Source organism: Cetorhinus maximus, chromosome 12, assembly GCF_964194155.1.
Source record: "Cetorhinus maximus chromosome 12, sCetMax3.hap1.1, whole genome shotgun sequence".
NCBI lineage: Eukaryota > Metazoa > Chordata > Chondrichthyes > Lamniformes > Cetorhinidae > Cetorhinus > Cetorhinus maximus.
The window spans coordinates 40,187,306-40,331,484 of NC_135890.1; the positions used below are offsets into that span (position 1 = coordinate 40,187,306).

Genomic DNA, 144,179 nt, shown 5'->3' on the forward strand with positions numbered 1-144,179 from the left:
GGAGTGGCTGTGGCTGCACACGATGAGTCCAACAGTGACTCCGAGGATGAGCAAGCACAGGGAAATGCTGAGGGGGTAGACGCTGACCTGGGCAAACTGCAGGGAGGCAGGGACACCCGGGAAGCTTTAATCCAACGAACCTTCAGCTAGCAAAACACAGATGGACCTCCAGGACAAGGCTGGGCAGTAGGGTCCATACTCGATACCTAAGTGCCAAATCTTCCAGGTTAGGAAGGCCTTGTTAATAAAGCTGAATGTCCCACAAAGCACTCCTAACATTTTTGGAAACCATACACATGCAAAAGAGGCACTCTCAGCCATGGTCATGTCTGAATTTAATAACACAGGCAAAGAAACTTAATGAAACAAAATGACAATGGAGTTCTAATTCAAAGCAAATCATAAAGACCTCATTTCCGGCCAACTCAAAAGCACCAGTGATAAACCTGTGGTGTGCCTAAGGTGCCTTACGTTTACGTTTCTGGGTGCTTCGTCTTGATGCTGCCTCATTGCTGGGAGTGGCATCTGAGACAGCCTGCTTACTCTGTTGTTCCGTTGGCCTCGATGACCTTGGCGGTCGTCCTCTGGCCAATGGATCCTGTGCTGGCCCCGCCTGGGAGGGAGCTGTCATTTCCACAGCTGGCATCTCCCCAGTCGTCGCAGCCTCACCAGATGCTACGGTCACTGGGAGAGGGGCGGAGCAGCTGCCGTCCTCATCCGGAGCGCCGTGAGAGGTGCCCACAGAGACAGCTGCTGCGCCGACATGAGATCACTTCGGTCCTCCCTGCTTATCGTGGATGGATAGGCAGTGAGCTGGGAAACTTGGTGCCCACACCATCTCCCACACTAGCACTGACCAGCTGGGGTCAATGTTGATGCAAGGGCTTGCTGGTCAGAGCACATCCCCAGGAAGCCCTGATAGGTCTCCTGGAGGAGGCTCTCGACGAGAGTCGCCACTCTCTACATGGAGGACGCATGGCACTCGGACATGTGGCTCATTGCTTCGGTGATTGTCCGTGTAGATGCCTCCGCCACGGAGACCAAGCCAAGCATAGCCTCATGTATCTCCCCCAGATGCTTCCGCACACTTGGCCACATTTCCTGCAGCTGCTGCATAGCGGACGACTCCAGAGGCACATCATCAGGCACTGACTGAGCATGTGCCTTGTCCCCTGCAGTCCTCCAACTGCTGGTGCCATGGGCACTCTCTGTCTCTGCCAGCTCCTCCAGCGACTGTGAAGTGCCCTCACCGCTGTGCCCCGGGACACTAGCCAATGTTCTAACTCCCACCGAGGTTCTAGTATCTGCCCTGGTGCCTGCCTGGCAGAGATGGTGTGATGCTGGTGAGACTTCAGGGCCCTCAGGTGTGAGAGGGGGCCTCTGTTGCTCCTCCTCACAGCCCTGCTCCGATGATGCTGAAAGGAAGAACAAGGACATTGGACCAGTTAAAGTGGAGACAATGACAAAGTATATCCCTGTCCCCCAGATTATTATGCGTTCATCCTTCCATAAGTAATGGTCAAGCCATGTTGCAAAATTAAATCACTTAACATTCAGCACTGCTATAGCTATTGGGAGAACAATGCTAACCTCACTTCTGGGCATAAATACCTGGCTGTGGCACCCCAGCCTCACCGACACCAGTGGACCTGGGCGCATGGCGCCTCTCCAGATCCAGGGCCTCCTGCTCAAACTGGCTGAGAATGGCTAACTGCGCCTGACTGCCGCCAGTCCTCACACGCTCCATAGCGTTATGAGCATTCTTCTCCTGAAAATGAGAGAAGAGCATTGATTTGTGTAAATTGTACATGGATTCTCTTTGTGCACGGCCCACCCCAACCAGAGTGGGACATATCAGGGCTCCAATGCCTCCTCACCCTGCTGCTGCCGAACACTCACACAGAGGTGCTAGGCCCATTCCCCACCCCACCTTGGCCACATGCTGCCTACATCACATTAGGCACCACACGGTATATCCTTCCACAGCAAGGAAGTGCAAGCACATGGAGTGCAGAGGGCAGCAGATGGTTCGTTGCCATGCCACCTTGAAGCTCCCCCCACCCCAGCATGTCATCACCCTGACTTGGACATGTCCTGCAGTTCAAGCACAGCGCCTAGGTGCAGCTCCTCGGTGCAGCTCCTCCAGGTTGCCCCAAAACAGTCATGTGGGTCTCAGTGTACCACATGCTGCGGGCGCATAACTCATCTCTTCACCACCCTCTTGGGCTGACCTCAGCATGGGCAATATCTGCTGGCCCACCCAGCAAAGTACACATGCCGTCAATGACTCTATGCAGTCACTACACTCTGACTTGGGGGAGGGGCAGGCAGCAGGGGGGGAAAGCCAACCTTCTGGGTTAGGTGACCAATGCCAACACTGTCCTCACCCTTCCAGAGCACAACAAGTCATTGAAGTGCTTGCGACACTGGATCCAGGTGCGCCACACCACGTCGTGGGAGCTCACCAACTCCACCACCTCCTCCCAGGCACGTTTCATCATGTGGGGGGGGCCTCCTCCTCCTGTCCTGGGGAACCAGCACCTCCCGCCGTGCTGCCACCTCCTCGAGGAGGGCAAAAAGGCACTCATCTGAAAAATGAGGGGCACACTGGCCCCCCGCCCTACCTTCTGGCCTGGCCTGCCCTGAATGGCCTACTCTTTGGCCTGGCCTGCCCTGATGGCCTACCCTCCGTACTTGTATAACCTCCATTGCCCCTCTGCAGAGCCCTTCGCCCATCCATTATGAGCAGCCTTTCCAAGGTTGCCAGGCCTTCCTTTATACAGGCTGCCGGGTCGCCATTGGACCTGGCGGTCTGAGCGCACCCACCATTGCCTGCCCACTCCTGCTATGCACGGGAGTCGTGAAGTACGCTGGGCTGGCCTTATTTAGCCCGCCCGCGTAAAATAGCGGCGTGGACCCTATTGCGAGCGGCAATCAGGTCCGCGCCCGCTCCCACTCCGCCATCTAGAAAATTCTGCCCCTGGTAACTGTGTCTCTGTAATGGCTATAAGATCATATGCCATTAATCTCTATTTATGCCATTAATTCATTTATTTTGTTCTGAATACTTTGTGCATTTAAGTAAAGAGCCACTAGTTATGCCTTTTTACGATTTTTGTCCCCCTTTGACCATATTTGCTGCTGTTTTTTTTATGTTTGTACACACTGTCCCTTCCTGTCACACTCTGGGTATCATTACCTAAGCAGCTGCCCTGCAATGCCGCCATATCCTTTTGCTTTGTAAGCCTATTTATCCCCTCTCCAGAACCCTTCCTCCTCTATTTAGTTTAAAGCCCTCTCTACAGCCCTATTCATTCGATTCATCAGGACACTGGTCCCAGCATGGCTCAAGTGAGGCCCATTCCACTGAACAGCTCCCTCCTACCCCAGTACTGATACCAGTGCCCCATGAACTGAAACCCATTCCTCCCACACCAATCTTTGAGCCACACATTTAATTCCTTGACTTTATTTACCCTGTGCCAGTTTGCCCGTGGCTCAGGTAGCAATCCTAAGATTATTACCTTGGAGGTTCTGCTTTTTAATTTAGATCCTAACCGTTCAAATTCTTTCAGCAGAACCTCCTTTCTAGCCCTATCAATGTCATTGGTACCAACGTGGGTGATGACAACTGGATCCCTCCCCTCCCACTCCAAGTTCCTCTTCAGCCCTGAGGAGATGTCCTTAACCATGGCACTGGGCAGGCAATAGCGCCTTGGGAACTCACACTCACGGCTGAAGAGAACAGTAGCTATCCTCCCCCCACTAATTATACGGTCCCCTACCACTACTACGTTCCTATTTCCTCCCCCCACTTGAATGGCTCCCTGTACCACAGTGCCATGGTCAGTACGTTCAACCTCCCTGCACTTGTCCACACAGTTTGGAAGAACTTCGTAACTGTTGGACAATTTCAGCGGCTGAAACTCGTTAAACCCTAACCCCTAGGTCCCCATACCTGCCTCATCTGAAGTCACATCCTCCTGTCCCTGATCACAGACCAAATTCGAATGATCTAACCTGTGGGGTGTGACCGCCTCCTGGAGCAAAGTGTCCAATTAACTTTCCCCCTCTCTGATGTGGTGCAATGTCTGCAGCTCAGACGCCAGCTCAACTCAGATCCGAAGTTCCTCAAGCTGCAAACACTTACCACAGATTTGTTGTGATTGGGTCATGAATTTTTCCACCAAGTTAATTTAATTAGCCCCCTTTTTTTTGCATTTTGTTGGGACTTCTGATTTGATTCATGAATATAAAATTTGAGCTGCTCCAGCAACTTTCATGCAAGTGTGACACTGGAAGTATAGTGAAATATTTCTAATGCATGACTAGCAGATATTCCATAGCATTGCACATGGTGAGTCAGAGATCTCATACGATGTGATGCTCAATGCCTGCAGGTGGGGTAGTTCAGTCTGATATACGCATAGCTCAGGAATATGGCAAAAGGTGCCTGATGGCCAGAAATGCAGTGCTGAGTCAGAATAAGGCTACAGCTGCAAGGGCAGGAAACAAATACCAACCCAGGGCCTTGGTGAAATATAATAGATGTGTTTGGAACAGCTTTTTCATCACATAAAATGTATTATTTTATTCAAGGTTTGTTGGGAGGGCAATGAATAAATGGTTGACTGTCTTTCTGAAAGTTAGTTTAATTGTGCAGGGGACCCTTGGGTTCAAAACACACCAGTTTCTCGATGGTAGCTGATGAGCACAAAGCATTTCAAGATCGTTGCAGCCTGTGATGCCTGTAGTAATGAATTAATTTGTGATTATACAGTGCCTCAGACACCCCAAAGTACTTTACAGCCAAGTAAGTAATTTTAAGTATGGTAAATGTGACAACCGTTTTGTCCACAGTAAGGTCCCACAAATGGCAATAAAATAAATGAGCATATTATCTGTTGCAAGTGTTTGAGGGATAAACATTTGAGGACATCATGAGAACTCCAATGATCTTTGAATAGAACTGAGAGATATTTTATATCCAACGGTGAGGGAAAATGGGGACTGTTTAGCATTTCATCTGAAAGGTGGCACATCCAACTGTGCAGCACACCTTCAGTAGTGCATGAGAATACCAGCCAAGATTACATGCTCAAATGTGGAGTGTGACCTGAACCTACAACCTTGACTCAGAGTCAAGAGTACACCCAAGAGTGGCTGAGAAGACAAACAAGAGGAATACAAAGTATTATGAATAAACTGCAGGATTGGAAGAAGTAGTTGCCTCAAAAACAGTGTTACAGTACCTCTCAAAGGAATCTGGATGTGGGAGAGTGATTGCAGAGGTAATTGTTGGGTTAATGATAGTGAATGGGCATTATGTTAGGAATCCCAGTACTTTTCCTATTTCTTATAATTAATCTTCTGATTTTAAGCACGTATGCTTCACTATTGTCCAGAATGCATTAATATAAAAAATAATTTTTCAGCAGTATGCCAGGAAACCCCTTGAAATGTATCACTGATTTTACGTGTTTAATATTTGGATTTTACTTTCAGCTTTTCATGTACTTAATCTCTATTCCTGCAATATAACTGAAGGAATGTTACATCAATTCCTCAAGGTATAAAGTCTGTATAGTTACTACTTTTAATCATGTCAGGGCCATTTCTTGAGTGGTCTGCTTTTTCAAGCTGTGGGTCGAGATTTATTGACTTTCTAACTTATCACTGAGGTGGACGTTATATATGTCACCCTCCCAATAAATATTAGGACAGGGTAAAAGTAGCTTTTTATGCTTTACCAGATCTGGAAATGCTGGATACTGGGCAACAATATGGAAGTTTCCATTAACCCAGCATGAACCTGGAATTAACCAAAAGAAATAAGCCAACTATAAAAGATGCATTATTAATATTTATATTTGCACACACCCATCACGCTGTTAAAAATGTAAAACAATCTTCAATTAATCTCATCCCCCTATGTATGCAATGACATGGAAAGAAAACAGCGTTTGGCATAAAGTCTACAATAATCCTCTGACTTCAGAAGTTTATAATAATTATAAGTATAATGATAATTATCTGGCTTTACTTATTAAAAGCAGGCTGGCAGCAAACATCATAAGCAGCAGATTACCCATGAGATCCATTATCTCATTAATATCTATTTATACTTGAATTTACTTGGTCTAGCTGCCATGGCAAGTAAAAGGTGATTTTAGGAAATGGCTAGAAATCTACCCTTCCTTATAGCAAGAATTAAGTTCCTCCTCCTTCCCCCAGTAAAGTCAAAACTATCCACTGCTATCCAGTGCAAAAGATAAGGCTGAAGCATTTGCTACAATCTTCAGCCAGAAGTACCGAGTGGATGATCCATCTTGGCCACATACTGAGTTCACCAGCATCACAGATGCCAGTCTTCAGCCGTCGATTATCAAGATATCAAGAAAAGGCTGAAGGTAGTGGATACTGCAAAGGCTATGTACAATAGTACTGAAGAATTGTGCTCCAGAACTTATTGTGTCCCTTGCCAAGCTGTTCCAGTACAGCTGCAACACTGATATTTACCCGGCCATGTGAAGTGAGAGTGACTGCCCATGACATCAAGGCAGCTTTAGACAGTGTGGCATCAGCAAGCTCGAGTAAAGCTGGAGTCAATGGGAATCAGAGGGAAAACTCTGCGCTAGTTGGAGTCATACCTAGCACAAAGGAAGATGGTTGTGGTTGTTGGAGGTCAATCATCTCAGTTCCAGGACATCACTGCAGGAGTTCTTCAGGGTAATGTCCTAGGCCCAACCACCTTCAGCTGCTCCATCAAAGACCTTCCTTCCATCAGAAGGTTGGAAGTGGGATGTTTGCTGATGATTGCAGAATGTTCTGCATCATTCATGAATCCTCAGATACTGAAGCAGTCCATGTCCAAATACATCAAGACCTGGACAATATCCAGGCTTGGGCTGACAAGTGACAAGTAACATTTGTGCCACACAATTGCCAGGCAATGACCATATCCAACAAGAGAGAATCTAGCCATCGCCCTTTACATTCAATGGCATTACCGTAGCTGAATCCCCCACTATCAACATCCTGGGGGTTACCATTAACTGGTAACGGAACTGGACTAGCCAAATAAATACTGTGGCTGCAAGAGCAGGTCAGAGGCTAGGAATCCTGCAGCACCTCCTGACTCCCCAAAGCCTGTCCACCATCTACAAGGCACAGGTTAGGAATCCGATGGAATACCCTTCACTTGCCTGGATGCGTGCAGCTCCAACAACACTCAAGAAGCTTCACACCATCTAGGACAAAGCAGCCCGCTTGATTAGCACCTCATCCACAAATATGTACTCCTTCCATCACTGACGCACAGTGGCAGCAGTGTGCACCATCTACAAGATGCACTGCAGGAACTCACCAAGGCTCCTTAGACAGTACCTTCCAAACCCAAAACCACTACCAACTAGAAGGACAAGGGCTGCAGACACATGGGAACACCACCACCTGGAAGTTCTCCTCTAAGCCATCCTGACCTGGAAATATATCGTCATTCTTTCACTGTCGCTGGGTCAAAATCCTGGAACTCCCTCCCTAACAGCACTGTAGGTGTACCTACACCGCATGGACTGTAGTGGTTCAAGGCGGCAGCTCACCACCACCTTCTCAAGGGCAATTAGGGATGGGCAGTAAATGCTGGTCTAGCCAGTGACGCCCAAATGCAATGAATGATTAAAACAAAATGGTAAACTATAAACGATGTATACAAACAATCAATGAACAGTCAGCACCAATCTACCAATAAAATGTTACAAACCAATTAAACTGCTCCACACATTGTATTGAAGATCCTTTGGTCACTATTTTGCTGAAAAATCTAAACTAAGAATTTAATAGAAGAGATTAAGACTACTTACACAGAATGACATGTTGCATTGAAAATATCTTTCTTGCATCGAAGGACTGTGCAATGTGAGAAACCTGAGCTTTGAGTGCAACTTCCCATGCCCAGCCAACTTAAAAAAACTCCAGGTTGTAGGGTACAGTTCCCAGCAATCCCATTTTTAAAGAAAAGTGATAGCCTTACTGGGTATAAATACAGAATGCCATAACAGGCTGTTTCTAAGCAGCATTCCCATCCATACTTGGAGAATTACTTGGGACTTTGACCTGAAGGGGAATATTTTTATAAGCAGTGATTTGCTTCTATTGTATAAAACATTAAGAATAACGTAAAGCAAGAATTGCTACTTTTAAAACAACCTTAAAAGCAAGAACTATATGTACTGATCACTAGACAATCTTCTGTAACCACAAGAACATAAATCCAAAGAAGTAGTCACTGAGCAGGGAAATTGTACTGTAAACTAATGAGTACACCATTTCTTATGTTTATCCCAGCCTTCAATAACCAAGAAAAGGATAAATATTGGCAAATTCTGGAAGGAGTACCATCATCCAGATTTGGAGAGAGATGGTAATTAAAAGTCTTGATTTAAACATGTTAAATCTTTGGGTGATGCTAAGCACCATTGCAGAGGTATTTGTTGAACAAGGATGGGTTACCTACAAATTGTAGCTATCAGTCTGAGTTCAAGCATCCACCAGGTAGCACCCCGTTTACACAAAGTACAATTCTGTTATTTATATGGATTTACATACATGTGCAGAATTCCTCTCCCAGAAGTTAAATGTTTGGATAATGCAAGTAGCTGCATCAAGTATGGGACAAACTGAAGCACTGGAAGATAATTTCTGCGAGGAATCTCAAATGCTCCTCCCAGCTTCAGGTGTGGGGTCAACACTGGATTTACGGTACATCTTTAGCATTGCAATGTTGCCAGCATTATCATGTAAACGCACCCAAAGAAGCAACTCAAATGGGTATTTTCCAAAAACGTCATGCTGTCTAGTCATTGCTATTAAACCAAAGCTCATGAAATATAAGGGGCACAAGCCTGGAATTGGCAATGCTTCTGACCCTGCTGAAGCTCACAGGGACAGGAGGGAAATTTAAGCTTTTAGCACCCTGGGGGAAATATCTGCAGAAGCCCCACCCAAAAACACAGTTGCCTCACTGGTCTTGTATCAGGGCTCCTTTAAATATATATATTTTTAATTTCCCTCATTCCCACCAATCTTGCTGGGTCCAGGCCATGATCTCAACTTGAATGCCCTTTTCTCCCCGAAGCAGGAGGCTGGTATACCTCATCTCACTTAACCTACTGGCCTTCAAACATACACTAGGTTCCAGGGAAGCAAGAACTCAAAGTAGAAAGCCTATGCTCTTAGCCAATTCCCCTCCACAGAAATGGCCTTTCTGGGGTGGGTGGAAATTTCACTCACATATAAGGCTACAGATAGCTCCATTCCATGTCTGGAAGCAGGTGCATCAAGGCTCTGACTGAAATTATATCAGTTCCACCAGTCTGCCACTGGAGTTGTAACAGGAGCCTGCCAGAATAGCCTAACAATTTTAGCGTCCCAGTTCCTAAGCAGTGATGTTAAAAAGCTGCATCTTATATTAGAGAGGTTTATTCAAGAGTGGTATCTCTGCATAAGTTGGCATGCCTGACCTAAAACTACATATGAGCACAGCAGGATCTACAGTTTACTAAACATACTTTCCGTCCTAGCAACTCTCAATAAGGAAATGGATTTTTTTTAATATAACCATACAATGATTTTACTGGTCTATATCTGTCATAAAACTCAATATGAACAATGAAATTATTGAAATTTACAAACAGAAGATTGTAACATCTTTAGAATGGTAACAGATAAACCCTTTTATTTAACTTTGATACTATCCACTATTATTCAATAAAAATCTGCAAATGTTTCTTAAATAAGCCCATATTTTATTAGATGCGTAAATGTCTTCTAAAAATGCCTAGTTGTACTCAACATAGCTAGAGTGCCAAAAGGCTTTTAAAAATTAGACTATAATCCAATACAGTACAACACTGTTATATGTAGCTCAATAAAATAACTAGCCCCAGTAAATAGTCTTCAGCGTCAACTTTTAAATGTGTGACTTTGTGATCACATTGTGAAATGACAAAATATATTCTAGATAAATGGCTATATTGCAATTACCTTACCTAAAGGTAAAAGCAAAGGCCCATGTAGATGCTCTCTACAGAGATAAACTTTAAAACATAACTTGTATTAATTGGACTGAATTTGGTTTCTATTTTGGATTAAAGTGAAAGGGTTGCAATGTGCACAGCATGAAGGTGAAAGATTTTAGAACATACAAATTCCTTTTCCCATGCAGTGGCAAAGGCTGGCATTAAAACTCAAGGCCACAGATGAAATGGGTTAACAGGCCACTGGGTCAGTTGTAATAGTAAATACTTGCATGACAATTATTCAATTAGCACCTCCTAACTCAATGCACTTTCTATCACATAATCAGATTCAAAGCACATCACATGGCTCTACTTAGTTATTGTTCCAGCAAGTCCTGCATACAAAAGCGGGAGACTTCACAAAACAGGGAAAACGTAAATTTGTTAACAGACTTCTCTATAAAATTGAGTTTAGAAATAAATACTTTTTTTTAATTATACCTCACCATACACACTTTTCTTTGGTGAAAGATGTTCCAATAGTTTACATTTTTGAATTTTCATTCCATTATGATCCATGACAGAATTGAAACAAAATTTATAAATAAATCTTATTCACAAAATATTCAAATATTTCTGCATGAAAATTAAACTTACAAGATGAAAATGATGCAGAATTTCATATCAAACAATGACATTTTCTTAAATCTGCTATACATTTCCTGTATATTTACTGGGATATCTCAATGTAATCAGGTCACAAGCTGTCAAATAAGGTTTTTTAACTAACTTGTACTCAAGTTAAAATGCACTGTGTGCACGATAAACAATCTTTGAAGTCAAAAATTCTTATCCTTTCTTAGTCACTGCAGATCCTTTGCTGAGCAAATATTTTATTGAATGAACAAATTCAGATATTGACTCACACTTCACATTTTTAGTCAAATATTTATCTATTATTTAATTACCTGTTTGTTCAGAAAAAGCTAGATTCTAGGTTATCACTATATTGCAATTGTGTTAATTCTGTTTTTGGTTAGAAAATAAGTAAACAGAATAGCTACAAAAATGCTTTCCTTCTATACAATTCAAATGCACTTTTCAGTGGGGAATCCACTTTTTTCCACAGTGATGTATCATGATGGTGTCCTTGAATTACTTGTTCATACAGCTGAATCAGAGAGATCCATATTTGTTCCAAAAAGGTCCACTAGTTGCTCCTCATAATTTGCAATGTTTCTCTTCATAATATCCATACAAGGACCAAGCAGTCGCTCAAAAGCTTGCACATCCATAACTGTGAAAAAATAAATGGTCAAACAGAAAAGCAAGAAATTATTCTAAATTGAAAAGGCTCAGCTGCTGACATTCAGTATCTATTTGGTCTTATAAGCCAGTGGTTCTCAAACAGAGTTCTGCGGAACCCTGCGGGCTTTCTAGAGGTCTGCAGTTCAGGGTCAACCCACAGGTTGGCGCCGTTGGCAACTGCCGTGAGTGCCATAGAGTATGCAAATGAGCAGGAGCCAGAAGCGGATTCCTACTCTCCGCCCAGGCTCCCCTAGTGGGTTTCTCCATGTTCTGCTCCCCCTGGGCTCCTGCTCTCCCCCTCTGCTTGTGCCAAGGAAAGACAGACTCTGCAGTGAGAAGCTAGAATACCCATCCCACTGTTAACCTGTGAGTAAGTAACCATTTTCTTAAAAGCATTGTTATAAGCAAACTAAAATACAATACGCTACTCATTCCATTTAGGTATCAGACCGTAATCCAAAATTAATATAGCTGCATTCCACTCATTAGTATTATAGAGAATGCGTTAAAAACATACCTCCTGAAATTAATACATATTACTCCACTAACATGCTGCACAGCAGCGTGTCAAAAGTTAGGGCCTCCCCTGTGATGTTCCATGTTATGATCGGAGTCCTAAGCTTTAAAAGAGAGAAGTACCAAAGGAGAACTCCTTCCCAAAATAAACGTGGGTACAAAAAAAAATCAGCTTGCACCATTTTTTGAAAGTCAGTTTGTGGTTGGCTAGAAGAGTGATGGAAGCAGCTCCTCTCCACATCTCCCCCACCTGCCCACCACCATCAACCGCAACCCTCACCACCCCTGCAAACCACCTGAGTATTGCACTTGACATGTACTTTAGAAGGCAAGAAACCTTCCATTGATGAAAAAGGAAGGATTGCGTTTATTGGGCGGTATGGTCTCAAATTTTCACTTTAAGAGCAGTAGCAGGTGGGTAAAACGGCATTTTTCCTGCCAGCCGCAATGGTGGCTTTTCACGCCGTATCATCCCAAACCCACCGCATTAATTATGCATTCCCAGGAAACACGCCGTTTCCATGGCAGGCGGGCTCTCATTCACGTGCCACGCCATCACCTCGCCACTTCAGCATTTCAGGCGCCTTATTTAAAGTCCAGCCATGTGCACACATCTCAGTGCTTCTGGCCCACAAATGATGCAAGATGACATGGTCCTGAAAGGGAAAAAGATTGCAGCCCCAGGTTCAACGAGCACCTTTTGGACGCAGTGGAAGCTTGCTCTGAAGTCCTCCATCCCCCGCTCTGGCCTCAGGATGGCCAGCAACCTCACTAATCCAGCTTAGGAGGGGGTGGCAGCGGTGGTCAACACCAACGCTCTTCAAAAGAGGACAGCCTCCCAGTGCCGAAAGAGGATGAATGGTCTCCTCCGTTCCGCAAGGGTAAGTTACTCTTCTCATCACTCTCAATTCTCACACTCACAAACCCATCACACATCTGCAGGGCCCTCACTCACTGCCGGTTCAAGGGACATCACCATTCACTCTCACACACACCTTCATTGTCCTCATTCCGTCCATGGGACCACTCGCCACCCAGACATGCCAGGCATACTTATCATCTGGCCTGGCAGGTGTCCTGCTTACACTCCCTCCATCTCTATTCATGCAGGACAAGTTAGCACACAACAAGAGGGAGAGCTCGCAGACCAGTGGAGGAATGCCTGAAATCAAGGTCCTCACTGACTTGGAAAACAGAACCATCCAGCTGGCTGGTGACGATCTGGATCTTTCCTGTGCTGATGGTGAGGTCGGCGGTGCTCTACCAAGTGAGGATCCAGCAGTGCAACATCCATCAGACAACCATGTCATAATGTTTGTCCTCTTTCACAGGTCATTTCCATGCACTAACTATCTCCCCTTGCTTTTGCAAACACATCTGTCAAACAGCCCATGGAGTCCATGACCCAAGGCCTCCAATCAAGCCCCAAAAAAACCTCTGAAGAAGAATCTGGAGGCCACTCATTGAAGACCTGTCACAGCGCTCACCCACGCCCTCCACCAACACAGAGACACACACCTTGGTGGGACCTAGCTTTACAGTAACCTTGGGATCACCATCTGGTGAACACATTGCACTGCCTGATCTGCAGCAGGCGGCAGCAGGGACTTCCCAGGTGTCTGGCACTCGGAGGACTACTGGAGGCCAGAAATTTGCTGAGTCCGAGTCAGATGACAAGCCTTTGGACTCGGTCCTCAATCAGTTAGTGGAGTTGTAAAGGCAAGCTCAGGAACATCAGGAAGGGATGACCCCTGCAATCCTTAGATTGCAAGGTACGATGGAGGAGTCTATCCATCTTCAGGCTGAGGTGATAGTGCTGGCATGCCAATGCACCAAGGTCAACACTGGTAGGATGGCAGCCGCCATGGAGACCTTGGTCCAGGACTTCGCTCCTGCACTGCTGTGCGGGCTCAACTCCATCGCTGATGCCATAGTTGGCCTCCAACAGTATGTACGCGAGAGGGGTGCAGGGTAGCTCAATCGCACTCCAGCTACCCCTTCTCCTCAAGGCGTCGCTGTTGGGCACCCATAGGGAGGAGGATCAGCAGGTGCACTGGACTGTTGTGTTTGGCTGCAGTAGAGAGCTTCAGTTGGAGATTGTGACTGAGGGAGTTTAAGGGTTAAATTCTATCTAAAGTCTAGTCTTTCTTTCATTTAGCAATTAACTAAAAGTTGCTGTTAGGGTTGGAAGAAGGTGAGTTTTAGATCGGAGAGGAGAGGCCAGCTAGAGCAGTATAAAAGGGCACGAAAAACAGAGGCTGAGACCGGAGAGGAGAGGCATACCCTCAGGACCCTCAGGCAGTGGAGTTCGAAGTGACGCCACAATTCAAGAAATAACGTGACACAGGGGAGACAAATGATTGGTAAGAAGGGTCAGGTGAGTACTTCTATTTTTCCTACTAATTAAGCTGCTGAAGTCTATTAGGTTAAACAAAATTAGGTGAGGACTTTGGACTGTAATGGGAACGTTTGGAGTGAAATAAGGCCCCAGCGTAGTTAGTATTCTTTAAAGGGAGTAACTAACAAGCTTAATCTCAAGGGAGGTCATGGCTGCAGAGCACGCACCCATGATATGCTCCTCCTGCGCTATGTGGGAAGTCATGGACACTTCCAGTGTCCCTAGAGACCATGTGTGCAGGAAGTGTGTCCAGCTGCAGTTACTGGCTAACCGCATTTTGGAGCTGGAGCTGTGGGTGGATTCAATGTGGAGCATCCACAATGCTGAGATTGTTGTGGACAGCACGTTCAGTGAGGTGGTCACACCGCAAGTAAAGACTGAACAGGCAGAAAGGGGATGGGTGACCACTAGGCAGAGTAGAGGAAGGCAGGTGGTGCAGGAGTCCCCTGTGGCCGTCCTCCTCCCTGACAGATATACAGTTTAGGATACTGTTGGGGGAGTTGACTTCTCAGGGAAAAACAGCAGGAGCCAGGTCTATGGCACCATGGATGGCTCTGCTGCACAAGAGGGGAGAAAGAAGAGCAGCACGGCTTTAGTGATAGAGGATTCAATAGTAAGAGGAACAAACAGACGTTTCTGCGGCCGCAAACAAGACTCCAGGATGGTATGCTGCCTCCCTGGTGCCAGGGTCAAGGATGTCTCGGAGAGGCTGCAGGGCATTCTGAAGGGGGAGGGCGAACAGCCAGTGGTTGTGGTACATATTGGTATCAACGACATAGGTAAAAAAAAGGGATGAGGTCCTACAAGCTGAATATAGGGAGTTAGGTCGTCAAAGATAGTAATCTCAGGATTACTACCAGTGCCACATGCTAGCAAGAATAGAAATAACAGGGTATATCAGATGAATATGTGGCTGAAGAAATGGTGTAGACGGGAGGGATTCAGATTCCTGGGATATTGGGACCGGTTCCTGGGAAAGTGGGACCAGTACAAACAGGACAGGTTGCATCTGGGCAGGACCAGGATCAATGTCCTCAGGGTGGGGGGGTAGGTGGGTGCTTACTAGTGCTGTCAGAGAGGGCTTATATTAGAATGGCAGGGGAATGGGAACCTAAGCAGGGAGACAGAGGAGGGAGAAACAAGCATAGAAATGAAAGACAGGAAAGAAAGAAGCAAAAGTGGAAGCCAGAAAAAATAAGGGTGAAAAACAAATGGGAGTCATAGTGCAAAATAAAGCTAAGATGACTAACAAGGTTAAAAAGACAAGTCTAAAGGCATTGTATCTTACTATGCGAAGCATTCGCAATAATGTGGACGAATTAACAGAGCAAATAAATATAAACGGTTATGATATAGTTCAATTTTGGAGACGTGGCTGCACGGTGTCCAAGGGTGGGAACTGAACATCCAGGGGTATGACAAATAAGGAAAGGACGTGGGGTAGCACTGTTCACAAAGGAGGAAATCAACGCAATAGTGAGGAAGGACATTGGCTTGAAAAGTCATGATGTGGAATCTGTTTGGGTGGAGATAAGAAACACCAAGGGGTAGAAAGCGTTGGTGGGGTTTGTCTATAGGCCCCCAAACAGTAATGAAGATGTAAGGGAAGGCATTAAACAGGAAATTAGAGACGCATGCAATAAGGGTACAACTGTAATCATGGATGACTTTAATCTGCATATAGATTGGACAAACCAAACTAGCAATAATACTGTGGAGGAGGATTTCCTAGAGTGTGTACGTGATGGTTTTTTAGACCAATACGTTGAAGCACTAACTAGAGAGCAGGCTATCCTAGACTGGGTATTGTGCAATGAGAAAGGATTAATTAACAATCTTGTTGTGCAGGGTCCTTTGGGGAAGAGCGACCATAAAATGATAGAATTGTCCACTAAGATGGAGAGTGAAGAAGTTGAATCCGAAACTAGGGTCCTGAACCTAAATAAAGGGAACTATGAGGGTATGAGGTGCGAGTTGGCAATAATGGATTGGGGAACCTTACTAAAAGGGTTGACGGTGGATAGGCAATGGCTAATATTTAAAAAGTGTATGCATGAATTACAACAATTATTCATTCCTGTCTGGTGCAAAAATAAAACAGGAAAGGTTGCTCAACCATGGATTACAAAAGAAATTAAGGATAGTATTAGATCCAAAGAAGAGACATATAAAATTGCCAGAAAAAGCAGCAAGCCTGAGGATTCAGAGCAGTTTAGAATTCAACAAAAGCGGACAAAAAGATTGACCAAGAAGGGGAAAATGGAGTATGAGAGTAAACTTGCAGGGAACATAAAAACTGACTGTAAAAGCTTCTATAAATATGTGAAGAGAAAAAGATTAGCAAAGACAAATGTAGTTCCCTTACAGTCAGAAACGGGGGAAATTATAATGGGGGACAAAGGAATAGCAGAAGAATTGAACACATATTTTGGTTCTGTCTTCACAAAAGAGGACACAAATAATTTCCCAGAAATGTTAGGGAACCAAGGATCTAGTGAGAGGGGGGAATTGAAGAAAATTAGTATTAGTAAATAAATGGTGCTCGAGAAATTAAAGGTGTTAAAGGCCAGTCTTACTGTGGATGCATTCAGGGTAAAGACCACAATCCCTTAGATGCAGGTAAAATCTGGCAGGACTGTCATATGAGGAGAGATTGGTTCGACTGGGCCTGTATTCACTAGAGTTTAGATGAATGAGAGGGGATCTGATTGAAACGTATTAAATTTTAACAGGGCTAGACAGACTAGATGCAGGGAGGATGTTTCCCCTGGTTGGGGAGTCTGCAACCAGGGACCACAGTCTCAGGATACGGGGCAGGCCATTTAGGACAGAGATGAGGAAAAATTTCTTCACTCAGAGGATGGTCAATCTGTGTAATTCTCTACCACAGAAGGGTGTGGAGGCCAGGTCACTGAGTATATTCAAGAAAGAAGATATTAGGGGCATCAAGGGGTATGGAGAGAAAGCGGGAACATGGCATTGAGATAGAGGATCAGCCATGATCATACTGAATGGCAGAGCAGGCTCGAAGGGCCGAATGGCCTACTCCTGCTCCTAGTTTCTGCGTGTTTATGTGTACCCCTCCCCACCCCACTTCAGACCAAAGTGATGGTCCAGCCTCATACTTCCTGGACACATTACTGATGCCTGCACCTCGACAATGCTCATCATTGCAGCCAGAATGTTGTGGGCAGGCGCCAGAGTTCCATCATTTTCTCTGTGTGCTCTCAGCACTTTTAAGGTAGGGCTGGCCCCCATCTCTTCAGCATCTGTGACCAGTGACATTGTGCTCTTGAAGTCAAAGGATCAGATGTTTCTAAAGTTTCATGGCTGCATCTCTATGATATGACCCTGATCACCGAGCACAATCGAGCTGCCCTTGGCCAGACAGGAGTCAGACATTCTCAGAGGCTATCTGAAGATTTATGTAATGTCCTCACTGCATGTCATCATCATCCTCCTGCAATCGAGCGTCTATTAGGGCCTCCACTACATCGACATGACAGGAGCATTATCACAGAAGGTATGTGCATTGCCATAAGCCAGACTGGAGTCAAACATTCACAGATGCAATGTGAGGATCTATGTTGTCTCCTCACTGCACGCCGTCATCATCCTCCACAATTCTAGCAACTATGAGGGCCTCCTTAGCATGCCTGCCTTGTCAGGCCAGTGCAAGGGCCTTATCCTTTTCGTCACCCTCAAGGAACTCCTTACCCTCATCCCTGTCGGCGTCCTCCTCGTCAGAGGAGACCTCCAGCTCCTCCATCTCCTCCTCAGCCAGCTCCTCTCCCTGTTGCAGCACCAATTTGTAAAGGACGCAGCAGGTGACAACAATGCGTGACACCTTCTCTGGACTACATTGCAGGGCTCCACCAGACCAGTCCAGGCACCTGAACCTCATTTTCAGCATCCCGATTGTCCGCTCCGCCAAGTTGCGAGCTGCAGCATGAACCTCATTATACCTTCGCTCTTCTGCAGTCTGAGGCTGCTGCATGGGTGTCATCAGCCATGGCCTCTGCGGGTAGTCATTGTCCCCGAGGAGCCATCCCTGCAGCTTCTGTGGACCCTGGAAGACTTCAAGGATCTGTAACCGACTGAGAATGTAGGAGTTGTGCACACTCCCTGGAAACCATGCGCAGACCTGCAGGATGCGTTTCTGGTGGTTGCACACCAGCTGCACATTCCAACGAATGGAATCCTTTGCGGTTGACATAGTTAACCGCCTGTTGCGACAGAGATCTGAGTGCCACATGAATGCTGTCAATGGCACCCTGCACCCTTGGGAAACCTGACACCTGAGCAAATCCAATCACTCTTGCATCCTGGCTGACCTAGTCCCAGACGAAATGCACAAAGTTGTGTGCCCTTGCGAAGATGGCATCTATGACCTCATGGATGCATTTGTGGGTGAAGGCTTGTGATATCCCACAGTTCCCTAGACAGGCGCAGTCTCTGGTGACACTGGTTCGCAGTCATCTGCAGGAATGAAAGGCGGCATCTATAGACCCTGGTTCTAGCTAGGCGCTGACCAGCGATGGCTCGCTGTGGCTCTTTGGCGGCGTGTGCGGAAGCCCCAGCCGCCCCTTCTTCCAAAGGATGCTGCTCCTCCCTCTGCGTAGCCAGGTGCCTATGTCACTCTCTTCTCAGTTGTCTTCGCTCTCTGTAAGCCATGAAGCATACAGCTAGGTCACCAGGCTCCATGATTCTGATGTACTCCTCCTGCAGGATGAAAGAGACATGTGTGGTTTAACATGGGTGTACTAGGAACCTGTCTTGGTTAAGTCTGAAGGCCCCTTCGCACATCCCTGAGAGTGCTGGCCACCACTTGGATGGCCAGAGATGAGTGCGCTGCATGGCTGCCCAAAACCCCACCCACCTGACCAACTGGCAGCAGCTTTGCCCATTGGACTGCATGTTATACTCTCAGCTCAGGCACTCTCCTAACCCGCGCTGCAAAGGTGCACTGTTAGCTTGAATCATGGGGGAGACTGGTCCAAACCAGGATGATGACATTGCATGAGGCTGCGAGCGCTTCCACCAGTGACTGCTCCATGGTCAGCTTTAGCAAGGAGATTGTACAATGTGCCCAGTCATCCAACTGTTCTGCAGTCCACTAGAACACTCATTACTTTGCAGTCTATGTCTGAGGGGTGAAAAGCTCTGGAGCACTCGGTAGCACTTTCATGCCTATGCATTGTTTAAGTGGGCAGGGAAGCTAGAGGTCCGACTCCAATCATATCAATGTGGCTGCGCCTGAACTGTCTCAGCTGCAGAGGAATGGTCACTTTATATGAGGTTTCCCTAATTCCCTAAGGCCACATCCTTCATCCACACCCCCACCCCACCATGTGCTTGTGTGCTACCTTCAACTGCAGGGCAGCCCTCGCCCCCCCACCCCACAATGCGCCTCAACCGCAGGGCAGCCCTTGCTCCTTCCCCCCACCCTACCAACATGCCTCAACCTTGAAGTCCAGCAGACGACCCAGGCGAGTGCTCTACGATGTCACTGTGTACTCACCTTTGAGTACCCCTCAAAGCACAGCCTTTTATATGCTGCTGTGAAACATGTCGGCATGCAATCACTCCGACATGGGCAGACGATCCAGCGGTTGGCGGTGGGGGGGGCGGGGGGACACGATTCCAGTGGGCTGGACTTACAATGATATGCAGATATATTACAATGAGGTTCCTGACATCTGATAGCAGGAAACACGGCCCACCATTGGCAGTCGGAACAGATAATCGCAAACTGGTTTCATGAGATGATGAACCCGATTTTTGGCCTTCTCGTCATATTGTCTGCTCAGACCACCAAACATGCCTGATGCCAGCAGGCACAGATGATTCCGCCCATTGTTTTCTCCTTCACAACATACCAATTTTCATGGTGTATGGTTCCATAGGTTCTGGTAGTTCATCAATGTCCTGCTTAGTGGTCATTCACCAAGTGAGCCCAGACAGTAGAGTGTTGGCAGGCTATTTGGCAATAGCAGACATCTCAACTGAGCCCCATCCTGTCCTCATGTGAAGTCCATATATGCATGCACTTTCCAGCATGATTACTGCATACAAATCAGCATTCAAAACCCTGGCTGGTTATTTTCCCATCTAACACAGAATTGGCAACATTGATTGCATACAATGCCCACAGAGCTTTTCATTATGACCTTCAGCACTTCAATCTAAGTCCACTATTCATTGGGAGTAAAATGGGAAATCATTTTCTCTCGATTGGAGGCTTTCATAACGAATCAAATGAAGAATGGGTTATAACTAGAGACCGTAAGCAACAGTACATTATGCATCCATTATGTTTTAAAATAGTTATTAAGTGAGTTAGCATTGTTTGCCAATTGCAGTTGTACCAGTAATTGTTTAAGTTGGTCCCCATGCAAATTAGATATAACAAAGATGTTTGTGTGGAGCATAAATATCGATATGGACCTGTGGTCCAAATAGTATTTACAGCACAAAAACAAGCTCTGTAAGCTGATTAAACACAGCTGTTAATACTATTTCCCCAGTACAGTCTCACCCAACTGCTATCCCAAGTGACCACTTTATTTACAAATGACTTGCTTCAATACATGTTGCAGCCACTTGGAGGTCAAGAGGGTAGTCCCCTGTTGTGAGTGTATTAATTGTTATTGTTTAAGATTTCTGATCATTGTCTTTATGTAATAAGAACAGAAAAATAGGAGTAGACCATACGACCCCTCGAGCATTGTACGCCATTCATTAGCAGCATAGTTGATTTTCTGCCTTAACTACACTTTCCTGCCTGAACCCCACATATCCCTTGATTCCTTCAGTGTCCAAAAAACTATTAGTCTCCATTTTTGGATATATTCAACAATGGAGCATCCACAACTCGCTGGAATACAGAATTGCAAGGATTCAAAGTCCTCTGAGTGAAAAGATTTCTCATCTCAGTCCTAAATGGTTGCCCCCTTATCCAGAAACTAGTTCCAGGTTCTCCAGCCAGGGAAAACAGTCTCTCAGCATCTACACTGTCAAGCCTTCCCAGAATTTTATGCAATTCAATCAGATCACCTCTATTCTGAACTCCAGAGAATACAGGCCCATTGTAATCAATCTTCTCTTATTAGAATAACTCTCTCATACAAGAAATTGCTACAAATTGGAAGCAAAATTATAAGTGGGGTTGGGCTAGTGATGAGTTTCACAATGTACACTGAAATCCCTATCTGTAATACTGTAGTGTAGGATGTGGACCATTGTTTCTATTACTGGGTTGATTTAATACCAAATTACATTCCATAATTTTATAAATTGCTGCAATTTATTTCTAACACTCATGAAGTCCATTCTCATCATGCAGTAACCAGAGAGAGAGCCTGCACCATCTATAACATTACCGTCAGAATGCCTTGGGAAATCTGAGGAATGAGTATAATAAATTACAAACCCAGATTAGAGATAGCCAGCCAGGTCCAAAAGTTCAGTTTAGTGCCTGTTCCTTCAAGCCAACTCTTCCCTGCACATTTTTAAAACAACTGTCACATGCAATCATGATTGCCAGTAAAAATTCATTTTGGCAGCATATGTTTTAAGGTTTTAGAAAGAAGTGTTTGAAGTGTATTGCGTCCAGTGATGAATAATGTTTCACTCTAACTCTTCCTAAGAACTCTTGTTTTAAAATTTTGTTTTTGATATATTTGCCAACCCTCATCACTTTCAAAAGTAATTCATGGTGGTTAAATCAGAAAACGCACAAATCCGCTAATCCTGCAATTCTCTGCACTGTAACGGGATCCTTTATAGGGAAAGCTCAGATAGTGAGTTTCAATTTCAAATGAAAGGAGCTGGGGCCTGTAAAGTTGTATTGCATTCTTTATAATGACTTCGTTTTATAATTAAAATATATTTTACTCTGGCAGGTAAATATTTTTTGATTTGGAAGGGATACTACAGTAGACTTTAAAATGTTACAAATTATGCCTACTCCTTAAAATGACAGGAACCCATATTTAACTACATCATCACGTAACTCTGTCTTTATATGTCACAAGACCTATATGTCAGCTTTTTTGATGCTGGGTCACACTTATGAAGAGGTTTGTCAGATACTGCTAGCTGCACTGATTTGCAACAATACAACTGTAATGCCTCAGCCATCATAAGAAAGAACTGCTAACTCTGCAAAAGCCAGAGATTAAACTGGAAACGTCCTAGACCACATTGCCCATTTCATAATGGGTATATCACATATTTTCTGAGTAATTAAAAGAAAGTACACAAAAATTAACTTAATTCACAATTTTAGAATTGGTGGTATAGGGATTAGTTACCACATCTTCTGAGATATAACTATTTAATCTGACTTCTTGATGGGAAAAATATCACAGTAAATTAATCCCAGAAAAACAACTTTTGAACTTTCAAAATTACCTAAAATATATTCCCTGTAAGGATGAGGTTTTGAATAAGCATTTTACACTGAAAACATTTTTTCTCTCAAATGTTAAAATACATCATCTTAATATTACTGTGACAAAATAAAAAAGTCTGTCACAGTTTAAAAAAATAAATTTTAATTCATTTTTATGTTGCTCCATCTTTGGTTTACATCTCTAATTTAACTGGGTATTTCTACAGATCTCTCTTCACAAAGTGGAAACCACTTCACATCAATGCTAGAGCTGCAGTACAAATGCATCCTCTATGCTATTTAAGATATACATTTTGTAGATACAGAACTACAGTAAAATACCTTCTATTTGAGCAATAATTAAACCACTGACATTTAGCAATGATTAAGGAAAAATGCTCACGTACATTTAAAAGTGTGCTCCCAATCACCAAAACTTTTGACATGAATAAAGTATAGAAGTTACGCATGAACAGGTCAGTTGGTCTTGTTGGTCTCTGCATGAGTTATGATTCATATGAGAATTAGGAGGAGGAGGTCATTTGGCCCCTCGAGCCTGCTCCACCATTCGATGAGATCATAGCTGATTGTGGCTTCAACTCCACTTTCCAATCTACCTCCCATAACCCTCGACTCCAGGTCGATCAAAAAGCTAACCCTGCCTTGAATATATTCAATGACCTAGCCTCCACTGCTCTCTTGGGAAAAGAGTTCTACAGACTAACAACCCTTAGAAAAAAAATTCTCATCTCTGTCTTAAATGGGAGACACCTAAATTTTTAAATTGTCTCCCCCATAGTTCCAGACTCCCCCAGAAGGAGACAGCACCCTCTTAGCATCTACCCTCAGGATCTTGTTTCAATAAGATCACCTTTCATTCTTCGAAACCCCAATGGGTTAGGCCCAACCTGCTCAACCTTTCCTCATAAGCTAACCCGTTCACCTGGGGAATCAGTCAAGTGAACCTTCTCGAAATGCTTCTAATGCAATTATATCTTTCTTAAGTAGGAGACCAAAATTGTACACAATACACCAGATGTGGTCTCATTAAGGCCTTGTACAGCTGTGGCAATACTTCCCTACTTTTAAACTCGATTCCACTTGCATAAATGCCAACATTCCATTTGCCTTCCTAATCACTTGCTGTACTTGCATACTAACCTCTTGTGATTCATGTACCAGGACATATGCCCTGTACCATAGAGTTCAGCAGTTAATTTCCATTTAAATAGTACACTGCTTTTCTATTCTTCCTGCTAAAGCGGACAAGTTCACATTTCCCACATTACACTCCATCTGCCAAATTTTTGCCCACTCATGTAACCTATCTCAATCCCTTTGTAGAATGTTTATGTCCTCTTGACAACTTACTTTCCTAACTGTCTTTGTGTCATCAGCAAATTTAGCTACCACACATTCAGTCCCTTGATCCAAGCCTCCTCCCATCCTACTTATCTAACCCTAAGTGCAAATCATTCTATTCCCTTTGTCCTCATTTACATACCTAACTTGCTCTTAAATGCATTTATGCCATTCATCTCAACTACTCCATGTGACAACAAGTTTCATGTTCCAACCATACTCTGGATAAATAAGGCTCTCCTGAATTCTTAGTTGGATTTATTAGTGACCATCTTATACTTATTGCCTACAGTTTTGCACTCCCAAAAGGGAAAACATCTACTCTACATCTACCCTATCAACTTTTTCACAATTTTCAAGACCTCTAATTAGGTAATTCCTTAGCCTGCTCTTTTCTAGCAGAAAGAGCCCCAGTCTGTTTAGCCTTTTCAGATCATTACAGGCACTCAATTCTTGTATCATCTTTGTAAATCTTTTTTTCCATTTTCTTCAGTACCTCCATATCCTTTTTTGTAACATGGAGACCAGAATTGCACATATTACTCCAAGTATGGTCTAACCAATATATGTTTAACCATGTCTTTGCCTTTCAGTTCTATTCTTCTAGAGGAATACATACAGGTTACATTTAGTCCATGAAATTTCTAGCCTGTGTGAAATTCTGTGAACAGCATTCACTTACGTTGAAGCAATTCAATATAAAAAGTATTAAAGGAATTGCCAGGAAACCATTAACTAGATTCCACCCTCCCCAACCCATTTTTAAAACATTTCTTAAAATGTGAAAGACTTACCTAAACATTTCACAATTCCTACAGCATATGCAGAAGCTGCACGGGGCTGATTTGCAACCAGAGCAAGTTCTCCAAAATACTGCCCTCTTGAACAGCGAGCTATTTCCACTCCACCATTTGCATCGGGTTTGGCCTATATTAAAAGAAGCCAAAAAGGAAAATGATCTTTCAACATACAAATTCTGCGTGTAAATGAAGTTTGAAGAAACAGAAATAGAAAATGATGGCAACGCTCAGCAGGTCAGGAAGCATCTGTGGAGAGAACAGAGGAGTTAACATTTAGACTGTGGAACTCATAACAAAATAGAGTTGAATTCTGACAAAACATTCATGCTCAAACCGAAACATCTCCATTTCTCCACAAATGTTGCCTGACTTGCTCAGTGCTTCCAAAATGTTTTATTTCTGAGATGAGCTTCCAATCACATATTCACGCCATCACTAAGACCACCTATTCCCACCTCCAGAACATTAGCCGACTTCTATTGCAGCTCAACTGCTGCTGAAACCCTCATTCGTGCCTTTGTTACCTCTAGCCCTTACTAATCCATTACACTCTTGGTTGGTCTCCAACATTCTACCCTCTGTAAACTTGAGGTCATCCAAAACTCTGCTGCCCGTATTTTAACTCGCACAAGTCGTATTCACCTGTCCCTGTGTTCGCTGACCTACACGGGCTCCCAGTTAAGGAAATCACAGTATCTTTACAGTGCAGGAGGTCATTCAGCCCATCGAGTCTGCACTGGCTCTCTGAAAGAGCATTCCACGGAGACCTACTCCCCAGCCTTATCCCCATAACCTTGCACATTCTCTCTTTTTAGATAGCAATCCAATTCCCTTTTGAATACCTCGATCGAACCTGCCTTCACCAACCTTTCAGGAAGTCTGTTCCAGACTCCAAACACCCTCTGGGTGAAAACATTTTTTCCTCACATCACATTTACTCCTTTTGCCAATTATTTTGAATCTGTGCCCTCCAGTTCTTGATGAACTCTTTAGTGAGAACAGTTTCTCACTATTTACCCTGTCCATACCCCTCAGGATCTTGAATATCCATTTCAAGTCTCCTCTCAGCCTTCTTTTCTCCAAGGAAAACAGTCCCAACCTCTCCAATCTATCCTCAAAGCTACAGCTCTTCATCCCAGGAATCATTCTTGTGAATCTCCTCCGTCTCCAATGCCTTTGCATCCTTCCTCCAGTATGGCACCCAGAACTGGAAGCAGTACCCCAGATGAGGCCCAACTAGAGTCTTATACAATTTCAACATGACCTCCTTACTCTTGTTCTCAATGCCCCTATTAATAAAGCCTAAGATACTATATGCTTTATTAACTGCTCTCTCAACATGCCCTGCCATCTTCAATGACCTATGTACATATACACTGAGGTCCCTCTGTTCCTGCACCTCCTTTAGCAGCTCCCCCTTTATTTTATACTGTCTCAATATACATTTGCTGCCAAAATGAATCATCTCACACTTCTCTGCATTGAACTTCATCTGCCACCAACATGTCTATGTCGTTTTGAAGTTCAAAACTATCACCATCATAGTTGACAACATTTCCAATCTTCATATCATCTGTACATTTTGAAATCATGCCCTGTACACCACAGTCTAGGTCATTAATATATATCAAGAAGAGCAAGGGTCCCAACACTGACACGAGGAACTCCACTACAAACCTTCCTACAATCTGAAAATTTATCACTACTGTTTCCTGTCACTCAGCCAATTTCTTATCCAAGTGCCTACTTTCCCTTTTATTCCATGACCTAGAATTTCACCCACAAGTCTGTTGTGTGGCACTGCATCAAATGCCTTTTGAAAATCCATATACAACCACATCAACAGCCTTTCCCTTATCAACCCTTCGGGGAGGTGATGGTGTAATGGTATTCTCACTGGACCGGTAATCCAGAAGCCCAGGGGTAATGGTCTGGGGACCCGGGTTTGAATCCCACCACGGCAGATGGTGGAATTTTAATCCAATAAAAATCTGGAATTAAAGACAGTCTAATGACAACTGTGAAACCTTTGCCAATTGTCAAAAAAACCCAACTGGTTCACTAATGTACTTTAGGGAATGAAATCAGCCATCCTTACTTGGTCTGGCCTACAAGTGACTCCAGACCCACAGCAATGTGGGTTGACACTTAAATGCCCTCTGAACAATGGCAATTAAGGATGGGCAATAAATGCTGGCTGAGCCAGCGGCGCCCACATCCCACAAACGAATAAAAAAAACCTTTTCTGTTACCTCATCGAAAAATTCAAGCAAGTTAGTTCATGAATCCATGCTGGCTTTCCTTAATTATCCTGCACTTGTCCAAGTGACTATTGATTTTATCCCGTGCTATAGTTTCCAGAAGTCCCTACCACTGAGGTCAAACTGACTGGTCTGTAGTTACCGACTTTATCCTTGCACCCCTTTTTGAACAAGGGTGTAAGATTCGCAATTCTTCAGACCTCTGGCACCTCCCCTTTGTCCAAGGAAGGCTGAAAGATTATCACGAGTGTCTCTGCAATTTCCACTCTCACTTCCCTCAGTATTCTTGGATGCATCTCAACCAGTCCTGGTACCTTATCTATTTTAATTAAAGATAGCCTTTCCAACACCTCCTTCCTCTCAATTATAAGTTCTTCTAATGTACCAGTTACCTCCTCTCTCACCTCAGCCTGGGGAGGATCCTCTTCCTTTGTAAAAACAGATGCAAAGTACTTGTTTAACACCTGCGCTATTTCTCCAGCCTCCACATGCAAGTCCCCTTTTTTTGTCCCTAATCAGCTCTACTATTTCTTTTACCACCCTTTTATTATTTACATTTTGAGTTCCACACTAGTGTTCTGGAGTTAAACAAAGGTAACTACATAGGCATAAGGGCAGATGTGGCCCTAGTGGACTGGGCAGGAAGGCTACAAGGTAGGACAGTTGATGAACAGTGGCAGATATTTAAGGAGATATTCAATTCCTCCCAAGTAAAATATATTCCAAAGAGGAAGAAAGATGCTAAGAGGAGGAAAAAGCATCCATGGCTAAGCAAGGAAGTTAAAGATAACATAAAGGCAAAACTAAGGCATACCAAATTGCAAAGATCAGTGGCAGGCTGGAAGATTAGGAAAAGATCAACAAAGGGTTACTAAAAAAATAATAAAAAGAGCAAAGGTAAATTATGAAAGAAAACTAGTGCAAAATGTAAAAACTGATCGCATAAGCTTCTACAAGTATATAAAAGGAAAGAGAGTAGCTAAAGTGAATGTTGGTCCCTTGGAGGATGGGACTGGGGAGTTAATAGTGGGGAATGCAGAAATGGCAGAGATGCTTAATCAATATTTTGCCTCAGTTTTCATGGTGGAGGACACTAGTACCACCCCAATAGTAACAGATAGTGCAGAAGGTATAGAGAAGGAGGAACTTAGAACAATCACCATCACTAGAGAAAAAGTACTGAACAAACTATTGGGATTATAGGGTGACAAGTCCCTGGACCTGATGGCCTACATGCCAGGGTCTTAAAGGAAGTGGCAGCAGAGATAGTGGATGCATTGGCTACAATATTCCAAAATCCCCTGAATTCTGGAAAGGTTCCAATAGATTGGAAAAATGCTAATATAACGCCCTTATTCAAAAAGGGGTGGGGGGGGGAGGCAGAAAGTAGGAAACTATAGACCAGTATGTTTAACGTCTGTCATTGAGAAATTGTTAGAATCCATTATTAAGGAAGTAGTAATGGGGCATTTGGAAAAGCAAAATGCAATCCATCAGAGTCAGCATCATTTTATGAAGAGTAAATAGTGTTTGACTAATTTGCTAGAGTTCTTTGAAGATGTGACAAGCAAAGTGGATAATGGGGATCCTGTAGATGTAGTATATCTGGACTTCCAGAAGGCCCTTGATAAGGTGCCGCACAAAAGATTAACACACAAGATAAGATCACATGGAGTTAGGGGTAATATATTAGCTTGGATAGAGGATTGGTTAACCAGCAGAAAGCAGGGAGTTGGGATAAATGGGTCTTTTTCTAGATGGCAAGCTGTAACTAGTAGGGTGCCACAGGGTTCGGTCCTTGGGCCCCAACTATTTACAATCTATATTAATGACTTGGATTCAGGGATAGAAGGTACTACAGCTAAATTTGCAGATGACACCAAATTAGGTGGGAAAGTAAGTTGCAATGAAGAAATAAGACATAAGACATTTACAAATGGATATGGCCAGGTTAGGTGAATGGGCCAAAATTTGGCAGATGGAGTTTAATGTGGATAAGTGTGAGGTTATCCATTTTGGTTGGAAGAATAAAAAGGCGACTTATTATTTAAATGGAGAGAAACTTCAGAATGCTTCAGTGCAGAGGGATCTGGGTGTCCTCATGCACGAATCGCTGAAAGCTAATGTGCAGGTACAGCAGGTAATAAGGAAGGCAAATGGAATTTTGGCATTTACTGCTAAAGGAAGAGAGTATAAAAATAGGGAAGTGTTCTTACAACAGCACAAGGCATTGGTGAGACCCCACCTGGAGTACTGTGCACAGTTTTGGTTCCCTTACTTCAGGAAGGATGTGGTTGCATTGGAGGCGGTTCAGAGGAGGTTCACTAGATTGATTCCAGAGATGCAGGGCTTGTCTTATGAGCAGAGATTGAGCAGTTTAGGCCTATACTCGTTCGAGTTTAGAAGGATGAGGGGAGGTCTAATTGAGATACATAAGATGCTAAAGGGGATAGACAAAGTAGACGTGGAGTGGATGTTTCCCCTTATGGGGCATTCTAGAATGAGAAGCCATAGTTTTAGGCTAAGGGGTGGTAGATTTAAATCAGAGACGAGGAGGAATTACTTTTCTCAAAGGGTCGTGAATCTGTGGAATTCACTACCTCAGAGTGCAGCGGATGCCGGGATGCTGAATAAATTTGAGGAGATAGACAGATTTTTAATTAGTAACAGGTTGAAAGGTTACGGGGAGAGGGCGGGAAATTGGAGTTGAGGCCGAAATGAGATCAGCCATGATTGTATTGAATGGCGGGGCAGGGTCGAGGAGCTGAATTGCCTACTACTGCTCCTAGTTCTTATGTAGAAGACCTTGGGATTCCCTTTTATGTTCACTGCCAGCCTTTTTCATGCTCCCTCCTCACTTATCTTATTAGTTTCTTCACTTCCCCTCTGGTCCTTCAATATTCAGTCTGATTCTCCATTGAATTTTCTACCTGACATCCGTCGTACGTGCACTTCTTCCTTTTCATCTTTACCCCTATTTCTCTTGTCATCCAGGGCACTCTGGGTTTATTTGTCCTACATTTTCACTTCAAGGGAATATACCTTGACATTTCCTGCAACACCTTTTCTTTGAAGGTGGCCCATTGTTCAGCCACCGTCTTTTCTGCCAACATTTGATTCCAACTCTCTCAACTCAGATGCATTCCTATTGAAGTTGGCTTTCCCCCAATTAATTATCCCTGCTTGGATTGTTCCCCATCTTTTTCCATGATTAACCTAAACTTTATGATACAATGGTCACTGTCCCCTAGAGGCTCCCCCACTGACATTTGATCCACTCGGGCCAACTCATTCCCCAGAACCAGCTCCAAAAGTACATGTCCCCTCGTTGGACTGGAAACATACTGCTGCAGAAAATTATCTTGAACGCATTCCAGGAACTCTCGCCCCTCTTGTCCTTTTGTATTATTCCTATCCCAGTCTATATTTGGATAATTGAAGTTCCCCATTATGATTGCTCTATAATTCTTGTGCCTCTTTGTAATTTCTTTGCAAATTTGTCTTCTTCCACTAATTGGTGGTCTATATACTACACCAATCAATGTTATTGTACCTTTTTCATTCCTTACCTCTAGCCAGAGAGATTCCATCCTTGACCCTTCTAGAACATCCTCTCTCTCCAATACTGTAATGCCATCTTTAATCAATATTGCCACTCCCCTCACTTTTCTTCCTTTCCTGTCTCTCCTAAACACCTTGTACCCAGGAATATTTAATACCCAGTCATGCCCTTCTTTGAGCCAGGTCTCTGTTATATCAATAAAATCATAATTCCATTTGTCAACCTGTGCCTGCAGTTCACCAATCTTTTTAACCACATTCCATGTATTCACAAACATGCACATTAGCCCTGATTTAGGCTTTTTTTACTTTCCACTAATTCTGGCCCCACCTAATTACTTTCTATTGCCTACTCTAATTCTATCAAACTCTCCAAGTATTCTGTTTACCTTGATATTACTCTCTGATATATCCACATAATCCCCAGGTCTCAGGTAGGAAAGGTGACGCTCCGATCCCTGGGCTCTATTTATGCTGCTCCTGGTTCCCAACCTGCCTCTGCTCCACTCCCAGGTAGGAAAGGCCATGCTCCAATCCCCAGGCTCTGTTTATGCTGCTCCCGGTTCCCGACCTGCCTCTGCTCCACTCCCAGGTAGGAAATCAACATCTTGATTTTAAAATCCTCATCCTTGTGTTCAAATCCCTCCATGCCCTTGCCCCTCCCCATCTCTGTAATCTCCTCCAGCCCCACAACCGTCTGAGGTGTCTGCACTCAACTAATTAGGGCCTCTTGAGCATCCCCAATTTTAATTGCGCCACCACTGATGACTGCCTTGATGACCCAAGGTTTAGAATTCCCTTCCTACACCTCTCCACATTGCTTTCCTTCTTTGAGACACTCCTTAAAAATCTACCTCCTTTATCAAGCTTTTGGTTATCTGACCCAATATCTTATGTGACACATTGTCGTATTTTGTTTTATAATGTAAACCTTGAGACATTTTATTATATTTATATAACGCCTTTAATGTAATGTTCAGATCTTCAACATCTGTACTTTTTGCTTTTAAAGAGCAATGAATCTTGTTCAAAACAGAATAGAGCAGTTAAAAATATGACTTGCTGTATTAGAGGCTAAATGCCAAACATTTTGGTACAATAATCTTCTGTGTGCCATATTAACACTGGCATTAAACCAGTTTATTATAACCGCTTCTATTAACATACCAAACAAAAAATTGTCATAGCCATGCATTAAACATTTGTTTACTAATTTCAGGAACAGTCATAAATCAACCCTTTGTTGTAAGATAATTTACTTCAATATCTATTTTAAGTGCTAACCCTGAATTGAAATGTAGTGCTTATACTAGTATAGTAATCAAAGAGAATCTCCAAGTGTACCTGCATTCCACCAAAGTTAAGCCTAATTGATCCAGTTCTTGTTTTGCATTACATGCTGACTGAGCAACAGATTAGGATGATTACTACCATCTACATTTTGATGGGTTTTAAATGAACCACATGTTAAAAATAGTAATTGTGGAATTTAAAAACCTATTATAATTTTGTCTATAATTAAAAACCAAATTTTAAACTATACAGGTTTTCACTTCATGTAGCTTTTTGGTGTTTTCCCTCGATCAAGTTTGAAAAGTATTCTGAAGCTGTCATGTCCCTCTCTTTTCTCAGAAATGTCCTGAATTTCTATCTTACATTTACAGTGAAACTCCTTTTGCAGGGAATGAGGAGGGAAGAATTTATAGATGGGAAACTCAAACTAATCGTCATATCATTTCTCCCGAATCCCCAGATTACACACAATGTGCAAAAAAAAAAAATCTTCCCCAATCACATATCCTACTTCAGATTATGTTCTGTAAATGGGCAGATCCATATAGAAAATTTAAAATGAATTTAAAAACAGATGGAGCCCAAACTGGCTAACTAAGAGTGATCTAGTCAGTTGCTTTACAAGCATCTGGAATGAACAGCTTAGCTGCACTTCTCAGAGTTAAAACAGAGTATTTTGTAGTGGGATAATGAAGGCAGCTCCATACAGAATATTGGATAGTTAGGGTGAATTACAAATATGCAACTGGTTTAGGATCAGCATGCTCAAGTGGAGTCTTCTGATCAATAGATGTTCCTCGATCATCTGTTAATTTACATTCACAAATATTAACATGGGTATTTTCATGAATCAAATCTGTGAAAACACAAAATTTTCTTTAATGAAGCAGCCTTTGCCTTTTTGAGGGCAGGGAGGCTGCAGGAAAGGGCAGAAGCTGAACAAACCCAGACTATAGAAGCAGTTCAAGTGGGAATGTCAACCTGCTCATGATCAAACAGGAGTCATCTACTGAATAAGCATGAAGCAGGAAAAGAAGAATGTGGGTGCACAAAGTGCTCCTCTGTTTAACTTGCCCCATCATCCAGTTTCTTATTTTTTAATTGGATAGGGTTAGCAATGGAAATACAATGTAGCAATGCTATGATTTTCAATGAGGCATTACACAATCTGTGTGTTGTTCATATATGTTTATGTGCAATTAGTAATTTAATTTGTCTTTCTAAAAGACTGAGTACTTGTGTTTACCTTGTGCTTCATTGTTATCCGAACCTCTCCAGATTCTACAATATAAAAGCAATCAGCTTTCTCTCCCTGAAGAACAAAAAAAACAATTAAATTCATAAAGCGTGAAGAATAAGTTTTATTTATGTTTAAAAAGAGTTTAAAATTAGAGTCATAGAATCATTACAGCACATAAGAAATCCATTTGGCTCATCAAATCCATGCTGGCTCTCTTCCCCCACTCTACCTCCCTAGATAGAGTTAATTTCACTCAAGTGCCTATCCAATTTCCTTTTGTAATCATTGACCGCCTCCCCTTCCACCACCCTGATAGGCAGCGAGTTCCAGGTCATCACCACTTGCTGCATTGAAAAGTTCTTCCTCACATGTCCCCTGTATCTCTTATCCAAAACTTTAAATCTAAGTCGCTAGACACTGTACCATTGCTAATAAGAACAGCTTTTCTTTGTCTACCTTATTTAAACCTGATAATCTTGCATACTTCGATCAACCTCCTTTGCTCCAAGGAAAGCAACCTCAGTTTCTCCAGCCTACACTTGTAACTAAATTCCTCCATCTCTGGAACCATTCTGGTAAATTGTATGGCAAAAGTAACTTGTCCATAGGAAAGTTACCCTGAACCTAGATAGTGTTAGTACAGAGTAATAATCTTTGCAGTATTCACAAAAAAAGCATTTGGAGTTTAAGTCCAAAAGAAATTATATTTGGCTTCTCCCGAAGGATGAAAGTCAGTTAGTCAGCCTCGCATCTTTCTCACAACAAACAGTAAATCTAGCAGGAAAGGACAGCTCGCACTCTGTTCTAATATCCTGGTTGTTATACATGATCAGATCTTGAACTGACTGCTCCATTTCTTGACTGTGGATCATAGCAATGAGTTATGTTAGATGGAGTAGCATGGAGAGTTTGGGTAGAGTGAGGGAAAAGGAGGGGAATGAATGAAAGGAACAGATCAAAAATGTGTCTGAAAGCAGAGGTGACCAAGAATATGCTGCTAACCGCTTTAACTAATGCTGCAAAAAAGATGGACAAGGCTCCTGAATTTCAAATATTGTTACTGGACCACACAGCATGGAATGGAAGGAAGCACAATACTGCCCATTTCTCTGGGTGACACATATCTCCTTTCCCCCAAAAAGGCCAGCAAGAGCCTGGTTGGTAGACAGCTGATGGTGATGACCAGCTTCCATCAAAACAATGTCACGAAGGGTGATTTCTCAGTGCCACTGGGACCAATGATATTACCCCAGCCAAACTGCACACTAAACTCTCATAACAATTGGTTTGCCCGATAATGCAGTTACAACCACATTATCCATGTCGATGTGAAATTGTTCCTCTTCAGTGGGCAATACATCCATTTCAGCGGCAGTTCATTCACCAGGAAAAGCATTATTGATCCATGAAGCCCCTGTGAGGTTCTGCTATATTTTTCTAGTGCCAGCTTTACATCTGCAATGTAAAGAGGGTGTTCTATCAGCCACAGTTAGCTGGCCCTCCAGCTGACTGGCAGGCAATGTTTAGTTTGCCTCTCCACATGTTCTACTTACAAATTAGTAGCTGCAGCTCTAAGTTACCGGGTCTGCTGCTCACTCATAGGCACAAGGCCTCTCTTGCCTCCTCCTCAAAGAAAAATACTCATGTGAGAATGGATTTAAATTAAATTTAGTTTGCACTAGACTATTTCTTCACAACAATCCCGAAATTCAGGTTTCCAACAGCAAACCGAGGAAAGATGGGTGGTGAATCTCAGACTGCTGAACATGAGTCTTGACACAGTATCTGAAAACATCCTTTAGCCTCCAGTGAACACTGCTGCAGTTATGACAGTTATCTTTCACAGCAGCTCCAAACTTTGGCCTCCTTTTTAGGAGGAAGTTTATATTGTGCAATGCACCATTTATTATTCACTAATAGCAGCATTGCACAACATAAACTTCTTCCTGAAAAGGAGGCTGAGGGAGTCAAGGTCAATTATAGTTCTCTGCATTGGGGCATTTCTACTGCACTTTCCGCTTTTAAACTTCTTAAAACCTGCCCCAAGCTTTTGGTCATCTGACCTAATATCTCCTTGCCTGGCTTGATGTCATGCTTCAGTTTGTAATGCTCCTGTGAAGCACCTTGGGACTTTTCATTACGTCAAAGGTGCTATATAAATACGTTGTTATTGCTGTCAGTGTATAGTTGTGCTACCTTAATAGGCTTAGAAGGTGGATTTGTGGTGTCAAGTTATGAGAGATTTCAGGGTGATAAGACACTACAAGGCCGATTACACCATCCTGGAAAAAAATAGAACCAAGATAGGTAGCATCAGCTGACCTGTGCATGGGAAATCTGAATCTAACTTCACTATATCCTACAAGGTCAGTTTGTTTAAATAATAATAAAGTGCTCACTTCACATTTTCAGAAGCATGGAGAGTAAGTACTAAGAATTGAAGGGGCTGAGGAATCAAGAGAGTAGCAACTCTTAAATAGCTGCAATTCTATTTTAAAAAGTCTTTGATGTGGCTATGTAAAAAGCTAAAATAGAAGATCAAGGATTTGAGGGAAGAACTGGCTCCCCAAGATGATAAAACATTAGATGGTGCATGAAAAGAGATACAAGAGGGCATTGATATATGGAGCCATAGAAGGGATCAGTGGAGAGAATGATGAAATCCAATGCTTTATCACGTCATAGGTGAAACACAATGTGTCCAACTTACCAACCATCTGGCAATATTGCCTGACTCAATAAGAATAGTCTTTGATCTCCTGTTGACAGCAGCAATGAATCTTTCACTCTTGCGATCATGAAAGGCTAACGCAACAGTGCTGGTGGGTTTCTCAGCATTAAATGCATTGAAACTGATGCATCTCTTCTCCTTCTGCAACACCACTCTCCTCCATCAGTTGGAGCCTGCAGTATTGTGGATCCCCAAGACAAGGCCCAAGTTGTGATTTGGGAGGAGCAACACAGCTAGAAGCAGGGCAAGAGATGCACGTCAATCTGGGTCAGCACTGTTGAGAAGGCCAGCTGCACTTTTGTAAAGTTCTGCCCCACTGGCAGGATGTTGCAGAATGGATTTGTCATTAACAGCACTCACTTCTCCAGTCTGCAGTTCTGTCCCGAGACCAGAAAGGAGAATACCTCAAACTGGAACAACAAACTAACCTAAAATTGGAAAGCTGAGCATGCCTGTTGCCATCCTCCAAAACAGACCCATAGAAGGCTACTTAAGCAGGAGACTCTGACTCTGCTCCTAACATACATCAGTGTCTCTTGCCTCCAATACCACCATACCAATATGTTGTACTCCAATGTTGTTTCTTCTAATCTGGCCAATCAGCTGAGTCACAATGCCAGTGCTTCCAACACCGCTTGCTGAGAGGACTCCCAAGATGCAGCTGCTTTTAACCTACCCATTCACCCAACCCCTGATGCTGACTTTGGACTGCTACCCGAGCCTTGAAGCTGCTGACTGTTGCTCAGCCACCTGCCTGAGTTCCAATTGTGTTGTCTCTTCCTGCCCACAGTATCAGTCAAGCAGACGAGAGTAGCAAATGACAAGGAGAAGAAAGAAAGACAGGGATGAAAGGAGGGGGAAGAGAATTCTGATGTGACATTGTGAGAGCATAATACAATTATGTGTTCTAACTGAATTGCATCATGTATATTGATGGCTTTAATCACACAGGGTCCAACATGAATAAACAAAGTTTATCTGAAATTGAGCCTGCAAGGTTTGGCTGGTTGTTTAAATAGTGGGACATGAATTTACTGCATTCATCATTTTGTTTAAATCATAGAATTGCAGAATTATGCAGCACAGAAAGCTGCCATTTGGCCCATTGTGCCTAGGCAAGCTCTTTGGTAGAGTTGTTCAATTAATCCCACCGCCCCCCACCTCCGCCCCACTCTTTCTCCATAGCCTTGTCATTTATTTTCCTTTAAGTGCTTATTCAATTCACTTTTAAAAGTTACTACTGAATCTGCTTCCAGCACCCATTCAAGCAGTACATTGCAGATTACAATGGACTTGCTGTGTAAAAAAATGTTTCATATTTGCATGTTTTACAAATGTTCTTTTAGTTCTTTTGGTTTCTTCTGGTTCTTTTGCCAATCACCTTAACTCCGTGTCCTTTGATTACTGTTTCATCTGCCACTGTAAACAGTTTCTCGTTGTTTAGTTTACCAGAACCATTTATGACTTTGAACGACTTGATCAAATCTCCTTTTAACCTTCTCAGTTGCAAGAACAACCCTAGCTTCTCTAGTCTACCCATATAACTGACTGACGTTCCCATTCCTGGTACCATTCTAATAAAAGTATTCTGTACCCTCTTTAAGGCATTGGCATCCTTCCTAAAGCATGGTGCCCAGAATACAATACTTCAGCAGAGGCCTAAGCTGTCTTTTATAAAGGTTTAGTATAACATCCTTGCTTTAATACTCTATTCCTCTATTAATAAAGCCAAGGATCCCATGTTTGTTTTCTTCGCCAAACAAACAGTCTTCTCGATTTATCCTGCCATTTTCAATGATTTGGGGACATATACCCCCTTTAAATCTGTACTGTTTAGTTCATAATGCCTCCTTATTCTTAGCAAAATGCATCACTTCACACTTCTGTGATAAATTTAATTTGCCATGTTATACGAGTTAAATATTCATTCATCATAATCACTCAAAAACCTTAATCTTAGATCATAATGCTTCAACCACTCAAAAATCCAAACTAAGAACCATAATTATTTAAGCAAATACATTTTTCCCAGTAAAATTGCCATTTTTTTTATTTTACCATGCCGATGGTTTGAAATTTCTATGTTTTGAACCCATTGTAAACACTGTTAAGGATCAAACTCAATGCAACAGGAGGAGGAGAATAAAAAAAGACGATGCACCTGAGCAATTATTTGTTCTTCATCCTTGTACGTTTTGGTTCCAAATACATCAACTACCTTCATTCGTTCTCCTAACTTGAGATTTGAAATAATTTTCTGTTATTGGTTGCAATGCTTCACACAAGCAAGAATAAGTTTGAAAAGCAGAATACTGAGAGTGCTGGAAATCTGAGATAAGTGAAAATGCTGGAATATATTCAGCAGGTTATGGCAGCACCTGTGGAGAGATAAACAGAGTTAAGGTTTTAGGCGTGTGACCTTTCATTAGAACTGGGGAAATCACAGATGCTGCCATAGCCTGATGAGTATTTCCAGCATTTTGTGTTTTTATTTACGAATAAGTTTGGCCTTTTGAACATATTCTCAATAGATTTTCAAGTTATAAGATCCGAGGAGTTTGTGGATAAATATGTTAAATATTTACTCCTTAAATCAGCTCTAAGTATTTATCTACATCAAGAAATACATAATAAGAAACAAAAATTAAATTCTGGGAATTCCAAATTTCTTAGCCATGCCAATTTGCAAACATTATAAATGATATATTTACATTGTTACACAATTTAAGCTTCCAAGGACAGAATAGTAGGTTCAATATAGTATCCAAACACAATTCATTGGTATGTTGAATCGGAATATGCATAAACTATACTTACTTCTAGTGACTTTAGAAGTGGCAGTGACTTGACAAATTCTTCATACAATCTCCTCTTTCTCGCATTGTTTTTGAGAATAATTCTACGAAAAGTTGCTCTGTCCTAAAGAAAATGGTAGCTAGCTATTAATTTATACAGTCAAGTTAAATTGTAGAATTATATTTTCAGTTTTATTAATTTCAAATCTGACTTTTTGTAATGCTCTGATCAAATTTTACTAGAAAATATATTGTTGAGCATAATGTGCTAACACGCTAGTCAGATATACAAATATGTATTAATACCTTTTCCCTTTTCAAAACTCTCCCTTCCCACCCACTTTTCCTAGGTCTTCTCAAACATGTCAGCAATACCCAAGTTTAGCCACAAGATGGTGCACAACAGTAACCTACTGCTCATCTCCCTCCATGTGGAAAAGTGTCTCAAGTCCCTGGTGCTGAAATTGAATACCGTACTGAATGTATATCACTGCCACAAAGATAGTCACCTCACCCGAAATTCTATCTTACAATCCCTGTAGCATGATTACCAAACTGCCCATAGAATCAAGACAGCATTAGACAAAGTGTCTATACAATTTAACCATAACTACAGTCATTATCCTTTCTTGTCCTTAATTTCTCAGCTTTTTGTTAGCATGGTCGCCCATTCCCTCATAGCCCACCATTTCTCCTCTAGTTCTCACCAGGGGACTGGCTAAGTTTGGTTGAAGTCCAATGACAGTAGCATATCTCGAACAATGGTTTACCCTCCCATCCAGTTACATTCACCAAGGTTTCATCTTTGGTCCCAATTTTTGGTTCATGTAACATGTTGCTCATGGAGATGTTATCAGTATACACAATCTTTTTAATGCCTAACTATCTATGCACTACATTATCACTTCCAACTTTGCCTCCAAGTTGCACTCCACCCTGACTTGGACATATCATCATTGTCACAGTTAGAGGTCCAAAATCCTAGCTTCCCTACCAAACATTATTTTGGAAGCAACATCAGGCTGAATACTTAAGTGATTCCAGGAGAAGGCCCACCTGGGATGGTCAATAAATGTGACTTCGCCGTGGTTACCCACATCCGTGGGGAAAAAGTAACACTATTCCAAAGCCACATCTGTACCGTCAGATTACCCACCTTGCCATGTTGCAGTTAAGCCATAATTTTCAATGTTCAAGATGTCAAATGTGTAGGAGACAGTTGCAAAATATATTGGGCATTTTAGGGCCAGTAAGGTCGTTGCCTGAAAATATTATTGCAGAATCTTTAAATACTCCATCGAGATTATTTTGTATTCGTTCACGGGATGTGGGCATCGCTGGCAAGGCCAGCATTTATTGTCCATCCCTAATTGCCCTTAAGAAGGTGAGCTGCCTTTTTGAACCGCTGCAGTCCATGTGATGCAGGTACACTCTCAGTGCTGTTAGGAAGGGAGTTCCAGGATTTTGATCCAGTGACACTGAAGGTGTGGCGACATAGGTTTCAAGTCAGGATGGTGAGTGGTTTGGAGGGAAACTTGCAGGTGCTGGTGTTCCCATACATCTGCTGCCCTTGTCCTTCTAGGTGGTATAGGTCACAGATTTGGAAGGTGCTGTTGAAGGAGCCTTTGTGAGTTGCTGCTGTGCATCTTGTAGTTAGTATACACTGCTGCCGCTGTGCATCAGTGGTGGAGGGAGTGAATGTTTAAGGTGGCGGAGAGGGTGCTAATCAAGCAGTTGCTTTGCCATGGACAGGGTGAAGGGTCTTGCGTATTGTTGGAGCTGTACTCATCCAGACAAGTAGAGAGCATTCTATTACACTCGACTTGTACCTTGTAGACGATAGACAGGCTTTGGGGAGGCAGGAAGTGAGTTACTCATTGTAGAATTCCCAAACTCTGCCCTGCTCTTGTAGCCACAGTATTTATATGGCTGGTCCAGTTCAGCTTCTGATCAATGATAACCCCCAGGATGTTGATAGTGGGACTAATACCATTGAATGTCATGGGGAGAGGGTTAGATTCTCTTTTTTTGGAGATGGTCATTATCTGGCACTTGCATGACACGATTGTTACTTGTCAATTATCAGTATAAGCCTGGATATTGTCCAGGTCTTGCTGCATATGGACATGGGCTACTTGAGTATCTGAGGAGTTCGGAGTATTGTGCAATCCTCAGTTAACAGCCACACTTCTGACCTTATGATGGATGGAAGGTCATTGATGAAACAACTGAAGATAGTTGGGCCTAGATTTCAATTCAGCAAGTAAGTGCTTTCAGATAGGAATATTGGGTATTTTCAGTTTTTCAACATGTCATGTATTGGTTTCCTATTTCAACTGTTCTGACTGGACAACACAAAATGTATTTATTTATTAAATTCAAATTCCTCAACACTTACCAGACCCCATAGTGCTCCATTGGAGGTAGCAATAATGGTAGCTGCTCTGGGAGTATTATACATCAATGCCAGCTCACCAAAGCTACCACGATTATCATAGGCCCCGACACACCTTTGCAATCCATCCAACTTGACAAATATATCATATTTTCCCCTGTAAAATGTAAACATTGCCTGGCCTTAGTTAAAGAAAAATATCCTCATATTTTATGAGCAAATAACTCTGCTAACCCTCAGTGTTTTCAATCAAATCAGCATTTGGAATGAAGAAGAATTTAGGATTAAATTAGACTCCAAACTGCTGAAGAGTGCATAAAATTGAGTCTGGAAGCTGTGGCACAGTTTATTATTTTTTTTAAAGCCCAAAGTTCTTCAGAGGGTTCCTCAAGATGGAGGTGCCCTCACAATCCCCAACTTACACGAGTTGCACTCACTACTCCCAGTGGAACTGCTTTCAAAGCTTCAGGCCCTCTGATTGGACTGACTGCGGCAGACAATTAGGAGGCCATCTCCCACAGGGTAACAGCAGTGGGCACACTGCCAGCAATCGAGGGCTGGGGACCCGGAAATGGTCCAGATCTGTGATTTTAAAAATTAATTCTTTCGTGGGATGCGGGTGTTGCTGGCTGGGTCAACATTTATTGCCCAACCTTAAATTGTCCTCGAGGACGTGGTGGTGAGCCACCTTTTTGAATCACTGCAGTCCATGTGCTGTCGTACACCCACAGTGCTGTTAGGAAGAAATCAGGGCCAGGGAGAGAAATCATGGGCAAAAACAAAAATACCTGGAAAAACTCAGCAGGTCTGGCAGCTTCTGCGGAGAGGAACACAGTTAACATTTCGAGTCCGAATGACCCTTCAACAGAACCATGAGAAATCATGGGCCTTGGAGCTTCTCCTGTTTCTGGGCCCCTTATCCCCTCCTCACCCTCAATCATACGCGACATTTTTTCCCCTTTCAAGATTCACCAATCAATTCAACAATCAATCACAGAAAGATCCTAGTAAAATGATAACTCCCAATATTGGCAACTGGCTACAAATATCGTCCAATATATATGCAGCATGGGACATTAATATTAAGAGCAGTAACGATATAATGCAGTATTAGTTTGTGTGCGCCCTATACATGATCCCACTGTGACTATTAAACAAACCAGCAAGTACAAATTTTATTTCAACAGCACCGTGCAATATTGTTAATTTGACAGGAAAATATCCCAGTTATTTATAACTGTGCTGGTGATAACACTGGTTTTGATGACTGCCTCGGTCTTCATTGACATGTTCTGTACATTACACCATATGTAGATAGTGACAGTAAATTCATATCTGGGGGAAAATTTCAATAATTGCAATCCAGTTTGCAAGAAAACCTTTCAGGTTTTATTTTATATATTTTGAATTCCTGTTCTGTATAGAACAGAAAGACCGTCTCCATGCTGCAGCTTACATGGTTTCATTGTTGGAGAGTTGCAAAAAGGGGAGGGGACAGTTCCATTCACTTGCTGTTGCCTAAGGTCCCTCCTCTGACTCCAGGTACACTGACACAGCACTCACTCACCTTGCTCAAGATAACTCAGTATCACTAGATGTGAGGTTCCTGTTCCCTGGAAATGGCTCCTTCTGCGGATGTGGACGACAGCCGGGTCCAGCCTGGCATGAGGCTGAGTGACAACTCCCCCGGGCCTGTTCCAGCCTCGTTACCAGAGGACACTGCCTCTTGTTCTTTCATATTTTGCTTCTTCTCCTGGGCCTCCGGAAGATGTCATTACAAATCGTTCATTGCAGCTGAAAGACTCCTGCAAGATGGCCAGCGGGTACAGCCAATATAACAGCAGCAGCTCCTCCAATCACAGGTTCCTTCTCTCCTGCCCCTTCAATCTTAGATTCTGTCTCTGGAGGAACAACAAAATTGGGAGAGAGGGAACCTATGATTGGAGGAGCTGGAGCAATGACCAACTCGACCACTGAATATAGTCTTTTCATGTCTCATTGGGTTCCCCAACAGATTGCATTCAACAGATCTTTGCAACTTAAAGGGAAATAACATGAGACTTTGAAAGAAACTCTCTCTCACACACCTGCAGACCTGTTGATAACTTGCTCATTTCTTTCTCAGACGTAGAATGAAGTGCATTGCTAGATGACCTTTGCAGACCAAGCAGCAAGAGGTAGAGAGGAACAGACAGCATCACACCACGAAGAGCCACTGGAAAACCAGCAAATCACCAGAAACAAGAGAACGAAAGGAAGAACTGCATATATCCAGTGGATCATGTCAGTAAGCAGGAGCCTCAGCTTCTATTGGATGGAAGCAGTGGGGATTGCATCAATGGACCACATGAACCTATTTTTGTACAATGCACAATTATTTCTATGATTTGAACTACACCAGGTTATAAGGATACTGGGTATAATTACATTTCCTTACCCAGACACTATTAAAACAGAGATCATTTATGTGGTGAGAGTTTACATGTTCAATATAAACACAGCACCAGAACTGAATCACAGTCACAGCTGATGGATGTGATGGAGGTGTGATAGAGACCCGAACTTCATTTCCTTCCACCTACAGTTCCTCACAACAATCAGACGAAACAAATAATCACAATAATAGAAGTTTTTCGGCAACTCACCTATTTGTTCATTTAGCTTTGAATTGGCAATATTTCACAGCATTGTCCTTTTCCAGTATATGGTCCCCACAGATCCCCAGGGTAGGGACTGTTCTCAGTATAAAGCATGAGAGAAGAGTTTGCAGAGTTTAGAGAGAGTTGGGTTGAAACACCCACTGTATGCTCTGCTTTCCATTCAATCCCACTTACTTCAGTAGAAGTATGGTATGATGGGAAGCTGAAGCAATTCCTCCTGTTGTATGACCCTGACCAAGTCGACTCTCACCCCCATGCATGTCCAAAGTGGGCTTTGCGAGACTAGGGATGCAGTTTTACTTGGACAAAGGTGAATAAAACTGCCCCTCAGATTAAGCGGGATCCCAGTGTTCTGTAAGAACTCCTGAATGTGTTGTGGTTTGCCTTCCCAAGAAGACACCCTGTCTACCAGTGAACTGAGGACCTTAGTCCTTACTCTGGGATGGCAATTGGATTGGAAACACAAATAGCAGTCAGTATGGTCTGGGTTTTCAGAGGCAGGATGACTTGGGAGCCTTTTAAAAATGGCAGGAGGGTCCAGATTCCAGGATTCCTGATCCCATTCCCGGTCTGATTTTCGGGAATGCCTTTAAAGGATTCCTGTCAAAAACCCACATTCAACCTCCCGACCTGGCTGGCTCCATTACGGAGATGTGGAATTTCCTACTCCTCAGTAATTTTCATGGAGTCGAACCAGGTATTCAAAGAGTCATGGTTCATGGCCCCTCAGAGGAGTCGTGAACCCTAGCCTGCATAAGAGGGCCTTTTAAAAGGCAAGTTCAAAAGGTCCTCCTCATGCCGACATGCCAAGCTCTGCCCTTTCAAACACCGACTATGCTAAGCTATGGCACTTCCATGCTCATTGACCCACTGTCTGGAACTAAGGAAACCTGTAGTGACAGTAAGATGTGTAAAAAAAAAGCTTTGGAAAAAAAGTAATCAATTCATAACTTTCTCATCTGTTGAAAAAAGTCATTTCACTACTAGCTAATAAAAGTGTCAATCATCCAGACTCTATAAAGTGTCAATAATAAAAACCACAAACCCTTGAAAGCAATTAACCTGTGCAAACAAACAGTGTGAAATTGACAGCAGAGATCAAAGAGCCTGACCTGTCAATCAAACGATTTTTTTTTTGGCGTGCAGCTGTTTCAACATGAATAATGGTTGTCTGGGCTCTCAGTCAAGCATCATATGTATACAAGACATCCATTAATCTTGTTGAAGCAGCGATGCCCCTCGGGGGCATAGGGGGTGGGTGGAAGGGCAGAACTTGGCATGGGGGCATAAGGGGCCATAAGTGGTGGCAGGGGGGCATGAGCTGGCATGGACGGGGCACAGGGAGTGTTTGGAGGGTCAGGAGGTGAGAGAGATGAGGGCTGGAGGGCCTTTATGTTGTTATTTTAACTGGGACAAAGTCCCATTGCACCAAAGCAGGCTGCACCCAGCAGGCCTTGTCGCTGCCTCCAAACTATTTCCCAGGTCGGTTGCCCTGACTCCAGCCCACACCGGACCCCGGCAACGAAGATCCCGCCTTCACGAGCACTTCCTCCCAAGGCAGGCAAGTCAAGCTTGGAATTTTCCCAACTCCCACTACTCACCCAGGGGATGAAAATCTAGGACTGTGTGTGGGTTTTCTACAGACTCAAAGTTCAACAAAACAACTATTTGCCCTGTTCAATACTGTTAGAAATGGTTGTCAGAAAAGCCAAAAAGATTAAAAATACAACTATTAAAAGCAGTGGTGCTTTCTAATGAATACCATAAATAAAGCAGTAACATTCTTGTTGCTGTTGCAGAGTGCACTGTTTTAACTTCCACAAAAAATTAATATTCTAATATTGTAGAGCAGGAGATTTAGTAAATGTTAGGAGCTGCAAAAATGGCCAGATTAAAATACTGCAACTGGAAAAAAAGAGGCCATTAAGAATGACACTAAGTTGTTATATTTGATATAACTGTTGTTGGACAGTGGCTCTGTTTTGTTACATAAATAATTGGCAATCTAGTTGTGCGAGGCCCCTTGGGGATGAGCGACCATAATATGATAAAATTCTTCATCAAGATGGAGAGTGACGTAGTTGATTCTGAGACTTGGGTCCTGAATCTTAATAAAGGAAACTCCGATGGTATGAGGCACGAGTTGGCTATGATGGGTTGGGAAACGTTACTTAAAGGGATGACGGTGGATAGGCAATGGCAAACATTCAAAGAGCACATGGGTGAACTGCAACACTTGTTTATTCCTGTCTGGTGCAAAAGTAAAACAGGAAAGGTGGCCAAACCATGGCTTACAAGGGAAATTAGAGATAGTATTAGATGCAAGGAAGAGGCATACAAATTGGCCAGAAAAAACAACAGACCTGAGGATTGGGAGCACTTTAGAATTCAGCAAAGGAGGACCAAGGGGTTGATTAAGAAGGGGAAAATAGAGTACGAGAGTAAACTTGCAGGGAACATAAAAACTGGCTGTAAAAGTTTCTATAGGTATGTGAAGAGAAAAAGATTGGTGAAGACAAATGTAGGTCCCTTACAGTCAGAAACAGGGGCATTTATAATGGGGAACAAAGAATTGGCTGAACAACTAAATACATACTTTGGTTCTGTCTTCACAAAGGAGGACACTAATAACACACCAGAAATGTTGGGCAACACAGGGTTTAGTGAGAGGGAGGAACTGAAATAAATCAGTATTAGTAGGGAAATGGTGTTGGGGAAATTGATGGGATTGAAGGCCGATAAATCCCTGGGGCCTGATAATCTACATCCCAGAGTACTTAAGGAAGCGGCCCTAGAAATAGTGGATGCATTGGTGGTCATCTTCCAAGATTCTATAGACTCTGGAACAGTTCCTACAGATTGGAGGGTAGCTAATGTAACCCCACTATTTAAAAAGGGAGGCAGAGAGAAAACAGGGAATTATAGACCAGTCAGCCTGACGTTGGTAGTGGGGTAAATTCTAGAGTCCATTATAAAAAATTTAATAGCTGAGCACGTGGAAAACAGTGGCAGAATCGGACAGAGTCAGCATGGATTTATGAAAGGGAAGTCATGCTTGACAAATCTACTGGAATTTTTCGAGGCTGTAACTAGTAGAGTGGATGAGGGGGAGCCAGTGGATGTGGTTTATTTGGACTTTCAGAAGGCTTTCGACAAAGTCCCACATAAGAGATTGGCGTGTAAAATTAAAGCGCATGGGATTAGCGGTAGCGTTTTGAGATGGATAGAAAACTGGTTGGCAGACAGGAAACAAAGAGTAGGAATAAATGGGTCTTTTTCCGAATGGCAAGCAGTGACTAATAGGGTACCGCAGGGAACGGTGCTGGGACTGGGAATATATATTAATGATTTAGATGAGGGAATTAAATGAAATATCTCCAAATTTGCAGATGACACAAAGCTGGGTGGGAGGGTGAGCTGTGAGGAGGATGCAGAGATGCTTCAGTGTGATTTGGACAAGCTGAGTGAGTGGGCAAATGCATGGCAGATGCAGTATAATGTGGATAAATGTGAGGTTATCCATTTTGGTAGCAAAAACAGGAAGGCAGATTATTATCTGAATGGCTATAAATTAAGAGAGGGGAATGTGCAATGAGAGCTGGGTGTCGTTGTACACCAGTCGCTGAAGGTAAGCATGCAGGTGCAGCAGGCGGTAAAGAAGGCAAATGGTATGTTGGCCTTCATGGCAAGAGGATTCGAGTACAGGAACAGGGATGTCTTGCTGCAATTGTACAGGGCCTTGGTGAGACCACATCTGGAATATTGTGTGCAGTTTTGGTCTCCTTATCTGAGGAAGGATGTACTTGCTATAGAAGAAGTGCAGCGAAGGTTTATCTGACTGATTCCTGGGATGGCAGGACTGACATATGTGGAGAGGTTGAGTCGATTAGGATTATATTCGCTGGAGTTCAGAAGAATGAGGAGGGATCTCATAGAAACCTATAAAATTCTAACAGGACTAGACAGGGTAGATGCAGGAAGGTTATTCCCGATGGTGGGGGAGTCCAGAACCAGGGGTCACAGTCTGAGGATATGGGGTAGCCGATTTAGGACTGAGATGAGAAGAAATTTCTTCACCCAGCGAGTGGTGAGCCTGTGGAATTCGTTACCACACAAAGTAGTTGAGACCAAAACATTGTATGTTTTCAAGAAGAAGTTAGATATAGCTCTTGGGGCGAAAGGGATCAAAGGGTATGGGAAGAATGCGGGAGCAGGCTATTGAGTTGGATGATCAGCCATGATCATAATGAATGACGGAGCAGGCTCGAAGGGCCGAATGGCCTACTCCTGCTCATAGTTTCTATGTAAGTCCTAGCTAAAAAGAACAAGTAAAATCTCAGCCTTTTTGGGCCTATGAATGTGATGCTGCTGAAAACTCTAATGATTTATAACAGGTTTACAAACAATCACTTACACTAACAGAAACGTCATTCTATGGAGCTCCCCTAGTGCTGGCCCTTCTATGTATTTTTAAGTTCAAAAACTTGATTATTTAACCATTGAAACCTGAAACAGACAAGTTTCAATTCCAGCTGTTTTAACCATCCAGCCCCCCAAAGGACACCAGCACAATCTGAGAGCCCAAGAAATCTTTGCTGCTTTGCCTCTTGCCCCAGCATACATTTCCATACTAACCTTCATCTGTGGTATAAGGGTCTTGCACATAAAGAGTTAACGTGTGACTCAGTGCAGCACCGCCCACAAATTGATGAGAGAGAGCACATTGGGATTGGTGTAGTGTTGGACAGAGCTGTGTGTAGAAGAAAGCATGGAGACAGCTCCTGGCTTGGACTTTGATATGCCTATGTATCTAGTTTTTAGTAGTTAATAAATACTTACATTTGAACTACCAAAGATTACAAACACCTTAATAAGACATAATGAACTACGCTCAATACCTTACAACACTAAAGGACGTCAGCACAATCTGACAGCCCAAGAAATCTTTGCTGCTTTGCCCCTCACCTCTGCACAGATTTCCACATTAACCTTTGTCCACCTCTAGCTCGCCATGGCCGATGTGATTATAGGCAGAGTCTTTATTTCCACTCCTCCCTTTCTCGCACTCCCTCTCTCTCCACACCTACCCCCGCCTCCATCTCCTCATACCATCTCTAAAAGCACATCCTCCTTCTCTTTTTTCCTTTTTTCCATGAGCAGAATGCATAAATCCCGGAGTGAGTGATTTAAAAAAACAATAAGTCATCCATTCCACATTCATTCAAAGTTATCAGAAGAATTTTGGAGGCCAGTGCACAAGTGGGAGAAGCAGCTCTGTCCTTCCCATGCCTTCTGCTCCTCCAATCACTCCTCTGTAAGCAGTGCAACCTTTGGGCAGCTTCATGGTTGACTGGCTTAAAAAAAAGATCGGCCTCATGGGGGAGAATTTTTCCTTTGGCAGGCAGGCTGGGCAGGAGCGGAGCTGATCGCCATCCGTGATTGGTTGCACACTGCCAGTTTTTGCAGGCGGGCCAATTAAGGCCTGCCCAGCGTAACGCATGGCCAGTAGCACTCAGCGTTACCTGTGCGGGTGGGTGGGGGGAGGTGGGAGAGTCGGGGCCTGCACTCATTCGTGCATGTGTGCGAAACAGCGTAGCAATCTCCCTGATGCACGGAGCTGCTCAGGGACATTAAGTTGATAATAAAACTTCTTAATAAATCAAGTTAAAAATTATTTAAACATATCTCCTCATGTGACAGTGTCACATGAGCTGGGACATGTTTGTGAAATGTGCAAAATTTATTTAATTATTTTATAAACCCTTCACGAAACCTCATCCTGCCCGTAGATGAGGTTTCCTGAAAAACGCAAAGGCCGGTTGGGCTCTTCGCCTGCCCGCCAACCTTAAAGTTGGACGGGTAGTGCTGTTAACAACTTTAATTACTTTTTTAATGGCCTTAATAGACCATTGACAGTTCAGCAGGCACATAGCCGCCTCCGGCACGTGCCCGCTGAACGAAATGACGCACAATGACATCGGGACGCATGCCTGACATCATCGCAGGTCATTTTACGCGTCGGCATGTCAGGCACACCCCCACAGGCCAACGGTAATATTCTGCCCATGAAACTGCCCAAAGGTCAGAAGGAGCTCGGCAACCCAGTGAAACTGACCCAAAAGGCCGGCTTTTAAATAAATGTTTTTTTTTAAGCTGGTCTTTCAGATGTGAAGCTTTGGCTACTCAATCAGGACAGCGACGAGAACTCAAATTACAACAATGAGCCCGAGGCACCCCCCTAGCCCCAGATCCCAGTGTTTTGTATCACAGGCCCTGGAAGGGAGTTCCAGGATTTTGATCCAGAGACAGTGACGGAACAGTGTTATATTTCCGAGTCAGGATGGTGTGTGGCTTGGAGGAGAACTTGCAAAACGGTGGTGTTCCCATGCGTCTGCTGCCCTTGTCTTTCTAGATGGTAGAGGTTGTGGGCTTGGAAGGTGCTGTCAAAGGAGCCTTGGTGAATTCCTGCAGTGCATCTTGTAGATGGTACACACTGCTGACACTGTGCATTGGTGGTGGAGGGAGTGAATGTTCAAGGTGATGAATGGGGTACCAATCAAGTGGGCTGCATTATTCTCAATGGTGTTGAGCTTCTTGGGTGTTGTTGGAGCTGCACTCATCCATGCAAATGGAGAGTATTCCATCTCACTCCTGACGTGCCTTGTAGATGGTGGACAGGTTTTGGAGAGTCAGGAGGTGTGTTCCTTGTTGCAGAATTCCCAGCCTCTGACTTGTCCTTGTAGTCACAGTATTTATATGGCTAGGCCAGTTCAGTTTCTGGTTAATGATATGCTCCAGTGTGTTGATAGTGGGGGATTCAGTGATGGTAATGCCATTGAAAGTCAAGGGGATATGGTTATATTCTCTCTTGTTGGAGATGGTCATTGCCTGGCACTGGTGTGGCACGATTGTTACTTGTCAGTTATCAGCCCAAGCCTACATATTGTCCAGGTCTTGCTGCACATGGGCATGGACTGTTTCTGTATCTGAGGAATCGCGAATGGTGCTGAACATTGTGCAATCATCAGTGAATATCCCCACTTCTGACCTTATGATGTAAGGAAGGTCATTGATGAAGCAGCTGAAGATGATTGGGCTGAGGACACTACCCTGAGGAACTGCTGCAACAATGTTCTGGGACTGAGATGATTGACCTCCAACAACCACAACCATCTTCCTTTGTGTTAGGTTTTCCCCCCCGATTCCCATTGATTCCAGTTTTGCTAGAGCTCCTTGATGCCACACTCAGTCAAATGCTGCCTTGATGTCAAGGGCAGTCACTCTCACCTCATCTCTTGAATTCAGCTCTTTTTTTCCATATTTGGACCAAGGCTGTAATGAGATCAGGAGCTGAGTGGCGCTGGCAGAACACAAACGAAGCGTCTGTGAGCACATTATTGCTGAGTAAGTGCTGCTCGATAGCACTGTCGACGACACTTTCCATCATTCTGCTGATGGATGAGAGTAGACTGAGTGGGGTGATAACTGGCTGGGTTGGATTTGTCCTACCTTTTTTGGACAGGACATATCTTGGGCAATTTTCCACATTGCCGGGTTTATTGTTAAAGAGTGTAAGAACCCAACCAAAATATCTAAGAATGTGAAGTCATTAACATCTTCCCTAATTTTATTAAACTCCTACAAAGGGGAAAGATTAATTAGTAGAAGGGTCCATATTTAATTTCTCTCATGGGAACAGCTTCAAAATGGTGAAGACTGAAGACACTGGTATGTTTGAAAGTTAAAATACATTTCATATTTTGAAGTGAATTACAGTAAGAGTAAAAATACAAATTGGTAATAACAGCCCCATTTAAACAAATAATCATTAATGACAGCAACCAATTAATAACCTGATTTAGGCTTGCAATAATATGCAAGATATTAGAATTCTTATTTTGACCCGCTAGGGAATTTCATGGCCAGTATCTTCGAACAGCAACCACCAGAACGTGGTCGAAATTTAAGATGATGATAGAATTACAAGTCAACTGATAAGGAGGTTTCATATAATGACACACAACAGAAAGGAATTACAAGAAGGCAGCAGCATCAGGAATATACTTAAGTTCATGTTCCAAGTTTGAGACATTCACAAGTCACCGGGAGCCCAAGTTTAGATCACTGCCGTGAAAATGATCCATGTTAAATCTATAGGGTTCCTACTTAAAATGGGTATTTGCTCTGTGTATGGATCGTTTTATAACAGGTGTCGCGACTAAAGTAGATGCTAGGTTAATGCTACATGTCAGCATTAACAAGAGAACTATAACATTTGTGACTCTTACTTATGGTCTGGGAGCTATTTAAGTTAGGTTACAGCTCTAAGATCGTATCCAGCTTCAGCTCTCAGAGATACATAAGCGATTTGGAATGTTGATAAGATATTTTCTGGGTTGAATCCGGGCAGGAACAGCTACGAAACTGCTCTTTTACAAAGTATGCCCAAGATTAGTAAGTTTGCGGATGACACAAAGATTGACCGGGTGGTTAGCAGTGAGGTTGAGTATCTTGGGCTACAGGAAGATATAGACGGGATGGTCAAATGGGCAGATGGAATTTAACCCTGAAAAGTGTGAGGTGATACGCTTTGGAAGGAGTAATTTGACAAGGAAGTATTCAATGAACGGCATGATACTAGGAAGTTCTGAGGAACAAACAGACCTTGGCGTGTGTGTCCATAGGTCTCTGAAGGCGGAGGGGCATGTTAGTGGGGTGGTGAAAAAGGCATATGGGACACTTGCTTTTATCAATCGAGGTATAGATTACAAAAGTAGGGAGGTCATGTTGGAGTTGTATAGAACGTTGGTGAGGCTACAGCTGGAGTACTGTGTGCAGTTCTGGTCGCCACATTATAGGAAGGGTGTGATTGCACTAGAGGGGGTGCAGAGAGGATTCACCAGGATGTTGCCTGGGATGAAACATTTAAGTTATGGAGAGAGGTTGGATAGACTTGGGTTGTTTTCGTTGGAGCAGAGAAGACTGAGGAGCGACCTGATCAAGGTGTTTAAGATTATGAGGGGCATGGACAGGGTGGATAGGGAGCAGCTGTTCCCCTTAGTTGAAGGGTCAGTCACGAGGGGACATAAGTTCAAGGTGAGGGGCAGGAGGTTTAGGGGGGGTGTGAGGAAAAACTTTTTTACCCAGAGGGTGGTGACAGTCTGGAATGCACTGCCTGGGAGGGTGGTGGAGGCGGGTTGCCTCACATCCTTTAAAAAGTACCTGGATGAGCACTTGGCACGTCATAATATTGAAGGCTATGGGCCAAGTGCTGGTAAATGGGATTAGGTAGGTAGGTCAGATGTTTCTCACGTGTCGGTGCAGATTCGATGGGCCGAAGGGCCTCTTCTGCATTGTGTGATTCTGTGAATTGAGACAAATGGGATGATACTGAGTGAATTCCAAAGTAGTTTGCATCTTAGTGTTAGAATGATGTACATTCACTGAGCCCAGCAGAGGGTGCTTGAATAAATATATATATAAATTGAACCTATGTGTATTTTTATCCTCTGTGGATGTAGAAATATAGCCATAGGGAGAGTCAGCCAGAAACAGACACAGGCTGAAGAATGACAGTGGACCCATGTGACCTTGGAAATTCTAGTTAAGGTCAGTTAGCTTACAAATCATGTTTTCCTCGTCACAAGGTTGCATCTTTATTATTTTTACACTACAGAGTGACAAGAAGTAGATGCATCTCTCACAGGAAAATGTATTTTCTGTTGATTCAAATATTTCATGTAAAATAAACCAGGGTGTAATCATGCCTCATTTCATCAGAGTACTTTTCCTTCTGAGTCTTAGAGTCTTCAGCAAGACAGAAGGCATCACGTGACAGCATGAGAGAGATCATTGTATCAAGTACACAAAATAGGTCATTTATGATCCCCTGCTCAAGCTATCGTTTAATTAGATATTGAGTGGGCAAAATTGTAGGAGACGATGCTGAGCTTGATAAAATCTTTAACTGAAATTTGTAACAAGGACCCACGACTATCAAATGAATATTACAGAAAGAATGCCTTTATTTAGCTGACAAAATTTGTAGTACCCACATCTTTCTTTCCAGTCAAATCCCATGCCATCCAGCTTCAGTTAATAACCCTAAAACATTACACCTTATTCAATACATAAACTGGGCGGAATATAAAATGGAATTTAAAAAGATTCTTACCTTTCAATAACATAGAAGTTATCACCATCATCCCCTTGATCAATGACATGTTCATCAATTTTGACATGCATTTCAAACATGGCATCCAACAGCTGAAACATTTGTTCCTGTAAAAGACAGGGGTTATCATATTCTGCAATCACTGACGTAGTATTCCATGTTTGCAAATAAATTACCAAATAAAAAAAAAGCAAATTTCTACTTTTGTACCTTCCCTCACCAAAGTAGTACATTGCACATTCTTGATCTCACAGCAGGCAAAACCTTAAATTCTGGTTACCATCAATACTGAAATGCAAGAAATGATTTGGTGACACAGGAATCACTAATTGTAGCTGATCAATGATAGAAGTGTAACAAAGGGAAGGGAAGAAATTCAAAAGCATTACTAAAGGCATAGCCTGTGCAAGTGTTCAGAAAATATATGTGCTAAATATTAATTTAAAGCAACAAATCAGAGTCCAAGGTTGTACAAGTGTATGAATTGTTGCATTTAAAATCTTCAGCTTATTGAGAAAAACAATTATTCATATGGGTATCATTTTGATCTTTTTGTCTGAGAAATCCAATATTCTCACTTTAGGCACTCTGCCAGACACTCCCAAGTCAGGCACAAAAACAAAATAAGTGTAAGGTTACTTCTATTTTGACCAATTAATACACCTTGGCCCAAAGCTCAGAAGCAGTAAGCTGTGGAACCATTTGAAGATATCAGTCTCCACAAAAAAACTTAAATCCCCAAAGACAATGTGATTCAAGATTCTAAACACTTGTATGTTATGGGGTCACAACTGCAACCTGCACTTACACAGCATCGTTATGTAGAAGTCATTCCAGGGTGCTTCACAGAGGTGTGAACAAACAGAATGGACTCCAAGCCAAATGAGAAGCTATCAGGATGGGTGAAAAACTTGGGTTTTAAGAAGGGTGTTAAATAAGGAGAGCAAAGTCAATTTAAACACATTCAAGAATTTGAAAAGTGAGATTTGAGATGGAATAGGAGTTGGCAGGGACAGAGTGGGTGGGGAAGGGGAGGGTCAAAGATTTGTTTTTTTGTGAGGAGGCAGGCGAAGACTGTTTTGGAAGGAAGTGACAGTACCCTAGGAGAGGGAACCATTTACAATCTCTGCTAGAATGGGACATGAAAGTGAAATTTGGTGGTCAGCAGTATACGTTGGTCGGAGACCAAGAGTTGGGCATTACGGATGAAAATGAGCTCAGATGGCATGACTGGGAATAGAAAATAGTCTCAATTTACATCCTCACCTCCAGTAAGTATGAAAATTTCATGGACTTCGCCATCAAGTTAAAACTCAGGCATACTTTACATAAAGCCAGGTGAGAAACAGGAAAAGAGTCAGCAACTTAAATTAGGAGAAGTGGTTAAAAGGTTGGCCTTTTTTATTTGAAAGAAAATTATTTGGGATACAAGCAATCCAGGTAAGGCTACATTTAAACATCCATTCCTCATTTCCACAGTTTACTTTGACAAGGCAAGACTTTATGATGACTTAATTGACATTTTCAACAAAAAAAAAAGAAAATTTATCAAGCAAATTTGTCCAGTATGCTAAACTTTCAAAAACCAGGGAACACATTTGGGAATAAGAAAGGAAGTTAGGGATAGTCTCTTTACCCAAAATGAGTTGTGAAGCAAATTCCTAGAGAAGAATGAAAAAGGAAGCATTTACACAAACACTTGGACAGTAAAGAATGAGAGATGGTGAAAAGTGGGGTTGATGAATTAAAAAAAAGAGATGGGCTCATGAGACAGAATGCCCTTTTCTGGTTTCAAAATTCAGACCGTGTTGGCTTTAGATCTTGGTTCCCCCAGAAGGAAAGGGCAGAATTCAAACCAAATACACGAACAATATTTTATTTTGCGTTATTTTAACGTGAGGCTAAAATTTTTCAAATAGCTGGAACAGTTTCGATTTCTTCACAATTATTTAGTAACTCCTGCTTATTTCTGTTATAGTCTAAAGCTTCATGCCAAGGTCATACCTGGTCTAAATTCTTAAAGAGAAGAATGTCTTGACAGGCATCTTGCAATCTTCTTCTTTGCTCATCTGTTTTGGGATGGACAACCTAAAATGTAGACAGGATATTGCTGTATATAGCTTTACAAATTCATATTATTTAACAGTCCCTGTTCAACAAGCAAGTATATAGGCTGCAGGTTTGTACCAAGACATTTAAATGGGGTCTCACCAATGCCATCATAGGGAACTATCAAGCAGCTGCAGGGGCAAGGAAAAATAATTCAGAATGCCCATCTCCCATGATTAGTACAATCAGAGTCCTGGAAGCAAATATTTGCCAACTGTTCTCGCAACAGAGGAAGGAATGAAGAAAATAAAGAGCTTTAGGCATGGAATAAAATTAAAGTTTTAAAATAATTACCTGAATTAGAATGCTAGACTTAGCTAACTTATTATATCTTAAAGGGGAGAAATAGCAGCTAAAGACTGTTAACTCAAAGTGTTAGCGTAGAATCTCTGCATTTAGGCTATTTATACAGTAAAGTTTAAACAGACTGATAGCATGCAATTTAGGAAAATAATTCCGCATGATACAAAGGCAATTTTCTTCTTCCGTCATGTTTATAGCATAGTTCAAAGTTGGGTCACAACACAAATTTCATATTTTCTCTGATATACTTTCAGAACTAGTCAAATTCATTTTCTACTGTTACTTGCCATCATTCTTATGTTACTTTTTACATAGTGCATTTCTTTTGAGCACAAAACACTTCAGTCTCCACAGACCTCCCTGGTCCACATGACCAGAGAGCAATTCACTAGCCCTCTGCTGTTCTTTCTGATATTCATGAGACAAGAGCTTTCATATGCTTTGATTTCATGATGCAAATTTAAGGCAGTCAGCAGTGGCTGCAGTCTAAATTACAGTTACCAAATGATATTGCAATAAAAAGGCAATCCTCAAAAAAATCTTAATGTTTGTAATTGTAGTTTACAAGGTAGTCCCTCCCATTTGCACATTCCATTATTTGGTTTTAATATTCTCCATTGCCTTACTTTCCCTTTTTCAATACAGCGTGTGTATGTGTCTGTGTTTCTGTCCCTCTGTGTGTGTGTGTGTGTGTGTGTGTGTGTGCGTGCGTCTTGGTGCAGATATTCTTCTCTCTTGTTGCTGCACTGCTACAAAAAGATGGTTTATATCTTCAAAACCTCTGCTACACTATTCCTCTTTGCACTTCCTATCCCAAATCTGCTGCTTACCATCAGTGCACAACCCTCTCCCAAACCGAATATAATTGGATTCTTTTAAAAATCAAGAGGCACAGATATGAGGACAATGTGCAACAAGTGTCTGTATGTATGCCTACCAATGAGGAAGATTATGGGGGTGTGGTGAGAAGTTACTTCTTCCCCTCAAAATAATAGATTTTATTTGCTTTCATCCACTTGCTGGGACATTCCATTTTCTAAATAATGTTGCTTACCCGAGGCTCTGTGTCCTCCTCTTCCTCATCAGGGTTGAAAGCTTCTGCACATACTAAAAGGAGACAATAACATTAATATAAAAGGATTGCATGGCTAACTAATTCACACCAAAAGATACAATTCTAAAATGTCACTGACAGCTTCATTACTGATTTTTTAATATGATTAACATTTAATATATACATATTAAATCAAAAAACTCATTTTTCATAACATGGGAATTCTAGGTTACATTGTATATAATCAGACATGTTTTTAAATAATTTGAGCATTCTGACAGCTTCGGATATAAGGCATTACAAATAAATAATCACAAACTCAAACTATAACATGGCAGATGTTCACATGAACAATTTAATTCGCTTGAGTGGATCATTTTTCAGAAGCAGTAAGTTTCAATGTAGACAAGGGGAGGAGATGGTGGCGTACTGGCAAAGTTACTGGACAAGTAATTCAGAGGCCCAGGCTAATGCTCTAGGGTCATGGATTCAAATCCCACCATGACAGCTGGTGGAATTTATATTGAATTCATAAACCTGGAATTGAAAGCTGGTCTTAGTAATGATGATGACTATGATCATTGATTGTTATAAAAACCCATCTGGTTCACTTTTGTCCATTAGGGAAGGGAATCTGGAGAGAGTGCAGAGGAGGTTTACAAGGATGTTGCCAGGATTAGAAAAGCGTAGCTACGAGGAGAGATTGGATAGGTTGGGGTTATTTTCCTTAGAACAAAGAAGGCTGACAGGTGACTTGATTGAGGTGTACAAAATTATGAGGGGGATAGCTAGATTGGACAGGATAAAATTGTTTCCCTTGATGGAGAATTCTAGAACCAGGGGACATAGATTCAAGATAAATGGCAGAAGGTGTAGGGGGGACATGAGGAAGAACTTTTTTATGCAGAGGGTAGCGGGTGTCTGGAATTCGCTGCCCACGTTGGTGGTAGAGGCAAAAACTTTCAACTCTTTTAAAAAGTACCTGGATCTGCACCTAAAGTGCCGTAAGCTGCAGGGCTATGGGTTGGGTGCAGGAAGGTGGGATTAGAAAGGGCACCTGGGTGTCCTTGGGCTGGCATGGACAAGATGGGCCAAATGGCCTCCTTCTGTGCTGTAACTTTTCTATGGTTCTATGATTCTAGATGTGATGGGCAACAAATGCTGGCCTTGCCAATGGCACCGACATCCCATGAAAGAGTAAAGAAAAAATAGTACAGTTACATAATGGCTATAATGCTCTTAGCTCACAACTGAAGATGAAAACAAGCTCTCAAGCTTTGTTGTGAGCAGAGGGCAAAAGGAATTCTACAGTATCTCAGTGACATGACTACCCATTATTCTCAGCATTGGTCTTAGGTGTTGGGCTGCAATGGATCATGCTGAACATTATTTAGCTTCACAAATATCACTTTGTGTCACATATTCAGGAACAGGGTTAAAATAATTGGCAAAAATCATCAGACCCTGGGGTAATAGGACCTTTAATCATGTAATTAATATTCCACGTACCATGAAAATAATGTTACTATTCAACCAAATCCCGCCCACCAAAATGTTTGCATCAGATTATTCTCAAATCTACATTTTGAAAAATTATTTTTCAATTTGTTGCTGCAGAGGAAAGAATCCAACCTCAACTCCACTCCAGAGAAGTCGCTTTCAACTGCAGTGACATAAATTGAAGCCGCAATAACATAATTTTCATTGGTTTTCTAAAACCAAGTGCAAACATTCCAAACTACAGTTGGTAACAATTAGTAAAAAAGCCAAGAGCGAAGTATATATTCAGAGAATCTTTCTGAACATGCAATCCCCACACCCCCATTGGTACATCAAGGTGGCAGCATGGAACACAGCGGGTTAACTAAAATTTAATGCTGAGACTTGCCTTAAAGAGAGTTTTTAGAAATTCAGAAAACAATACTCAGGCAGGAAATGAAGATTAGTAGCCATCTGGCAAATAGAATCTACATTCTTGACATTGGTCCAAACATAACCACATGACTGGGAAACTTTTTCCATTCATTTGATCTACTCATCGTCACTTCATGATGAAAAAAAAAAATATTTTCCATAATGGAAATATCAATTGATAATGGGGGCCCAAAGCTTCATTTGCCAAATGATCTAAGTGAGTCAGTCACTACATTAGGCAGTGCTTTTCGGCTACTGGTACAATAGGCCAAGGTTCAAAAGTTGTCAGAGCAGCAAATTTCACATTCATTTTCTAAGGAACGCAATGGCAGAAAGAATGTTGGCACTGTTGCCAACGACATGGAAATTCTACCTAGTCTCATCCATAGTTCGAACACAGGAGACAGTGAATCTATTGTGGAAATATGAATCACTTTGGCTTGATGAGTTACTAGTTAAAGGCAACAGTATTACTTTTAAGAAGTTTAAGACGTAGGGAGACATCTTCATACAATTTCCAAATGCTCTTTTCAGATCCTTTGTATGCACGTAGGTTAAAACAAAAGGCTAAATCTTTCAGGTCCTTATGATGGATTGTAACAACAGAGGTTGCTAATATTTAGATTTCCAACTATAAAGAGAGTGTTGGCTACTAAATGGATTATAAACAGAGATCTCTGGTGCTTCAGTAGAACTGTTGAAAATAAAGCAAAAATGTCAGTTTATAGATGTGAAATGATTGTCTTAGCACCATAACGCAAACAAATCTCTTTCCACTTGGCAATAGATGCCTTTAAAATTCAAGATTTTCTGAATGCCAAAAATATATCATCATGAAAGATTGAAGACTTTCACTATTGTTGTTCCTCCCAAGACCTGAACCAGCTGTGGAAGGTCCAGAAAGAATCTTTACTGAAGATAAATTCTGGAGCACTGCACTCTGTACACAGGAAGAGTTACAGTTGAGAATTCTATTGTTTAATTGATCTATAAATAGTGTCTTGTTTTGAGGGTGTATTTCTAAATTAAGATAAATATTTTTCAAATCAGTCCAATGCCCCTCAGAAGACAGAAACTGCAGATTCTGGAAATTTTAAACCAAAGGGGAAAAAAAAGGGATGAAGAATGCTGCTGAAAGGTCACATCTCTCGGGAGATAAATTACTAGTGGCAAATAACATTCATGCCACTCAAGAACTGGGCTATGACCCCCCCCCAACCCCCACCAACGGGAGTCAAACCATCTCCCTTTGACATTCAACGTCATTACCACCTGCAAATCCTCCACTATCAACATCCTAGAAGTTATCATTGATCAGAAACCTAATTGAATAAGCAATAAAAGTACTGTGGCTACAAGATCAAGTCAGATGCTGGCCACTGCACAATCTACAAGATGCACTGCAGCAACTCGCCAAGGCACTTTCAACAGTTTTTTTTCCAAATCTGTGACCTCTAGCACCAGGAAGGACAAGGGCAGCAGTCACAGAGGGAACACAACCACCTCCAAATTCCCCTCCAAGTCGCACATCACCCTGACCTTGAAATATGTGGCTGTTGCTTCAGCATCGGTGGGTTAAAATTGTTGAACTCTTCACCGAGCAGCACTGTGAGAGTTCCTTTACCTCATGCATGGCAGTGGTTCAAGAAGGCGGCTTATCACCACCTTCTGAAAAGCAATTAGAGACTGAGAATGAATACTGACCTTGCCAGCAACACTCACATTCCATGAATGAATGAATAAAGTTACATTGGTAAAAAAAAAATGGCTGGGTGCTGGTCCCCATGAAATTGTACCCACATGCACAAAAGGTAGGAGGAGGTGGTGAAGAAAAATCAGAGGCCCTGGCATCATTTCCAAGATGTGGTTTCATGGCATTTCTTAAAATGTTCAATCATTGAACCAATCTGTTTCCAAAACTCAAGCTTTCCTTATAAAGGCAGCAAGTAGCAGATCACTAAAATCATTGGCAAACACAACCTAACATGTCCATTCACCAGGATGTCTTGAACAGCTGAACACATTACCATCTCAACAGTATTTCTCTGAAGCAGATTGCAATCTGCATAATTCCAGAATGACATTCTTATTTTCTATAGGCTATCCTGGTAACCGATGCAACTTTAGCTATTTTATGGTTCAGATCCTTCCGCACTTTCTCTCCTCCTTCATGTTTATTGTTTGCTAAGAATATACTTGCGGTACAGGCAGTTGTCATTTTGGTTGTCAGGACTAACTGTATCACTGAATAGACAAGGTGTCAAATATTGCACCTCTGCTTCCTGATGTCGTAATTTACAAAGGAGAAAACACCTAAGTTCAGATGGTGTGGCAGGGATCATGTGTGCTTTTGAATAAATTACTGTGACGAACAATCCTCAATTAGGAACTGGAAGTCAAAATGCAGCTTTTGCAGCTAAAAAAGTGCCTAGAAAGAAATGCAATTCTGAAAGCATGCATGTGAGCTGTTAAGGGGATTAGCAGCTGGTTAGTTCCATTCCCACCACCCCCTCAATCAATATTGTCTGAATACAAAGGGCGATGGAATGAACCAAGTGGAATTTGTTTTGACTGTTACACGAAGAGCACATCACAATTCACATCTAGCCTCATATTACAAAAAACATTTCTCTGCCCATCTTTGGAAAGACAGGAAATGTTCACTTGAAGGAAGGTTTCAAGACAGTGTCCGTCCAGTTTAGTACACAAGCAGATCCTGTTCCTGATGAAAGGTCATCAACCTGAAAGTTAACTCTTGTTTCTCTCTCTACAGGTGCTGCCTGATCTGCAGCTTGTGTATCCAACAATAACGGTTTTTAGTTCAGGTTTCCAACATCCTTAGTATTTTGCTCAACAGGCAATCTAGGAAATGTGTATTTGAGTCAGAGATCAAAATGTCTTTTTTGGGCAGTGGGTGGGGGGGGGGACGGACGGACACTTCTTGAGATTTTCACATGGGCTACCTTTTGTTTTTCAGGGCCTACTTTTGGCTTCCAGGGTCTCCTTTTTCATTCTCACCAATTCCTTTATTAGGTAATGCAGTCACATATCATCATTACCTTCTGTATTTGTGTTGATTTTTTGCTGGTCTCACACATTCTACCCTACTTAATCTTGAGGTCATCTAAAACACTGCTGCCCACATCTTAACTCGCAGCAAGGTCCCATTCCTCTATCACCCTTGTGCTCGCTGACCCACATTGGCTCACAATCAAGCAACATCTTGATTGCAAAATTCTCATCCATGTTTTCACATCACTCCATGGCCTTGCCCCTCCCCATTTCTGCAATCTCCTTCAGCTCCACAACCACCCAACATATTTAATTCTAGTCTCCTGTGCATCCCTAGTGTTAATCGCTTCATCATTGGTGGCAATGCCTTCAGTTGCCAAGACCCTAACTTCTGGAATACCCTCCCTACATCCCTCCACTTCTCTCCTTCACTTTCCTCCTTTAAGCCACTCATTAAAACCTACCTCTTTTGGCCATTTGACCTACCATCTCCTTATGTGGCTAAGTGTCATACTCTGTTTTATAATGCTCCTTTGAAGCACCATGGAACATTTCATTATGTTAAAGGTTCTATATAAATATAAGCTGCTGTATCGGACATCATTTACTCAGATATAAATGCTGCTTTGTTGCTGATCTAAGACCTTGAGGCCTTCTGACACCTTCTGCTCCCCTCATCTTCAAACTAAGTTCACAAGCACTAAATCTCAGTCCAGGTTATTTGTGTAGATCGGGAGGCTCTTGTATAGATTTATGGGGCTCTTCACTCAATAGGCCGGATTTTACATCCCTGCCCCCTCCTGCATGTTTTCGGGTGGGGGGGCAAATATAAAATATGACGGGTGACCCGCCCACTACCTTCCCACCTATTTGACCCATTCCCCAAAAAACGGTAGCCAAGCAGGTGCCAAAAATCGGCAGCCCAGCAGCCATTTTTAAAACCATAATTACCAGACAATTGAGCTTATTAACAAGCCAATTGACCCGTATATTAAGCTGCCCACACCATAATACAGTTGGAGTGGACAGGCGGGCAGGAGTGGGAAGGCCTTGATTTAAATCCAATGGTTAAAAGGCAGAAAGGAAGGGGGTATGTCCTTTAGGGGGTGCCCTGTGCTTGTCAGGGATACCTTCCCCCACCGCCACCCCAATCACCTTGTCACTTCCTGCCTGGCTACCAAAACTCACCCCCACCCCACCACCGCCCCCCCCCCCCCCCCCCCCCCCACACTCTCCCCCCCCCCCACCCCCCAACCCTCTGCAACCTTACCACCCCTCCCTTGGCACCCCGCCCAATATCCCCAGAATCCACGTTGGCTTCAATCTGGGGCCTATTTGCAGCTCCAGCAGAGCCTACTACTGAGTATGCGCTGCTGGGACTGCTCACAGCCCATTGAGGGACCGGAGGTCCCACCCCCACCTCCCAGAGTGCATTATGACTGCGGGGCAGCCTTGTTTAACATCAGTCATAGGAACACAAGAACAGGAGTAGGTCATTCGGCCCCTCGAGACTGCTCTGCCATTCAACTCGATCATGGCTGATTGTCCATCTTAACGCCATTTTCCTGTGCCATCCCCTATCCCTTGAGGTCATTAGTATCTAGAAATCTATCAATTTCTGTCTTGAAAAAACTCGATTATTGAGCTTCTACAGCCCTCGGGGGAGAGAATTCCAAAGGTTCGCTAACCTCAGAGTTAAGAAATTCCTCCTCAACTCAGTCCTAAATGGCTCACCCCATATTCTAAGACTGTGTTCCCTAATTCCAGACCCCCAGTCTAGATATTTCTTCCGGGGGAGTGGGGAAGGGGGGGCAGCAATCAGCTGTATGCAACCCCCGACCCCCCAAACATCACTGTAAAGTTCAACCCAATTACTTTACCATCCCAATGTTGTGAGGTAGCCCTTCTTGCCTTCTGCCTCTTTATCTTTTAGCTAAGTTAGCAAGAACTACCATTACAAGGCTTGGTCTGAGGCATCAAAAGGGCAGTGGCCTGTTGCATAATTTGAATATAATAAATAAGAATAAAATAATCAGCTTCCGGTGTGATGTTTTGCTCGTGTATTTTTCCACTGTTGGAAATGCGAAGTAAAAGAATGGGGATTTATTTTAAAAGTGGCTCACTTTGGCTCCAGCCATTACTAAGGCTGATGATGCAAGCTACACTTGTGAGTTATGCTGGAGTATAAAGTTGCTATAGGCGCACAATGCTACTGGGTTTGTCAAGCTTGAGTCCCTTTGCAAAGCTTTTGCAAGCGCTCCCACTGTCAATCCCCTTGCTCGGGACTCAGGCATCAGGACTGAGCGACGGGTTTAGACTGTGGAGCTTGGTAAATCCCACCCTGTGTCACTCCAAGATGGAGAGGGAATAGATTGAGAATTGCAGTAACAGCCCAAGTCCAGAAGGAGGTGAAGCCTCCTCTCTTACTGCAAGCACCTGTAGTCCAGCACAGAATGAGCAAAATGTAAATCTAATAATCCAAAGGCTCTTTTCAGAGCCACCCAAAGGATCTGTCAAAGGACTGGTCACTGTTGGAGAAAGTCAGAGATAGTTATTCTAACAGTGGATTGACCTGTTTCTGATCTGTACACTTGTGTTTTCAGTTACCTCTCTCGATTGCACTCTGCTTTTCTCTGGTCCGTCCAGGCCCCCGGTCTCCCGCCCTTTCTGCTCCTCTAATCACAGATTCTGCCTCTGGGATCAGAAGAGAGGGAACCTGTGATTGGAGGAGCTGGAGCAGTAGCACGGGAGAGACAGAATCTGGAGGAGAGTTCCTCACAGGTCCCGTCTCTTCCACGTATGGGGGGCCAATTTTCTTTCATTGGTTGGCCCCACGATTGAATTTTCACAAGCTTTTTGTGGGTTTTCGAGAGTGAATTTGCCTGCCGCTCCAGCGAGTTTTCAACCTTGATTTGAGCCAGAAAAACCAGTGTTGCTTTTAGCATATCACTGTAGCTTGAGATAACAGGGAGCATATGGACCTTCCTATGAGTTATGCAGAATCATTAGTTCAGGATGGAAACCCTGTACCGTTCAACTGAGAACAGAGGAGATATTTCTGTGTAGAGCCACCCAAGGAGGCAGTAACTGATCTAATTGGCAGCCTTACTATCTAACTCCCAAGACAGGGAATCAGTGAAAGGTTAAGTCGTTGGTTTCTTGTCAAGCCAGGAAACAAAGGAACAGAAGCACACAGTTGACAAGTGAACACTAGAAGGTTTACTGACAGAGAAAGTGAAAGCTTGGTAGAATGAGAAGGGTGCCAGACCGAGCAAGCGGAGGCTTTTTCAATTCAACATGTAACCAGTCGCATCCAAAGGAAAGGTCAACAGGAAACTAAAGATCATCTTGCCTAACGGAGGAAGTAGTGCATTTTACTAATTTTAGTATCATTTGTTATAACAAAATAAGTTGTAAAATGATGCAATTTATGACAGATATTCTGCTCATGCAACAGTTGCAAAAATCAACCAGCTGTTTATTTACATCTGGTTTTCTGTCACCAAATTGTGTTGAATCAATTTGTCCTTCGAAAAGTGAGATAATCACATGTAGCGACACATGTGAGATTACAGTATCCAGTTCGTATAATGTAAGGTTTTTAATTGTTACAACCCCTTGGCCAGTGATTGGCTATTGGAATGTGCAGATAAACTGATGAGAGTGTGACATAGAATCTGTTTAAAGGAAAGTCTGAAAACCCCAGAAGCAATCTTCAGCATACCACAAATTTGTCATTTGTGTTGGGTGGTATGACAAAAAGTGCAAAGTATTTCACTCCTTAATACTAACAACGCTTATTTTCATGAAAAACCACAAGAAATTTTCAACAGGGTACTACAAAATACTCTTGGCTCACTATATTTTACTGAAAATAAAGCTACTGCAGTTCTCAAAGTGTTACCAAAAACATTTTTTATTAACAATGGTGAAACCTATTAAACAGAAGTATCACTGGTAATTGCAAACTTTCCTTCAAAGATGAGAAAATAGCGTAAGTGATGCAAAAGATAATTTAGCAAATCTCTTCACTTGAAGTGTAAACTGAACGACACTAAATATTTTTTTAACAGTTATTTGATGGAATAAGAAAGATGTATCCTATTTGTTAATAACACATAAGATCCTCGATACTATATGATTTGCAAATTCTGTACAGTACTTCCATTAGATATTTCCCAGTGACAAGAAATCGTGTGTCCAATTTCGACCACATCAGCCTTACATCTATTTTGAGATACAAATAGGAAACCTGACTCTGACCTTCAAGATCTTTCATTATGTAATATGCCATTTTGTATTTTTATGCCATGTCAATTTTTTTACTCAATGTCACCATAGCTCCTAAAGAGTTTTAATTTTACTTCCAGTAAATGAGTACACAAGTAGCATGCCTGAAAGCTAAACGTTTCATTCTGTGACTATCAATCTAAAAGAATGCTTTTTTCTAAAATGACCATCCAGATTGCTTAAGTAAATCATCCAGATGCAAATTTATATATCAGGGTACTAAATAATGAATTAAGTCACCACTTTATTTCTGTGTGTAGATTGTAAATTGAAGATTTTAAAAATATGTTATTCATTAAACTGCATCCATGAGTAAAGCAAAAGACACACTAATACTTGACATCCCTTTTCTCCCATCCCTCACTGTCATTGGGTACATTCCATTATCCCAACTAAATATTCATTCTTTCCCACCCCATCTCCCGAGCAATCCTACACACACCTTGGGCTGGATTTTCAATCAGAGTTGGGAACCGGACAAAGTAGCTTGCTCCAGGTCTCGATCTTGCATAACATGTTTTAGGCATGCCCATGACGATTTTCAAAGCTGCAGTCAACTAAAGGCCAGTGGTGGGCACGGTTGTTTAATCAGGGACGGCAGGCAGCACCCCCATGCCGGAGGGCCAATGGGAGGCCCTTCAGCACTTATTAATTGGCAGCCCCACCGGTTGAGATGGGATCTGAAGGTCAAAAAAGAGGAAAAGCTTTCTTCACTGTTTAAAAACATCACAGCTGCCTGGCCATAATCCTGGAGGGCCAACTCCTCAAGGAGACAGCCATCAGCCACACTTCAATGGCCCCGTGACCATTATGAGTTGAGAGCGGCTCTCTCACATAATCCATCATGCCCACCCCCAGCTTTGCTTCCTGCCCTGAGTCCACCACATTGGCCTGGACATGGTCCGGGCCAATGTGGGCTGCCTGCCTTGGCGATTGAAAATCCAAGTCATTATATGAACAGGATTTAATAGACCCCATAATTATCAACAATTGGCCTCAATTGGCTGCCCACTGGGAAGCACCGGGCAGCATAATCCTGACCCCGAAAATGACCCAGAGTCAGGATTGTGGCGGCAAACTAGCATGAATGCCGGCGGCACCAAATTACATATCTGCCCAACTCCCACCCATCCTTACACTAATTCCGGCCATGAATTCTGTCTGTTCTAACAGCCATGGATAGAGTGGCTATACAAGTGAACATTTTTTTGTGCCATGCAACTATTGGTTTGTAACTGACACAAAGATAACAAAATGCTGACCTCTAAGAAATTATTACTGCCGAAACACAAAAAAGCAATTTAACAAGATCAAAGTCAGGTTTCCTGATTTAGTTAAAGCTGATCACTAGATTTGATGTTTAAATTCTGCTGATTTACATTTCAAGATTATATTTTACCTCAAAATTGTTGCAGAAAGTTAGTGGACTAAAAGAAAAGCAACATTAGATGGGACAGCATGAAAATCCACGTGAAAGAACTAAGCTAGGATCAACTCACTTTCACAGAATAATTAGGCATATGCACTATAACTTTGGATTTAGATTTCAATCAAGATTATTCGATTTCCATCTGGTTTCCATGACTTTCTTGCTGTGATAATGCACTTGAACCAACAGATATTCTTTCAAAGACACTTCCTATGAGATAGATACTTAAGAAATAAAGGAAAGCTACAGAAAGGCCATTAGAAAGACTGAGTGAGTTTGTAGTAGAAGGCTTCCTATGGGCATATTCATAGTAAGAGAAATTCAAGGCGAGAATAAGACAGTTAGGTCAAAGAGGAAAGCCTGTAATGAAAAGTGGTAGGCATTGGGATGGTAAAAATCACCAGAAATGGGTTTAGAACTATGGAAGCATTGTTCAAAGAGAAAAGGTATTTAAAGTTTTCAAATTTAAGGTATATAAACTGAAGGGCCCAGAATGTTCACATCCAAGGATGTTGAAGGGAGTTAGAGAAGAAACAGAGTGGCTCTGCCCATAATATATCAAAACTTTGTAGAAAGAAAAATTATTAGAGGGCTGCTTGGTGACAAATGTAACCCCTCTTCAAAATGAAACAGGGATAAAGCAGGAAACTTTCAGTCTTCATCTTTGAACAACCTCACAGAATTCTTAAGAAATAATGGACATGATAAGGAAATGCAACAAACATGCACTGTACGTGCATCTGCTGAAGGGTCATCAACCTGAAATGTTATCTGGTTCTCTCTCCACACACTGATGTCTTACTGCAGATTTTCACCATCTGCAGTATTTTGCTTTTGAAAGAGAATCCTTCTTTTGTATCTATAGACATGGAACACAAAAGAAGATAATGTTGACCTTGTACACAACCTTAATCTGGCTGTAGCTGGACTAATGACTGTGGTTTTGGCCACATCATTGTAAAAATATGAAAATAAAAAAAAATAAAAGTAATTAAGGAGGTACAGCATTTAGCATGTTACCAGTAAAAGATAAAGATATCGGAGAAGGCGGCCATATGGTCAATTTAGCCTGCTCCTGCTGATCTGCCTCAACTCCACTTTTCCAACCTTTCTCCCATATCCCTCGATTCCCTTAGTTCCCAAAATCCTAACCAATCTCAGTCTTAAATATACTCGACGACTGAGCAGCCAAGCCTTCTGAGATATGAATTCCAAAGATTCACAACCCTCTGAAGAAATTTCTCCTCATCTCAATCCTAAATGACTGACCTCTTATCCTGAGATATGACCCCTATTTCTCGGCTCTCAAGCCAAGGGAAAACAGCATTTTGGGGAGTGGCACTAGGTGCTCTTGCTGGCAGGCCAAATTGCCTCCTTCTGTGCTGCAACCCTTCTTTGATTCATTAGACCCTTGGCTCCCCAATAGACATTATGGTTTTTCTCCCTATTGGATCCAGAACATCAAAGTCACCTGTCAGGTAATCCTTGAGAGAAAGCAAATTGTCATGTCCAGTACAGGCATGAAGATGTTACAAATTTTAAGTCTGTATTTTTAAAAAATGGACACAACAGTTTTTAAGATGGCGGCAACACATCATATGACTTTGACAATATTGGCTCCAGACAAGACATGAAACTTAAGCAAATACCTCAAAAATATGAACAATCCGAGCCACTGAAATTCACAAGCCCTTTTTTTTAAACGATGAACTGTAAGCAACCAGGATCATGACACTAGCTGATTTGTGTTCCTGCCTTACTGTGGACAACAGAGATGTCAAAACTCAATGGATGTTAGATGAATATGAAATGAGCATTGCTAACCTTTCATTGCATTGTGCTGGTCCCTCATCTCAATACACTCATTGTGAAAGGCCACAAGACAGGATGTGCATCAGCCGAACCCATGACCTTATTTGGAAATAGTCTTTGGACTTATTTAGGTCATTTGGTTAAGGGAGCCATGCTTGTACCTGCTTTTAAATGTTACAGAATAAGTTGTTTGGATCAGAGAAACACCATGAGAGATTTCATCTGAAACACCATTGAACCAGCTGCAAGACAACGCAGCCAAGGTAAAACAGCTATATCTTGAATCTCCCCCAAACCTGTTTCACCTTTCACCTGACAGCCGACCACCTGGTAATTCAACTACAGTAAACCTTGCAGCTTATGAGGATCCTCCACTTTTACCCGATCTACACTCCAGCTACATCATCAATTCAGTTAAGAAACTACAGGCCTCCTGCAAAAGAGACTGAAGTCATTTCAATTGTAATTGTATTGGGGTTTACTTCCTCATCTGTATCTATTCTTTGAGTGTGAGATAGTATGTGTGAGCCATCACATTAAAACCTCCAGGGCAAGAGTGTGATAATCACAGAATCTCTCAGTACAGAAGAGGCCCCTCGGCCCATCAAGTCTACACCTACATGTGAGAAACATCTGACCTACCTACCTAATCCCATTTACCAGCACTTGACCCATAGCCTTGAATGTTATGACGTGCCAAGTGCTCATCCAGGTACTTTTTAAAGGATGTGAGGCAACCCGCCTCCACCACCCTCCCAGGCAGTGCATTCCAGACCGTCACCACCCTCTGGGTAAAAAAGTTTTTCCCCTCATCCCCTCTAAACCTCCTGCCACTCACCTTGAACTTATGCCCCCTTGTGACTGACCCTTCAACTAAGGGGAACAGCTGCTCCCTATCCACGCCCCTCATAATCTTATACACCTTGATCAGGTCGCTCCTCAATCTTCTCTGCTCCAACGAAAACAACCCAAGTCTATCCAACCTCTTTTCATAACTTAAATGTTTCATCCCAGGCAACATCCTGGTGAATCTCCTCTGCACCCCCTCCAGTGCAATCGCACCCTTCCTATAATGTGGCGATCAGAAATGGACACAGTATTCCAGCTGTGGCCTAATAAATAATTAATAATAAATCATCTTTATTTTTAAATTCACAAAAGCCTGCTGTTGGAACATTTTTAATTGGGACAAACCACTCCGAGGGCAAGAACACACACTAACCACACATATTAAAAAGAAACCTTGACCACAGACAATAAACAACACAAACTCTTGAGAAAAAAAAGTGACATTTCCATTGATCAGCAAGACAATAATATTTTTGTACAGAAGACCTTGCCCCTCAGTGACACAGTGATATACAGACATGGAAGAATTGGCCTTGGGCATCCTCAAAATTGACTCCAGACCCCCAGGAAGTCTTATGGCATCGAATCTCCTGATCACCAGCCACCCTCCTCCTTCAACTTATGAATCAGTGCTCCTCCATGTTCAACACCACTTGGAAGAAGCACTGAGGGTAGCAAGGGCACAGAACATGCTTTAGATGGGGACATCATGTCCATCACCAAGTGTGGCTTCGTAGCACCAGTACTGACAGAGTTGGCCAAGTCCTGAAAGGCATATCTACCAGGCTGCTCCTGCGGCAAGTGATGAGCCAACCAGCAAGGGGGTAAACCGACTTGACCTTATCCTTGCCAACCTACTTATTGCTATGCATCTGTCCAGGTAGGTTATGACCATCAAAAGTTCAAGTGAAGACAAAATCCTATTTTCACATTAAGGACACTTCCATTGTGTTATGTGGCACTACCACAGTGCTAAATGAGATAGATTCAGAACAGATCCAACAGCTAAAATTGGGCATCCACAACATTGCTGCTTCAATGACCTTTCTTCCAAAATTAGGTGAGTAGTGGGGGTGTTTGCTGATGATTGCACAGAGTCCGGTACCATTCGCAACTCCTCAGATACAAAAGTAAGCCATGCCCATGTGCAGCAAGATCTGGGCCACAGTCAGGCTTAGGCTAATAAATGACAAATAACATCGACACCAAAGAATTGACAGAATCTGACCATCTCCCTTTGATGTTCAATGGCATTACCATTGCTGAATCCCATACCAGCAACATCCTAGGGATTAGTATTGATCAGAAACATAACTAGACTAGCCATACAAATAATGTGGCAACAAGAGTAATCATAGGATGGGAGTTCTAGACCGAGTAACTCACCTCGTGACTCCCCAAAGCCTGTCCACCATCTACAAGGCACAAGTCAGGAGTGTGATGGAATACTCTCCACTTGCTTGGACAAGTGCAAATCCAACAACACTCAAGGAGCTAGACATCATCCAAGACAAAGCAGCCTGCTTGAGTGACACTCCATTCACCACCTTCAACATTCACTCCCTCCATCACCTGTGCAACTTACCAAGGTTGATTGACAGCACCTTTGCAAAACTATAATCTCTACCACCTAGGAGAAAAAGGGCAGATGATGTATGGGGAAAACATCACCTGCAAGTTTCCCTCCAAGTCACACAGCATCCTGACTTGAAACTATATCACCATTCCTTCGCTGTTGTTGGGTCAAAATCATGGAACTAACTCCCAAACAGCACTGTGTATCCACACTAAATGAGCTGCAGTGGCTCGCTATTGACTTCTCAAGGGCCATTAGAGGTGGGCAATAAATGCTAGCCTTGTCCACAACACATATTCTCATGGATGAATAAGAAAAATATACACTGTGTGCTCTCTGTCTTTCATGCCACCTCTATAATAGGGCAACCAAAACTGCACACAGTCTTTTAATTCTGGACGAAAAATTTATTCATCATCTCATCCGGGCAGATCCCTTCAATTCAGCTCTTTCTATACATTCCTGATATTTTCAGCATTTAGTTTCAAAAGAAATTAAAATCAAAGCTCGGAACAAAAAAATTGATTAGTTTGCAATGAATTTAATAGTACAATTAAGTTGATTACTGGAAGCAAAATAATAGCTTTGCTATTCTGGAATGAGGATACTTCATAAATACTTGCATGTGAAGATTCTGCCTTTACTGACAACCTCCCTATCAGTTCCATCTTCCCCACTATGCTTTTCCCTCAGGGTGCCATCTAAGCCAGTGGGGTATTCAACTATTCATGCCATTTATCCTTTGTTTGACCTCAATCAGCAGTTTAATTCCCACAATCACAGCGGGTAAGAGGTCCTCAGCTGTTCAATTGAAGGTCATGAGTTAAAGGAATGTTACTAGGTTAGGGTACATCAAAGCTTTCTTTGTAATCAAATTATTTTTTTTAAATCTTGCATTTTAATTCAAGTTGTTGAAGTTAATGCAAGGATTGGTGGGGATGGGGGTGGTGGCAGAGGATTTGTGGTCGTAACTACTTACTGATCATAAAATGAAACATCAATAGTTTGAATGCAATGAATTTCCAGTTTCATTAATGTGAGATAATGAAATGTCACAAAGGCTCTTCATTTACACATTTGTCACAAAGCACATGGAAATTTGGTTTCAACAGCCCATACCATCGCTAAACAACTCCCAAATAGATTTTGTGCCCTAACCTAATTTTGCATGATGGCCAAATCCAGTTCAAAAGACCCCACTAAATATTCAACTTTTCAGCACATCACCAGTCTTCAAACCAAAGGACACAATAACTTGGATCAATAATGAAACTAAAACAAGCAGGTGACTCTTCATCGAAAAGAAATGACCTTTGCCTTAAAATTATGTCCATATGTAAGGGTACTTCCTGCAAAGTTTATGAAGCTGTAATGCAGTAGATTTAATATTCTGGTCAAAAAAACTAGTTATTCCAGCATTTTATCTGATCAAAAAGAAAATGAGGATCATTAATCATTTCAATCAAATTTTCAATGAAATGGCATTTCTGACAACACCTCCTCAGATCTTGATGAAAACATTGTTTAAAAAAATTTTGAACACAAATTGTTAATGTCTTTGAAATTGTTTTGGCGTGTTGATATCAGAATGTCTCAACCCTTCCATTGTGGTTCCGAGTGTCTTGGTGTTCTGATGCTTCAAGTGAATTCTAACACCACATGCACATTTGAATTACTCAACCCAAGGAGCATTGTGAATTATATTTATAGAGCTCCACTGTGAGAAACCATGGTGTTCCCAGCAATAAAAATACAGTTCAACATTTTAATGATTGCTGTTTTTTTTCCCCACAATAGTACTCATTTATAAAATATACATCGATCAATTTACTCCCCTCTTATTAATGGCTTTCAAATAGACTGCAGCCCGATTTACATCTATGCTTCAACTCTTGGCTAGTTGAATGTCCCTGGGAACCTTCTTAAAGTTTGCCAATGCTGCCAAGGCATATAGAATTCATTAACTACCATATCGCATTCTATTGCCAAGTACCAGGCACAGTCAACTGCCCAATACCCAAACTCAACCAGTGAGCTCCAGTTGGAGATAGAGCATTTAAAATGGGAACGCTTTCCCTGTCTGATGGTAATTCAGTTGAGTTTTTCTATACTTCATTCCTGAAGCCCCCTGCTCTGCCACTGAAACTTCTCCACCCTAAGAGGTTTAAGAAGATTGTGAAAGAGAGAGGATGGAGAGGTGCAAGAGTCTAGAGATGGAATTCCAAAAAGTGGGACCTGGAAAGCTGAATGTACTTTCAGTTCCTGAAATGAGAAACAGTGGGGAGGAACTCAAACCTTCAAAACTTTGCTCAATTCTTTTGGGCAACCTAGCCCCAAGAGATCATGGCCTGGTCCCCAGCTTCCCAGCAAAATTCATGGTTGGGAATGAAGACCAGTAATCAGGCCAGCCTCCCACAGAGTTCATGATTCCTCCATCTTTTGATACAAGAGCAATACAAAAAAACAGTTAAATATACCCTAATGCAATCCTTTCAGCCTACAGGTTGGTCTTAAAGTTCCTGAAGATTCCATCAGGTCTACTAACCTTCTTCACGATCTTATGCAATGGGGGCTTTCAAGGCTGCATTAATTTTTAAATTATCATCTCTTTCCTACCTGGAGAGTCTTCTTAAACCCACCTCTGCCTAGCTTTTAACGAGCCCATTCCCCCTGGACTGACATCAATCTTTCCATACACATCTGTGAAGCACCCTGCAATTTTTTTAAAAAGCGATAAAGGCACTATATAAATTCACGTTGTTGTAGATAGGTGGCTAACTCAAGATCATACATCATAAGCTGTACAAATTTCATCCCTCCATATCAGACAGCAACCTCTGCCTGGAACTCAAGTCGTAAGTAGTCTTGGAGCCTCCCTCAGTGCAACATTCCCACCTGAGTATCCCACCCACGGGCCATGAAGGGCAATAATCTCAACTAACATGATCAGAAACTATGCAGAACCTTTCCTCCTTCCCCTTCCCCCTCCTGGGCTCATAAGCCAAACTAATCCCCCAAACCCAAACAAGTTGGCACAACAAAAACAGAATTACCTGGAAAAACTCAGCAGGTCTGGCAGCATCGGTGGAGAAGAAATCAGTCAACGTTTCGAGTCTTTATGACCCTTCGGCAGAACTGAAGCATAGTTAGGAGAAAGATGAAATATAAGCTGGTTTAAGGTGGGGGGGCGGGGGGAGAGAGAGAAGTTGAGGGTGTGGTGATTGTGGAGATAAGCAAGCAGTGATAGGAGCAGATAATCAAAAGATGTTACAGACAAAAGGATCAAAGAGGTGTTGAAGGTGGTGATATTGTCTAAGAAAGGTGCTAATTAAGAATGGAAGACAGGATACTCAAAGTACAGCTCTAGTGGGGGTGGGGTGGAAAGACTAACAAAGTTTTAGATTTAAAAATAATGGAAATAGGTGGGAAAAGAAGAATCTATATAAATTATTGGAAAAAAAAAGGGAGGGGGGAGAAACGGGGTGGGGATGGGGGGAGGTTGGGGGGGGGGGTGTTTAAGATCTAAAGTTGTTGAATTCAATATTCAGCCCGGAAGGCTGTAAAGTGCCTAGTCGGAAGATGAGGTGCTGTTCCTCCAGTTTGCGTTGGGCTTCACTGGAACAATGCAGCAAGCCAAGGACAGACATGTGGGCAAGAGAACAGGGTGGAAGTTGGCACAACACCTGGATCCCCATTGCTACCAGCAGAGGAGCAGTTTTGGCCAAAAAAAACAATCCAGCAGCATGCAATCAAATTATGCAGTGGGTTCATAAATTACTGGAACCTACATTTTTGAGAATTCAATTAGAGAAGTCTGAATCTCGCTATTCCTCTGTTTAAATGAAAGCACTCTGCAAAATTTAAAACAATTTCATGCATGTAAGAGAGCTTTTAATTGTATTCCCCACAATGGCAAATTCACACTGGCAGAGGAGGAACAAGGAGCAGTCACCAGTTGCCAACCGTTCCTTTCCAATGCTTTACACCTTCCTCATCCACAAGAGCAGGCTGAATAGCTGTTCTCAAACCACACCATTCAATAATGTAGTCCTTCAAGAAGCCTAGAGTGATTGGCTGCTAAAGCCTTTCCTCCCCATTCCTCTCTTAATCCCACCACACAAATGAGAGAAAGTGCCTGACCTCCACTCTGCAGTTCCAGTAAGCAAGATAGTTGAGATTAATGTTTCACCACAAAGTTGTCCTTATGATTCCCCATGTCCTGTCAACTATGGCACAGGATACCAAAACATTAACAACAGATAGGTTCCACGTGAGTTTGTGAGGTTCCACGTGAGCTTGTGGGTTTCAAATAAAAGTTACACTACACTGTTTCTTGGAAATCTGACTCTAAACTATACATTAACACATACAAATTGCATTCAACATTACAAAAGGTAGAACTCAAGCCTCACCATACAAATATTTTATTCTACAAGTAAACAGCAGTCTTCAGCAAATTATTAAATATCAATTGATTGTCAGTATAAGAATATTGCTCTTTAAGATAACGAAAGATACAGGCCCGGTGCAAATTGAATACTGTGTATCTACCAGTTCACAAAGCTTGCTTTGTAACTTTGCAGGAACTTGACACAGTGGTAGTACTCTCACCTCAGAGGAGGGTTAAGGGTTTTAGCTCCACTATTTGCAGTAGTGAGGCTCTGCTGCACTACCGGAGGTGTAGTTTTTCAGATGAGATGTTAACCCAAGATTCCACCTATCTGTTTGGTTTTTCACTCATTAATCCATTTCCATTTAGTCAGGTTTGATTATTAACAGTTAAGTGGTTATTTGAGGCAATTGATATTTTAGTGCTATGGATGTGCGACACTTTCAAATTTGATGCCTTAAGGTGTACACTACACATACAGACTAGATACAAAACTTCTAAGTATACAGATTGGAATTCTTGCCATGCAACTCATCTTTGGCAACTTTAAACATTAAGGGTTTAGAAAATTCTGAGTGCTTAGTAACTTGAGCAAATCAACTTCCATTTCTCATTCATGAAACATACTAGGCAATAAGAGGAGAGAGGACTGAAGGCATGCCCAATGGACTAATTTTGAGAAGCTTTTCAAAGAAGGAAGCAGGTAAAAAGTTAAAGCATTCCCAGATCCATGGGCCAAGACCAGTTGAAGGCTCTGCAACTGAAAAGAAGTGACTGGGGGCTTGGGGTGAGGTTGGTGGAATGCAGCAGATGATACATGCAAGGGTTTTCACTAGCATCAAGAGGTGGAAAGGTTTCAGAGATGGGGAGGGCTGAGCCCTGTTAATTCATTGAACATCCATCTAGCAAAGGAAGAAGCTGGAGCCAGTCTGTCTTCAACAATCAGTTTACTCCCAAACCTGGCATAACATAAGTGCAGACTACATTTCCTTCCATACAGGCCTCACTCTCCGCAAGTGGGAACTGGTTCCTATTTGTGCCCTAACCTTTCCTTAATTAGTGTCAGCTGCTTTTAACCACAGCCAGAGCATGCACTTAATTGTCACAGCATTTGCAACATTAACAAGCCCTCGGGGAGTTTGTAGAAATTACAATGGATTCTATGTTGGATGCACTCGGTAGGAGAATGGAGACTAGGATAGTATGTGGATAGCAGAGTTCAACTATGAGCTACTGCATGATGGACCATATGCCTTTATCACCAAATAAACACTTGCATATCATGATGGACTTGACCTGCACCCCTTGTTCAAAAGCCATTGCGAAACCTCCCTTGGCTCCTAGACAACGCTTTGCTCCAGCCTTGGTCCCCATCTACAAGTTGGGGAGCACAGTAAATTTGCAATATTTATTTTACATGCAATTTATTTATTGTTTTATTCTTCTCTTCTTAAAAACTCAATTTTTCTCAGTTACTTACGTAATTTAAAAGGATTTTTATCTGCTTTATTTTCCCAACTGGATTTCTGCTTCTCACTGAATCTGTCACTGACTTGGCTGTATTTTTTTTGAGGAATTGTATTGGCCAATTTCTGGTAATTCCTTGTTTCTGAAAGATAGCTTTGAAAAAAAGGAAAGATTTGATTTCACAGATTTCTGCTAGCTTTTCTGATACTTTGCTGCCTCTTTGAAACAGCTAGCTCAATAGCTCTTTCAAAGACCCAGCACAGGCATGATGGGCTGAATGGCCTCATTTTGTCCTTATCATTTTATGATTTAAAAGGCTTAAAAGTAGATAAATCTCCTGGCCCGGATGAAATGTATCCCAGGCTGTTGAGTGAGACAAGGGAGGAGATACCAGGGGCGCCGGCAATAATTTTCAATACCTCCCTGGCCACAGGAGAGGTGCCAGCCAGCCAATGTGGAGGACAGCTAACGTGGTACCGTTATTCAAGAAGGGAGGAAGAGATAAACCAGGGAACTACAGGCCAGTCAGTCTGACCTCAGTGGTGGGGAAACTATTGGAAGCAATTCTGAGGGACAGAATTAATCTACACTTGGAGAGGCAGGGGTTAGTCAAGGACAGTCAGCATGGTTTTGTTAAGGGGAGGTCATGTCTGACCAATTTGATTGAATTGTTTAAAGAGGCGACCAGGTGTGTAGATGAGGGAAATGCATTTGATGTAGTTTACTTGGACTTCAGCAAGGCTTTTGATAAGGTCCCGCATGGGAGACTGATAACCAAGGTAAGAGCCCATGGGATCCAAGGCAAATTGACAAATTGGATCCAGAATTGGTTAAGTGGCAGGAAGCAGAGGGTGATGGTCAAGGGGTGTTTTTGTGACTGGATGCCTGTGTCCAGTGGGGTTCCCTTGCTGTTTGCGGTATATATAAACGATTTAGACTTGAATGTAGGAGGGTTGATCAGTGAGTTCGCAGATGACACGAAAATTGGTGGGGTGGTAAATAGTGAGGAGGATAGCCTTAGATTACAGGAGGATATAGACGGGCTGGTCAGATGGGCTGATCAGTGACAAATGGAATTTAATCCAGATAAGCGTGAGGTGATGCATTTGGGCAGGACAAACAAGGCATGGGAATACACGATGAATGGTAGGACCCTGGGAAGTACCGAGGATCAGAGGGACCTTGGTGTACATGGCCACCGGTCCCTTAAGGTAGCGGGACAGGTAGATAAGGTGGTTAAGAAGGCATATGGGATACTTGCCTTTATTAGCCGAGGCATTGAATATAAGAGCAGGGAGGTTACGCTGGAACTGTTATAAAACGCTCGTGAAGCCACAGCTAGAGTACTGCGTGCAGTTCTGGAATCCACATTATAGGAAGGATGTGATTGCACTAGAGAGAGTGCAGAGGAGATTTACCAGGATGTTGCACGGGCTGGAGAGTTTTAGTTAGGAGGAGAGTTTGGATAGACTGGGGTTATTTTCCCTGGGGCAGAGGAGACTGAGGGGGGACATGATTGAGGTGTATAAAATTATGATGAGTATAGATAGGGTAGACAGGAAGGAACTTTTCCCCTTGGTGGAGGGATCAATAACCTGGGGCATAGATTTAAGGTAAGGGGCAGGAAATTTAGAGGGGATGTGAGGAAGAATTTTTTCACCCAGAGTGTGGTGGGAATCTGGAACTCTCTGCCTCAAAGGGTGGTAGAGGCAGAAACCCTCATAACATTTAAGAAGTATTTGGATGTGCACTTGCGATGCCATGGCATACAAGGCTATAGTCCTAGTGCTGGAAAATGGGATTAGAATATTTAGGTACTTGTTTGACCAGTGCAGACTCGATGGGCCGAAGGGCCTTTTTCTGTGCTGTAGACCTCTATGACTCTATGACAAATTTCAGTGAATTTGAAAGACGACTGGCTTAGCCATCCACCAACTGAATGAGAAATAAACACAGCTCAGATGGTGAACTTTGTCCCAAGATCACAGCCATCTGTTCTGCTGCCTCAAATGCTCCTCCCACTTTCCCCAAGTTCCTTTACATCCTACATCCCCATTTTTCTCTCCAACTTCTCCCCAATACCCTCGCTGGTCTGTCTAAGCTCATTTTTCTATTTGATTCAGTCCAGCCCCCATTAAATCCTGTCCACCCAACTTCCAGTTTCTTCCACTGTATGCGGTTCTTTGTCCTCAAGTCCTATCTCCCCTTCCCAATCAAAGCCACCTTCACCACCCCCAATCAAAAAATCTACCATTTGCTCTAATGTCTTCACCATTACCCCATCTTGAACCCCACCTTTCTTTCCAAGGCTCCTGAACCCATACCTATCAGGAAACCTCTGTCAATGACTTCTCTTTCTACCCCAGCATTCACATGGGTAGATGCTCTAGGATCCATCCTTGGCCCCTTCCTCTGCATGATGTTTTCAAGAGGGGCATTTAAAGATATCAGCTGAGCTTCCACACTTACACCATTGACACCCTCTTGTGCTAACTTTTTGCTCAATATCCTGTCTTGGAAAAATTTTCATCAATTTAACATTGGTAAAACTTATCTTCAGTCCCCAGTACAGATAACACCTCTCTCTCATAACACACTCAGGCTGAATCAGACTGTTCACATCCTCCAAGGTCCTGGTCAACCCCAAGTTTATTTTTCAACAGCATATCCTCTCCCATTGTGAAGGCTGCCCACTTTCATCTCTACCATTCCTTACCCCTACGAATATCTCCATCCACCATGTTCATGTATTTGTCACCTCCAGACTCGATTACTCCAATGCTCTCCTTGCTGGTCTCATTTCCTCAACAAACTACATGGCATCCAAAATTTGGCCGCCTGCAGCTATCCTGCACTTTGAGGCACACTAATCCCTTGGCAGGGCCTTGTGGTCAGATTATGAGAGCACTTGCCTCAGAGCCTGATTGTTGACAGGAGTGTGGGCAGAGGAAGAAGTGGAGAAAGAGAGAGAAAAGGACAGATAGGGAATGAAAAAGCACCCATTCCAATGACAGCTGCTTGGATCACCATAAACTCTCCAGTCTGAAATGGGCCTCAGGGAAAGCACCATCACTAAATCAGGACCACTACAGTTTAGGCATCCAATGGCAGATGTAGAGAAGAGTGTGATGGAAAGCTAGAAGCGTCCCCCATCAACTTCCAGCAAGGATAGGCCCTACGCTACCCATTTTGGGAAGCTATGGAAATGAGTGCTTCATAGCTCAATGCAAAGGGAAAAAAAGTATATTTTTACATTTTAAGGAGGGTACATACATTTTGAAATTATTCTCCTCAATAAACTAAAATAGTAGAGTTCTCCTGATGACTGAGTAAATGTAGCACTTGGTGTGGTTCTAAGGCATATTGATCAACATGGTCCCAGGTTCCACCTCTGCTTTATGCCAACTTCAATGACTTCTGCCAAAGTCATCATATATGTAGTACAATTACCAAAGGCAAAATAAAGAGGGCTTCTCCATCTAACTGAAGTGTCTGAATTGGTGATGTTGGATTGATGATCTCCGTGTTGAAACGTCTGCAAATACCCGTCATATAGATTGACGCATGAACAAAAGCCACTTGAGTATGAACCAGAGAGCAGCCTGACTCTGTGAAATTGTACCTCAGCATGAGATAGCACATGGAGGCAAAGATTAAAGGAAGTAAGAATGGCGAACAAAAGGTCTCAAGCTGATTGTAACATAATAGCAACAATGCCGTTTCAAATGACTGGGGAAGTGCAAAGCCGAGGTTGCAGCACCTGCCTGTGGAGTAGAAATGTTTTTTAAAAAATACAAAAATTAACCCAAAAATCTCCTTCATTTCCTGGCAACTAGTTACAAGGGTTCTACTTGCAGTTTGAGAGCAGTTGAGAATCTGTCAGATTTCTTAGCACCAGAGCTGTCTCTAACAGTTGGACCAAGCATGGGCAATAGTTTACAAAATAAAACATTCCATTAAAAAGATTGTGCATGAGGTATTTTAGCTGTAATCCTACATTAGATTTCATAGACAAACAACATAATTTTCAAATTTAAGGTTATAATTGTGATGACTTAATACACTGTCAATGAAGTTACTGGAAGCTGTCAGCTTTGTTTACCATTTCAGGCTCTTCTCATTGCTGTACAAATGCCACCATTATTGCATGCAGACGTTACTGCTAGTTTGCTATTCCGTGATGGGAGATAAGCTGATGTTTAACAGGCTTCTGTTTTTTGTTCCAAAGAAAGAGTACACCACAGTATCTTTTTGAAGTTATGATGGCATAGACATAGGTCTTGCAATGCGGAATAAACACTTTTCTTGATCAAATTCTTCAAAAGCAAAATTGATTTGCATTTACCCCAACTGGTCTTGCAACCTGCTAATCTTAATAAAATAGCCAAACCAACCCACTAAAAGATATTAGACATGCTAATACTAAAAAGAGAACATTGGCAAAGTTTACATTTCAGCTTTTCCAAAGGATCCACGTCTGGCCATAGAAGAAAAATAAATTTTAAGTTAAAATTTTATTAAGAATACCTGCAATGGATCACAAGAAAGTTTGAAAATTACATCAAATATTGTTTCTAACTTTTTTTATTGTATTAGACCAAGTTTAAATACAGGCAATATCTTTGAGCAGTGAACACAAAGCAATAAATAATAAGACTTGTATTCCCCTGGGTCGACAAATAATCTTCAGTCCTGACTTTCTCTCCAAATTGTTAAGGAAATCTTAATATCTGTCTCGGCTCTCTCTCATGAACACAGGCATTGCTGATTCATTATGCCATGATAAGTGTTATTGTGAACAAGACAGCCAGAAATTAAATTTTTCTTTCAAACACACCAGATGCCAACTTGCCTAGCATTCAAGGTGTAACATTGTCCCATTTCCTATCTCAAAGCTGCCTTGGCTATCGCGATTCTCAATGCGGTCACAAAAATAGGGGAACAGACATGAATTACACATCCTGCACTTTCTGCAGAAGCTAAACAATTGACAACTAAATTGTACCCTGACACATTAAACCCCAAACCATCTTAGAAATGGACAACTGTAATTATGCCATTATTTTCTAGCCTGTATATTTGAACTATAGTTATCTGTAAGTAAAAAGAAACCAAAAACTTTAATGATGAGATTAAAACCAATCCTAATCCTACGTATATAAATCGAGTATCTTACAGTTCTGACAGTGTGTAAAATGGGCACAAGGCATTTTAAAAGCGTCAAGCCTATTTACAGAATAGCTCACTGGTAATGGCAAGTTTGCAAGTGATAATTGACAGAGGCAAATATATATGAGCCATTTGGATAAATGAAAAAATGTCTTAAAGTCATTTCCTTGGCAATAAGTTCTTCCTCTTTCAGAACTGAACTATTAAAATCTGCCCATACTGTATTTCATTGAACTTTGCAATGTTGTCAGCTGATAAATGGTCTTTTTAGCTTGTATTTTGCATTACATCATTCCAGTGTTCTGTGAAATTATTGTCCACTGATTCAGTGAAACACAGAATTCAATAACTTTTTCAAGCATACTGTGCTGTATTTGACACTAAGTGTCAAAGCTTGTATTAAATTCTAAAGCATTAATTTCATTCTTCACCAAGGAGAATCATGAGTACATAATACGTTCCTACCAGACACTCGTCGTGAAAATCTGTTTATCACCGGAGCTGGAAAACAAAAAGGAAGAATGCAGCGTTTTAGCGAATACTTCAGGAAATTTCATTCAAATCATTGATTAAAGAATATTGGTTTGAAATAAAAACCTTTGAGAATACATTTATATATATAAAAAAAAGTCCAGTGTAAATGTCAATGTTGCAAAGATTTCACAAACATTTTTTGTGAAAATTGTAAATAGAGAAAATACATTGTTACTTGTGCACCATAATCTACATGAAATTGGTAGTTAAGCCTAATGACAAGTTTGCCGCACTTCAATAAGAAATCTTTGAATGCTTCCACTGAAGGCATACTCTAACTTTAAGTCATTGTGATAACAAATTAGCAACAGTGAAACCAGGAACTATCACCACTGCAAGATGAAGGTGACGCTGACTTGTAAACAGAGGTGTAAAATTAATTCTATCCAAAAGATGTAATTAAAATAAAAATCAGGCTAACAGCAAAATCTTCATGAAACAGGATCATGAATCACAGCACAGGAGGTTATTCTGCCCATCATAGCTGTGTTAGATTTAAATTGCAACTATTTTAATCTTATTCCCTTCTATCATCACATTTTTCCTTTTTGAAACATTTATCCAATTCCCATCTGAATATTGTGAACATCTACCTCAATAACTTCAAGATAAAGTGTCCCATGTTCTAGTAACCTTATGTTGAAAACAATCTTGCAACTTCCTCCTTCATTCTTTGTGATCATCCTGAGTTAATCACTTGTTTTCAATCAGGAGAAACAATCCTCTACTTATCCTCTCAAAACTCATTCATAAGTTTTTAAAAGTGTCCAACTCCCACCTCACTTTCTCGATCCCTGTGAGCTCCAACTTTTTGAGCATTCCTTTACACTATAATCTTTAATTCCATGAATTTTCACTGTACCCTTTCCAACAATGGGATGCCCAGAATTACACATAGTACATCAAATGTAGCCTAACAAATGCCATAGAGTCATAGAGTTTCACAGTATGGAAAGGCCCTTCAGCCCATCGTGTCCACGCCGATCATCAAGCCCCTATCCACTCTAATCCCATTTTTCAGCACTTGGCCCGTAGCCTTGTATGCTATGGCATTTCAAGTGTTCACCTAAATACTTTTTAAATGTTGTGAGGGTTTCTGCCTCTATCACCCTTTCAGGCAAAGAGTTCCCACCCTCTGGGTGAAAAATTTTTTCCTCAAATCCCCTCTAAACCTCCTGCCCCTTACCTTAAATCTATGCCTCCTGGTTATTGACCCCTCCACTAAGGGGAAAAGTTTCTTCCTATCTACAATATCTATGCCCCTCATAATTTTGTACACCTCAATCAGGTCTCTCCTCAGCCTTCTCTGCTCTAAGGAAAACAACCCCAGCCTATCTAGTCTCTCTTCATAGCTGAAACGCTCCATCCCAGGCAACATCCTGGCGAATCTCCTCTGCACCCTCCCTAGTGCAATCACATCCTTCCTATAGTGTGACAACCAGAACTGCACACAGTACCCCACATGTGGCCTAACTGACATTTTATACATCTCCATCATAACCTCCCTGCTCTTGTATTCAATGCCTCGACTAATAAACTCTGTATGTACTTTTAGTCTTTCCTTTTGCATTCAATGTTGCACATATATAACACCCAATTTTTATTCACATATTGCCATTCATTGTAGACTTCCTTTCATGAATTTTCCACATATACACCATCATATTTATCTGCATTGAAATGCATCTGCCACATATCTACACATACCTGTTCATCCAGTGTGTCCTTCTCAATTCTTCCTCACAACCAGCTATGCCCCTAATTTGCTAGCAGTCAGCTTAATCATAATTATTCTCTGTTTCTCACCTCAAGGTCCAAGTAATACAAATGGAAACAAGTGGTCTGAACATAATTTCATGAGTAGATTACAACTTGTATTCTGCCAATTAAGTACTCATTTAGGGTAGGGGAAAATTTGAGGTCAGTTAGACTTTGCCAAATCATTTATTTAAATACTAAATTTTAAAATGGAATATCGGCACCAGAAGCCAAAATAAGCACCAAATTCAAATCACACACCGGGTGCTTTTCCTTCTAAAATAAAGACTAATCAGGTAAACATAAAAAGTGCTGCAAAAGGAGACCTCAGTTCCGAGCAACCAAGATTCATTACCCAAGATTACTTAAGTAAGCAAAACTACAAGGATATCAGCAAGGCTTTCGACAAGGTCCCACATGGCAGGTTGGTCAGAAAGATAAAAGTCCATGGGAATAGAGGGAAAGTGACAGGAAGTGAAGGATAATGGTCAACAGGCGTTTGTGTTACTGGAAGGTTGCTTCCAATGGGGTTCCTCACAGTGCAGTATTGGTTCCCTTGCTTTTCATAGTATATCAATAATTGTGACTTCAGTGTAGGAGGCATGATTGAGAAGTTTGGAGATGATACAAAAATGGCAGTGTGGTTGATAGTGAGAAAGAAATCAGCAGATTGTAGGAAGATATCAATGGACTGATATTCATGGAGGGCAGTAACGTGGCAAATTGAATTCAATCTGGAGAAGGGGTAATGCATTTGGAGAAGGCAACCAAGGCAAGGGAATACATAGTAAATGGTAGGAAACTGAAGTGTAGAGGATGTGCATGTCCAGAGTTCCCTGAAGGTAGCAGGACAGGTAGATAAGGTAATTAAGAAGGGATACAGGATCATTTCCTTTATTAGCCAAGGCATAAAATATAAGAGCTGGGAGGATACTCTTAAAATGTATAAAACACCAGTCAGGTATCAGCTAGAGTATGAGACAGGGTACAGAGCAGATTTAGGACTATGTTGCCGGGAATGGAGAATTTTAACTGTGAAGAAAGATTGGAAAAGTTGGGGTTGTTTTCTTTTAAACAGAAGAGGCCAAGGGGAGATTTAATAGAAGTGTATAAAATTATGTGGGGTCCAGGTAGACTGGATCAGAAGGATCTATTCCCCTTATCTGAGAGGCCAATTGACAGAGGTCACAGATCTAAAATTAAAGACGGAATAGCAAAGGAATTGGAGAATTCTTTTCATTCAAAGAGTAGTGGGGATCTGGAACTCTCTGCCTGAAAGGATGGTTAAGGCAGAAACCCTTATTGTATTTAATTTTAAAAATTGGATACCACTTGAAGCGGCATAACTTATAAAGCTATGGACTAAGGGCTGGAAAGGGAGAATTAAGCTGGATAGCTCTTTTTCAACTGGCACAATAGCCTTAATGGCCTCCTTCTGTGCCATAAATTTCCTATGTTACTCAGTATAAATAAAATCCAATGCATTAAGTCAAACAAAATCTCATACATGGACCAAAACTTTGCTAATTCGATTTGTGATTTTGAGAGTGAGAGGCTCCAGTATAATGTAATGATGCCACCTGTCTTCTCCACATTCTTGCTAAGTAAACACTTCTCCCATTGGAATTCGTATAAACTTGTCATTTGGCTCAACTTCCTGATTCTGTTTCTAGTTCCCATCAACAATATCTGCCACTGTATCCTCACTTTTGGTGGGTCAGTTATTGCCAGTGAGGCATGTCATGCCAGGGATGGTTATGCAGGATCTGAATGGTTGATTGACAGATATGATTAAGTTCAATCATAGCTAACTTGCTTGTCTAGTCTGCGAGAGATCTCTCCTAACACACCGTGACATTAACAAAGTGAAGTTTGGAACTTTGAGTAGGCTAAGATTGTCAAGTCTTGTCTCATTCCAATGCTTGTAGTTACATCTAATAGTGTTCTTTGATTACAGTGAAACCCGTCAATTAGGGGCCCCCAAGGAACTTGCTTCAGGTGTCCCAATTTCCAAAAAGGTTATTGTGCAGTGTTCTTTCTTTATTTTGTCCTACGCTGGGATTGTGGCTAATTCTGAAGCCAGGCTAGTGAGATGCAATATCAGTTCATTCGGTTCACTGCCATTGAGGGTCTTTTACCTTTGAGGAATGGATGTCCCAACCCCGGGATCAGCTGCATTGGCAGCCGACACACAGGGAGATGGCTGCTGTATGGCTACAGTACCTGACAGCTCCCAACTAAACTGAGAAGAATTAATGTCCTGCAGGCCCCTAACCAAGAAACCCCTTCCTCCATGTGCTGTAACTGCTATGTGCTGCGGAGTGGGTTGGCAACTTGTTTTTAATTCTTTTATGGGATGTGGGCGTCGCTGACAAGGCCGGCATTTGTTGCCCATCCTTAATTGCCCTTGAACTGAGTGGCTTGCTAGGCTATATCAGAGCACAGTTAAGAGTCAACAACATTGCTGTAGGTCTGCAGTCACATGTAGGCCAGATCAGATAACAATGGCAGATTTCTTTCCCTAAAGGACATTACTGAACCAGATAGTTTTTTTACCAACTGGCCACAGAAGATAAGGGCTCATCCTTATCTGGAGTTGGAGCAATATATTAGCATGAATTGAGGATTGGTTAACAGACAGGGAGGTGAGAGTAAGGATGAATGGGGCATTTTCAAGTTGGCAGGCTGTGACTAGTGAAATGCTGCAAAGATCAGTGGTGAGGCTTCAGTTCTTCACAATCGAGTCACAATCGATGTTAATGACTTAAACAAAGAGTCAGAGAGTAATTTATCCAAGTTTGCTGATAAAACAAAACTAGGGTGGGAATGCAAGCTGCGAGGAGGCCACAAAGAGACTGTAAAAAGATATAGACAGGTTAAGCGACTGAGCAACAATTGATGGCAAATAGAGTATAATCAGGGAAAGTGTGAGATTATTCACTTTTGTTGTAAGAATAGAAAAGCAGAATATTTCTTTTAAAGTGTGAAACTTCAAAATTAGGGAAACTTTGGTGTACTCACAAAGGAACACAAAAGTTAGCATGCAGGTACAGCATGCAATTAGAAAAGCAAATGGCATGTTGGCCATTATTGCAAGGGAAATGGAGTACAAGAATAAAGAAGTCTTGCTAAAATTGTACAGGGCTTTGGTGAGACCGCATCTGGAATACTGTGAGCAATTTTGGCCTCCATATTTAAGGAAATATAAACTTGCACTGGAGGCAGTGCAGTGAAGGCTGATCCTTGGGATGAAAACTCTAAGGAAGAGCTTGAGGAAGAGCTCTGAAGAAGGGTCATACAGACTCGAAATGTTAACTCTATTTCTCTCTCAACAGATGCTGTCAGACCTGCTGAGTTTTTCCAGCATTTTCTGTGAATCTTTGGAATTCTCTTCCCCAGATAGTTGTGGATACGCCATCATTGAGCATACTTTGGGCTGAGATAGACAAGGTTTTTGATTTCTCAGGGAATCAATGGGGGTGGGGGCGGGGACAAGAAAGTGGAGTTGAAGCCCAAAATGAGTCATGATCGTGTTGAATGGCAGAGCAGGCTCGATGGGCCATGTGGCCTTCTCCTGCTCCTATTTCTTAAGTTATATTCTTATGAACAATATGCACATGCATACTATTGAAAGTCTTGTACACACACACTCCTTAAATCATATTGAGTAACTCTTAATCTAACCACCTACATAAATATTTACAATAGCAATGTCTGATGTAAACATTTACCCATCATGTTGTAGTTACACGCTTCCCATCAAACCGCTGAGCATCTTCTGGCTGTCTGCCTAACTTTCAGTCTCAAAGTTTTGTTTTTTAAAAAATTTATTTCTGGTTGCCTGCAATCTGGATGTCTTCACAACAGAGGCTCAGCTGCACTTGCATTCCTAGACCAGTGCTTGCAAGTTTCTCAGCTTTTTTCCCCTCAGACTCCAGGAAAAATTCTGCCTCCCCATTGTCATTCTTGCTCTCTTATGTTCGATCCAGTCCCACTCTCCACAAATTTTAACTCTACCCCAAACAGATTTCCTACCCCATATGTAAAACGTTAGCTTCTCTGTTCTGAACCCTGACTCTTCAAAACCTCAGTGCTTCTTCCTCTTTGACCCCTTCTGGAAAAGGTCTGGTTGTTGCAATATGCTCCCAACCTTCTCCCACATTTCCAAACCATCCTCTGGCTGTGACTATTTAACATTTTGCAGCCTATCCAGCCAACAGTCTTCTAATCCCAGCCTAACCCTGTCCCTGGCCACAGTTCTTGGAACTTAGCCTAGATCCTTCAAAGTTTTGCGTCACTGCAGCTTCCCGCTCACCTGTTTCAAGTTCCTAGCCCCGACTGCCTAAACATATTCCTTCACTCACTAACTCCAAGCCATACAGCTTTTAAATTCTATTTCCACCTGATCTCAGTTTTCAAAAATTTATCTGGCTACTTCCCCCACCCCCAACTATATCATCCAACATATGTAAAACGCCATGAGGAATCCACTAATAATGAAAATCAGAGGACTCAGTATAGCACATTCAAATTGATCTAAAAGGCAAACAGGACTTTTGTTTTTGCAGAAAATTAGGATCAATTACTGCAGCAATTAACAGGCTGTTCTTGGAAGTAAAAAAAATGGACAATAGAAAATGGCATTTCATAAAGCAACATTATATGCAATTCTCTTTGCCCCTCAGTGCTGCAGATTTGACATATTTTGGAAGTTTTCATCCCATTTTTATAAATCTGTATTTTCCCAGTGCAGTGATCATTGTTGGGTTTACTGAGATCTAACTATGGAAAACAGTAAGGAAACGTTCACAAAGTAGCTTGGGAATTAAAGCCAACTCATGTTCAATCTCTGCAGAATTCTAAGAAAATTACCACCATAATTTTTTTAAAAATTGGGATAAAAATAGACATGTTTTTCTCCGACTACATGACAGTATTAAGAGAATAGAAAGACCTTTGAATCTGTAGGAAAGCCAGGATTTAAAACTATAAACTATCAGGTCTGTTGCACACGTATTTTTGCCTCACTCAATACCGACAGATGTTTTCTTTTCAAAATCCCTTTCTCTTGATGTTGCATTAAAGCCTCTTCAAACAAAGGCTGATGTGCCAGCTTTTTGGTTAAATGTACTTCAATGATAATCAAAGCATTTATTTTTCATTGTATCAAGAAACAAGCATCTGAGATGTACTTGCACACATTAGCCCTGAAATTTAAAATTAGCCATTCAGCAGAGCAAAGTTTAAAATCATATGGTCCAATATCCAAGCTTTGGGAGGTATTTGTTTAAGAAATTAAGTTAGGAGGACTGAACCAGGTTAGGACACAAATGCTTAATGCAAGTTGGAAGCTGAGTTTTCCATATTATGGTGCACTCCCCTCCTATTGCATGGAGTAGGTTTGATGGGAAACTTGATAAGAGCTTAATTACCCACAATACAATAAGGTTCCACTGCAAGGTTTGAATTATCTAGTTTTTTTAAGGTGATAAAAAAAAATACCTGTAGGATTGTGTAAAGAACTGGATCAAAATGCCACTATTTAGATAAGAATGAGATGATAAATGGAAATAATGAGTTGACTGGGCAGATTTATACAATGGAAAGGGGCATTGGCCCTTCAAGAGCCGCAGGATAAGAGCTGACTGGGTAAATCTGAAAGTATAGTCAGGTGTGATCAAATCTGCTGAGTCCACTGAACAGCACAGAGACAAATAATTGGCCAGGGCATTGCATTGTAGAAATACATGGCAGCACTAACAGCAACATGTGTCGACAGCACATGCACAGTTAAATGCGCCAATCAGGAAGTTGCTGCCCTGCTCCTTTAGAAGATGTGTTATGATCAATATCTCAGGCTGCATTTGTTGCCAATGCCATGCATGTGTAGTTCTAGCCCTTTACTCTGGCGGGGTTTAGGAACATGGCACAGGGTTCTGGTCTGAAAACAGGGAAGCGTGGATTTCTTTGACCGTCTTTGAGTTTTAATTCCTGCCAGTGTGAAACATTTTTTTGTATAAAATTAGGAAAGGGAAATAATAAATTGAGCATTTAACATATTAGGTATTATAGGAATATTGATCTATAATAACGTAATTGCTTGCGACTCTAACAAAGTCCATTGTTTCAACTTCAAGGTATAATGCTAAATAAATTCATATTTTATGTTCATAGATTTTTAGAATCATATTTCAGAAAGCAGCCTAGAAAACTGTGAGAGAGACTCTGATGACTATGAAACAGGCATGTGAACCCCCTCCCCTGTGAACTCCCCATTACCAATCCAATCTCGATCTGTACCTGCCGACTGCACTCTTCCCTCCAGCCGCAACGTTAATCTCATTGCTCCTCGGCTGTAGCCTTTCCCAGCACCTTCCCCACCTGACAAACAGCCCAGTCCTCTGGGGGGAGTTTTCCCAGGCAAGGTGAGAGTTGTGTGTCCATGCAGGGGATTAAATTCTCTGAAATTGATGTGGGCTCTGGATCTCTGTTACATTGTCCCGCTGGCCTGACAGGCGTGATGTCATTGGATTTCTGCGCATGTGTGGACCAGTGCGCATGTTATCGGTGGCCAACTTGTGCTGGCAGGAGGTACAGTGGATATCTCACAGAGAACTGGCATTGAAACACAGGGAACAGCAAGAAGTTCTTGTATTTGCAGGGTAGGTACCCACTAAACACGCCAGAAATGTGAGGGTTTGTCCAGTGATAAGTCTTCACTACTGCCAAACAAGCTCATTGGCTCTGAAAATGAACTTTTACAAGTGGGGGAGCTCATTCCTTTTAGATTTTTAACTCGTGTTGGAGATTTAAAAGTATGTTTTTCATTGACTTTTTTTTAGCTCTTTCTCTCAATCCCACTTCATTTTGTCTCTCCATTTAGCTTGATTTGACATTTCTCTTCTTGATACATATTAATGACTTACGCCTTGATGTACTGGGCATCATTTCAAAATTTGTGGATGATACAAACTTTGGAAGCATTGTGAACCATAAGGAGGATCATGTAGAACTTCAAAAGGACATAGGTTGATGGAATGGGTGAACAAGTGGCAGATGAAATTTAATGCAGAGAAGTGTGGGAAGAACTCAGAGACAATATAAAATAAAGGATACAATTCTAAAGTGGGTGCAGGGGGGTTCTGAGTTTATATGGGCAAAAATCAGAGCAGGACAGATTCAGAGACCATTTAATAAAGCATACGGCATCCGGGACTTTACAATTGGGTCATGGGGTACAAAAGCAGGGAAGTTATGTTAAACCTGCATAAAACACCTGGGGTTCGGCCTCAACTAGAATATTGCATTCAGTTGTGGGCACCACATTTCAGGAAGGATGTAAAGGCATTAGAGAGGGTGCAGAAAAGATTCACAAGAATGGTACCAAGGATGAAGAACTTCAGTTACATTGGCCATACAATAACTAAAAATGAGGAACTCAGGCTGTACTTTTGATAATCTCCATACGGGCATGCAGAAGATAAAACAAATGTACTTGCTTTTGACCTCAATATTAAAATAATACAGGGATCTTTACAAGTGGTCAGGAATACCTTGCAGACGCCAAATGACCGAAAGGTAGAAAACAAGTGAAAAGTTAATGATACTGCAAAGTTAGAATACAGAATGAAGACGAATAGGTTTTTTTAAAAAGTTGTGCGTTCTTAAAATGTGCATAAAACATTAAACAGAAACATTGAGAAATAATTGTGAAATTTTAACAAGCCACTAGATAGAATGTTAGAGAGTTGTATTTACATTACCAATAAATCTTAACCCATTAAAAATCTTTCCATTAACAGTGGTAATTTATAACCAGCAAAAGGGAATTAACCTTAAAATACGATTTCTCAGCATCTGCTGTGCTGTCTAAATGTCAACTTAATCAGCACAGGAGGAGTTCACAGCTGCAGCAGCCTCTGGAGCTCTGCAGGTAGGCTTGAGGCATTACTAGCCTGCGTTTCCAGGTGACAAAGTGAAAGATGAATGTCCATATTCCTGCCATATAAAAACTTTTCCCAAAAGCATATACATTTCATAAAGTCTTAAATATCTCACCCTGAGTTAGTTACCATTACATTATTTCAACATACTGTCAAGCAAAAACAATATACTTGGGAATTCTGGAATGCCAATTTTAGTACTGGCCGAGTCCCACTAAGGAATATCAAAAGAGATTCTGCCCAGTTCTTTTTTTAAGCTTCGGATTTATCATCCTTTTATGGAAATCTTTAAACTCTTGGTGGTTACTATAACTCAGCAATTGTAGTTGTGCAAATTCCAAGGCAGATATAAAAATGTCGAGGCATGTTAAAAACAATTCCTCACAAAACTAAGTTTGCCCTCTCAACTAAAATATAAGGAGTCCAACATCACTGAGGGTTCAGTTAAATATAAATAGTGGACCAAAGAAACCATCAGTTTTCAGTCCTTGCACTATTTTAACTTACAGCAAGGGAGATAGATGAGCAATGACATGAAGGCCACTTAAAATTTCTGACACTTTTCAATCTTCCATTCCCTTGAACAGAGTACAGCCACTCAATGCATCTCACAATACATTTTCTGTAACTGTGCAAGAATTATACAAGCATAATGCCCCAGTATTGAGCATCAACTTTAAATAGATTAAATATTATAAACAGATAACTGCTTGGATAGTGTAACGCAAAACTACGGGATTAATTGAAGGGCTTAAACAACGAAGTATGGATGGTTTATAAAGAGTAATTGTAATTCCAGTTTTAAAAAGCACAAGTTATTAAAGTCCATGCAGGCAAAAATCAAACGAGCTGTTCCTATTCATGAAATCATGTGGTACATTTAAAAAACTCATTGTGTGCACCACTCCACTCTGAAACCCCAGTCCATTGCCCGCAAGTAAAATAAATTGCAAGAAATCATTATTTTTACCTATTACAGGAAATACCACACTTTTCTGATTAACATCCCTCATGATTGGGAGGACACAATCTGGTTGAACTTCACTCTGTGGTGTAATCTATCATTTCATTCCTTCAATGAGTTTTTGCTTTGACATATGCTCTAATCCATGGGATAACCTGTACAAAACAAACTACTCAAATCATGTCTTTGTTTAATCTACAATTTTCCATGCTGCTGTAGGGGCTGGTTTCTCTTACTACTGTGCTGAACGTTGATAGTCAGGTCATTAACCCCAGTCAGATAGCATCATCTGATATGAAGAAAAAAGATGAAAAGCTTTATTTGCAATTTATTACTAATACATTTTCTTTCATAGTACAAATATTTAAATTACTGCTATAAGCATTCAGCTTCTGCATAGCCTAAATAATTTATCATTCAGGTATGTTTATGAAAACAAATAGTTCCAATGTACAATTTAACAGCATGTAACCCAATCAAGCCACATTTGTGGCTTTAATACCTATGTTAATGAATCTGCATTTGCTGCCTTTTTCATTATGAATACAGACATCAAAGACATATTTCCCTAACAACTTCACAGAAACTACTAATTAATATCCCATTCTAAATCATAAACATGAATAATTTGGTGCACTGAATTGCTAATATGTTGCGTGCAAAATAATCAAATTTTGTTTCCCCTGGTTCATGGACCCAGGCCACCTGAAATGAAAGGCATGCAGTTGTCGTGTTAAGAGGAATAGTCTGCTGCAAATAAAACACACTCAAGGAGGACAGAATTCAGAAAGAAATTTGTGTCAGCATTATACAAAGCAACATCAATTCCATCATTGCTTTAGTTTTTTTTGTACAAATATACTTCATAAAATTTCTGAAAAAACATTAGAAAACATTTCAAAAATAGCCAAAGTGCAATGATATTTAAATTATCTACATAGTCATGTTGCGACAAAAACCACTGCATCTCTCTCCAGACCTTCTTTGCACAATCCACAATCCACAAAGAGGTGGACAACAGTCTTCTCTACCACAGCCACCTCAAGGGCAACGTGCAGAGTGGGGTGAGACTCTGGGCATGTGGACACATCTGATAGGGAGGGCCTTTTCGCCACCAGCCAAGCTACAACTTGGTGCTTGCTGGAAAGTTCTGGTGATGAGGCATTCAGCCAAATGACTTTGACAGTCTGTACGGGGAACCATCCCACAGGATCCACCATCCCTTTTTCCTGCAGGGCCTCTAGGACGTTACGTGCCGACCACTGACTGATGGACTTGTGGTCCAAGGTGCTTCTCTGCATAAATTTTTCCACAACGGACAGGTGGTATGGCACAGTCCAACTACTTGGAGCTTTCTGCAGCAGTAAGGCCAGACCCATCCTTCGCGATATCAGGGACAGGTAGAACCTCAGCACGTAGTGACACTTGGAGTTTGCACACAGAGGGTCTACGCATAGCTTGATACAGCCACACACAAAGGCGGCCATCAGGATGAGGGCAATGTTGGGCACATTTTTCCCCCTTTATCTAGAGGCCTGCGAACACGATCCACTTTCGACCTCCAGATAAAGCAAAAGATGGCTTAGGTGATCGCCACAGCGCAGGGATAAGGAATGGGCCAGACCTGTGTCATGTACAGCAATACAGAGTGCCTCACACCCAATGACTAGGTTCTTACTTGCAATGGAAAGGGAGTGTCGCTCCCACATGCCTAGTTTTCTTTTCACAATAGCCACTCGCTCCTTCCAGTTTCTGACACATATCCTGGTCCCTCCGAACCATATCCCCAGCACCTTCAGGCAGTCTGACCTGACAGTGAAGGGGAATAAAGGAACCATCAGTTCAGTTCCCAAAGAACATGGCCTTGCTCTTGCCGTGATTCACCTTGGTTCCCGAGGCCAGTTCGAACTAGTCCCCGATGTTGATCAGTCTGCGCACTGACAGTGGATCTGAGCAGAAGACGGTGACATCGTTCATGTACAGGGAGGCTTTGACCTGAGTGCTTCCACTGCCTGGGACCGTCACTCCTCTTATGCTCAGATCCTTCCTGATAGACTCAGCAAAGGGTTCTATGCTACACACGAACAGGACAGGGGAGAGAGGGTAGACCTGCCTGACACCAGATGTTTGTGTAGAGCAGTTGGATCCAGTTGTGGATTCTCTCCCCAAACCCCATTTTGGAGAGCACATCCACCATGTAGGTGTGCAATACTCTGTCAAAGCCCTTCTCCTGGTCCAGGCTGATGAGGCAAGTGTCGGTAATGCAGGTTGAATTTCCTATAATCTTCCACCTTACTCCATCTCTTCAGTCAAATTTTTGGCTACTTTCCCCAACTCTTTCATACATTGTTTGGCGACCCTTGCTACCCTTGGTGACCACCCAGTGATCCACTCAAAGGCATTTTGCTATATAAAAGTCACTTGCATAAAGTTTCTCCTTTGGCCACAAGCAAGAATTTGCATCCAAAATATGCTGGCTATTTACACTTTAAATTTTAATTAAAATCAATTTGCATAACCAAAAGCAAAATATTCCACTAACCAGCACACCTGGAGAGCATATCACAATACAACTGTTTCAGGTTTCTTCCTTTCCATTATAAACTATTTCTTGATGCCTTTAAGAATGGCAACCTAGTGCCATTTCATTAATTCAGCTGAAAATGGGTTTATCACCAAAAATAAGCATTTTTAAATATGGATGATAAGTTCCCCACCTGTGATAAGATGGTTTTTAAAAAATCATTGAAAATGACTTGAAAATCTATACTAAACCATTTAAAATGTTTCACTGGTATACATTAGTCAACTTAGTAAATTAAATAATTTTGATATGATAAAGCATGCTTACTAGTCAAAGTTCCTTTTAAACTTTGCTTGCTTTGCATGGCCAATTGTCAGGGCAAAGTCCCTCTAATATTTTTTGCATGGCTGTCCACACATGACATTTACTACGGAACAAAGCTTACAAGGTATCTTCTGGACTGCTGCTGGGCCAAATATCCATGCAGCTTAGTGGGACCTGGGCCATTCATGCCTGGCCGCCTAAGAAAATGAACGCAATTTGAAATAGCCTTCCTGAACCAGCGCAATTGGCAGAATCTTGCAAATTTGACCTAGGGACATGACCAGTTCTCTGCGCGAAGCCTGATTCAGTCAAATTGAACCAGCATAAAAGTTCACGGAAAACACAAACACAATTGGTTTTGGGCATAACTCATTCGCATTTAAAATAGCCCAGTGTTCTGCGTTGGTTCAACCAATTCTGCCCAGATTGTGCTAATACAACTAGCAGAAACAAGCAGAGGCTCAACAAGGATACAAGTACAAGTCATAGGGACCAGGGAGTTCCAATGGAACCTATTCTGCTTTCTACTCACACAATTAAGTTTGTATGATCAATGAAATATATTGCAGCAAAGTACCACAACTGATTAAATATTACACTATGAATAGAGGCCACATAACTAGAGAGTAATACATTTCCTTTCCATGTAAGGTAGTATAGTATTCTACAACATTATCAACATGATCTGCTTCCTTGTGTAACCTACAAGTTTGTATTATGGAGTTGAACATTTTAAAATGCTTTCAAAGTAATTTATTGACCTTGCACCAACTTGTTGCACTAAGTGTATTATGCAGTGGTACATCAAGCATAGGTCACAGTAATTGTCATTGTAATGCATGTCATGTTGCCCTTGGTGTGTCGAGGTTCCAGTGACCAGGTGTAAACTGATTATAAGGACGTGTTCTTGTTTGGCTCTTTATTTTATTCAGCTTTATATACTTTGTAGTGGTACCAATTTGTCGTCGGTTAGATTTATAGAAGTGAATTTATGTTTCGCCAATGTGCAAAAGATATAAAAGTGGTAATCACAAAGCTAGTTTCCATGGATTGCAGTTTAGCACTCACCAACAGTATCAATTGTAAGGACCATTTTCTTTAATAAATATTAATTTGTATTAATATCAAGAACACCATCACAGATTCCAATGAAGCTGAAAACAATGCATCAACCAGCACATTATTTACTATATAAGTTGTATAAATGTCAACGAGATTCCAGCAATTTTGTTCATTAGCTTTCAAAATCAAATTGATTCATTAGTATATTTAAAGTTGAAGTTATACTCATTTTCCAGTGGCCATAATTTTTTCATTTAACATGTTCATACTGCATGGCACCGTAGATAGGAAGACATGCTAATTTACTGTGGAAAAGTCTTGATAACGAAAAAAAAAACCTCAAAAAACATTTTTGGTTAGGGCGCAGAATTTGCTGCTTCAAGTTCTCCGCTGTAGCACTGTGTGAAGACCACCAAAAGCAAATGGAAAGAGCTGATAACATCTGAGATTACATGGACCTTGAATTGGAGGCAGCTGACATCAAATTTGACAGGCTTAAAATTTGGTAAGCATTACAATGGCCCAGATAGGATGATAACATGGCAATATGAAACTGGCAAAGTAAGGAGGTCATCCATATATAACCAAGATTTAATATAATCAAATGAGAAAAAGTGAAGTTACAAAAATGTTAGGGAAAAAAAAACTTCTGTTCAAGGTAAAAACCTTTGGAAGGCCAATGGTTGCTACCAGAAAGCCAGAGTATTAAATTTCTGAGAAGGAATATACTGTGCGCATACTTGTACAACAGTGGACCAAACACCATTATCTGACCATCAGAGCATAATTAAGTTCAAGGACATAGCATTGAAATGTGAAATGATCAATATTCTGAACAGTTAACAACAATCTAAATGAGCTGTGGCACATCAGAAAACAGCATCTTTGATCAGGAATATGGAATCATCTATGTAGTAATGACTGGCCACAAACAGGCCAACTTTATCTTTTGGACGACATTAAACCTTGCAGGTAGGCAGAAAAGATCCCACAGCTCTAATAAATGTCCTGGCAAAATGCGACTGTCACTCAACATCACTTGGAAGTTTAATTTGGTCATTTATTTCACTACTGTTTACAAACTTTGCTGTGCATAAATTGGTGCACGTTTTCTTGCATTACAAAAAGTTACTACACTTGTAAAAGCACATCACTGGCTGTCAAGTACTGCAAAGGACCTCATAAATGCAAGCTTTTTCTATGATAATGGTACGTATGGCTAATAGTATTTCGTTATTTTAAAAATTGGAAGTGTGCTTATGAAAAAAATCCCCCTGGGATAGTTGTAAAATACTATGCATGATTGGACACAATAGCAAATTGGGTTGGAGGTCAAAAGAATTGAAAATCAGAGCTTTTCACATCAAGCCCGGTGCAAGCTACACAATGTTAAAACTGTTCACAGTGGACCAAAACAACACCAGATTCAGACTTCATATAATGTAACAAACTTCTTGAGCATGAATGAAGCATGCAGGAGCGCATGCCACAGCAGCACATGACAGGACTAAAAATGTGGTGTCATCCTAGTGCGGCTACAACACAGGACGACCTGCATGTCAAATAGTGGAAGCAGCATGCGTTCGAGTTAAACAATCCCTCAGGTCTAAGCTCAGCTGTCCTGCCACATCCAGTGGACAATTAAACAACTCATTGGGGGAGATGGCACCACAAATATCCCCATCCTCAATGATGGGGGAACCCAGACATCAGTGCAAGAGACAAGGCTGAAGCATTTGCAAATAACTTCAGCCAGAAGTGCCAAGTGGGTGATTCAACTCGGCCTCAGTCTTCAGCCAATTCGATTCACTCCATGTGGTATCAAGAAACAGCTGATACACTCGATACTGCAAAGGCTACGGGCCCTGACAACATTCTGGCAATAGAACTGTAGACTTCTGCTACAACACCAGCATCTACCCGACAATATCGAAAAATACCCAGGTACGTCCAGCCCACAAAAAGCATGACAAAGCCAACCTGGCCAATTGCCACCCCATCAGTCTATTCTCAATCATCAGCCAAGTGATGGAAAGTGCTGTTGATAGTGCTATCAAGCGGCACTTACACAATAATAACCAGCTGACTGACGCTCAGTTTGAGTTCTGCCAGAGCCACTTGGCTCCTGACCTCATTACAGCCTTGGCCTAAACTTGGACAAAAATGCTGAACTCCCAAGGTGAGGTAAGGATAACTGTCCTCAACATCAAGGCAGCATTTGATGAGAGTGGCATCAAGGAGCCCTAGCAAATCTGGAGTCAGTGGCAATCAGGAGGAAAATTCTTCAATGGTAGGAGTCATACCTGGTGCAAAGGAAGATGGTTGCGGTTGATTGAGATTAATCACCTCAATCCTAGGACATCGCTACAGAAGTTCCTCAGAATAGTTTCCTAGACCCAACTATCTTCAGTGCTTCATCAATGACCTATCATCCATCATAAAGTCAGAAGTGGGGATATTCGCTGATGATTGCACAATGTTCAGCCCCATTCATGACTCCTCAAATACTGAAGCAGTCCGTGTCCATGTGCAGCAGAACCTGGACAATGAGCTGATAAGTGGCAAGTAACATTCATATCACATAAGTGCCAGTTAATGACCATTCCAATGAGAGAATACAATCTCCCCTTGACAGTCAATGCCATTACCATCACTGAATCCCCCACTATCAAAATCCTGGAGGCTACCATTGACCAGAAATTATAATGGACCAGCCATATAAATGCTGTGGCTACACGAGCAGGTCAGGGGCTAGGAATCCTGTGGCGGGTGACTCATCTCCTGACTTCCCAAAGCCTGTCCACCATCTACAAAGCACAAGTCAGGAGTGTGATGGAATACTCTCCACTTGGCTGGATGAGTGCAGCTCCAACAACACTCAAGAAGCTCAACACCATCCAGAAGAAAGCAGCCCACTTGATTAGCAACTCATCCACAAACATTCATTCCCTCCACCATCGACGCACAGTGGCAGCAGTGTGTACCAGCTACAAGGTGCACTGCAGGAACTCTCCAAGGCTCCTTCAGCAGCATCTTCCAAACCCACAATCACTACCACCTAGAAAGACAAGAGCAGCAGATGCATTGGAACACCACCACCTGCAAGTCCTCCTCCAAGCGACATACCATCCTGACTTGGAACTATATTACCCTTCTTCACTATTGTTGGATCCAAATCTTGGAACTCCTTTCCTAACAGCACTGTAGGTATACCTACACCACATGGACTGCAGTGGCACAAGAAGGTCACCTCCACTTTCTCAAGAGCAATAAGGGATCTACAACAAATGCTGGCCTAGCCAATTATGCTGACATTCCATGACGGAATAAATAAAAGAAAACATAAATAGGGATTCATTACGTTTAGAATTATAGAGAAACCACTTGATGTACCTATATTTTATTCTTTCTTGGAATGTGGGCATTGCTGGCAAGGCCAGCATTTGTTGCCCATCCCTAATTGCCCTTGAACTGAGTGGCTTGCTAGGGCACTTCAGAGGACAGTTAAGAATCAACCACATTGCTGTGGGTCTGGAGTCACATGTAGGCCAAACCGGGTAAGTATGGCAAATTTCATTCCCTAAAGGACATTCATGCACCAGATGGACTTTTACAACAATCTACGCCACCATCTCCTCTAAATCATATTAAGAGGACTTCCCAAAGCAGTCTTCGTTTCTGAGAAGAGGATTCTACAAGAGTGAGCAGCATTCTGCTCTGGACTAAATGGAGTTGTTCCGTTCAGACAGCAGTGATAAGCCCCGTTGGCATTGGTCTAGTTCAGCTAACGTACCAATGCCTTTCTTTAAAACAGAGATAGAAATCCAGGCAAAAGGTCAGAAGCCTGTCGACCAAGACACAATCAAGGTTGGAAAAACAAGTAGAGATGATAAAACAAAAATATGGATTAGATTATAGGAAAATTAAAGACTGGGTTCCAGAGTTTTGAGGTACTCGGAAAGATGTGCTGAGGAACAAAAGAGCTGGCCAGATCAAGTTAGACAGTGATTGCAAGAATGAGGCGTGTGATTTACAAAAGATCTACCACACAATGACTACTGGTGCTGTACTGAAAATTTTAATTCTGTATTTCAAGATTATTGAAATATTTTGCATTATGGTTAACAGCTGTGATTTCATTTGTGTTCCACAACAAGAATAGGAAGGCACAGAAGCCTGATCATTTTGGTATTATTTTAGTAGCAGAATAATGGGTTAACATCAGCTGTAACCAAAATTAGAAGAGCTAGACTGATATGTCCAAAAAAAATATGCTAAAAGAAGCAGATGGCAAAATGACATTTGGAATTACAGGAGTGCAACGTGTGGCAAAGGCTGATCTGACTACAGAGTACATAGAGGACATCTGCCTTGTCATTTTTAATCAAACTCAGCCACATATCCAAAAACAGCATTAAAATCACACCAACAATGTGCACCTAATGCTCGACTGATCCAAGGTATGATATAATTATAACACTGATAATGCCCCTCCACCTCTTTATTATCCTCCTTAAAACACAAGCCTTTGCAAAACTTTTTGATCATCTCTGCTGCTAGCTCCTCCTTTGACTCGATTCAACATCCGGCGGGAAGCGCTATGCTGTGCGAGCAAGGGGGGTTCCCCAAAAGCGAGAGCGCGCTCTTTCGCGCATGTGCACGAAAGAGCGCACATCTCCCTGAGGCTAAGTGCTGCCTCAGGGAGCTCGCTTTCCCTTTTAAAAATATTAAAAATAGGAAAACAAAAATTCCCTAACATGTCCCCCTCATGTGCAAATGACATGAGATGGGACATGTTCATAATTAACATAATGACTTTATTCAAAATTTTAAAACCCTGCATGAAACCTCATCCCACCAGTGGATGAGGTTTCATGTTTTATCTGTTTGCCGCCAGGGCTCCTGGCCTGCCCGCCAACCTTAAGGTTGGACGGGCAGGTCCTTTAATTGTTTAAATGATCCTGTCAATGGCCTCAATTGGCCATTGACAGGTCAGCGGGCGCACAGCTGATTTTGCTGCGCCCCCACCTTCTTGAAAATTTAAATGGGGCGGGATGATGTCGGGGGCTCCACGCGATGTTATCCTGCGTCGGCGAGCGGGCCCTGCTCCCTGCTCGCCGACGGCAAAATTCCGCCCCCTATGTAAACTTGCCATCACATCATCCACCAGTGGAGGCACTACAATGTTACTACTGGCAAAAGACTGCAATAATGGTGAGACAAAATTTAGTGAGAATTGTCATAATGAAAGGAAGTTAAAAGAGATATAAAATATAAATACAGAATTTATGACTTTAAATTATACCCTGCCATCTAAAGACAACATTTATTCTCAACTCTCCTTGTAAAATGCTATGGTATATCAGCTAATTGGCACATCCACAAACGTTCACTCCCTCCACCACTGACGCACAGTAGCAGCAGTGTGTACCATCTACAAGATGCACTGCAGGAACTCACCAAGACTCCTTCAACTGCATCTTCCAAACCCATGACCACTACCATCTAGAAGGACAAGGGCAGCAGATAGATGGGAACACCACCACCTGGAAGTTCCCCTCCAAGTTACTCACCATCCTGACTTGGAAATATATCGCTGTTCCTTCATTGTCACTGGGTCAAAATCCTGGAACTCCCTTCCTAACAGCACTGTGGGTGTACCTACACCACATGGACTGCAGTGGTTCAAGGGAACTCACCACCACCTTCTCAAGGGCAACTCAGGATGGGCAATAAATGCTGGCCCAGCCAGCGATGCTCACATCTCATGGATGAATAAAAAAAAAATCAGTTTTGACATATTAAGTTTTGCTTCCTACTCTACACAATTGCTTGGAATACTAACTTGGTGTAACATTGTTTGAGGTCAGAATAGCTAGTGATTTCTTACTAAACCCCTAACTGCAAATCAGTCACTTACAAAAGAGTTCTTATGATTACTGATTAAATTTCCTGGACACAAAACTCCATTTATAAAAAATGGATTTTCCTCCTTAAATGCTGGATCACCATTAATGGTAGACATTTAATCCTCGAAAACTCTCATCAACTAAAGATTATGTTGTTTCCACAATTTCTCAAATCCGCAAATGAGAAATCTTGGGCAAACCATTAAAGATGGCTTTATGCACAAGTTTATACTTTTTCTCAAGATGTTGTTTGATACAGGTTACAATACAAATTTCACAATACCTGCCGATACTCATATGCAGTGTAGCAAAAGTGTGGGAAAATAGTGACATAATCTGGTCTCTCATCAGGACTTGGAAGCAGAGTTATTGGCGATGGGTTCATGGAGGTGAAGGCGGGGAGGGGGGCAGAAAAAGAGCAAAAAACTTTAATAATGCCAAACAAAGTGTTGAGATGCTGGTTACATTATACAGGACTACAGATTACAGTAATGCTTCATGTAAAAGCAAAACAATTGTTAATTAATAACTGTCTATATAATGACCAGATTAACTCTGATCTCTGCATTAATTTATTAAACTTTGCAGGAACAGTTGCAGCATTTCGCTTAATTGCTTTTCAGCTTTCCTGCTTATTTTGTTTCTCACACTGCAGCCAAATTAAAGAGATTCCCTTCTGAAAAATATGAAATGTCCATGTCAAACCGGCAGCTTTTCAGCTCCCAGGTTCATTGTCTATTCTCAGCGAGTTGTGCACTTATTGATGCTGTGCCTAGCTAACAGTGAAAACAATTTCAAGATGATAAAACAGTAACCAATCGCTTGTCACATCCAACACAGTGTTTTTACCCTGACAAAAAAAAAAGCTGCAGGATATTTTTTTTAACGTAGATCAGACGATTTGTCCTGTGGGGCTCCAATTAATGAGGCCGACTGCACACAAAGCCAATTACATAGAGTTTACATCACAGAAACAGACTATTCAGCCCAACCGGTCAATGCCAGCTCCACACTAGCCTCCTCCCACTCCTAACCCTATCCCGCATACACAGGAGGCCATTTGGCCCAACTTGTCGATGCCAGCTCCATACGAGCCTCCTCCCACTCCTAACCCTATCCAACACACAGGATGACCCGAATGGCTGTGTATGCTGGATAGGGTTAGGAGTCGGGGGAGGATAGTGTGGAGGTAGCATTGACCGGTTGGGCCGAATAATCTGGTTCTGTGATATCATTCTATTATATCTTTCTATTCCTTTCTCCCTCATGTACTTATCAAGCTTCCCATTAATTACTTTGCCAGGATAAAAAAAAAATCCCTTCCTCATTCCCAAGGCCCTCTAACTATTTAAAAGTAAATGCAATGCAACGAATTCAGATCGATCATACATAAAAGTTTAAAATCTAAGCGACGGTACCTTCAAACTCTTCGTCTTCGTCGTCCTCCCCGCCGTTCTCCGAGTCGGTTTGCATGGGCTCATCGGCGAAGTTAACCGCCTTGGTGGCTCGGAAAGCGCCGCTGCCGCTCTTCTCATTGCCGAATGGCAGCTTCTGGCTCGCCTGCAGTTTGCTGAAGTACTGCACGGCGAACTCGACCAGATCGGCCGGCTGCTTCCTCAGCACCTCCACAGTGAAGCTCTGCAGCAAGTCTGTCAGCCCAGCTGGGATTTTAATGCTCATTCCTATGCTGCGATGCACAGGGAATTACTACACACAAAATATCTATAGATACAATGTGTATGTGTGTGAATCAATAGAAAGCAACAGTAACTTATTGCTGAGCAGTCTCAAATGGTTACTGCACATGGAAACTGAGTTGACCCTAATATATTGCATGGGGGATGCCGCTTTGCTGAGTTTTAAGTATCATGGTACTTCCCACCCCATTCCTTACCAGTTTTCAATGGCAGAGTATAATTCGCAGCATCTTTCACAAGAGCCTCCCCACTCACCAACTCCCAGTTACACGTGACCCCAGAAACCATGGAAACTGCCAGGGCCGGGAATTTACGTCGGTGAAACATAGATGACAGCTCAGAGAAGACAATTTCTGTTTAAAGGCGCGATGCTGCCTGCTGCAGAGTCCTGTAGTGCTGGTCAATATACGACAGCGCAGCTGTGGGTCATGTTTAAGTGGTCAAAACAAACCATAACAGCAACAATAATGTCATCCCTACCGTCTCTTAACTCAAGTGACCTTGTATAAAAATCATGAGTTGCTATTTTTTCCAAACATGACCACAGTAGGGGGCAATTCAGCCTATTGAGCCTATGCTGGCTCTTGCCAGAGCTATCCATGTCATCTTTCCCCAGAAACCTTGAAGTTTTTTTCTCTTCAAGTATTTATCCAATTCCCTTTTCCCACTCCCTCTAATTTTAGGCACCATATCTTGTTGGTTAACAGTTCAATTGGTATCTCATTCAAGTTTTACCTTAAGTCAGCTATTCATCCAAGAAGGGCATCAGAGACAAGTAAAATCTTGTTTTCACCCAATATCTGCACATAATATACAAATATGCAAGTACAAACACACCCATACGTGTATGCACTTCCTAAGAGAGATCATTAGACAGCAATTCAGGAGCAGAAACTGACTGACCTTTCCTCTCCAGTGCTCATAGGACAATGAGACCAACTGAGACCCCCTTGCACTGCTAGGCTAGACCCAGCAAACTAAGCAAGCACAGCTACAGCAACTGAGTCCAGTGTCTTCCAGGCCTGGACTGGTAAAACATTTGCTAATAGCTTGCTACTTCAGACCAAGACATAGAGGCTGGACTGGAGCCCTACCCGCTACTCCCCACCCCATCCCAACTTCAAGAGCTGCTTCCACTATTGAGGTCTGTTGCACCACTGGCAGCAGCTGCCAGCCAGCCAATGTGGAGGACAGCCAATGTGTTACTGTTAATTCAAGAGGTGAGGAAGGGATAAACCAGGGAACTACAGGCCAGTCAGTCTAACCTCAGTGGTGGGGAAACTATTGGAGGCAATCCTGAGGGACAGAATTAATCTACACTTGGAGGGGCAGGGATTAATCAAGGACAGTCAGCATGATTTGTTTAAGGGGAGGTCATGTCTGACTAATTTAATTGAATTTTTCGAAGAGGTGACCAGGTGTGTAGATGAGGGCAATGCATTTGACGTAGTCTATTTGGACTTCAGCAAGGCTTTTGAAAGGTCCCGCATGGGAGACTGATAACCAAGGTAAGAGCCCATGGGATCCAAGGCAATTTGGCAAATTGGATCCAGAATTGGATGAGTGGCAGGAAGCAGAGGGTGATGGTCAAGGAGTGTTTTTGTGACTGGATGCCTGTGTCCAGTGGGGTTCCACAGGGATTGGTGTTGGGTCCCTTGCTGTTTGTGGTATATATAAACAATTTAGACTTGAATGTAGGGGGGATGGATCAGTAAGTTCGCGAATGACATGAAAATTGGTGGGGTGGTAAATAGTGAGGAGGATAGCCTTAGATTACAGGAGGATAGAGACGGGCTGGACAGATGGGCTGATCAGTGGCAAATGGAATTTAATCCAGATAAACGTGAGGTGATGCACTTGGGCAGGACAAACAAGGCATGGGAATACACGATGAATGGTAGGACCCTGGGAAGTACCGAGGATCAGAGGGAACTTGGTGTGCATGTCCACCGGTCCCTAAGGTAGCGGGACAGGTAGATAAGGTGGCTAAGAAGGCAAATGGGATACTTGCCTTTATTAGCCGAGGCATAGAATATAAGAGCAGGGAGGTCATGCTGGAACTGTATTAAATGCTGGTTAGGCCACAGCTAGAGTACTGCGTGCAGTTCTGGAATCCGCATTATAGGAAGGATGTGATTGAACTAGAGAGAGTGCAGAGGAGATTGACCAGGATGTTGCATGGGCTGGAGAGTTTTAGTTATGAGGAGAGATTGGATAGGCTGGGGTTATTTTCCCTGGAACAGAGGAGATTGAGGGGGGACATGATTAAGGTGTTTAAATTATGAGGGGCATAGATAGGGTAGACAGGAAGGAACTTTTCCCCTTGGTGGAGGGATCAATAACCAGGGGGCATAGATTTAAGGTAAGGGGCAGGAGGTTTAGAGGGGATGTGAGGAAGAATTTTTTCACCCAGAGGGTGGTGGGAATCTGGAGCTCATTGCCTAAAAGGGTGGTAGAGGCAGAAACCCTCATAACATTTAAGAAGTATTTGAATGTGCATTTGTGATGCCATGGCATGCAAGGCTATGGTCCTTGTGCTGGAAAATGGGATTAGAATAGTTAGGTACTTGTTTGACTGGTGCAGACTCGTTGCGCCAAAGGGCCTTTTTCTGTGCTGTAGACCTCTATGACTCTATGGCTATGATTTTATGAGCACTCTGACTCTTTTCCCTGTGCCTCCATCATACTCATAATTTCAGCCACTGCCAGCTTCCCATTTCCAGCCCCAGCCTCACCTCTGACATTTGCATGTCACAAAATCCCAAGATTTCAGAGACCACGAGGCATAACTTTACTGAGAAATTGTATCCCATATGATCAATTTGTGACAGCTGATATGTCTACAACAGCTTGGACTGATGTAGCCCCTTTCACATACTATAATGTCCCAAAGAACTTCACAGGAGCACTAGGGCATATGATGAAGGATTTGGTCTAAAAGTTTGTTTTAAGGAGTATCTTAAAGCAGAAAAGCAACGAAGAGGGCAGAGAGGTATATGGAGCAAATTAGAGTTTAGGGTTTTGGCAGCTGAAAACAGAGCCACCAATGGTGCAGCAATTAAAATCAGGGATAGGCAAGGAGCAAGAATTGGAACAGCACAGATATGCTTGTCTGATGTCCAATATTGGACGAGGAGAAATTTCTTCCAACTAAACCCAAAGCCATTGTCTTTGGGCCCCACCACAAACTCTCTTCCCTAGCTACCAACTCCATTCCCCGCCCTGCCAATTATCTGAGGCTAAACCAGTCTGTTTGCAACCTTGTTATCACATTTGACCCAGAGATGAGCTTCCAACCACATATCACCCCATCACTAAGGCCAGATATTTCCACTTAAGTAACATCGTCCAACTGTGCCCCTGCCTCAGTTCATCTGCTGCTGAAACCCTTATCTATTCATTTGTTAACTCCAGACTTGACTATTCCAACACCCTCCTGACTGGCCTCCCATGTTCTTTGCTCCATAAACCTGAGGTCATCTAAAACCCTGCTGTCCATGTCTTTACTCGCACCAGGTCCTGTTCACCTTCCACCCCTGTGCTCACTGACATTCACTGGCATTCAGTTAAGCAACACCTTGATTTTAAAATTCTCACCTTTGTTTTAAATTCCTTCATGGCCTCGCCCCTTCCTATCTCTGTGACCTCATTCAGCCCTATAACCCTCTGAGATATCTGAGCTCATCTAATCCTTGTCCCTTGAGCATCCCAATTTTAAATGCTTCACCACTGGGGGCCATGCTTCCAGCTGCCAAGGCCCTAAACTCTGGAATTCCCTCCCTATCCTCTCTGTCTCTCTCCCTCTCTTTCCTCCTTTAAGATACTCCTTAAAACTTATGTCTTTGACCAAGCTTTTGGTCATTTGACCTAATATCTCTTTATATGGCTTGATGTCAAATTTTGTTCCATTATACTCCTGTAAAACATCTTGGGCCATTTTATTACGTTACAGGTGCTATATAAACACATGTTGTTGTTGTTGGCTGTAAAACAAGAGGAGATTATAGAGACAGGGAGGAGAGGGCAATGGAAGGCAAGGATGAGTATTTCTAATCAATGACTTGCACTCAGATACCCACTACATTATGGCCAAATTTGCATATGCTACTCAGACAAGGAGGGGCAGTGGAATTGGAGGAGGCAGCTCATGAAATTACAGAATAAAATAGACAAAATATGCAACTAAGAAGAGCAATAGAAGATGAAGTTTAATATGAACAAATGTAAAGTATTGCTCATAAGAAGGGAAACTAGTAAAACATAAGCATTATTAATGATGTTGAAATAGCTAAGGATGAAGCAATTCATTATTTTAAGTGTTAGTACACTTTATGCTTAACATGTTCAACCAATGTAGATCTGCAATCAGCAAGGGCAATAAAATGTTGAACTACATAGCCAAAACAGTCAATGAGTGTCATTATAAAATTGAATGTCGCTTGGCCAGACTACACCTTCGGTATGGTGTTCAGATCCGGGCACTGGGGCACAACAAAAAACATTCAGGTATTGCAGGCAGTGTAGAGAAGAGTCACAAGGCGATTCCTAATTCTTGAAGTCTGTGTTATGAGAAAAGGCTAGAAAAACTTTGTTTTTTGCTTTAGAAGGAAATGTCCAATGGTTGATCTTAGTGAGGTATGAATTTGCAAGTGCTACAGAAAAGGTAAATCCATAACATTTAATTAAAATTCACGGCTAGAATAAGGGTCTTCAGCTTCCAACCAGCAAAGGGAAAATGTAGGACTGATGTCTGCAAGTTTTTCTTAATGCATCAAGTGATCGATACATAAAATGGAATCCCAGATAGAGTAGCAAAGTGAAAAACTCTGGAACCATTCAAGCATAAGTTGGATGATAAAATAGAGGAACTTGAAGGTCTTCTATGATGGAGAAATTAAATAGGTCAGATGGTCTCATTTATGATTATCCTGTGATATATTTCAGTGCAATCTTTTCTGAGATTTTAAAAAAACAAATCCCAATGAGATACAACAGGCAGCACCTCTTTAAAAGAGCCAAGTTCTTATATTTTGTATTTTAATTTACTTCAATTCCATCCTAAGCTCATTGGACTTCATTGTGCCCATTTTTCAAGGGCCATTTTGGGCAAAGTACAACACCTGTTTTAGGCTCCTCTGGGATATTGAACACCAATGAGCTGGGCCAACTCCACTCAAGATTCTCCAGTCGCTGCTGAGCCCTAAACAGCAGTCACTGACAGAAAGACAAGTTTCATTCTTCTTTCAAAGTTTTCAAAAGTCATTCCTACAGAGCTAGGAGAATAACCCTGATCAGGCACCCCTGTCTTCACTCCACCCCCATCCAGGGACTTACCTTCAGACTGCTGCCAGCAAAGCATGTGGGCCAATAATCATCTTCGTAAAATTAACGAGATGCGTGTGGAGTTGTGCCAGGAACTTTTCCAAGTAACATTAAGAGGCCTGAGGCTCAAAGTCTAGCTAGCCTCGAGTCTCTCAGTTGGGACGTGCACTTTGTCCAATTGAGTGCCAAACACAATCCTCCAGAAATTTCCACCCACGCCCCAAAACAAAGTCTGGTTTCAAACAACCATCCCAATGTTAATGCATCAAAATATCAAAAGTCAATAAAGACCTGCAATGAAAATAGGCATCAATGCCTCTCAGCTGGAATAAAAAGCAATGCAAATATCCACAGGATGGAAACTTCAATACTGCTTATGCTAAAGGCAGGTTCTAGAAAATTAGGGTTTAAAAGTAAGCAGTTGTATTGAAAATCTTTTTATCAAATAACATTCTATTATTGGTGACCATCAACAATAACTAATTTACATAGTTTTTCCTTTTCTTTGCTTTAGCATTTCTGAGACATGCTCCAGCTTTGGCTAACCTTGCTGCAGGGTGTTCAATTAATAATGACCTTAGCCAGATTGTTGAAGCTATGTGAACCAGTGATAATTCCTGGGAGCACTGGGAGGGAGAAAAATGAGATGCTGCTGCCTTAATGTCTATTTGTATATTTTTGGATCAATATTTCTCCTGTGTGAACAATTGTGTTTGCACATTTACATTAAAAATCAACTGCAAAGATACAAGGAAAACATGAGGGGGGAAAATGTGTGCACACGAAGTTTCATCATTAAATGCTGAAATCTCTTTGCATCACATTGAGCTTTTCCTGCCCCCACCTCCCACCAGCCCCAGTTAAATTGTCCCCAGTTGGCGCCAACATTCAAATCATAAAATGACACAGGATAAAAAAAGGCCATTCAGTCCATCATGCCTGTGCTGGGTCTTTGAAAGATCTATCTAGTTAGCTCTTTCAAAGAGGCAGCAAAGTATCAGAATAATAGCAGAAATCTGAGAAATCAAATCTTTCCTTTTTTTTCAAAGCTATCTTTCAGAAACAAGGAATTATCAGTAAATTGGCCAATACAATTCCTCAAAAAAAATACAGCTAGGTCAATGACAGATTCAGTGAGAAGCAGAAATCCAGTTGCGAAAATAAAGCAGATAAAAATCCTTTTAAATTACATAAATAACTGAGGAAAATTGAGTTTTTAAGAAGAGATGAATAAAACCATAAATAAATTGCATGTAAAATAAATATTGCAAATTGACTGGGATGTAGAATTAAAAAAATAATTTTTAGGAGAGATGAACAAAGTTATGTAAATTTTATAAAGTGGTAAGTAAGTAATATTACAAACACATTTGTCAGGCTCTTTGATGTCTATAAGAAAGGTAACAGCTTTACTTAGACATTGTCCTGTGATATGTTGCTCCAATATATTTTCTTATATCATATAAAGTGGAGGCGAAAATGTTGCTGTGTTTAGGCTGTAGTGGGGCCATGTCAAAGAACCAATTCCACACTCCATTGGGAAGCAAATGGTATAGTTTGTGCCTGCCTTTTTGGACCAAACACACACCATTTAGCAGTGGGATGGCTTATGCCCAATCTGTGCAGATGTTCGTCCCACTGCTAAATTTGCAGGGCCATGTTTCAGGTGTCCTGGGCCTAACAGCGACGCCGACAGCGTCATGCAAATTTCCTCCTTGACCTGGCACCCACAGCCAACACTCATGCCCCAAAAATTCAAATCAGATGCATTATTTTCCTGCCTCTTGGAATTTTTATCCCAAATTGTAGTACTCAGGCAGCGAATTACACCCTATAAGTGTAGAAATTATAGGGATTTGTCACTGTATATTGTGTCTTGTCAATTTACATTTTCTTCCTTATATCCCCTTTAATTAAGTCATATAGTATTTAATTGCCAAACGCAGTCAAAAATATATGCTGTCCTAAGGTGGGAATACTCAAAAAGAATTCCGAAATACAACACCATCAAAAACGTCATCCCACACGCAAGCAATCTCCAGGTCGGTGGGCGCAGGCGGCAGTTTGAAGTGCACACGCCAACAATTAAGCAGGCAATTAAGCCCATTAAGGAGGCAATTGAAAGTGATTTTCCTGGCCCGTCCACTTTTATGGTTGGTCAGTCAACCTTTACATTTTTGCTCAAACCTCGATCCAGGGCAGGATGAAATCTCCGTGGGGAAATAAAATACAAAGAGAAATCTGGGGACTGTTTTTTATGAGGTATGCTTTTAGCTGCTTGATTGTGTTGCATGGATATATTTTGCAGCATTTTTGTTGTTTCGTTTATTCTGTGGAGGTCTGCAGCTCCCTGAGGCAGCTGTCTGCCTTCAGAGAGCTCACTGGAAGCGCTCAGCAGCACCCGTGGTGAGGTCGGTGCCTGCCCTCTTCCCGCCCCAACTGGCAGTGCTAAGCACTTCTCAGCTGGCCAGTGTGAAATCGCGGTCAGGGGCTGATCACGGTTAGAGGCCCGTTTCCCATTCACTCCCAGGCCTGCCAATCGCACGCGCCCCACGAGTGAAAAATTCAGGCCCATATGAAACAGTCTAAGAGTAATTTGTGTAGCTTTTTATCAGGATCTTAGCATTTTATGTCCATCTAAATGCTATAATAATTATAAATCTCTGTAAGATGGAAAAGTATTTAAGAAATAACTTTGAGCCTTTACACCAAGTAAGATTATCCTTCCCATAATATCTATAAACCCACTCCAGAGACCCCCATATACCTACTTCCACAATCCCTCTTTCCCAGGGAGCGCTCATTCAGTATCTGCCTGAAATACACAAGAACAGATACTTCAGCATCTAACTTGTTTAATGGTTTCCACGGTATCATGGCTCTAACCCCCTTTCTGAGGCCTTGTACATAACATTGCTTGGTTCACTAGAAAGAAAGATAGCATTAAGGTGGTTTTCATGCACAGTATGAGAAGAAAACATTTTCACACAGCGGTTAGAGTTTGGCTGAGGGTGTGGTGGAGGCGGATTCAATTGAAGCATCATATGGAAATTAGACTGTTATCGTAAAAAGAAGAATGTGGAGGGTTACTGGGAGAAGGTGGGAGAATGGCACTAGCTCAAGAACCAGTGCAGACATGATGGGCCGAATGTCCTCCTTCTGCGTCTGCGCCGTAACAATTCTGTGATTCTATGATCTTTCATCAGCACAAACGCAGAACCTACTCACCCAATTCAGGAAGCATTCCAATGGCACCAGATTTATTTTAGCAATAAGATGTAGTGTCCTGAAAATTTACTTGGATTTATCACCAAAGAACTGAATAAAGATAAAAACAGAGTAAACTTGACACAATAGAATTCTTCAAAAATCATTAATGAATACGTGTCATGTAAATACCATGGCAACGGTACAACTTTCACTGCCATAGTTCACATTTTAGGATGATTGACATGGCACTCTGGTGCTTTTGGGATGATAACAAAGTACAACAGATGATTTTCCAAATTCAGGTGCTAGATCCCTTCAAGCAGTTAGTTGGCAGGCAGACAGCTCAATAGTCCCTCCCCCACACTGGAATGTATCGTATTTTCCAATCAGCAGCAGCAGGATTCCAACTTGCTGAAAATTTAAGATATCCCATCAGGATTCAACGGTGAAAACCACAATTTAGCACTTTAACAAGCAGGAAATGACTCTCTCGATTCCTATTTTGCACCATGTCGATGATAATCCAGATGTGTTAATTGGAAAATTGCAACCTTGTAGCTCAAAAAAACAAATCAGTCATCTTGGTTTCTCTAGTCTATCTCCCACTGAACTGGTAGTGCTTTGTTCTCTCAGTTCCAATCCTCATAGCCCCCTTAAATCTGCTGATATAAGATGTTGTTGGTCATGGTACAAGGACACCTTAATAGGCTGGAACCAAATGTTTGAAGACTCTTTCTATCTCCCTTTGGGTATAACCCTATTACTGAACATCAGATCATTATTTCACAGACTACTACCAGTTTTGTCTCTTCTGCAGATCTCCTCCTCCCACTCTTTACACCATGCACACACCATTGAACCTGCACACAGCCTATTTCTACCTCCTTAATGCCCCAAGATACAAATAATGGGATTATCCCCTGCCTCTGTTCTCACTTTTCCCCTACTCTCACAGCTATGACAGAGCTGCCCTCCACTAACCCACACTCCCATCCCCACCATCTCTTTCCAACAGCTTCCACCCCTGCAAAATCCTTTTTTGGTATTTCTGCCTGATGTCACCATCAAGAAAATATTCTCCTTACCCCTCTGCTTTCCAGAGGGACTACTCTCACTTTACATACTTATTCACTCTTCAACAACCCAAAAATACAACTACTGTTAATAAACACAGAAAAAGAAAAAAACAATGCAAATAGCCACTGGATGAAAGCATTGGTCACTGATACAGGTACATGTAGCCTAAATTGAAAGACCCCAATCCTGGGATTTGAAATGGGGTTGAGGTGGGATCAAGGGTGGGACAAACTGTTGGCTGAAAATCCTGCCTCACAATACACCCATCAGTGGAGCTAGAATCCAAGAATTTTGACAAACTCTCTTCTGCACTGAAAATTATTTTATCCGTCTCAGAGTAGGGCAAGGAACTTCAGAGCAGCCTTGTACTGCTCCATTGAGGTTGGGTCAGGGGTGCTGGTGGTGGGGATGCCAAGGTGTAAAATTAGAGTCTTTTTAAAAAATCCATAATGGAACTGCCATTTGCTAACAGCTCTGCAGTTGATAACCAATGGAAAACAAGCACTAGGCTTCCAGCTGCACAGCAAGTACAAAAGTAGAATACTGCAGATGCTGGAAATCTGAACTTAAAACAGAAAATGTTGCAAATACTCAGCAGATCTGGCAGCATCTGTGGAAAGAGAAACAAAGTTTCAAGTCAATAGCCTTTCATTAGTAAGTACGCTTGCTTTCATATCAAAATGTAACAACATAAATTCCATCAGGACCACCCAGCTCCATATCCCATTATAGTTTTTGTCCATTAATGAGCTGAATTTCAGAGGTGAATGACAGTGACATCAAGACAACATGTGACCAAAACTGTGTCCCCCATCTACAAGTCAGGAATGTGATGGAATAATCCCCACTTGCCTGGATGAACGAAACATTCAGGAAGCCCAATCAAGAAGCTCAACAGCATCCAGGACAAAGAAGCTCACTAGATTAGCACCCCATTCACTACCATAAACATTCACTCACTCTATCACTGGTGGTAGTATGTACAAGATGCACTTCAGTAAGTTGCCAAGGCTACTTTGATAGTACCATTCAAACCAGCAACCTCTACCAACAAGAACAACAAGATCAGTAGGCAGATGGTTTCATCACTACCTGCAAGCTCCCCTCCAAGTCACACACCATCCTGACTTTAAAATGTATTGTTGTTCTTTCATCATAGCTGGGTCAACTCCTGATACATGGTCCCACATGAGCACTGTGGGCATACCGACATAACATTGACTGCAGCAGTTCTAAAAGGTCGCTCACCACCATCTTCTCCTATCAGGGACAGGAAATAAACGCTGGGTCCAAATCCAATGAACAAATAAAGAGAAAGTATTCATTTAGCAGTTTAGCCATGACATCTCCTGCATCCAATGGTTTTCCATTATGGTCTCTAATTGGTCCCACTGCTCCCCTGACAATCCTTTTATAATCAACATGCTATTAGAAGACCTTTGGATTGATAACCTTTGTGTTAGCTGCCAATTTATTCTAATTTTGTGTCTTTGCCCCCTCTTATTTCCATTTTTACTTCTCTGTACTTTTTATATTCAGCCCAATTCTCCACTGTATCATGAAACTGATATCTGTCATATGCCCCTTTCTGCTTCATCCTACACTCTAACTCCTTCATTGTTCAGGGAGCTCTGGCTTTGATTGTCCTCCTCTTCCCCTTGTCAGAATGTACCAGATTATACCCTGAACAATTTCTCAATTACATTTCTGGCTGACAGTCTTTGACTTCAATTTACTCATGTCAGATCCCTCCTCAATTTGCTGAAAATAGTCAAACATTTTTTATTCTAGATAGCTATGTGTCCTTCTCCATAACTAATCTAAACATTATGATACAATGATCACCATTCCCAAGATGTTCCCCCATTGACATTGTCCACTTGACCCATTTCATTCCCCTGGACTGAATCCAGCAACACCATCTTACTCATTGTTGAGGAAACATACTGATCAAGAAATTTCTCCTGAACACACCAGAAATCCCTCCCCTTCTCTGCCCTTAACACAATCCACTGTCCCATTCAATATTGGAGTGGTTAAAACCTCCCATTTTCACTACTGTATAGTTCATGCTCCTCTCAGTAATTTCCTTGCAAATCTGTACCTCTATCTCCTTCCCCTATTTGGTGGGTACATAATACACTAAGTAACATAATAGCTCCTCTATTGTTTCTTAGCTCCAATCAAATAAATTCTGACATTGACCCCTCAAGGACATTCTCTCTTTCTCACATTGTGATATTTTCTTTAATCTAAATTGCTACCCCTTCTCCTTTTTTCTTCCCTATCATCCCTTATACACAGGAATATTAAGCATCCAACCCACCCTTTTTGATATTGATCTCAACTATCACTGTAAAGAACATATCTTTTTATTTCTGTTGGACTGTGGATTAAAATTACAATGGCTGCACTTTGAACGACATGTCTACTGGAACAGTGTGAGGGATATATACAATGTTGCTGTCCTGGAACAGAGCGTGCCATGAAAGACAGGATGGTGCTGAGGAGGAGTCTGGTCTAATGGGGAATTCGCTGGCAACAATGTTTTAATTGGCTCTTAACCAGATGACCAGGTTTTGTGTGAGAGCAGTGCAGCAGAATAGCTCCTAGCCTGAAAGGAAAATGACCTACAACCTCTGTCTCCTGTGTGTGTCAGATTCTACAATAATAGCTAGCTGGCTTTTTCTCCTCTTATCTGTATAACCTGCTCGCTCTCTCTGAAAACCCCTATCAAGAGGCAAAGGGAAAAATCACTATTAGAGACACAGAAAGGCAAGTGCTCAACCAGTGAACTAAAGATTGAAAGTGCTGGAAGACCACCTCGTGCCATCAACAAAGAACTGAAAGGAATTTGGAAGGCATCAATCAAAATCAACCCATCGAATCCTGTACTCCAGAATTGGTGCTATTGAACTGTTTTATCCCACGTTTAAAATCCACAGGCAGAATTTTTACCTTGGCGGGCAACGTCCCGCTCAAGTGTAAAATGACGCACATTGACATCGGGTGAGCATCCCGACGTCAACGCGCAGTTGCACGATATTTCGGTTGGCGGGCACTCGTGGGAATCGACAGCACGCCCGCCAACAATTAAAAGGCCTATTAAGGCCACTTAAAGTAAATTAACTTAATTTTTTTGCTGTCCGTCCAACCTTACAGTCGATGGGCAGGCGGAAAGGCCAAGCGGCTTTTTCACTTTTTAGGAAACCTCATTCACGGGTGGGATAAGGTTTCCAACAGCAATTAAAACTGATTTATAACATGTCCCTGCTCATGTGACAGAGTCGGAGACATGTTTTATAACATTTTAAAATTCCTTTTTTTAAAAAAGTTGTTCATCTCCCTGAGACAGCTCTGTGCCTCAGGGAGATTTTCAAGCGCGCACACGTGCGAAGTTTGCATTCACCCTCCTCCCCACCTACATAGGCAATGCTGAGCGCTGCCGCTCGCGTTTCATGCTGGGCCTTAATTGGCCCACCAGTGTGAAACTGTGGTCCAGCCCCGATTGTGGGCGGCGACCACCCCCACTGAGCCCGTCTGACAAGGGCAAAATTCTGCCCCATGTTTTTGTGTGTCTTATGTGTCTTGTCTATAGGGATTTAAGAATGGGTAGAATTTAGGTTATAGAGTTAGAAATTAGCAGTTCCTATTTCTTTCTTTTGCCACTGGTTAAAAACAATTTGTTCAATAAACAGTTATTTACTTATTAAGTTTACCAATCTGGCACTTGTATTCTGTTAACCTAAATTAAACAATTAGGTGGGTTGATCAAACATTTTCACATTTGTCGCAGCTCGGGTAGCAGTGGGGCTTGATATTCCAGCGCAATATCCCCAGTGAGTCGTGACATCATCACTACATCATATTCCCATATGGCTATTTGTGCCTGCAGCTCACCAACGTTATTAGCCATATTTCATGCATTTACACACATGCACCCCAAACTCAATTACAACCTCTTTGTATTTTCTATAATCCCATCTAAGTCATAAAACAGCCTCCTCTCAAAATCAAAGGGACCATGGTTCCTGAAAATACACCTTATAGCAGTAAGCAGTTTGTTATTGCATATCTAAGATTGAACAAATTATGTTCTTTATGAAGCTTGTGTTTGCCACTATCATTGTCAAGATTACTCTTTCAAAATCAAATTCAAGTTAAAAATCACATATCTTACACTTCATGTTATTGTAAAGGAAATAATTGATTTCAAGAATGAATAATATTACCTTACTATTGAATAGAACATTTGTTTCCAGCTGAATTATTTGCAATGCACAGCTGTTTGAACTCTCCCACCCGCATACATTTGTATATTTATTCTTAGAGTTTAATTAAGAACCTGGGTAGGCTATTACTATGAAAGATCTCAAATGTAAGTGCAATTTAAAATTTTAAATAAAATTAACACCTGATTTTTTTATTGGCTTATGTCTTTTATAACATCAGTATAGCATGGATGTGGTAAATGCAAACTTTGACAAAAATATTCATTAATTCTTTCAAAATCCTACGAGCAAATTTGAATATACATTTCATCATGTTAATTATCCTTTAATTTCAATTGGTCTTCAGTGGGATTTGTGCCAGTGTACTTATCTAGTGGAAGCCATTTCTCATTACTTACTTCATTTATCACCTCCAGAAGAGGATTAAACAGATTCACTTCTTTTTTTCTCTCTTTAGAAACTAGGGAATTAAGCCAACATCTTTGATATATGTGTAACCTTGAATGAATGAACAAGGATGTCTGTTTTTCTTAACTTTAAGAAAATAAAAAAATGTTTTTACAAAATTCTCAGAGTCTGTTGGATCATCTTGTAAAATATGAATTTACATCAATTATGTTGTATTAGACTCAGTGTAATCTTACTTATGTGAGACTACTTCTTGGTGCAAGAGATCTTGGGTGACTACATTGACTTGGTTGGCATCCTCCACAATGAAGCTTTCACCCATGCTTTTGTGAGATGTTGGTTCTTAGCCTAAAGGACGTCCCATCTTTGGCTCATTTCATGCAGCAAGACTCCCAACTGTCAGCATCAAAGGAAGCAATGTTTTCCATATGTCCTGCTGTGCCATTATGAACCATTCCTCTGATTTCTTTCCTCACTGCAACTCTCCCTTTCATGACTCTGCTGCCCATTAAGAATGGTCAACTTGCTATATTTTCTGATATCAAGTTTCTGGACAAGCTTTTCCTATGCCCGTAAACTATTCAAATAAAAGGAAGGAACTTGCATTACAATATTTAACCAGATGCTTATGCACTATATATAGATATATAACCTTCGCTGGCAAGCTTGTGCATTTAGCCAGTACAGTGCCATTTTTACTAATATCAGAATATCAGGATTACTATCTTTTCTTCTCACTTTTATACACTGGTTTAAAATAACGAGGTCAAGCAACGTATATTCTTGGTAGAGATCTTGTCAGGTGCTGTGACTTGGGCTAGGTGCCATGAGGGACTGAGGAATGTGGCAAGGAGAAAGTAAGGCGTTGGAGTTAAAAACATGTGAAGGAAGAGCTGAAGAATGTCACATCTAGGGATGGAGTAACAGTAGGATAATTCTTATTATCATAGGATATGAGGTTTGGGATTGCTGCGTTATGGGAATGCTTGGTTTCCAAGGAGGAACTCTTGACATTGGATCAATGGTTCCCAAAGCTTTCCACCACTGGGAATTTTCCTCAACTCCAGCAGGATTTTCTTGTGGGCTTTTGGACCCTGACCTTAAGACTAAATGGGGATCCCAAGCCCACTGGGGGGAGCTATTTTCTCAGAGGCTGCCTCCTAATTGGCCACCTCAAAGCTCGCCATCCTATTGAGGATAGTGGTTGGGCTCCAGATGCTGCCAGCCCTCTAGAGTGTCAGCAGCCCCACCGGGAGAGGTAGAAGCTGCTGAGGCAGGACTGAGAACGTGAGGGGGTGCCTCAAAACAGAGGTGCCTTTGGAAGCATAAAAATAATTAAATATTTTAAAGGGGGGAGGCTAGGATCAGAGGGGAAACCCCTCTAGGTGCATTGTTGGGACCACGAGGGATGCCTTTCCTGTCAGCAGACCCCACTTTTTGGGATATAGCCTCTGACTTCGATGTCCCACTGGACTGCTGCAGAGAGGCCGATTCCATGAGTTGCTGGCCTCCCCACACATCATAGGGAATTCTCCATTACCGTGCCACAAATTCACCCCTAATTGGAGCCTTAACAATTTAAATTGCCTGCCCACCTCCATGCAGCTTCCTAGGTCTGCTTCCCATGTCTCCCAGCAAACTTCCCAGGTGGCAGGAATGCATTAAGGAGCCAATCCTCAACCCCAGAATCACATACTCTTGCCCAGTGTTCACTTGCTAACATGCTCAGAACCTGGTAGTTGCATTGTACAATGATCATGTTGACTAATTATGGTAATCAGTCTTTGTCCAATAATTTCCAACAGACACAGACCTGAGGGGCTGATTTTTCCCAGCCCCGTGGTGGCAGGAGTGAAGGTTTGGGGGCCGGAAGACAGCAGGAAGCCACATCGGGTTGGCTCCTTAATGCATTCCCACTGCCTGGGAAGTTTGCCGGGAGACACGGGAAGCAGACCCAGGAAGCTGCATGGAGGTGGGCAGGTAATTTAAATAGTTAAGGCCCCAATTAGGGGTGAATTTTTGGCACGGCAATGGAGCGTTCCCTATGATGTGTGGGGAGGCCAGCAGCTCATGGACTCGGCCTCTCTGCAGCAATGGATATTACTACGTCAATAGGCCAGGAAGGCAAAAAAAGTCTGAATGGAAGAGAAAGTAAAGCAGTGTAGAAGGGTGTTTAACAGTTGCTACAGATATGGTCATTGATGGTCATTTGACGTCTCTCTCTTCCTTTAAGATGCTCCTTAAAACCTTACTCTTTGATCAAACTATTGGCCACCTTTCTTAATACAGCACCTCCTTAGACCATAAGACCATAACATGTAGGAGCAGAAGTAGGCCATTCAGCCCATCGAGTCTGCTCTGCCATTCAATGAGATCATGGCTGATCTGACAATCCTCAATTCCAATTTCCTGCCTTTTCCCCATAACTCTTGATTTCCTTACTGATTAAAAATCTCTCTTTCTCAGCCTTGAATATACTTAATGACCCAGTCTCTACAGCCCTCTGCGGTAAAGAATTCCACAGATTCACTACCCTCCGAGAGAAGAAATTCCTCCTCATCTCTGTCTTAAATGAACAATCCCATATTCTGAGATTATGCCCTCTGATCCTACACTTCCCGACAAGGGGAACCAACCTCTCAGCCTCTACCTTGTCAAGCCCCCTAAGAATCTTAAATGTTTCAAGGAGGTTGCCTCTCATTCTTTTAAACTCCAATGAGTACACACTCAACCTACTCAAATTCTCCTCATACGAAAATCCCTCCATACCTGGGATCAATCTAGTGAACCTTCTCTGCACTGCTTCTAATGCCAGTATATCTTTCCTTGGGTAAGGGGCCAAAACTGTTCACAGTATTCTAGGTGTGGTTTAACTAGTGTCTTGCACAGTTTTGGCAAAACTTCGCTATATTTATACTCCATTCCCTTTGAAATAAAGGCCAACATTCCATTTGCCTTCCCTATTACCTGCTGAACTTGTATGCTAGCTTCTTGTGATTCATGCATGAAGACCCCTGAATCCCTCTGTGCTGCAGCCTTCTGCAGTCTTCCTCCATTTAAATAATATTCAGCTCCTCTATTCTTCCTGCCAAAATGTATAACCTCACATTTTCCCACATTATATTCCATCTGCCAAGTTTTTGCCTACTTACTTAACCTGTCTATATCCCTCTGTAGACTCTGTATCATCCTCACCACTTGCCTTCCCACCTATTTTTGTGTCATCCACAAACTTGGCAATAGTACATTCATTTCCCTCATTCAAGTCATTACTGTATATTGTAAATAATTGTGGCCCCAGCACTGATCCCTGTGGCACTCCACTAGTTACAGGTTGCCATCCTGAAAATTCCCCCCTTATCCCAACCCTGTCTTCTATTAGATAGCCAATCCCTTTATTTATGCTAATATACTACCCTCAATATCATGGGCTCTTATCTTGTTAAGTAGCCTAGCCTTATGTGCGGTACCTTATCGACGGCCTTTTGGAAATCCAAATATATTACATCTACTGGTTCCTTTTTATCTACCCTGCTTGGTACCTCCTCAAAGAATTCTAATATTTTTGTCAGGCATGATTTCCCCTTCGTGAAGCCATGCTGACTCTGTTTGATTACATTATGTATTTCTAAATGCTCTGCTATTACATCCTTTATAATAGACTCTAACATTTTCCCAATGACAGGTGTTAAAGTGTTTTTGCCTCCCTCCCTTTTTGAATAAGGGTGTTACATTGGCAGTTTTCCAGTCCTCTGGGACTTTTTCCAAGAAGCAAAGGATTCTTGGAAGATTACTACCAGTGCATCCACTATTTGTGTAGTTACTTCCTTTAATATCCTAGGATGCCATCCATCAGTTCCAGGGGATTTATCGGCCTTTAGCCCCATTAGTTTCCATAGTACTTTTTCTCTAGTGATAGTTATTGTATTTATTTCCTCCCACCATCCCTGCCCCCCATTCCACTTTTGCCCCTTGATTATTTAGTATTTTTGGAACGATGTTAGTGTCTTCTACCATGAAGACTGATGCAAAGTATTCATTGATCTCCTCCGCCATTTCCTGGTTCCTCGTTATTATTTCCCCAGCATCATTCTCTGATGGGTCTATGTTCACTTTGGCCTCTCTCTTCCTTTTTAAATATTTGAAGAAGCTCTGACTATCCGTTTTTATCTTACTTGCTAGCTTACCCTCAAAGTTTATTTTCTCCCTCTTTATTATTTTTTGGTCATCTTTTATTGGTTTTTCAAACTTTCCCAATCCTCTGGCTTACCACTAATCTTTGCCATATTGTGTGTTTTTTTTCCTTTCATTTGATACTATCCTTAACTTCCTTGGTTGGTTTATCCCCTTCCTAGAACCCTTCTTCCTCACTGGGATTTTTGTTGTGAGTCATGAACTATTTTCTTAAACACCTGCCATTGTTCATCAACTATCTCTTCTGCTAAACTCCTTTCCCAGTCCACTCCAGCCAACTCTACCCTTATTCCTTTGTAATTACCCTTATTTAAGCTTAGCACAGTTGTTTCCAACCCAGGTTTCTCACTCTCAAACTGAAAGCTTAATTCTACCATGTCATGATCACTGTTTCCTGGGGGATCTTTTACTCTGAGATCATTTATTAAACCTGCCTCATTACACATTACCAGGTTCAAAATAGCCTGATCCCTGGTTGGATCCACAACATATTGTTCTACCAAACTGTCCCGAATACACTCTATGAATTCTTGTTCGTGGCTACCTCTGCCAATTTGATTTTCCCAATCTACATGAAGATTAAAGTCACCCATGATTAATGTACTGCCTTTTTTTACATGCCCTCATTATCTCCTAATTTATTCTCAGTCCTACAGTATAGCTACTATTACTACTCCCACCAGTGTCTTCTTCCCCTTGTTATTTCTTACCTCCACCCATTTGGATTCTACATCTTCCAATCCAAGATCATTTCTTGCTATCGTACTTATTCCATCTGTACTAACAAAACTACCCCACCACCCTTTTCTTCCTGTCTGTCCTTTCAAAAAGTCACATACTCCTGAATATTTAGTTCCCAGCTTTGATCTCCTTGTAACCATGTCTCCGTAATGGCTATAAGATCATACCCATTAACCTCTATTTGTGCCTTTAATTCATTTATTTTGTTCCAAATTCTACATGCATTTAAGTAAAGAGCCATTAATTTTGCCTTTTTACCATTTTTTCACCCCTTTGACCCTATTTGCTGCTTTTTTTTATGCTTGTACACTCTGTCCCTTCCTGTCACACTCTGGGTATTATTACCTAAATAGCTGCCCTGCAATGTTGTCATATCCTTTTGCTTTGTAAGCCTATGTACACCCACTCCAGAACCCACTCCCCCCCCCCCACCCCCCGACCACCCCTCCACCCCCCACCCCACCCGGCTCTATTCAGTTTAAAGCCTGCTCTGCAGCCCTAATTATTCGATTCACCAGGACACAGGTCCCAGCACGGTTCAAGTGAAGCCTGTCCCTCCAGAACAGCTCCCTTCCTTCTTTGACGCAGTGTCAATTTTGGCTTGATTATGCTCTTGTGAAGGCATCTTACAACATTAAAGGTGCTGTAGAAATGCAAGTTGTTGTTGTAAATGAGCTTTTACAGAGAATTTGAATTTACATGGAATGGCAGAGTGTGGAACCTGGAGTACTGAGGAAGGAATGGAAGCAATTACAAATTGAGGCTAAGAGTTTTTCCAGGGATTGAGAGCAAAGAATTTGCATTTTTAATTAGCTTATTCCATGATAAATGAAGATAAAAGTGTAACAGTTGATTTGAAATTTTAATTTCTTCTATAAATTCAGGTTTTAATTCCTGTTTCCTAATATTCAGTGTGATGTCTTGCTACTTATGAAAAATTTTTACAGTTGTTTTTGAATCATTCACCTGCAAAAACTTTGTACACAAACCTTTCAGCTTTAAATTTGCATAACCATAACACGTTTAAAGCATTGTACATGATGCACACTTAAGAAAAGAGAAAGACTCGTCCTAGGCCCAACCATCTTCAGCTGCTTCATCAATGACTTCCCTTCCGTCATAAGGTCAGATGTGGGGATGTTCGCTGATAATTGCACAATATTCAGCACCATTCACAACTCCTCAAATACTAAAGCAGTCCATGCCCAAATGCAGCAAGACCTGGACAATATCCAGGCTTCGCCTGACAAGTGGCAAGTAACATTCATGCCACACGAGTGTCAGGCAATGACCATCTCCAACAAGAAAGAATCTAACCATCACCCCTTGATGTTCAATGGCATTACCATCACTGAATTCCCCCACTATCAACATCCTGGGGATTACCATTGACCAGAAACTGAACTGGATTAGCCATATAAATACTGTGGCCACAAGAGCAGGTCAGAGGCTAGGAATCGTGTGACAAATAACTCGCCTCCTGATTCCCAAAGCCTGTCCACCATCTACAAGGCACAAGTCAGGAGTGTGGTGGAATACTCCCCACTTGCCTGGATGAGTGCAGCTCCTACAAAACTGAAGAAGCTGGATACCATCCAGGCCAAAGCAGTCCACTTGACAGGAACCCCTTCCACAAACATTCACTCCCTCCACCACCAATGCACAGTAGCAGCAGTGTGTATCATCTACAAGATGCGCTGCAGGAATTCACCAAGGCTCCTTAGACAGCACCTTCCAAACCCACGACCACTACCACCTAGAAGGACAAGGGCAGCAGATCGATGGGAACACCACCACCTGGAAGTTCCCCTCCAAGTCACTCACCATCCTGACCAGGAAATATATTGCCGTTCCTTCACTGTCGCTGGGTCAAAATCCTGGAACTCCCTTCCTAACAGCAATGTGGGTGTACCTACACCACATGGACTGCAGCGGTTCAAGAAGGCAGCTCACCATCACCTTCTCAAGGGCAACTAGGGATGGGCAATAAATGCTGGCCCAGCCAGCGAAACCCACATCCCATGAATGAATTTTTAAAACACCATCGCCTATTGACATTCAATGGCATTACTATCACTAAATCCCCCACTATCAAATCCTGGGGGTTACCACTGACCAGAAACTGAACTGGACTAGCCATATAAATACTGTGGCTACAAGAGCAGAGTCAGAGACTAGGAATTCTGTCGCACGTAACTCACCTCCTGACTCCCCAAAGCCTGTCCACCATCTACAAGGCACAAGTCAGAAGTGTGATGGAATACTTTCCATTTGTCTGGATGAGTGCAGCTCCAACAACACTCAAGAGGCTTGGCACCATCCAGGACAAAGCAACCTGCTTAATTGGCACCCCTTCCACAATCATTCACTTCCTCCACCACCGATGAACAGTAGCAGCAGTGTGTACCATCTACAAAATGCACTGCAGAAACTCACCAAGGCTCCTTAGGCAGTACCTTCCAAATCCACGACCGCTATCTTCTAGATGGACAAGGGCAGCAGATACATGGGAACACTACCACCTGGAAGTTCCCCTCCAAGCCACTCACTATCCCGACTTGGAAGTATATCGCCGTTCCTTCACTGTCACTGGGTCAAAATCCTGAACTCCCTAACAGCACTGTGGGTGTACCTACACCCCATAAACTGTTCAAGTTCAAGAAGGCAGCTCACCACCACCTTCTCAAGGGCAACTAGGAATGGGCAATAAATGCTGGCCCAACCTCTGATGCCCACATCCCATAAATTAATTTTTAAAAATATGCCGTATCTTCCAGATATTCCTACGCATTTTAAAACCAATGAAATACTTTTTGAAGTGTAATCACTTTTGTGTTTTAGGAGCTTCAAGTATCACATGCTGACATCATAACTGTACGATGCAACTTCCTGTGCTGGATTTACTAATTCATTCTGTCTCAATTCAAAGTTCTTGCACCCGTTTGGTTGATTTTCAAACTATGCAGGGCATTTTTTGAGAATTTTTCCATATGCCATTTCCTCTCCTCCGCACCACACCCCTGCAACCTGCCACCCCCCAACCTCCTGAGTGCAAGCAGAAAATAAACTTTGGAATATATTAAAAGCATTAAAATGTTTTAACATTTCACAATAACATGATTACACCTACCGTTGCTAACTTCAAGATTTTCTTAAGCTTAGGTCCAACATCTTGCAGAAGTCTAAACTTGCAGATGATACTTTCCCACAAGTACCATTGTAGTTCCCTGGATGCTGCAATCTTAGCAGTGCATAATGCAGAATTTATCCATATTGTTGGCCAGGGGCTGCAGCCGAACTGCTGACACAGGCAAAAGCAACTTTTGACCTGAAGTAACCTGAGTCCAGTAACTGGCCTGAGCTGGCTAGAACCAGTTTGAAGTAGCTGAGTTTCTTGAAAAACAAAGGGAATGTGTTAAGACACAAGTCCTTATTTAGGAAAGGAGTAACGAGGTAATGCTACCTAAGTTCTTGGGACAGAGCCAATGAGAAGATGCCACAGACTAGGCAAGCAAGCCTAAACCAACGGAAGAGAGACAGCACAGCTTGAAGAGATAAGATTCAGTATAAGAATGGAGAATTTCAGGCGTTGAGGCAGCGAGAACTCCGGAGAACAACCATCGCAGAAGTGGAAGAACCTACGTCAGCAACATAGAGACGACATCGAAAGAGAGAGAGAATGGAACGCCTGGCCAGCGTCAGATCTCCTTTTCGGGTATTAGCTTTCATATTCTGTGACCACTCAGGGAGTGTCAGAGAAACCAAGTGAGTGTGCATTTAGATCCTAGTTTGGGTATAAGACTGTATAACCTGGTGCAAACTGCATGTCTATATCTAACCAGACGTATAAACTATATGTATATGATCTAACAATGTGAATAAAGCGAATTTAGAGTTAAGAGAGAATTGACTCTTCTCCTCTTTGTACTAAACCAATAACCGTTACCGGTGACCTCCGGCAACATATTTGGCGCCCCTGGGTGGGCTCGAGAATAAATCTCTCCGTTGAGTCAGCGGGAGACACAAGCCGAACCGAGTTGGCAAAGTACACAGAGAACAGGAGATTGGGTTAATTCATAGATGTTAATATAAGGTGACGAATCAATGGGAATCTCCAAGCCCTGGGGACTTAGATTGTTTTGACTGGAAGGGACTCCTCCAAAATTACGTAATAGGGAAGTGGCCGCAATACGGGGAGTATGCGGGTCACATTGGTGACAAGGGAAAACCCGCTGGGGAGACCCTTTGGAGAATTGCGCAAACAAAGATGTCAGATAAGAAATTTAAAAAGGTACAGAAGTCCGTAGCGATCGGATGTTTATTTGAGGAATGGATAGAATGCCGACAGGAAGCTAGGAGGGAGAGAGACAGACTAGAGGAAGAGAATAAAAAACTCCATGAGGAGATAGCCCACCTTAGTGAGAAGGTAACTGATTTAAAGGGACAGAGAAGTGCGGATTTGATGCACATGAACCAATATCAGTTACAGTGCGAAAAATTGGCTAATGAAAAGAGTAAGAGAGAGGGAGAAGCCCAAGCAGCTAAAGCTGAGGTGGAGGGATGGAAACAACAATGTAGTGATTTAAAAACTGCTATGAAAGTGATTCACAGAGCAGCTCAGGAAAAGAGGAGCAGTACTGGTGATCACACAAAGTGCCAGAAACTGATAGCGAGGCTGCAAGATCAGCTAGCCGCACAGAGGGGCATACTGTGTGCTTTCGCACCCGGAAGAGGTGAAGAAAACGGTCAAGGGGATGTAGATTGGGATGATTTAGCAGACGAGGTGGATAGATACAGCAGCGGTGACGGGGAACCTCCACCAGAGGTTCCACCGCCGGCATATGCTCCAGAGCCAGAAAAACCATCTGCCCCAATGACCCCCCTTGTAACCACTAGAGCACAAGCAGGGGCAGATGGTCAGGGGCCAGCCGGCCCGAATGTGACATATTCCACCCCACTTGGGATACAAGAACTGAGGGATATTGCGAAAGATATTGGGACGTGTGCGCCCGGGGATGATCCTAGGGAGTTGTTCCTAGCGGTCAGGGAACAGAGAGGGGTACACGGCTTAGACGATGCTGAGGAAAGAAAATTAATTCTAATTTGCCTACACCCACATATACACTCCGCCCTACTGGAGGAACAAAAACTTGGTAGAGGCACAAATGAGGCCTTAAAGAACCAGGGCGATCTGTCCAGGGCGATAACAGAGGGGACCTAGTGGAGGCGCTGATGAAATGCTATCAAAGAAAAGGTGAACACCCCACCGCATTTTCGGCTCACATTTGGGCGGTGTTTCAAGGGGTCTATGGCACAGGCCTAGATAGGGATAACTTACAGCCGGAGGTTAGGAACCGATGGCTGAGAACGCTAGCGTTGCATGGCACTGAGGAGTCGAGCAAGGCATTAGATCAGTTTGATCCCACTGATGACACACATACGGAGCCCTGGATAATTAGGAAGATGGTTAGAGTATGGGAAAGGGAAACACCAAAACTATCCAAGATATCCAGGGACAGAGCAATGCCTGTTAAGAATCAGGCGACAACCTGGAGAAATGAAGGGAGGGGACCTACTCAGAAGGAACCCCCTCCAGCTTATCAGGCAGTGGGGAAAGGTAGAGACAGAGGAAAAGGAAGCTTCTCGGGAACAGGGAGAACTCAGGGCGAGGTGTCCAGATGCTATAACTGTGGCCGAGAGGGACACTTCGCAAGGGACTGCCCGAACCCGAGACGAGAGAATGCAGGTCGGGGAGGAAACCAGAGCCTACCCGTGGAAGGGCCGAATAGACCAAGTCCTCAGTGTGATATGATAGAAATACCACTGAGTTCCGGGTTGTACCCTGAACTGCAATGACGGTCTCAGGCCTCTCCGTTATGGGTGTGTGATACGCGGTGGGATGACACGGGGAGACCCCTAGTGAATGGTAGGGTTGGAGGCCGCCCTATTACATTCCTTTGGGACACAGGGGGGTCCCGAACCACCGTTAACACCACTCAGATCAATGACGTAGATTGGAAAATTCAAAACAAAATTATTCTAAGCGGATTCACAGGGCATTCACAAGTGGGATATGTGAGTGTACCGATGGAAGTCGGTGTGGGAGACCTAGTGATAGAGCATTCAATGGTCCTTATCAAATTACCCAGAGAACAAGAACATATATTAGGGAGTGACTATATGGCCAAAGTGGGACTCTGCTTTGACCCCGTTAATTGTTTAATTTGGCAAATGCCTTTGGCCATAGGCAGTATAAATCACACACTCGTCCCGGGGGGGAATATCAGGATAGGATATGCACGGTCGGGGAAATGTAGAAAGAACCAGGAAAAATGAGTGACGATCGTGAAGTACAACAAATTATTGTACAAAACTCAATAGTATTCGCCCGACATAAACATGATTGTGGGGAAATGACCTGGAGTGTGTGTATATAAGGTCCAGACCCCAAACCACAAAAGCAGTACGGTTTCCCAAAACAAGGAGAAGAAGAGATAGGGAAGGTGATACAGAGTCTGCTGCAGCAAGGGATATTAAGACCAATAGCTTCTACTAACAACGCGCCTATTTGGCCGGTGAGGAAACCCGACGGTAGCTGGTGACTAACGATAGACTATAGAGAATTAAATAAAGTCACCCTGTTAACAGCACCTACTGTAGCAACTAGCCCAGAGACAGTAGTTCGACAAAATGAGGATGCGCAGTGGTTTACGGTTTTGGACATAAGTAATGGTTTTTGGTCTATTCCACTGGAGAAAGAATGTCAATATAAATTTGTGTTTACTTTCCAAGGATAGCAATATACATGGACCGCCCTGCCGCAGGGATTTCACAATTCCCCGTCCATATTTCACCAACGGCTGAGGGAAGGGTTAAAAGGATTCTCGAGGCCCGAATATCTAGTGCGGTATGTAGATGACTTACTCCTACAAACTAAAACCAAAAAGGAACATTATTAACTGCTAAGGGAATTACTGCAGTTGTTACATGATTTGGGATTAAAGATTAACCCTAAAAAAGCGCAGACCATGAAACAAAAAGTTACTTACTTGGGAATGATTCTGACACCGGGGAAAAGGGACTTTGACAAGCGAAGGGTAGAGACGGCTGGCAGCCTCCCTGTTCCGCGGGATGTAAAAGGGTTGAGGTCCTTCTTGGGTTTGGTGGGATATTGCAGGGACCACATTGATGAATTCACCACAAAAGCGGCCCCGCTGATGGAATTATTTTAAAAAAATGTGGCCTGGGAGTGGAAAACAGAACATACCCAGGCCATGACACCCGGACTAAAGCAAGCACTAGCTGCCGCGCCTGCTCTGAAAACCCCAAATCCAACTGAACCGTTTTCATTGGAGGTGGCTACCATATACACCACCCTAACCCTAACCCTAACCCTCTATTACAGGAGACACATGGGAAATTACGACCAGTAGCGTACGCCTCACGTATGCTCTCACCAGTAGAGCAGGGGTATACTGTATGCGAAAAACACTTGCTAGCTGTCCTTTGGGCAGTGCAGCATGTTACCTATATAGTGGGACTAAACCCACTTACAATATTACAGCTACTGTTAGACGGAAGGATTAAGGATGGTTCAATTAGTCAAAATAGAATCGCTAGATGGACATTGTTGCTGCAAGGGAGAAATATAACTGCAAAGGGGGTAAAAACCACCACTATGTTAGCAGACAACTTAGTTTATCAGGGAGAAAAACATGAATGGCAATTGATGATAGCAAATGACCCCAAGGGCCCATTTGTATCAAAGAAAAAGGGAGGGAGTAAGACGGGGCCTGAAGGCAGAAAAACAAAGGACACAGGAAAGGAAGAACCCTATTTTAAAATTTTTGTGGATGGCTCTTCATCAGTACAGAATGGGGAAAGGAGAACGGGCTGTGGGATATACATAGAGGATGAACATGGACAGGAAAGATATAGTGCAGCTTTGAAATTACCTAAAACCATGAGTGCGCAGGCAGCAGAACTAGCAGCCGTCACATATGTGGTTGGTCACCTGGAATAATTTCCGCCCAGATCAGTCATATATTCTGATAGCATGTATGTCTGTAATAGCCTCACAGAACATTTGCCCCTATGGGAAGCGAGAGGATTTGTCTCAGCGGATGGAAGGCCCCTTCCTTCGGCCCCGCTATTACGGTACATCTTTGAAGAAGCACAGGGGAAAGGATTTGGGGTCACAAAGGTGAAAGCTCATTCAAAACTATCTCCCGAAGGGAACAGGAAAGCTCACGAACTGGGCAAACGAGGTGCTGTAAGTGGACAGGAATGGCAGCCACCGACTGGGGAAATCGGGGGCCAGAAAGAGAAGCAGGTCAAAGTAATGGATTTAACGGAGGAGCAAAAGAAAGACAGACAATTGAAGAAACGAATAGAAGGAGCAGATTCAGACACATACAAAAGGCACAAGGGGGTCTATATTCAAGACGGAGTGGTTTTATGTGAGGGAAAATTTGTGGTGCCAGAGGGGGGACGAAACCAAATTATCCACTGGTACCATGACTTATGGGGACATAAAGGGATGGAGAGCACCCTGGATCAGATAAAGGAGGTGTGCTGGTGGCCCGGAATGAAAGGTGACGTGGAACACTATGTCAAGAATTGTTTGATCTGTGCACAACACAACCCCAATAGAAATGTTAAGAAAGGGGCCCTCCGAAAGTAGAAGAGCCTTGGACTAATTTACAGATAGACTATGTAGGACCCCTTCCCCCGACTCCAGGAGGATACAAGTATATTCTAGTAATAGTGGATACCTTCACTAAATGAGTGGAAGCTTTTCCGACCAGAACAAACACAGCCAAAATTACTGTGAAAATTCTATTAGAAAAGGTGTTTACCTGTTGGGGTTTACCCCGAAGCATAGAATCGATCAGGGAACACATTTTACAGCCCAAGTAATGCAAGATGTTATGACCCTTTTAGGGGTCAGACAGAGATTCCACATACCCTTTGACCACAGTCTAGTGGAATTGTGGAAAGAATGAATCGGATATTGAAAAACATGATAGCCAAAATGGTGCAGCAGCACAAGACAACCTGCCAGGTCGTTCTGTCCTATGTGCTGATGATAATCAGGAATACTGTGGCTTCATCAACAGGTTACACTCCTTATAGACTCATGACAGGAAGGGACATGAGGGGAATGGAGGGGTTGGAAGGTTTGGATTTGTCCGAACCCGAGGTAGACCACATATCAGAAAAATGGGTACAACAGCTAGTAGAAACAGTGAAAGAAGCAAATTATGTAGCCACTCACCGACAGGGAAAGAAGAAACAGCAAAGCAAGGCTTATTTCGACGCAAAATCCAGTCCGATAGAGTTGAACCCCGGACAAAGAGTAATGATTAGAATACACCAGCCCACCTCATTCTTGAGTCCAAAGTTTGCTGGCCCCTATGAGATAGTAGATAAAGCTAGCCCATCTGTATACAAGATATTAACGACACCAGATAAGAGTGGCTGGTATCACATTAATCAGCTAAAGTTAGTGGTAGAAAAGCAAGATAATCATCATTGGCATGTGCTGTTTGATGCTAATGATGTTCTGAATCCCGAAGGTCAGGGAGATCAAGAACAGGACCAGCTACAGATCAAAGAGGAGGTGATTGAAAACAAATTTGATACTGTCAGTTCACATGCAAAGGCGAATCCAGGGAAAAAACAAAAGAAAAATAAAACAAAGAGGGGGAATAAGTGGGTCAGAAGAAATGGACGGTTAGAATCTGAAACAAATTGGGAACAAGATATGGACGGTCTGGCTCAGTATATGGAGAGACTGGACTTAAAACAGTACTCAAAAGAAACTGTAAATAAGAACACTTGTTCATTACAGGTCCAGCCTAAAATGAAGGGGATAATGCATTTTGTTGCTATCGGATTGACCATCATCAGAACTGTGGTTGAACCTGCCTCGGAGCCGTCACAACGAATGAATGTGCCTGAAGCAGTGTCGACGGAGGAGGGATATCCCGAGACCAGGAACAACTTTGCTCTGCAGAATAAGACAGTCCGAACCAACAAAGGGAAAAGAAAGGACTTAAATTTGTATTATACGGGAATGGATGGGTTGACGTGCGTGGGAAAAACTTTGGGTATACCGGAGGGAGCGGGAGTACAGTTTTCATGCAACAAATTTCTAGAGGTGACATTGTCGGTAATCCCAGAGGGAAAAATTGTTAGCCAATTTGTGAGTCCATTTATTGAGCGATCATCGGGGAGCGACGGTCAAGGTAAAATTATGGTCCACTGGGACCACACCTATGTGAATATTGACTGGGGTAGCAACTCATACCAGAGATGTCCATTCTGCCTGTTAACAGCCAGTCCTTTTTACAATACGCCCTTGTGTGACAAACGTATTACATAGCCACAGCGGCTATGACCTATAACAAAGGATGGAAATAGTGCCCTCTGGAAGGACACAATGTGGCCATTAACAATGTGACCTCAGACCTGGCTATCGGTGGACAAGTTTTGCCTAAGCCAATAATGAGGATGGTAATAAATGAAAACCTCACAGTCCAACGTACCGATATAGACCAAGATCTGCGGAAATATGTTCCTACCAAACTACCACTTATTCCGCACCTGACTGCAGATTGGACGCAAATAGCGGAGGAAGCCAATGAGATAATTCATCAATGGATTAAACATACTAAAATAATTAGAACTCATGCTGATAAAGCAGAGGAACTGCTACGGGACCCCGGGTTCTGGGATAAGTTTTGGAATTGGGGGTCTAATGTTCAAATACATCCATGGGTCAGGATCTTATTTTTATCACATGCTGCTGTAGTTGTGATCATATATGCATTAATACTTGTCATATTCAACATATATCAGCTTAGAAGGTGGAAAATTGAAATTTTACACCGATTGAATGTTAGTGCTATAATGAAACAGAAGAAATGATTATCAGTATAAGGATACTGTGCAATGTATATTTTATATATGCTTCTCTTTTATATTTTATATAACCATATGATATTGCGGATGTAACAAGCCCATTGGGGGACAATGACAACCACAGGAGTGGTACACAGAAAGGGAGAATAATGATCCTAAGATTTGTATCTTTGGATAAAAAGGGGGGAGATGTTGGCCAGGAGCTGCAGCCGAACTGTTGATACAGGCAAAAGCAACTTTTGTCCCGAAGTAACCTGAGTTCAGTCACTGGCCTGAGCTGGCTAGAAGCGGTTTGAAGTAGCTGAGTTTCTTGAAAAACAAAGGGAATGTGATAAGACACAAGTCCTTACTTAGGAAAGGAGTATCGAGGTAATGCTACCTAAGTTCTTGGGACAGAGCCAATGAGAAGATGCCACAGACTAGGCAAGCAAGCCTAAACCAACAGGAGAGAGACAGCACAGTTTGAAGAGATAAGATTCAGTATGAGAATGGAGAATTTCGGGCGTTGAGGCAGCGAGAACTCTGGAGAACAACCATCGCAGAAGTGGAAGAACCTACGTCAGTAACGTAGAGACGACATCGAAAGAGAGAGAGAATGGAACGCCTGGCCAGCGTCAGATCTCCTTTTCGGGTATTAGCTTTCATATTCTGTGACCACTCAGGGAGTGTCAGAGAAACCTAGTGGGTGTGTGTTTAGGTCCTAGTTTGGGTATAAGACTGTATAACCTGGTGCAAATTGCATGTCTATATCTAACCAGACGTATAAGCTATATGTATATGATCTAACAACGTGAATAAAGCGAATTTAGAGTTAAGAGAGAATTGACTCTTCTCCTCTTTGTACTAAGCCAATAACCGTTACCGGTGCCCTCCGGCAACAATATGTATACTTTGAAGTCTCTCTTCTAATGCTATAAAAGGATTTTTGAATTCCTTTTGCTTTTCTAAATTATTTACAACCACCTGGAAGATGAAGACAACTCAGGTGAAGTTTCAAATTCAAACTATCATCGAATTCTTAATTCTTAGCTGATGACAATCTGAACCATTAACTGTAGGATTTTATCTGAGGGGAACACTTATCTGAGGAAAGTGTGGATGTCTTCATGATCGGCAGAAATACTGGACATAGTATTTCAGAATTAAGACACAGAATAATGTTTTTTTAAAGGTTTCCAGGTAAAGTTTTAGATTTATCAAATGTTTCAATATATTTGTTCTTCATAATATTTACCATGATTCCAAATTCAAATGCTTTCAAAGTAATTACCACGATTTTTAAAAGTCTCATTTTAAACTCGGTGCTTTTTTTCATCCTTTGGATATGCATTTATGTTATATTGAATCTAGTAGTGTCATCTAGTGGTAACAATCCATAAGTCCTGTCAAAGAATCTTTATGCTTCACTAGATATTTGCTGATAATATAAGATATTTACCATTGGTTAACGCATTCTCCATATGGTTGGGTAGTTCCGTTCTTGCATCACAAAACGTCTCATTAATCGGGCACTCAGCTTAATTATTCTTTTCTCTGATGTTGTTTCACAATTTAGACTAAGATATTGGGCAGAATTTTCCCAGATTTGCATTAAATGCGGTAGCAGGTGAGTAAAACGATGTTTTACCCGCCAGCCGCAATAGTGGGTTTTCATGCCCTGTTGTCACAAACCCGCCTCGTTATTTATGCACTCCTGGGAAACACGCCGTTTCCATGGCGGGCGGGCTCTCATTCGCCTGCTGGCCATCACCCCGCCGCTGCATCACACCAGGCACCATGTTTAAAGTCCAGCCACAAGAACAGTGCTCATTGCTTCCAGCTCACCACTGCTGCATGGAAGACATGGCCAGCAAAGGAAAAAAGACCGCAGTCCCCTGCTTCAATGATGGGTCCCTCGAGCGATATCGTGGAGGCCAACTGGGGCATCTTGTACTCCCGATCTGGCCGCAGGATGGGCAACAACATGACCAATCCAGCTTGGGAGGTGGTGGCAGTGGTGGTCAGCACCTACGCCCTTCAGAAGAGGACAGCCACCCAGTGCCACAAGAGGATGAATGATCTCCTCCGTTCCGCCAGTGTAAGACGCTCTTCTCATCACTCTCAACTCACACACTCACAAACCCACCGCACATCCACAGAGCCCTCACTCACTGCCAGTTCAAGAGACATCACCATTCACTCTCTCACACACGCCATATCGTGTTCATCCTGTCCATGGAACCACTCACCACCAACACAGGCCAGGCATACTTATCATCTGGCCTGGCAGATGTCTTGCTTACTCTTTCTCCATCTCTATACATGCAAGAGAAGCTGGCACACAACAAGAAAGAGGGGTCACAGACCGGTGGCAGGATGCCTGAAATCAAGATCCTCATGGGCTTTGAAAACAGAGCCATCCAGCTGGCCGGCCAAGTCAGGATCCAGCAGTGCAATATCCATCTGACAACAATACTGTGAGTGCTGTGTCCTGTTTCACAGGCCACTGCCATGCACTAATTATCTCCCCTTGCTTTTGCAGGCACATCTGCCAAACAGCCAACAGAGTCCATGACCCAGGGCCTCCAAATAAGCCCTGAAGAAATCTCTGAAGAGGAATCTGGAGGCACCCTCCCTGAAGTCCCGTCACAGCACTCACCCACACCCTCCACAAGCACAGAGACACACACCTCGGTGAGATCTAGCTTCAGAATGGCCTTGGGATCACAATCTGGTGAGCACATCACACTGTCTGATCCACTGCAGGCGGCGGCAGGGACTTCCCAAGTGTGTGGCACGCGGAGGGCTGCTGGAGGCCAGAACGTTACTGAGTCGGAGTCAAATGTCGAGCCTTGGACATGTCACGGTTGCTGGAGCTGCAAAGACAAGCTTGGGAACATCAGGAAGGGATGTCCGCTGCGCTCCTCAGATTGCAAGGAGGAATGGAGGAGTCCGTCCACCTTCAGGCTGAGGTGATAGTGCTGGCATTACAATACACCAAGGTCAACACTGGTAGGGTGGTGGCCGCCATGGAGACTGTCGTCCAGGACTTTGCTCCTGCACTGCTGCGTGGGCTCAACTCAATCGCTGATGTCATAGTTGGCCTCGAACAGTGTACGTTCACTCGATCTCACTCCAGCTACCACTGCTCCTCAAGGAGTCAGCCTGGGTCCCCGGCCACCCACAGAGAGGAGGATCAGCAGGTGCATACTCCAGGCCCATTCATCGAGGTAACTCCGAGAGTGTCCGGCCAATCCAACTTCCCTCTTCCTGTGACTTCAGCAGCTCCAGCTCCACAGGGCGAGGAAGGTGCCACTGCCATACAGCATGACCCCGAAAACTGGCCGGGGCCCTCTAAGTCTCGGATCTCCAGAGGATGCCCACCAAAGTCATCACAAACGGGCGTCGCATTCAGCAGGCTGCCTCCACTTCCGCTGTGGATGTCCGGGGAGCACCAAGACGTAGCGGCAGGGTTAGGAAAGCTGAGGAGAATTAGTTGCACAGCCTGGCATAGATTACAAAAGTAGGGAGGTCATGTTGGAGTTGTATAGAACCTTGGTGAGGCCACAGCTGGAGTACTGTGTGCAGTTCTGGTCGCCACATTATAGGAAGGATGTGATTGCACTGGAGAGGGTGCAGAGGAGATTCACCAGGATGTTGCCTGGGATGAAACATTTAAGTTATGAAGAGAGGTTTGATAGATTTGGATTGTTCTCATTGGAGCAGAGAAGACTGAGGAGCGACCTGATCGAGGTGTACAAGATTATGAGGGGCATGGACAGGATGGATAGGGAGCAGCTGTTCCCCTTAGTTGAAGGGTCAGTCACGAGTGGACACAAGTTCAAGGTGAGGGGCAGGAGGTTTAGGGGGGATGTGAGGAAAAACTTTTTTACCCAAGGGTGGTGGAATGCGCTGCCTGGGAGGGTGGTGGAGGCGGGTTGCCTCACATCCTTTAAAAAGTACCTGGATGAGCACTTGGCACGTCATAACATTTAAGACTATGGGTCAAGTGCTAGTAAGTGGGATTAGGTTGGTAGGTCAGGTGTTTCTCACGTGTCAGTGCAGACTCGATGGGCCGAAGGGTCTCTTCTGCAATGTGTGATTCTGTGATTCTGTGATTCTGGGCATGGGTGTTAATCACTTGTATATACTGTTCACTATTGTAAATAAACTCCCAAGAATGTCTCCCTGCCTATGGCTCCTTGTTCTGATGAGCAGTGTTCTTGTCACTCAGATGTGAGACTTTTCTGCACAAGATAAAGGCAGGTGTCTCAGTCCAGGGCCTCTTGCCTGTGCTCTGTGCAGCCTTCAGACCAAAGTGATGGACCAACCTCACACTTCCTGGAAACATTACTGATGCCTGCACCTTGGCGGTGCGAGTCATTGCTGCCAGAATGTAGTGGGCAGGTACCACAGAGTTCTCTCATTCTCTTGATGTGCTCTCAGCACCTTTAAGGAGGGGCTGAACCCCATGTCTTCACCATCTGTACCCACTGATGCTGTGCTCCAGCTCCTGATGGGCTCAGGTGCTGAAGGTGGACAAAGCATCAGAGCTTCTAAAGTTTCGTGGCTGCTTCTCAATGCTATGACCCTGATCTCGGAGCGCAAACAAGCTGCCCTCGGCCAGACAGGAGTCAGACATTCTTAGAGGTTATGTGAAGATTTATGGAGTGTCCTCACTGCATGTCGTCATCATCCTCTTGCAATCGGGTGACTATTAGGGCCTCCACTGCATCTCCATGACAGGAGCATTCTCACAGAGGGTATTTGCGCTGTCATAAGCCAGACTGGAGTCAAACATTCACAAATGCGATGTGAGGGTCTATGGGGTCAGCTCACTGCATGTCATCATTATCCTCCACAAATCTAGCAGCTATGAGGGCCTTCTGAGCACAACTGTCTCGTCTAGCCAGTGCGAGGGCCTCATCCCCGTCATTGTCACCTCTGAGGACCTCCTTAGCCTCATCCCCGTCGGCGTCCTCCTCATCAGAGGAGACATGCAGCTCCTCCATCTCCTCTTCAGCCAGCTCATCTTCCCATTGGAGCGCCAGGTTGTAAAGGGTGAAGCAGATGACGACGATACATGACATCCTCTGTGGACAGTATTGCAGGGCTCCACCAGACCTGTCCATGCACTGGAACCTCATCTTCAGCATCCCGATGGTCTGCTCCACCAAGTTGTAAACTACAGCATGAGCCTCATTATACCGTCGCTCTGCTGCTGTCTGAAGCTGCCTCAAAGTTGTCATCAGCCACGGCCTCTGCGGGGTAGCACTTGTCCCTGAGGAGCCAACCCTGCAGCTTCTGTAGACCCTGGAAGACTCCAGGGATCTGTGACTGATTGAGGATGTTGGCGTTGTGCACACTCCCTGGAAACCATGCACACACCTGCAGGATGTGTTTCTGATGGTCGCATACCAGCTGTACATTCAGTGAGTGGAAGCCCTTGCGGTTGATGTAGTCCACCGTGTGTAGCGACGGAGACCTGAGACTTGACCTGACCTGCAGTCAATCACACCCTGCATCTGTGGGAATCCCGGGATCCGGGAGAACCCAATGGCCCTTGCATCCTGGCTGTCACAATCCCGGGTGAAATGCACAAAGTTGTGTGTCCTCGAGAAGGTGGCATCCGTGACCTCATGGATGCATTTGTGGGTGGCGGCTTGTGATATCCCACAGAGGTCACCTGTGGAGCCCTGAAAGGAGCCACTTGCATAGAAACTGAGCACCGTGGTCACTTTCACAGCCACTGGCAGTGCCCCCTTGACACCAAGTCCTGCAGTAAGTGGCAGATGTGAGCCACCAGGTCCCTAGACAGGTGCAGTCGTTGGTAACACTGGTTCTCGGTCATCTGCAGGAATGGCAGGCGGCATCTATAGACCCTGCGTGTCACTAAGCGCTGACCAGCCACGGCTTGCAGTCACTCCTGGGCAGCGTGTGCGGGAGCCCCTGATGCCCCTTCTTCCTGAGGTTGCTGTTCCTCCCTTCGCGTGGCCAGGAGCCTCAGTCATTCTCTCTTCTGTCTTCTCCACTCTCTATAGGCCATCAGGCTTAACAGCTAGGTCACCAGGCTCCATGATCTTGATGTGCTCTTCCTGCGGCATGAAAGAGAGAGAGACATGGTTAGGATGGATGTACTTAGCACCTTTCCTGGCCCTGTGTGACCCCCCCTTGACATTTCCCGGAGAGTGCTGGCCACCCCTCGGACGGCCACAGATGAGTGCGCTGCATGGCTGCCCCGTCAGCCTGCGACATGGGGGAGACTGCTCCTAACCGGGATGCTGAGATTGCAAGGGGCTGTGAGTGCCTCCAGCAGTGACTGCTACATGGTCAGCGTTGGTGAGGAGTTTGTACAACCTGTGCAGTCCAACTGCTCCACGGTCCAGTAAATTGGTCGTGGACTCGCAGTCTGTGCTGGGGGAGGTGGGGGCGGGGATGGAGTAAGGTATAGAGCGCTTGGTGGCACTTTGGTGCCTCTGTGTTGCTTGCGTGGGTGGGCAGTCTAGGAGCCCGACCCCAATCATATTACTGTGGCTGCACCTGATCTGTCTCAGTTGCAGAGGAATGGTCAGTTTATACAGGTGTCCCTACTCCATGGCCACTTCCCTCATTTACCCTGTCCCCCACCTCGATTTCTTGTGCATGGGATCCAACACCAGGGTGGCAATTGCTTTTCACCCGACAACAGTCGCCTCCGAGAGGCTGGGCAGCAGTTGCCCACAGACACCCCCCCCCCCCCCCGAGAACAGTCATCTCCATGGCAGGGCGACACTTCACCCCAGCCCCCCAGCACCCCTGAAGCCTGCCAAGCCACAGGTGACCCTGGCAAGCTCTGAAGAACCTTCAGTTCCCCCAAAGTGAAGGCCACCAAGTGCACGTCACCTGTGCGTGCTGTTGTGAACTACGTCGATGTGCTTTCCTGCCAACATGGATGGACAATTTGGCGGGGATCCAAGAGCCTGTCGTGATGGCCTTTAATGATATACTGATATATTACAATGAGCTCCCCAATGACCGTTGGCAGGAAACGCGGTCCGCCATCGACAGGCTGAGCAGACAATTGCAACCTGCCTCCCCGCCATCGTGACACCGATCGCCCCATATTGTCCGCACACGCCACCCATCACACCCGCTGCCAGCGAGCATGGAAAATTCCGTCCATTGTTTGTCATTTGAACAATCTTATCTACTTTGATTTGACCTACATCCTTGGAAAGCAAAAGAGGTTTTAAGGAATAAGTAAAAACTACTCCTTTTCAATTTTGACTCCTGATTTATTTTTCTTCATACTGAGGAGAAGTATTGAGAACAATGTAAGAGCATTTGCCATCATAGATGTCAGAAAAGTAAATCATCTTAACTGTGAATAAAAACTACATAATTTCTAACTAGACTTGGTTCTCCTTTAATGCAAAACACACCAGCTGGTATTTTCTACTCCCGTTTGTGGAGGGCGTCATAGTGCATGGGAATGGAAAATATCGGGAGATCGCAAAAATCGGTTTCACATTGTCGTAAAACCAGATTGCAATTGTCCGCTCCACCTGTCAATGGCAGGCCGTGATTCCTGCTGCCGCGCGTCAGGAAGCTAATTTCAATACTTTAGCATCTTATTATAAGGCCTGCTTGTTGGAATCATCTCCCCACACTGGATCATGAGCTCACAACGGTTCATAAGCCATGTACACCTAGCGACCTGCACTTCACTCGGGACTTTGAGATCTGTTTGCTTTGAGCTGATCTCGCGGCCATCAGTGCCAGGCTTCACAGATAGCACCACATCACTTTTATGGGAGCTCACAGGCAGGTTTCTACCAGCCAGACCAGCGGCAAGATGGTGGTGGCTTTTCAATGGCTGCAGGGCTAGGGCTTGCTTGGGGAAGTGGGTTACCCCAGATGTGTGCGGGGGCACATGTTGATCTCAAGATGGTGAGGGCTGAGAAGGCAGACTCCAGAGGAGATGAGGCCAGATGGAGATGTGAAGGTGTGTGTGTGGGAGAGTGAGTGGTGATGTTCCTTGAGGTGGCAGTGAGTGAGATGCCAGTGAATGTGTGATGGGCTTGTGAGTGTGTGAGTTTAGAATGATGAGATGG

General features: G+C 42.6%; 1 protein-coding gene and 1 long non-coding RNA gene across 3 annotated transcripts; one reads left to right on the forward strand and one right to left on the reverse strand.

Annotated features, from left to right (window-relative positions):
- Nucleotides 1-9,785: 9,785 nt before the first annotated feature.
- prkar2b (protein kinase cAMP-dependent type II regulatory subunit beta) lies at nt 9,786-111,458 on the reverse strand. Of its 2 annotated transcripts, none has more exons than XM_078553439.1 (11): nt 111,332-111,458; nt 83,748-83,783; nt 57,375-57,427; nt 55,913-55,996; nt 53,909-54,015; nt 41,078-41,231; nt 38,702-38,803; nt 38,046-38,120; nt 33,160-33,225; nt 24,793-24,925; nt 9,786-11,316 (listed from the first exon to the last, which is right to left on the reverse strand). In XM_078553439.1, the coding sequence occupies exons 1-11, from the start codon at nt 111,354-111,356 to the stop codon at nt 11,183-11,185; spliced, it is 969 nt and encodes a 322-aa protein (XP_078409565.1). In that variant the 5' UTR covers nt 111,357-111,458; the 3' UTR covers nt 9,786-11,182. The 2 variants fall into 2 exon arrangements, with proteins under 2 accessions (XP_078409565.1, XP_078409564.1); XM_078553438.1 differs by lacking the exon at nt 111,332-111,458 and adding an exon at nt 105,719-106,327.
- LOC144687385 (uncharacterized) lies at nt 11,324-43,540 on the forward strand. Its single transcript, XR_013578121.1, has 2 exons — nt 11,324-11,693; nt 43,200-43,540. It is a non-coding gene; the product is annotated as an uncharacterized LOC144687385 (long non-coding RNA).
- Nucleotides 111,459-144,179: the final 32,721 nt, after the last annotated feature.

What these genes read in the sequence shown, in the direction of transcription:
- prkar2b (XM_078553438.1), bottom strand. Translation starts at nt 105,980, where the DNA reads ATGAGCATTAAAATCCCAGCTGGGCTGACAGACTTGCTGCAGAGCTTC. An exon ending in ATTTTCACGACGAGTGTCTG is followed by an intron (nt 57,428 to 83,747) that starts GTAGGAACGTAT and finishes GTCTCCTTTTAG; the next exon opens with TATGTGCAGAAGCTTTCAAC. An exon ending in GGATAACAATGAAGCACAAG is followed by an intron (nt 24,926 to 33,159) that starts GTAAACACAAGT and finishes CTTTTAATATAG; the next exon opens with GCCAAACCCGATGCAAATGG.